We start from the raw sequence: 128,036 nt of genomic DNA on the forward strand, positions 1-128,036 counted from the left end.
AAGGATAGATAAGTAGTCAGAGAGATGGAAATTCTAAAAAATAATAAAAAAGAAATGCTGGCAATCAAGACCACTGTAACAGAAATGAAAAATAGCTTCAGTGAGCTTATTTGTAGAGCGGACATGGCTAAGGAAAGAATCTCTACGTTTGAGCGTATGTCAATGGGAACTTCAAAATCAAAAGAAAACAAAGATTGAAGAAAAAAAAGATTAAGGACTGTGGAACAATTACAACAGCGTAACATAAGCATAATGGGAATGTCAGAAGCAGAATGATGTATAATAATCAAGTCTGCATCCGTACAACTAATTAAATTGCAACTTCCAAGCAGTTCTCTTGAAGATAAGACAGGTACTCTCCCTGTAACTCTTTGTGAAATTTCTTCATAACTAGATCATAAGCCATACATGAAAAGCATCTTTGAGGGGCGCCTGGGTGACTCAGTCAGTTGAGCATCCGACTTCAGCTCAGGTCATGATCTCACCGCCTGTGAGTTCAAGCCTCAAATCAGGCTCTGTGCTGACAGCTCAGAACCTGGAGCCTACTTCAGATTCTGTGACTCCCTCTCTCTCTGCCCCTCCCTTCCTCCCTCTCTCTCTGTCTCTCTCTCAAAAATAAATAGACATTAAAAAAAATTAATGGGGCACCTGGGTGGTTCAGTCAGTTAAGCGTCCAACTCTTGGTTTCCACTTGGGTCATGATCTTACATTTCGTGAGTTCAAGCCCCACGTTGTGCTCCACTCTGTGCAGAGCCTGCTTGGGATTCTCTCTCTCTCTCTCTCTCTCTCTCTCTCTCTCTCTTTCTCTCTCTCTCTCTGCCCCTCCCCTGCTCACTCTGTCTCTCTCAAAATGAATAAACTTAAAAAAAATTTTTTTTATTAAAAAAAAAGAAATGCATCTTTGAGGTCACATGTCAGGTGCTACAGGGACAGACGCAGAAGCCATAAAGACCATCACTGTCACATAGTTTGAGTAAGGTCGAAACAAGTCCTGGAAAACACTGGCACACACACCATGGCCAAGGGAGGTAATTAGCTGCTGTATTCCTCCCACACCGCGTTGGCACTACATCACGACCATTCTCAAAGCACTGCACAGTCACTTCCAATTTACCGCAGTTAGCCTGCAAAATTAATTCTGTTCTCAGTATTTCCTAAGTTGTGTCTGGAGGAGCTTCCTTCTTTAAAACATTAAGTGGTAAAAATATTAATAATTATTATTAGCATGTCAAATAAATTTGAAAGCGCTGAATCAAAATTATACAGGTTTTTTAACTGTCAAACTTCATAATGTACATTATACGTTTCTATTTTCTGAACTTCCTAAACCAGAGGGAGCAGCTTATACAATGAGTGTTCCCTAGAGTAGACTTCAAGAAATACGGTTCTAGAAATATTCATGGATCCATCGTTTACGGGAAGGTAGAGAAGTCTGCAGGTAGAGCAGATGTTAGCAAATTTTCTCCATAAAAGGTCAGACAGTATTCGGGATTTTACAGGCCAGAAGGTCTCTGTCACAACTACTAATCTCTGCTGTGTTAGAAAAAAAGCAGTCGTAGTCAACACTGGATGTAGCTGTGTTCCAATAAAACTATTTAGGAAAAAAGGCCTGTGAGCTGTAGTCTGCCAGCTCCTGCTACAGAGAATAACAACGAGGCTTTGCCACAAAACATTTCTTTCAATCAACAAATACTACTTGAGTGCCTACTATGCGTCTTCTGGCTCCACACAGATGAATCTGTGGGGGGGGGAGGGGGGAGATCATAGTATTTGGGGCACAGAAACATGCAAAGTCGTGAGGCCTTCACAGTTTACATTTACATGCAGTTTTTCACTTGACTTGTTTTAAAGTTGGTATTATAAGTACCACCATTGCACAGAAAAGGACACCGAGACCGAAACTTTCTTCGGTGGCCGTGCTGGGGAAGGCAGCTAGAAATGGAAGGTGCGTGGACACACTTCTGGTACAGCATTTCTAGGTCACTTATTCTTTCTGTGCCAACCCAACATTGCCTCCAACCTCTACTCAGATATTCAACCACAATAAAAACATCACAAAAAATTAACTAATTACCTTTTGCCTTAGGCAATGGAAATGAATCCAAGCCCACAGTGTTTTATGTTCCAGGGTGGAATAGATGGATGCTCGGGTTGTTCAAAGAGACTGATTACATCTCTTCTAACTCACTAGTCCTCTCACTGAACTCAATACCTGGCGGGTAGGAAGGAAAGATAGAGATACCCTCTGTTGGTGGTGGTGGTGGTTTTTCTTCAATGTTTTGTTTAGAAATCCTGATGGAAAAGCTTTACTCAAGTCTGGCTAGCCTTTATCCTGCAAATCTTTCCAAAGTCTTCACAGCTTGGTTTTTGTCCAGGTTCTGCTGATTCTGGTAAATCAAGCTAACCCCAGGCACGTTTGGGCTTTGTTCAAATCACCACTAGCCTCCATTTACACGTCTGTTCCCCGTGCCAGTTGTTTCGACTACAGCATTCAGATATCTGCTGCCCCCTGTTACACCGTGTCCTTCCCTAGAAAAAGACAACCCCAGCATTCAAGCATTTAGCATCGGACAACTACAGAAGCAGGGAAGAGGAAGCGAATGATAATGAAAAGGGATGTTGGTGCCCATGATTACTTTCTCAAGCTCTGTTCCAGCATCCTTTCTGACTGTAAACTTTTGGAATAAGCACTAGGGGTTAGCCTGTTTCAGACAAAAGAAACCACTGAAGTCTCCATAACACTATATACCAAGCTGCTCTTGTGAAACAATTAGCACTGTGGCCAGACATAGGGCTCCAATTTTAAAAAGTGCTGCGTTCCTTGAAATTCCTTAGGCTTGGCTGCCCTGCTGGCCACTGACAGAGCCACTGGAATGTTTAATAGAGCAAATGTTGCTCTCTGCCGAAGCCATTTGTTCTCTTCCTACAATTCCTATGGAAAATTTCCTATGAAAGAGATTTGACAGACGAACAAAAAGCTTCCCTTTGAACAACTGTCTTCTACTCCCCCATCTCAGCCACATCAGATGAAAGCAAAAAAAAAAAAAAAGTTCTCAGACTGCACAAGAAAATTTGGGCCTCATAAGGACTTATAGAAGGTAGAGGAAGTGGGGGCCATTCTTTATGTGTTTAAATGAATGATCTACATGAAAGCAAATTCCTGCAATTCACCTTCGGCTGGCATTATTTAGTACAGCCCGTTCCCAAACAAAAGTATTGGTCTTACATCCGCGAATGGGATTGTCACCACTCATAAACATCTGTATATTTAACTCACCCCAGAGGTCTAACGAAGGGAAATCAGGCATTTGTTATTTCTGCAGAACAAACCAACATAGACCCAACAAGGGACAAAAAAATGCAAAGCGAAATGAAATGACAAGAGGTAGGTATGATTGTTGGGAGACAGAATACATAGACTGAGAACTGAGGAGAGGTTTGTTCTTGGGAATGTGTAACAGATAATGAAGAGCACCTTCCCAGCATTTAGAACCCTGGCTTCTGTTAAATTAATTAAATAAGGAGGCCATTAGATCAATGTGGCCCCAATGCTAGGGCAGCTGACATAAGCAATCCAAAATCTAAGCTTATATAGACTATCCTGGACTTCTCACGGCTTAAGACGATTCAAGTTTAGGATGATGCAAAAGCGATACATATTCAGTAGAAATTGTACTTCCCATTTTTAATTTGGATCTCTTCTCGGGCTAGCGATATGCAGGATGATACCCTGTCATGAGCTGAGCAGGGGCAGCGAGCGACCGCCCCCAGTCATTCCCACAACCATGAGGGTAAATTCCCAACAGGCTTACAGCTATTCTGTACCCTTTCAGCCATTCTGGTTTTCATATTCAGTGCCGTATTCAATAAGTTATATAAGATGTTCAGCACTTTGTTATAAAATCGGCTTTGTTACATGATTTTGCCCAGCTAAAAGCTAGTGTGTCCTGAGCACATTTAAGGCAGGTGAGCCTAAGCTATGGCGTTCGTTAGGTGTACCAAATGCATTCTTTTACAGCTTATTTATTTATCTCGGGGAGGGGGGAGGGGTAGAGAGGGAGGGAGAGAGAGAACCCCATGCATGCTCTGCACTGTCTGCGCGAGCCCCACGGGAGACTGGAACTCACAAACTGGGATCCCGACCTGAGCCACAATCAAGAGTCAGCCACTAAGTCACCCAGGTGCCCCATATTTTCAACTGAAGATATTTTCAACTTACAACGAGTTTACTGAGAGGTTACCCCAACCTAGGTGGAGGAAGATCTGTCTCTGCCTCGAGATGACAAAATCGCAACACCAATCACAGCCAACTAGCTTTTAACTTGCAGCCAATCAAGAACTTCCTTACTTTGCTTCCGCCTTTTCTCTGGAAGAATCTCTCCGCGGCCGCTGTGGGTAGAGCGTTCCTAGCCGCTTCTGGTTTGGTGCTGCTGGATCTGAATCACTTTTTGCTCAAGTAAACTCTGAAGATTTTAAATGTGCCTCAGTTTGTCTTTTACCAGCTCTGATGTCAGAAGAGGGTACTGAGGGAGACCCTTCCGACCCCTCCCTCGCCAAACCCCCACCGTCGCCACGTGTCCCAGCGTAGCTACCTGTTGAAGCGCGTCAGCCCGCGGCGTTCTGGCTGGCTCCGGCGGCCCCTCTCCCATACTAGCTTCGCAGATTGTTTATTAGTCTTTCAGACTACTTGAGGGGGGTTTTTGTTGGTTTTTTTGGGTGTTTTCCCCCAGGACTGAGTCTGCAAGCCGGCCGGAGTCAGCCTGGGTCCAACCTGGAAACCAGTCCGGGCCAGGGTTTGATTGGGAAACCGGTCGGGGTCTGGGTCTCCCCTGGAAACTGGTCCGGGTGTGGGTCCAACATGGAAACCGGTCCGGGTTTGGGTGCAATATGGAAACCGGTCTGGGTCTGGGTCCAAAACAGAAACCTATCCGCATCTGGGTCTCGCTTGGAAACCAGACGGGTCTGGGTCCAACACGGAAAAATGTCCGGGTCTGGGTCTCACTCGGAAACCGGTCCGGGTCTCAGTGAAACTGAATCTGACTTGGAAACCAAACGTGGTCTGGGTTGGTCTGGGGCTAACTGCTTGCAACTTGCAAAACGGACCAAGATTGGGGTCGGACTGGGTCAGACTTAGAACCGGGACTGAATCTCACTTAAGCTGGATTGGGTCCTTTGCGAGGCCACAGTGTGAATAAAATTTTGTCTTGAGGCTTGTTTAAGTGGGTTAACCTTACCAAAAAATCTTAAACTACAGTGGCTGCTGTAGAGAAGTCTTTATCTACGTAAGTGTATCCGTTTAGGAGGTGCCCTAAGGAAAAAAAAGGGGGGGGGGGTCTCAGCCAAGCACTCACCATAAAGGGTAGAAGGAAAAAATTTTTTTTCCTCCTCTCCAGTTTCTGGTGACGAGGATGGGAACTTCTGAGACACCCACTTGCCCCAGAGGCTGCAGACAGGATCATGGGAAAATTGCCAGAAGCAGACAAAGGGCAAAAATTCTTCCCAAAGTCACCTGTCCTAGATCTCTGTCTGTGGTGCATGGTTGAGAGAGAAATAGAAAATTTCCTGGTGTCCCTTCCTTTTCAAATTCAGATCAACAGGCAAAAAAACATTTGTAAAAATTAGATCTTTGAATTGTGATTCGTGAATTTGCTTTCGGGTACCCATTGTAGATTCCTTCGCTCCCAGGGACAGCTATTGCCTTCTTGTTCATCTTGGTTTGTGTCCAGGTTTCTTTTACTTTGGGGGCCCCCAAAATATGGCTGGACAGAAATGTGGGCTGCATTCCATTTGTGGCTAAGGTCCTAACAACTCTTGCCGGCTCTCAGGGTTATTATCTGTCTTTCTTTGGCTATCTAGGGAGTAGCTAGAGATCTTGGGAGGATGATATCTTTGGCACCTCCCTGGAGACGCCACTTGCACCCACTTGCACCCAGCACTTGTTCAGTACTGCCAAGAATATGTATTGATTGTCCCGGCTGAAAACTAACTAGATATTCAGAAGGATTTTTTTTTTTTTTTAAGTAGCTCCACTGGCAGAAATTGGCCAAATTGGAAGCTGATATTCAGAGCCTGGTGGGAAAGTTTTTTCAGACGTTCTCCCCTAAACTAAATGAGACTATGTACCCAGAGGGAAAGAAAAACGTTCCAAAGACAAACAGCTCTAAATCTAGAACACAGGAGTATTTTGATTTAGGTCTTAGTTGAAGATCTTCTCCCTGATGTAAAGAAGCAAATTAATGTGATTGGTGGGGCGCCTGGGTGGCGCAGTCGGTTAAGCGTCCGACTTCAGCCAGGTCACCATCTCGCGGTCCGTGAGTTCGAGCCCCGCGTCGGGCTCTGGGCTGATGGCTCAGAGCCTGGAGCCTGTTTCTGATTCTGTGTCTCCCTCTCTCTCTGCCCCTCCCCCGTTCATGCTCTGTGTCTCTCTGTCTCAAAAATAAATAAACGTTGAAAAGAAAATTAAAAAATAAAATAAAATAAAATAATGTGATTGGTGGGTGGGTGGACCTCACTATCATTCAAGTTGAAACATTGTGGTTCTTTAATGTTTCATTTTTGTAGATTTCAGGAAAGCCTTTTTTTCTTTCTCCTAAGCTATGGGCAATTTTGTAAAGTATACTTTGTAAACAGAATTGAAGCATTTGCTATTTCTCTGTACCTGAGCCCTCCAGTTCTAGAGGCCAGGAGTCCAAAATCAAGGTGTCATTTAGTGTTGGTACCTTCTTATGGCTCTGAGGGAGAACCCATTTCTTTCTTACCTCTTCCCTATTTTCTAGTGGCTGCTGGCAGTCCTTGGCTTCTGATCACATGACTCTAGCCCCTGTCCCCATCTTCACATGGCTTTTCCCCTGTATCTCTGTACCAAATCTTCCTGCCTTTCCCCTTGGAAGGACACTTGTCATGGGGCACCTAGGTGGCTCAGTCGCTTAAGTGTCCACCTCTTGGTTTCTGCTCAGGTCATGAACTGGTGGTTTGTGAGTTTGAGTCCCACGTCAGGCTTTATGCTTAGAGTGTAGAGCCTTCTTGGGATTCTCTCTATACCTCTCTTTCTGCCCTTCTGGTGCTCACTTGCACTCTCTCTTTCTCAAAATAAATAAACTTAAAATAAAAAGGACAAAGGACACCTGTCATTTTATTTAGAGCCCGTCCTAAATCTAGGATAATCTCATCCCAAGATCCTTAACTTTATTTACAACTGCAAAGACCCAATTTCCAAATAAGGTCACATTCACAGGTACCGAGGATTAAGACTTGGACAGATCTTTTGGGGGACACTTCATAGTCCTTATGGATGCATGAGAACAAAAATACCACCCTACCCCATTCATTCCGGGAACTGAGCCAGCCACCAGAAACCCATAAATGAGTAAAGTCAATGCAGTCCTTATCCTCAAGCTCACTGACTGCTCTTCAACATCCCTCTTGCCAATGCCCCACTAGAATGGTCTCCTAATGTTTTCTCCTGGCTTCAAGTCTAACAAGTGTTACATCTGAAACAAAACAAAGAACATATAAGAGCCCAAACAGGCAAGGCTATACTGCAGTAACCACCACTGTGTCTCCGTGTCTTAAGACAATGGTTTGTGTCTTATTCACATCCACGACAAAATAGCTGAGGATCTTCTCTATGGCATTCTTACCCGAGGACAAAGGCTCATGCTGCCATAAAAGCTAAGGCAGGAAAAGGCTCAGTGACAAACCAGACAGTGTCTCTTAGGGTTTCTGCCCAGATGTGGCACATATCACGTTCACTCATTGGTGTTGGTCAAAGTAAGTTACATGACCATGCCTACCTTTAAGGCAGGCAGAGAAGTACAATCAAAGCGGGAAAAATTGGAAATGTTCAGTGAATAGCTCTACTGCAATCATTGTACTGTTTGAATATCTTCTGTGGATACGTATCACCCGCAGGTGGCAGTGAAGACTCCTTAGCAGGGCAGTCCAGCCTCTGTACAGTGACCCCACTCTTGATTTTCACCCTCATTTCTCCCTCCTTCGCGACCACAGATGCTCTAGCAACACTAAATTTGATGACTCAAAATCCCCAACCAAGCCAGGCTCTCTCTAGCCTCAGGGCATTTGTTCAAGCTGGTCCCTTCACTGGAAACAACCTTTGCCCTTATTCATTCTCCAAAATTTTTCTTAAAGGGCACTTCCTCTTTGAAGTCATCTCCTTAGGTAAAATTAAGCCCTCCATCTGTGACCCCTTTACATTCCTACATATCTCATTTCTTCATTGATTTATGCACTCAAGAAGCAAATCATGTGCCGAGCACTATTTGCAAAAGAAAAAAGAGCTCAGCCCCAGTGCTTGAATGCTTGTGTCATGGGGGAGAAAGAAAAACCACAGGCAATTACAATACAAAATTATACACGCCACTGTGGAAGAAGTATGAGGTGCTATGGGAGCCCTTGGCACAGTGACAATTTCCCAGAGGATATGGCAGATCTAAGAGGGAAAAAAAAAAAAATCAAAGCAGGCATTAGCCAAAAACAGGAGTGGGGAGGAGAGAGATCTGGGTAGAGAACAAAGCGTGTATGAAGCCCAAAGATGAGAGAATGTGCGGCAGTTTGGAGAACTGAAAATATGTACTTAAGAAATATAGGGGAAATATGTGGCCTACGCTGTAAAGCAAACTGAACCGTGGATCCTGAATAGGAAGGAGAACAAGGGAGAACCCATTTCCCACTTTCATGATTCATCAGGGTGACTCCTTAATTTGGCCTCCTTGATCTATCTGTCTCGAAGAGAGATATTCTTTGTCTCTCTCTCTCTTTTAAATTTTATTTATTTATTTTGAGAAAGAGAGACAGAGAGACAGAGAGTGCAAGCAGGAGATGGACACAGAGAGAGAACCCCAAGCAGGCTCTGCACTCAGAGCGGAGCCTGACGGGGGGCGGGGGAGGGGGGGCTCTATGCCACAACTGTTGAGACCATGGCCTGAGCCTAAATCATGAGTTGGTCACTTAACTGACTGAGCCACCCAGGCACCCCTCTCAATTTTTTTTTAAGTAAACTGTACCCTCAATGTGGGGCTCGAACTCATGACACCCAAAAACAAGAGTCACATTCTCTTCCAACTGAGCCAGCCAGGCACCCCTCCTCTTTGTCTCTTAATATCATCTCCTATCATTATGTTAACCTTTTTCTTCTCTATGCATTTTCTTGCTAAATATCCTATTAGAATTCTGTTAATATTATTCAATATTAATATTGTTATATCAAATTTCTTGGCTAATGTATAATTTTCTCTCCTTTCATTTTGATCGCTCCATCTCATTTTGTTTGAGGTGTATTTATAAACAGCTCATAATTATTACATTCTTTAGTTATTTGAAGTATAATTGGCATATAACATTATATTAGTTTCAGGTGTACAACATAATGATTCGATATTTGTATATGCTGCAAATGAGGGCCACAAGCCTAGTTAATGTGTCACCATACATAATTACACCTTTTCTTTCTTATAATGAGAACTTTTAAGATCTACTCTCTGACAAATTTCACTTTTTGATCCAAACTGACAGATTTTTGTATCCAATGTGAGAAAAGTGAGTTTAATCTGCCTCTACCTCTTATAATTATTGATGTATTTGGATTGATTTCTACCACCTTTATATTTCATTTTTTGCTATTCATTCTTAATTGTTTTTCTTCTTTTTGCTTTCATTAAATAGATCAGTTTTTTAAACTTTCTTTTTACTTTCCAGCTTGGAAGTTATGCCTTTGGAAGAGTGTTTGTTTTTAGCATACGTTCTTACATTTATAATATGCTGACAAAGTCAATGTTAATCAGTATCTCTTTTCTCTACTGAAAAAGGCAAGGACCTTGGCACACAGTGACTTCCTCTGCCTCATGATGAGGCTGGACACTTGCTTCCCGGACCTGTTTTGAAAGCGTAAGCAGAACTATAGTTGTGTTATTGCATTATTAACTTAGCTCCACATTCTTAAGTATGTTTTATGCACCTCTTAACTTCACACACAGTCATTAGCTCTGCCTTTTCACCCCCATTCCCTGTTTACCCACTGCTTTTATAAACCTAATGGGGACTGGATGGTATCATTTGTCTTGAAATTATCTGATGTACCAGATAGAACCAGGTCCTGAATGGTGTCTCATTGTCCAGAAGAATGCATCCCTCTAGGTTATTTCAAGTTCCTCCCCACCTTAAAAGTTTCAAGAAATCCCTCACTCTCCACTCATGTGTCTACCTCCTTCCATGAGTGTATATAAGCTGCCCCTGGGCTCACCAGGGCAAGACAGCTTTGAGAACAATCCCTTGCCTTCTCTTTGGGCTGCCCTTCTGCTAATGAAGCTTTCTTTGCTTCAAAACTAGTGTCTTAAATATTGGCTTACTGCACATCAAGTGCACAGACAAGTTGAGTTCAGTAAAAATGACTTCCAAGTTATGAAGTATTTTGCTTCCAGATTGTTTCCAAACACAAACATAAATATTGTTATGTTTGTTATTTTATGGAAAGTACTTTTTAAAACCATGCTCTATTTTTCACTGCTTTCATTATTCATCATTGCTTCTTATAACCCATAGCTTCACTCATCATTTTTCTTCATCCTGAAGGATAGTCCCCATGGTTGTTTACAGCAACCCCACCCCCCCACAACTGGGTATCAGGGACCCTGACATGTGACCCAGAACTTCAGAGGGTTTCTCTTGCCCTCCAGCTATCTTCAAGAATCAAGGAATCCAGGAGCCCAAAAAGACACACCCCTCTGGGGGGCATCTGGTTGACTCAGCTGGAAGAGCATGCAACTCTTTACCCAACTCTTTACTCAAGACCCACTTTGGGTGTAGAGATTCCTTGAAGAAATAATAAAACTTAAAAAAAAAAAAAAGAGGAGTGCCTGGGAGGATCAGTCAGTTAAGGGTCCAACTCTTGGTTTTGGCTCAGCTCATGATCTTGTGGTTCATGAGTTCAAGCCCCACATCGGGCTCTGCGCTGACAGTGCAGAGCCAGCTTGGGATTCTCTCTCCCTCCCTCTCTCTCTCTCTGCCCCTCCCCCACCTGCATGCCCTCTCTCTCTCCCTCAAAATAAAATATAAATAAACTAAAAAAAAAAAGGGGGGGGGAGTCTGAGAAACTGCTACAATTAAGAGGAGCCTAAGGAGACATGACAAATACATTTACATAGTATCCTAGATGGGATTCTAGAACAGATAAAGGACATTAGTTAAAAACTACCATAGAATAAAACATAAACCTCACTTAACATATCAATATTAGTTCATTAATTGTAGCATATGCACCACCTAATGGAAGATATTAATGATACAGAAAACTAGGTGTGGGGATATATGAGAACCCTCTGTACTATACTATCTTCACAATTTTCCTATCTAAAACTATTCTAAAATTAAAAGTTCATTTAAAAAGATCTTCTCAAAAATTGGATGAGATGATTTTTCAGAGTTTTTAGCCTCAACATTCTGATATCTAAATATAAAATAATGAATCTCCAAGGTTAACAAGAGTAGAAGGAAATTGGATCATGCACCTTCAACAATATGTTTGCAACCACAAATGTTACATTACTTATGTATTTACTTGTACCTTGTCTATGTAGGGGCCAAGGGCAGGCCACCCCAAGACGAGCCACTTTGGCAAGGAACATTATTTTGAGTTAAAAGAAATCAAAACCCAGTAGAACCCAGAAAAGCTGTTTATCTCCCCATCAACTGCCTGCTCACACCAGGAAGAAAGCTATTAACAGAGATTCCTCTTTACCAAAGAAACATATCTACATAATAGAGAAACCTTTGTTTTCCAAATATGTCCTCTCACCTTCTTGTTAATAGTCTTTCTCCCTTTGTAACCTCAGACCCCTTCCTACCCCTCTCCTTAGCTGATGTAAGCATCATGTTCCCTCATTGTCTTTGGAATTTCCAGGTCTGTACGGATTCCCTGTATATACATGATTAAATTTGATTTTCTCCTATTAATCTGTCTCATGTCAATTTGATTCTTAGTCCAGCTTGAAGTGCTTTAAAAGGAAGAGAAAAATTCTCCCCCCCCCCAATTCTACCAGCATTACCTTTTCTAGATGTATTTATGTTGATACTTAAACATTATTCATTTTACCTGCAATATAGTGTCCAATCTATGACTATACTGTAATGTATTCATGTAATCCCTCAATAATGAATATCCATGCTCTTTCCAATTTTTTACTCATATAAACACAGCCATGAATATCTCCACGTTTTCTTGCACACACGAAAAAATTCATAGGAACATATATAATTAGGGTAGCTTAGATACAAAGCTATTAGATACTACCATTTTGACCTCCAAAGTGTTTGTACTCACTTTCCAGACAACAGTATATCCGTAGTTTCAATCCCTCTACATATCATGAACCCTTTGAATGGTATCTCACTTTTTTTTTAATTTTTTAACGTTTATTTCTGAGACAGAGAGAGAGAGACAGAGCATGAGCAGGGGAGGGGCAGAGAGAGAGGGAGACACAGAATCTGAAATAGGCTCCAGGCTCTGAGCTGTCTGCACAGAGCCCGACGTGGGGCTCGAACTCACAGACTGCAAGATCATGACCTGAGCTGAAGTCGGACTCTTAACCGACTGAGCCACCCAGGTGCCCCTGGTATCTCACTTTTTAATTGCACTCTCCCTAAATACAAATATAGTTATACGTTTTTTACATATATGTATATTTGCCTCTCAGGTTTCCTGTTCTGTGCTGGATGTGATTGACATTTGTTCATTTTTCCTTTGGTTGGCTTTTTTTTTTCATTAATGATTTAGAGAAGTTCTTTATATGTTTTTGATACTAATTCTTTTTTGGTTATGCTCATTACAAATATCTTATCCAAGTTGATGGTGTGTCTCTTGGCTTTGCTTATGGTACCTTTTGTCATCCAAAATGATTACATTGTAATCTAGTAAATCTTTTTCTTTTTCTTTTTTTTTACGATTTGGGTTGCTTGTGTGTTTAACATCTATATCTCTCTTCCAATGTCAACATTATATTCTCCTGTATTTTCTCGAAAAGCTTTATAGTTCTACTTTTCACACAAGTATTTAATTCATATGGAATGTGTTCTTCATGGCGTTTGGTAGGAATCCAGCCATATATTTTTCCATGGAAAACCATTTATTCTCACTTTATTTATTGACTAGTTTATCCCTTACCCACTGATTGTAATGCCATTTTTGTTACCAGTCTACTTCTGGGTGCTATGATTCATTCTACTGTTTAGGCTGCTTATTTAAATACAGATTTTTGGGTTTCAACAAAAGATTCCAACTCAATCCAACTCAATCCAACTCCATCTAGAACGGAGCTCATTAATCTGCAGTGTTAACAGTAAATCCCATGGTTCTGATGGAAATAGCCCATAAACGTCACTTTAAAAAGGATAATTCTGGGCTTTGGAAAACAATCAAGAATGCAGAACCCAGAAGATAATATCCCACAACATGGAATATGATGTCTCTCCTTCATAACCGTTGTTTTTCCATGTGGTACCTGAAACCCTAACATTCACCAGTACAGCCCATTTCAAGGCAATCTCATAGAAGTTTAATCAGAAAGGCTACACTGTTTTTCTCTCTAAACTTAGAAACTCATACGAAGCAGATGGGTACATCTAAATAGCTAACTTCCCCATGGTAATTAACAGACTTAACTTCAGCCACAAAGCAAGACTCTACCTACCACTGATAAAGACGCTCTCCTTGACCAAAATGAGTCAGGCTCCTCTGGGTCCTTCTTCTGACTAGGCCCCTGACCTTGCGTTTTGGGGACCTTCTGGCCTATTTAGTCCAGTTTCAGCAAGAATCCTGCTGTGTCAGTTTAGGGAAAATCCCCCACTCTTGATATCTGATCAAATTCCTCATTCCCACCCTTGGTATCTTATCACCCAGGCAAAAATCCCATAAAGCTAGAATCCCCCTACTAGTGATGTTTCCTCTCAGTAATAACCCATCCACCAATGCCTACCCTGCTCCTTGTCTATAAATGTCGCTTTGTCCTTGTATTCCAAGAACTGAGCTCCATCCTCTCCTAGTACAAAACTCCATTGTAATAACCCCTTGAGTAAAGTCTACTTTACCGTCTTTAACAAGAGTCCTCAGTATTTAACACTGTACACACCAGTAAAATATTCTTTGTAGTCCTCACCAAGATAAGCTTCTATAACAGGGGAGGAGCCAAATTTTGTTGTTAAAATGTGAGTTTTTGACATGTGGAGGATCTCTTTCCAAATCCTCAATTATATAATTACAAAAAAAAAAATCCATGTTTCAAAGAAACGTGCTTAATCCTAATATAAAATTCATGTCACTTACCACAAAGTTAGACAGTCAAGTGTATTAAGGATAAACAAAGCAGAAGCAGTATTTACAAATTTAGATTATATGAAACATTGTGAAGAATGTTTTGCTAGTAAACAACCTAATACATGCTTTTTTATACACCAAAGTGATGTATCTGTGAACAATATGATAAAGTTTATAATGTTAAAGACTAAATTAAATTCAAGGTTGTCATATTGAAGACTTTAAGTTTATTTATTTATTTTGAGAGAGACAGGGACAGCACAGGTGGGGGAGGGGCAGAGAGAGAGGGAGACAGAGAATCCCAAGCAGTCTCCACACTGTCAGTGCAGGGTCCAACGCAGGGCTTGAACCCACAAAGCCACAAAGCTATTTGATCACAACCTGAGAGGAAACCTTAACTGGACACTTAACTGACTGAGCCACCCAGATGCCCCATCATATTGAAGACTTTTAATTAAATGCAAGTAAAATAGCATTGAAAACTAAATTCAAGGTCAAGGTCAGAGTGATAAAGACTTTAAATTCACGATTTTAGTGATGATATCAGAATAACTTATAAATTCTCAGGCATATGAGATACACACACACACACACACACACACAGTAACAAAGAGGGCAGAATTTGTTTAAAATAGCAAAGTCAGGGGCGCCTGGGTGGCTCAGTCGGCTAAGCTACTGACTTCCGCTCAGGTCATGATCTTGTAGTTCAAACCCCACGTCAGGCTCTGTGCTGACAGCTCAGAACCTGGAGCCTGCTTAGGATTGTATCTCCCATTCTCTCTCTGCACCTCTCCCACTCACACTATCTCTCTCTCTCTCAAAAATAAATAAAACATTAAAAAAAATTTTTTTAACTTAAATAGCAAACTCAGAAATTCACTGGCTAGATTCCACTGGTTCTGACCTGCTAATTTAAGTATAGAAATAGTTAATGGAAAGTTTTTTTTAAAAAAAGAGGATAGTCATTCTTCTCTATCTCATTCTATATTTCTATTTGCTATTCTTTATGCCTTTCATTGGTTACCTTTATGCTTCATTTTAATCATTTGTCTTCTGTGAGCAAATAAAGAATGAAATACTATTAAAAGATCCTCTCGTTATTTCAAGTATGCAGCAACAATATAGGTATTAAGTTGACAGTTTCAAAGCCAACTATCCAAAATATCCAATAATTATACTTATCGGTAGCTTCTGAATCCAATTATTTTAGATAACATCACATTAAAAATTTATAGCTGAAATAAACAAATTATCCCATTTCAAGGAATTGGAAACAAGAGCCAGAAAATATAGATCACCAATATAATAAAATCACCCTGCCTTCACCCCCCAAAATAATAATTTTGCATTTGTAATTGACCTTCTTCCTCTGGATAAAAGTGTACAGGAAACCCTAATCCTTGTGATCTCTAATTTTTTTTATGCATCATCTATCCACTTGGATCCTCACTTAACCTTGCAGGCACATGTTTTCAATATAAGGCTGCAACAAAGGAAAGCTGTAATTACCCAATCTCTTCCTTACAGCTATTGAAATAATGCGATTTACAGAAATGCAAGACAGTATAAACAAAGGGGATTTTCCAGTGTTCACAGAGCACAGCTTCCAGGATCATGTCGTGATAAATATGCTTTCTTGTGGCCAAGCCCCCTGGGCCTGGAATCCAAATGGATTATGTTTCAGAGCCAGGTAGGGTTACTCATCTAGTCTCTGTGTTCTGAGAACATTGTTTAAGTAGAAGGAAAATCACAGTAGTATCCATAACCTTCTTAAAGACGATCAGAAGGGATTCTATTCAAATACAAATACTGGTATCCCACAGATGGTTTTGACCCCATTACCCAGTGACTGATTACCTGGTTTGTGGATTTTCCAGATTTGTAACTTTCTCTAGGCTTTGATGGCACCAGCCCCATTTATAGGTGAAGGATGCAGGAGGGCAAAATCGCTTTAAAAACCAACCAAATCAGATAAACAAAACTTCCAGCAACACATTACTTTTAACATTATAAGCAATTGCAGGCTGATTTTAAAATGGCATCATTGCCTAAGAAGGAATTAGTTTTAGACATGAGGACTAATCTGATTTTGAATTAGTTTAGCAAGGAGTAAGGATCCTGAGGGCTGGACACGGGATATGTGAGCAGGGATGGGTACAAAGAGGTCTGGGAATGTGGTCTTGCCCAGTCTCACGGTGCCGCAGCAGTGGGCCCAGGGCACTGAGAAGGAGGTGTAACAAGGAATGGGGTGCAGAGACATGGGAAGGTTTGGGGCCAAAGGCGTTCATTTTCCAAGCCCTTCGCTCAGCTTCAGCTTGTCATATAAACCTAAGCTCTGAACATTTCACTGTGTTAGCACTTTTCCTGCTTGCTAAGAAGCAAAAGTGAAAATGTGGGCGGTTGAAGCATGGAGCGAAAATTAGAAATGAGCTGTTTCTATTCCATGTGAGTTTATGGCAAAAGGGACTGGAAGAGACAAAGTATTAGCTGAGCTGCAGTTTTCCCTCACGCGGACGGAGAGCAGAAAGCCGCATACACAGCTGTGGGACAGGGTGCAGCCACATGTTCGCATCTCACGGTTGTCTTTCCACATTTTGTAGCTCTAGCCCGTACACAGCTGGTTTGCTGTCTTACCGAGCTGGCGCAACCAAGGGCAGAAATGCAGACTTCACAAGAACGCCCAAACCAAGTCGCTGAACTGCCTGGCCCGAGGTCCGGTTTTCTAGACACAAACAACTGAGTACAGGAAGTGGGTTAGAACTAGGCCAGGGGCTTTCATAGGGCCTCTCAGCGCTTCCCAAATCTGGCATTATCTCCAAAGGGTTTTTTTTTTAAAGTCTTTTTTTATTTATTTTGAGAGAAAGAGAGAGGGAGGGAGGGAGAGAGAATGCATGGGGGAGGGGCAGAGAGGGAGGGAGAGAGAATCCCAAGCAGGCTCTGCACGGTCAGTGTGGAGCGTGATATGGGGCTTAAACCCATGAAGCATGAAGCGTGAGATTGTTGACCTGAGCTGAAACTGAGTCAGAAGCTTAACTGACTGAGTCACTGAGGTTTAACGTATATGGATAAGTTTAATATATACAGATTCCTTAATCCTTAGCCTTGGAAAAACCACAAAATGAGAATTCACAGGTGTCTGGGGGGCACCTGGCTGGCCCAGTAGGTGGTGCAGTGGCTCTTGATCTCAGGATTGTGAGTTCAAGCGCCATATATGGTGTAGAGATTACTTAAAACAGAAAGAATGCACAGGTGTCTGGAAATCCAATTTTTTTTTTTGGTGAAGAATCCACCCAGGTGTTTATTGTTACTGTTGATGATTAACCATGTTTGGGAACCATGGCTACTTTCATTTAATCCCCTTTGTAATTTTACCCAAGTATTGGTAGTCCCATTTTATAGATGAGAAAGCTGAGAACCAGGACTAGGAACCCACTTGAAGTCACACTGCTAGTAAAGACCCCTAACTGGCATCAAACCTAGCATGGTCACCAGAACATCCACAGTATCTACAGCAGTGAAGTATATGAGGCACTTCACTGTCTCATATCCATTAACTATTCACAAAGGGCCGTTCTCCTTAGAAGAGTGTTCACATGCACATTTTTGAAGAAGGCAACAGGTTTTGGATGGTCTTTCTCTCCCCTGTCAGAACTCTCTTCTTCCCTCCCATATTGGGAACTAACGATGCTTCTTGCCCTGAGATATGTGTAGATCCTACCTTCTCCCACATCAGAGACCTATCTAATCTATGCCTCCCACTCTTAGGAACTGGGTGTTTAAGACCCATATGGGTTGGCGAGAGGAGGTGGAAGAAGGAAACCCTGCCACATTCTTCCACAGAGTGTCCCATCCAGTTTCTCAGCAAAGACCAATTTCATAATCCCCCAAGTCCATCCGACTGCCTCTCACCCCCTCCATAAAGTTCACGTATTAAAAGGCTTTCATTTACAAATTGCTTGTATGAAGTAATTCATTCTATCATTTATTTAAAGCTTATTTTCAGAGAGAGAGAGAGAGAGAGCACACAAGCACATGAAAGTGGGGGAGGGGCAGACAGAGAGGGAGAGAGAATCCCAAGCAGGCTCCGAGCTGCCAATGCAGAGTCCAACTCGGGGCTCTAACTCAAGAAACTGTGATCATGACCTGAACCAAAATCAAGAGTCAGACATTCAGACATTCAACCAACTGAGCCACCCAGGTGCCTCTTTTATTTATTTTTTTAAAGTTTATTTTGAGAGAAAAAGAGAGAGAGAGAGAGAGAGAGAGAGAGAGAGAGAGAGAATCTCAACCAGGCTCCACGTTCCACACATCACACTGAGTCTGATGGGAGGCTTGATCCCACAACCACCAGATCATGACCTGAGTCAAAACCAAGAGTTGGATACTTAACTGATTGAGCCACCCATTTGCCCCTATCTTAAAAAAAAAAAAAAAAATCTGCACTTGACAGTGCTTCTACAAATATGAAATAACTAGGGTGGATGCAGTTCCAATCTAAAAGTAAAGAAACACTGGGTGTTGTATGGAAACCAATTTGACAATAAATTTCATATATTGAAAAAATAAATAAATAAAAAAAAGCAAAGAAACTATGCTTTTGTTTGTGCAACCTGTACATTGTGGCTAAATGTACATTTTTCATTTAAACTCCTCAAATTAACAAAAAGAACTTGCAAAAAACCCCAAAAGATGGCTGGGATAACCATAGGAATAATTGTAGGAATGACTTTAGCCAAAGGAATAATTCTAACAGTGAGAATTTCAGACAATGGAGAGAGAGGATTTTATCGTGGGCTCCAAGCCTTTGCCCCAGCAACAGTTGTCTACTGTGCTGTGTGCGTCAGATCTGCCTTGCATTAGTCACAAAAAGTTCTGGGGAAGACAATGTAGATCAGGGTTAAAAAACACAACATTCAGATTTGTTCAGATGTGTTCTGTACTGAAGGAATGGAGGGAGAGAATTAACAGGAGTTCACTACATGTTATGAGGTTCTCAGAAAAGTTCTCAGACTTTTCTTTATAAGAAATACCTGGGGAGCTTGTTATAAAATATGTTCCCAACTCCAACCCCCAGAGATGCCAAATCTCCAGTCTGAGTTGGGGTTTGAGATTCTTCACTTTCATCAAGCACCTCGGGTGATTCTGATGCCAGTTTTTTCCTTAACGTTCTATTTAAAAAATTCTCAAGCCTTGTGAACGTTCCAAGAACAGGATAATGAACACCAGTATGCCCTTCGCCAAGATCAAGGGTCGGAAAACTTTTTCATTAAAGGAACACAGTAAATATTTTCAGCTTCTCAATCACAGTCTCCGTGACAGCTACTTAGATGTGCCACCGAATATGTAAACCAATCATCACATAAGCAAGTGAGTGTGGCTGTCTTCTAAGAAGACTATATTTATGAACACTGAAATTGAAATTTCACCTAATTTTCACATCACAAAATAATACTCTTCTTTCGACTTTGTCCAGTGGGTTAAAGAGGTAAAAGCCATGCTTAGCTCAGAATTGGTACAAAACCAGTCAGGGCAAATTTGGCCTACACGTCCTTTGCCAACCCCTGAGGAATCCACCTGTGATTGTAAAGTCTAAGCTTTTCTGAGGATGAACTTAATTTGTTTATTCCAAATGTTTACTTATTTTGAGAGAGAGAGCAGGCATGTGCATGAGCAGGGGAGGGGCAGGAAGAGAGGGAGAGAGAGAATCCCAAGCAGGCTCCATGCTTTCGACACAGAGTCCAACACAAGGCTCGAACTCACAAACCCGTGAGATCATGACCTGAGCCAAAATCAAGAGTTGGACACTTCACCAGCTGAGCCACCCAGGCGCCCCTTCTGAAGATGAACCTTAAACTGATCACTCTTCATGCAGACTCAACACACTGTCCATCTTAGGAAAATTGAAAAAGTTAATCGATGAGGTTGTTTTCTGACTCTCTGCTGTATTTTCAGATAGAACATTTCACAGCTTCCTATGGCTGATATTTTTGGATGCCCTGTGGGGTACAGTTCCTCCTTTAAAATCTTGATAGTTCAGTTAGTCATTGTCTAATTTTACCACATAAAAATAAAGTGTGTGTGCCCTTCCCCACGACACCAGGACCCGATTAGCATCTTTTTTAGCTTCTCTCTCATACTGAGGACAAATATGGGCAAAAAGACAAAAACAGATGGGGCGCCTGGGTGGCTCAGTCGGTTAAGCGTCTGACTTCAACTCAGGTCACGATCTCGCGGTCCGTGAGTTCGAGCCCCGCGTCGGGCTCTGGGCTGATGGCTCAGAGCCTAGAGCCTGCTTCAGATTCTGTGTCTCCCTCTCTCTCTGCCCCTCCTCCGTTCATGCTCTGTCTCTCTCTGTCTCGAAAATAAATAAACATTAAAAAAAAAAAAAAAAAAACCAGAAACAAAAACAAACCCTCTATGCTCCAAATGGCTCCAATTTGTTATTTGTGAGCAAGGGGCTGGGGATACCTTTCCTCGATTTTTCTCCTCCCTGACCTTTGGCTGAAAATTTGCCCCAACCCAGAATGTCTGCTCACATTTGTAGCAACACTGGGTTATTACCGAGTTAAGACAACAGTAATGATGCAAATCTGTTAACCAATTACTTCCATTCATAGTCTTCAAGAATTCTGGAGGGTAAGGTCCAACTCAGCATCACAAAATCAGCAAACATGGTCACAAAGGGATCTATGTATTTACCCATGAAGGCCAAGACAGTGGGGGGTTGGGGGGTGGGAACACTTGAGTTCACTAAGTGCATTCCTGCTTATTAAAATGCCTTTCAACTGGACTTATCCAAACATTACCTCATCTCCTAGGGAATGAACACCTAGTTATCTGAAGCATTCAAGCCTCTACCACCTCATTGCCCCGCCCTTCTCAAAGCAAAGTGATCTGTTTAATGGCAGGAGGATGTGTTCTCCTCTGATGAAGCTGGAGAACAGAGAAGTCATAACCGCCCCCCTCCCCATCCGGCATCTGAACATCAGCTTAGGCTGCTTTGGAGTCACATTGTAAAGACCTTGCATCTGCCTTTCATCTCCCAGCTAGCTCTCCTCCAGCTTGTGAGAATATGTGGCATGCTGGCTCAGGTGGAAAGGCAGGCACCTTAGAGTGAAGACTTAAAACCCAAGTCGGCCGACATATGAGAAGGCCCTGGGTTTCTCATCAGCTGGCTGATTTGTGGACGGTCGCATCGCTGGAGCTCAGCCAGCTGCCTCACCTGATGGAAAATGCTTATGAGCTTTGAAATCACCTTTAAATAGGATATATTTTCTCCAAAGAAATTAGAACCGAATGCTAGCTCCCCATTGCCGGAAATGTATTTGTCAGTTTAGATGACTGATTCAACAATTTGAGACGATTAAGGACTACAAACTGTATCTAAAATTCTATTCAAAGAAGACAATAGTGAAATGCTATTTAGGTCCGGGAGTTCTGTAATATAGGAATAGCAAATAAAAATAATAGACAAATGTAATTTCGTTTTAGTCAAAAATTACAGACCGAAGTTAAACAGTGGACCTATTATATTAGTGCGGTGGGTCCTAAACCTGGCTGCATGTTAGAATCACCCAGGGAGCTTTAAAAAAATTCCAATGCCCAGGCTGCATCCCACACCAATTAAACCTGAAAGTAGGGGTGGGGGGTGGGGCCCAGGCCTTTGTATTTTTTAAAGCTGCCAGGCAATTCCAATGTGCAGGCAAGGTTGAGAATGTGATCCCTGTCCCTCTGCGGCTTAGTCTTTCAAAATCTACTTGGCAGACGGCTTCCCTTCCTCATCTCTGCCGATAGCTTCTTTACAGCTGCAATCTGGAATAAAAAAATGATTGATTGATTGAGTCACACACAATATATAAAAAATACATGCACACACATTTTTATTTATTTAACTTAGGCCCTGATTATTAGCATATAAATCAGAAAAAAACGAGTGCCTTGGAACTTACATAGCCTCTCCAAATCTTTAAAGAACCAAACTCTAAAAAACACACACAAGAGATACTTAAGTCGTAAAAAACACACACACAAACAGACTTTAATCACCTTCAGGAACCATGATCCAATAATATATTTCATAGGTAAGATCTTGTTCATCAAGATACAAAAGAAAAAAAACAAAAACAGCCTTAAACTTTAAGACATGTGCCCTTAGCAAGAGCACTTAGAGTTAGAATGGTTTATCGGCAGCATTTTGAGGTAGCATATTTTGTAAAGTCAACAGAAGTCACAGAGCTGCTCTGCAGTTTCTCATGGACACAAAGGGACAGGCCCTCAGCCTTTGCTCTCGGTGGAGGAAAACGAGTGTGTCTGTATTCAGGACCAAGTGAGCCTGAACACACTTCCTACCATCTCGCCACGGCCGTGTCTTCATACACTTCATGTACTACAGGTTTCGGAAAAGGTAAAGGCATTTTGATCCTTCTCTCCTCTTGGTGTGGTCACCGGCCCGGCTGTGGGGCCAATCTTTCTACCACATGCAATTCTCGCTGACAGAACACGCGGGGGGGAAGGGAAATAGGGCATCGTGGCACTTTTTTAAAACATTGGCTCTAACAATTTAATTAATTAAGAGTGACTAACTCCTCTAAGGCTATACAGAGTACTGTTTCTGAAGATCTCCATGATTCTGACCCTTAAAAGGCTCTCCCTTTTTTCTCCCCCTGAGTGTAACATTTTGGGGTATCCTTAAGCTTTCTGCAATTTTCCTGGCAGGATGGGGAGCAGAAAAGCTTTAAAAAAATCCACACATAAAAACAACAAAAACCAGGTGCAGGAGCAACCCCAAGAACAGACTTCCTTTGTGCAAGTTGAAACAACCCAAGTTTACAGTTCAGGAAAACGGCCTTCTCAAAAAAAAAAAAAAAAAAAAAAAGTAAATATTCAGCTCAGCTCTGCGTTTTAAACACGAATATACAGTTGAAACAGGTTAAGAATTAAAGCTGCAAATACGGTCCCAACAACTTCAGACCTTGGTGCAGATCAAATTTTTGCCCATGGGCGCAGATTTATGAGGGACGTCAAATCCCTAAAGCCCTTTTGTCCCAGCATCCTTTCTGTTTGAAAGTTAAACCCTTGGAAGGAATCAATGTACAAACGAATAAAAATAGCACATGCCCAGGCAAAAAAGGGCATGAGCTGGGCCTGAGCTGCCATATGGAAAACTCTGCCATTGAGTATCCTATACAATCTGCAAAGGCTGCCAGCCCAGATCCAGAGCCCAAGGCATCAGTGAACTTGCCAGCCACCCAGGTCAACTGTGGACCCAAAGCCAATGACACAACTGGGCATCAGCCTTCAAGTATATGAGGTGCTACAAGAGCTGGTTTGCTCAAGTACTTGGGCTGACCCTCGGAGGCCCCCGCCTTGTCCCATTACATCCTGTGATGCAAAAAGGAAAGCACTGCTTACAGTCACTAAAACACACAGAGTGGAAGGTGGGGAATCGAACCGCTCTCTGAATATACCAGCCTAACAAATACAAATAAATTCTTCAACACTTTGTACAACTAGAAGGTGCGTGAGCTGGTATTTAAGCGATCACTTTAAGCTCTCTTTTCCCCTTTCTGGATCAAATAGGAAAATGGTTCCGTTGGGTTAACAGTGTCACTTTAAAAATGCCATAAATTAAATAAGTTAGTTCACATTTTTTTCCCCCAGCACTTAAGTTACAGAGAGTCTCTAATGTGCTTTTGAAGTCTGCATCAACAGTTCCAGGTCTCTTCTGCGGACAGCGCTGGTTCTGTGACAACCATATTCATCCAGCTGCAAAGGTATGAATTGTTCAAGCAGCCCAAGGCCCTGGCCAGCAGGACTGGTGAATAGCTTAGCCCATGATGGTTTAAAGTTTCCGCTGAATCCCAAAAATATGGTACTCCCTTTAAAAACAAACAATAACAAAAAAAAAGTGTAATTCGTACATCTACTAGTTTCAGGCAAGATAATGCGGGAGGTGAGTCGGAGGTGAGCAAAACAAAGACAGTTATAAACACAAAAAAACTATCCTTCCTTACGTCAGCCATTGAACTCTTACCACCCACCTCTTGCCCCAAATAACAAACCACATCCCCAAACGCTTCCTCTAATAATGTTTCCTTATTTAAAGATTATCTTAATGATGCCCGCTTCAGCAAAATAAGCTCATGAAAACAATCTGGGGGCCATAGTCCACCATAAAAATGCTCATGTGGCTGGACTCATAAGAACTCCATAGAATAATACAAATACAAACCTTTGTTATAAAGATGAGCTGGTTTGGCTAATCCCAGAGGTACTAACGATTCTGAAATATTCAAATGCTTTATTTCTCCTCTTGTGCTCAACAAAACAATTGACCTGTATGTAAAAGTTAGAAAGTTGGAGGGAATTTCAGTAAATCAGCATGTGTTAATTGAGTACCTTTCTGAACTGAGTACACCATAGATATGCTAGATAAAAGCAGAACTCAAAACAAACAGGAAAAAAAAAAAAACAGATGCTTTTCACCTTCCTGCTGTTCCAAGTTTGGCTCCCCTGACCCACCCAGAACTGTGTTGCTATTCCAAGGTGTCTCCAAGAGTAGGGAAGGCAAAGGTCATTTAGGTCAGTTGACCCAGTGAACAAATTGGGACTCTGCTCTTTTATGGAATAAACTAACAGAGGAGGTTAGTTTTGTTTGTTTCAGATACTCTACTTATCTATTTAAGTCCTATTATCTATTTATCAAATAAATTAATAAACATCAATTCTAAAAAGAAATAAAATCTGTGCCCCATGGTTTGGTTTAAATTGCCCTGTTTGCTATGTAGCATAGCAACATATATACTTAGATCTGTTTGTGGATTTTCTCTTCTCCTGACCTCTCCTCTCTCCTCTGCCAATGCTATGCTGGCTTAATTACTATGGCCTCATGATTTATTTTAATATCTTATAAAACAAGCCCCCCTGTATTATTTTAAGTTGTCTACAAATATTTTATTACTCTCCCACATTTATTCTTCCAGATGAATTTCAGTACCAACTGTCAAGGACAATAGAAAAGTAACCTATTAGGACACTGATGGAAATGTGTTAAATTTATATTTATGTAGGTAGAGTGACATCTTTACAATATTAACTTTCCCTCTAGAAACAGGGAAAATCTATCCTTTTCTTCAACTTGCTTATATCCATCAGTATTCATTTTCTTAATGAGGGTCCTGACATGTTTTATTAAGATCCGGAAGTTTTAGGTTGGTATGGATTCTCTGAAGTCATTCTAAAGCAGTGGTGACCATTCAGACTCAGAACAGAGGTCTGACCATAGCAACTCTACAGGTCTGATTCCCTTCAGGCTAGTCCCATGGAGATCACTTACAGGTCCCCACTGCCCCCCCCCCCCCCCCCGCCCAATACGTGCACAGTATTTCCAGAAGTCACTCCCAGTTGCGCCATAACCTCTTAACACTTTGTTAAGACACAACACACAGACAGTAAAGTATTTACACCGAAAAAAAGTATTTACACCGAATTTCTGCCCACTAAACATACTTATGTCACCAACCCGGATGAAGAAGCACAGCACTACCCAGATTTTAAAAGTCTTCCTTCGGTCTCCTTTCTAGAAACAACCTTGTGACTTTTTAATGACTTGGTTTTAACTCTTAAGTCTATAGGGTACCGTGCAGGACACCAAGTTACCCTAAATATTGGTGGTGAGAGGTACACTCTGGATTGTCTTAGGTGGACTGAGTACCTGTGTTTCCACCACTGGGAAAAGTTTTAAATCCTGAAAGAAAACTGAGGCCTTGGAATTCCCTACAAGTATCTTAAAGCAGAAGACAGGGCTACACATGCACATTGTATATTACACTCAAATACTCCGATGACTTTAGGGGACTTCCTGAGACCTGGTTCTGTAAAGTGTAATGAGTGTAAGTCATCAGATAACCGAAGATGTGTTCAAAAACTAGACAGGACTTTACTCCCCAGGAAGCTTATGTGCCTCCCTTAGTTACTTCACTAACTGAAGATCTGCATGTAAATCAATGTCTGTAGCACAACCAAGGAAGGCAGAAAGGAGCCTGAATTCATCGCCTTGCCTCTAGGCAGGGTCTAACCAATCCCCAAAAAGAAAGGTTTTGTTCATGTGCCTGCTTCTTCGGAGACCAACAAAACAAAACCAATCAGACCAGGGCTCTGAAAAGAGAGACCAGATACTCAACCGCTTAAAAATCAGTTGACTCCTTTCCAGTCACTTCCATGTGAGCCAGGGGATGAATTCACAGCACAATGCCATCTGGGGGCTTACCAGTGGGACAGATGGCCACAAAGGCAAAATTGTGTATAAAATTGCTTACATCAGTAATGAACCTTCTGAGTGAGTTAGGTGCAAAGCAGATCAACCAAATGCTAAAATGTGGGACAGTAAAGCTCCAAAATACAGAACAATTCCCCTTCAAAGAGCCTTTACACTATTTGCAAACTCTTCTAATAGCCCGGCTTTCACTTATCAATGATAGGTACTTTAGACCACAGGGGCGTCCATCTGAGAAGAGGAAGGAATGGATACCTTTCAACAGCCGTAAGTACCCACCGAGGAAAAGGGTGGAAAGACAAACCAAAGCTCAGAGTTAACCGGGTGTCACTTGCTCAAGGTGACTTGTCCCTCTTACAGAACAAGCTTCACCTACCTTGGAGGGATGCCTGTTCTCAAATACTCTTCCAAGCGACTGATATCAGCAAGAGAGAAAACCTTCTTTGCCGTTAAGCGGAAAGGAACGCTGCAGGCATCCACAACGAGGAGGAGAACACCCGGATTTTGGATGGTAAAGTCGGTGCCGTTGACCTGAGAAGAGAGAAACGTCTTCCGTCGTCACCACCATTTCATATCTCCAGGATGGCTCATTTTTCTAGCCCGTCCCTCTGTCTTCTAAACCCATGATTCAAATTATAGTTCCAGGATTCAAGCTGCATGATCCATTTATTCTTTCTCCACCAACATCTGAAACTAAGCCAGTGTTCTCTAGACCGCGCCTCGATTGATCTTTACTGTTGGGATAGATGCTCGAGAAAGGCATCTCAATGGAGGCACTCAGTTGAGCAGTGTGACTCTGCACGTGTACAGGATTAATTTTTGCACACACTCTCTCACTGGGGCCAATGCTTGCAAACTCAGTGAAAGATCAGTTGATAGCCTTGTACTGCAGCTCCGATAGCTCACTTAATGTCCCATTGGTTCAGCAAAAAAAAATACCACACCTCCCCCCACACGTAAGTCCCCCATTAGAGTTTAGGTTTGGAACAGGAGAGGAGCCAGATGGCCTCATCTCCTTTTTTCCATCCATAGCTCTCCTGTAAAATCAAAATGGAAAAGTGGTCATTTCACCAGGATTTAAGCCACAAGGTAGTAATAGATTTGGTTCACAATTATTGTGAGCTGAAGTTTCCAGTAGTCCTCTTTAAACTAAATTAGCAGTTTGAGACTTCTTGAAGAAAAAGGAACGCCAGACACATCCAAATATCATTAATTCATCAGCCAAAAAAGAAGGAAAAAAAAACCCTCACCAGACTAAAAAATGATTCAACACCAATTTAAGCCACAGGCACTGTTCCTACCTAAAATGTGTCAAATTGGGGCATTTGGCTGGCTCAGTCGGATGAGCGTGTGGCTCCTGATCTCAGGGTTGTGAGTTCAAGCCCCAAATCGAGTGCAGAGGTTACTTAAATAAATCAATAAAAACTTAAGAAAAAAGTTTTCCTTAAAAAAAAAAAGAAATAAATTGTGTAAAATTATAAACTATACTAAAGGCTAACCAAGGAGAAATGCTATCACCACCGCACCTGTACTTGTTTGGGGAAATTATATTGAAATTTTATTTCTAATCGCTACTGGTCTCACAGGAATCAAAATGACTTTTTCGCTATGTTTATATTGCTCTAATCTAGAGAATAATTCTGCAAATCCTTGAGGTAAAGTACCCTTTTATATTTGGAAAGACTGCAAGTGTTTTTAAGACACTTGTTTTTAAAACTCAGAATACATAAAATTAAGATACGTCTGAGAAAAAATATATGATACCCAACACGCTTAAACCGTCCTTTTGCAAAGAATCCCCTAAGACCTACTGCTTAAAGAAACACAGCAGTTTCCACACAGACTCAAGCAACGCCATGTCCTAGCAAAGACTCTTCAGGTACTGCAAGGGGAAAGCACTGGAGGCAAATGTGACAAAATACAATGTTCTGTGACTTTTTTGGGGTCCCGAGCACCCAGTATGCAGCAATGGAGTTTTAAAAAAAATGTCTTCACAGGGCACCTGGGTGGTTCAGTCGGTTAAGCGTCTGACTCTTGGTTTTGGCTCAGGTCATGATCTCACAGTTCATGAGTGCAAGCCCTGTGTCAGTCTCTGCACTGACAGTGTGGAGCCTGCTTGGGATTCTCTCTCTCTCTCCCTTTCTCCCTGCCCCTGCCATGCTCACATTCTCTCTTTCAAAATAAAAATAAAACTTACCAAAACAAAACAAAACAAAGTCTTCCGACCCTGGAGCAGAGCCTGCCTGAGATTTTTTTGAGCAAAGCAGTATCTTCTTAAATTATTTAGTGAAGTTAATAGAGCAGAAAGACTCAGCACCCACTTGCTTCCATTACACAACTGACTCCCACCCAGATACCATGCCAACCGGCTAGGATCAGGCTCTCCAGGTAGCCGACGGCATTGAGATACTGAGTTAACAAATTTCATGCCAAAAAAAATCACATCTCAAACATAGTACAAAACGAGCAGTTGCTAACACAGGATAGTAGGCATAAATATACAGTTGGGAAATCTTTGGGCTACCTTTAAATAGGAATCCTCTCTATTTATTTTTAATATTTGTGTGTGGTCATGAGATCCAACCGCTTAACAAATTTTAAGTGTGCAATACATAATTGTGGACTGCGGGGACAACGTTGTACAGCAGCTCTTGAGAGTTTATGTATCTTACTCAATTGAAACTACATGCCTGCTAATCAGGAATGCCTCATTTCACCCTCCCCCTTAAGTAGGGATATTCTTGTTTTAACTTGTTTTACCATTTATTTTTGAGACAGAGAGAGACAGAGAGAGAGAGAGAGAGAGAGAGAGAGAGAGAGAGAGAGGCAGAGAGAGAGAGAGAGGCAGAGAGAGAGAGAGAGGCAGAGAGAGAGAGAGGCAGCACCTGAGCTGGGGAGAGGCAGAGGGAGAGGGAGACACAAAATCTGAAGCAGGCTCCAGGCCCTGAGCTGTCAGCACAGAGCCCAATGCAGGGCTCGAGCTCACGAACCGCGAGATCATGACCTGAGCCGAAGTCGGACACTTTACCGACTAAGCCACCCAAGTGCCCCAGTAGGGATACACTTAATTCAGAGTTGCTACAAAGCTCTTAATTCAGAGTTCAGCCCTGGAAATGGATGGTGGGGATACCTGCACAACAATATCAATGGACTTCATGCCACTGAGCTGCACACTTAAAAACGATTAAGATGATTGGGGCGCCTGGGTAGCTCAGTAGGTTAAGTGTCTGACTCTTGATTTCAGCTCAAGTCATGATTTTACAGTTCGTATGATCGAGCCCCATGTTGGTCTCTGCACTGAGAGCTTGGGATTCTCTTTCTCAAAATAAATAAATAAACTTAAAAAAGAAAACCCTAAAAAATGGTTAAGATGATGAATGTTATGTTATAAATACTTTAACACAAGTAAAAAATAGGGAAGGAAAACAAGAGTAAGGTAGAATTTTGTCAACATACAACATGTGGATTTGTGATTGTGTTACCCACCACTTTAAAACACTGGGCTCGTATGGTTAGAGGATGGGTCAGGCAGGTGGAGGGGATTAAGAGGTACAGACCTCCAGTTATAAAATAAATAAATCACAGGGAAGAAAAGTACAGCATAGGGAATAGAGTCAATAATATTGCAATAACTTCATATGGTGTCAGGTGGTAACTACACTTACCATGGTGAGCATTTCATAATGTATACAGCTGTCAAACCTGCTGTGCCTGGAACTAATATAACATTGTATGTCAGCTATATTTCAATTATAAAAGTTAAAAAAGAGGGGCCTTTAAAGAGACCACGCGAGACTGGGACCAGGCCCAGGCTGGATGTAACTTAGATGGCTACATACCTGCCACCACAAGAGTTCCTAACACAGTGGCACTTAGGTCAATCTGGTTTTGGACAGATTTCATGCCAACAGCTGGTTACCACTGGCGAGCTTGGCTCTTAACCCCAATTCTAAGTGTTGGCGATGCGGTTTAGGCCTTTACTTCCATAAACTTGCCTAGAACAGACAACTAACACTTCGTGAACAAATTTTGACATTCACCTCAAAGTAATCAGTAAAGACAATCTACTGAGAAAAAAAAAAGATTTTTTAGTAAGTTTGAACTTATTTAAAACACCAAATGTTTAGGAGGTACTTATAACTTTATTACATCGCTTGCCACCAAGGGACTATTGCCAGAGATGATTCATGTCACCGGGATGAAATATCAAAGTGAGAAACTGAGGCGGGTACGTGTCAGATGGTACTTACGGAGATCACAGACAGGTCTCCACGCTGAGTCTCTGCTTTACTGGGTGACTGGAATTGCACGGGGAGGTAGCTTTTATGAGGATCACTAGTAAACACCACCTAAACGGGGAGGAAATTCCATGTTAACGTCAACTGCATCTTCCTTCAAAAGGGCTCAAATTAAACCCAATTGTATCAAACCCAATGGTGTTTTTTCCCCCTTTGTACATATTGCATGGCCTAGAATTCCATGTTTTGATACAGATGTAACACAAGAAGTGATTGTTCCTCACTTTCTGGAATAATCCCAGTGTCAAATAATTGTACTCTTATTAATAAAATCAATTCTGCAAAGGACTAAGTAAGTGTGCTTTACACTTATAAACACTTTATGCAAACAATAGTCACAAATGTTTTTAAAGGTCCTTTTCAGACCAGTTATCTTAAATAGGGACTGAGTCACTCCCGAACTAAGAAGTATAGATGACAAGGATTACCCTGTTCAAAACCTTTTAGTAGGCTGTGCATCACCAGGCTAAATTCTTCTACCAGACTTGCAATGTGTCCCATAAATCAAGCCACGCCTTATGTACGGGCCCCTAACCCACTGTTCTAGCACATTCCACACACAGTGCAGCAACTTTGCTTTCCCACAGTGCTTCATCTCCTTTCCTGCCAAAATTCTGCCTTTGCAGATGCTGTTCCCTCCCAAGAGTGTCCTTGTTTCCTTCTACTCCTCAAAATCACCCCCAGCCTCCAAATCCCACCTCCTCCCTCCTCCCTAAAGGCTTTCTTCTCATTCTAAAGCAAGCTTCTCACACAACTGAGCACCTAAAGTATATATCTTTCTGAATGGATGTCAACAACTTCCTCACAAGGGCAAATAGTCATGAGACATCATGATACTAAACATTCAGAAGCTCCATATTTCTTTGAGTCTCAGGTTTGGAGTCAAAAATTCATGTGAATTTTCCTATTTACTCCTAAGGTACATGTGCCTGTTTTTAATATTCAAAACAAACTCATTCCCTCAAATCTTCAAGTAAAAGTGATGTTTTCAAATACTTCAAGTACCATGCAATTGCACCAATATATATCATCGGTATTTTCAAAAAAATAAATTCTAACTAATGTTTAAAGCGCATGCGCGTGTATGCACCTGTGCGCATGCGAGCGCGCGCGCGCACACACACACACACACACACACACACACACACACAACAAAGAATGCTAAACATTAAGGTATGGAACCATTTAACAAGACAGGCTATTTCCAGTGATGATTATTTTTAAAAATTATAATGTTGGAGTCGTAACTATAAATTATATAATCTTGTCAGTAATGAAGAACTTTCTTAACAAATTCAACTTGAGAATTGGGCTGGAGAATTTACTTTTCCACAAAGATTATCTAAAAATGCCACTTTAGCAGTTAAGACATTACATGGGACAGGCAAGGATCTATATAAACTTCTTCAGGTACATGGCTGGTGGGTTGGTGGGTTGGTGGGTGGGTTGATTGGTTGGTTGGTTGGTTGGTCGGTGGGTTGGTGGTAGAGTTTTAGTTGAGTGGGAGAATAGAGGTGGCACAGGGACATGAAACACTGAAACTGTGATAGTGAACTGCCATTGAAAATATACTTACCATATAACATAATAGGAAGGAAAAAAAATCCCTACTCTTACTATCACCAATAGGCAAAAACAAACGAGAAACATTTCTGATTCAGTAGGATTGGCACAGGACCAAGAATTCTAATATTTCACAAGTTCCCAGGTGATGCTGATGCTGTCAGTCTGGAGACCCCACTTTGCGAACCGTTTCCCTTAACCCATATTTGTTTCTGTAAAGGTTAAATATTAATTCTACACTTCTTTTTCACTTAGAATTGGTCTGACTTCCTTTAGAAACCCCATGCCCAATTTGAGCTCATATTTTGGACTTTCAATGTCATGTTTTCTTAAGACCCAGAGAGAAACTTTATAATTAAGGATATGTCAGGTGAAGCATTTCACTTCTAGCCCAAGTTAGTTTGTACTTTTAACTACAGATAAATATAATAGCACATGCTTCAAAATTAATCACTTCCAACCTTGAAAAAAAAGAAAATAACTTTCATATCAAGTGCCATTTTTGGAAGAGAAATTTTGCAGTCATCAATAAAACAACATATTTTTCTACATCATTGAAATGTAAACCCAACAGCAATATTGTAACAGAATCACACCTGAGGGGGGAAAAAAGATGAGGACCAAAACGTCTATAGTCATCCAGGATAAACTGACATATCACAGGGGTAAGATATTTTTATTATGAATTTGGACTAGTTTGCTTCTAGTAAGCATCACATTCTACAATGGGCCACAATTCAGGAGAAACCATGCAATATTTCTAACTTGGCAATACAGATGTTTCAAAGAAAAATGTGCCTATTGGAAAAAAAAAACAAAAAAAACCCCCAAAAAACCCAAAAAAAACCTCCAAAAGCAAAAAAAAACTTTTCATTCTTTCTCTCAACCCACAGTCCACTTTTCTTCCTTGCTTACCTGGCGGGTCCCGCAGCCTTGACAAAGCCCGGTGAGCATGGATGGCATGCGCTTGAGTGCTGATGGCTTCCTGTAATACTGAGGATAAGCTTTGGCCATGCAGTTACTGATGTCTTTTGAGTCCGTTGCTGCCTGGATCTTGACTCTTTCGCATCCCTGAGATGAACAGTAACTGTGGCCATCCCTGTGGCTTTTGGCTTTGAGATACAAAAATAGTAACCTGTGTAGAACACAAACCAATCCATAGGGTGTTAGACTGACACTCACAAACTACAAAAATTCCTCAGATCAGCTCATGGCCTAAAGGGACATTCCTCTAATAAAGTAACTTTTCCTTAAAAGAAAATAAATTACAAAAGTAATAAAGTTGTTTCTCATTCCTTTCTATCCTCCTAGGGTCCTAAGTCAAATGTAAAGACTATGTTCAGAAAATATTTTGATAACCCAATTCAGGCATTCTGGAACATATCAAAGTTAATTTCTGGATTAAATTAGTTCAATGGGTAATTTGGGAGGATGGCCTTTGGTTTGGTTCAAAAATTCTTTGGAAAATTTTAGACTTGTATTGAGTTTTAGGATTTTGTAAATTAGTGTGGTTTATTCTTTTTTTTTTTTTTTTTTGGTTTATAAATCATTTTGGTTTAAGGCATAAAATTGAAATAATAAAAATAGCAACTGTGACTTGCTTGGCTAAGGCCAAGATATGGTCTCACATCAGTTCCTGTGATGTTTACTAAGAGCAGATGGGCCTGAGGTCCTTCTGTCTGTACTTTGGCCAAAATCAAGTGAAATGAATAGTCACGCCCACTCTGAATGATCCTCCAGCTGCCAAGATGAATGGAAAAGTCACTTCCAGGCAATAGTCCAATGTCTGTCAGCGGAACTAGTGTTTCTGAACCAAGGGGAGACTGTAAAGCATTTGATCAAATGTGATTGATTACTAGAGATTAAGAACTCATATTTTAATAGGAAGTCAGTGAACAATGAAAAGTTGTGATACTGAGGAAAAAATCAGCCATTGTCCTAACATCGATACTTTTAACATATATGCAGAAGGAATGAAAGGGACCTAATTAGGTCTGGGCTTTTTGAGATACAATTAAAAATTGTCAAAATGAATAGAATTAAAAAGAATGAGAACCTTGGAGACTGAGGGATTATACAAATACCTGGCTGAGCAATCCCTATCAAAATAACAGCAGCATACTTCACAGAGCTAGAACAAACAATCCTAAAATTTGTATAGAACCAGAGAAGAACCCAAATAGCCAAAGCAATCTTGAAAAAGAAAACCAAAGCTGGAGGCATCATAATCCTGGACTTCAAGCTGTATTACAAAGCTGTAATCATCAAGACAATCTGATACTGGCACAAAAACAGACACTCAGATCAATGGAACAGAATAGAGAACCCAGAAATGGACCCACAAACGCTTGGCCAACCAATCTTTGACAAAGCAGGAAAGAATATCCAATGGTATACAGATAGTCTCTTCAGCAAGTGGTGCTGGGAAAACTGGACAGCGACATGCAGAAAAATGAACCTGGACCACTTTCTTACACCATACGCAAAAATAAACTTAAAATGGATGAAAGACTTAAACATAAGATAGGAAGCCATCAAAATCCTAGAGGAGAAGGCAGGCAAAACCTCTTTGACCTTGGCTGCAGCAACTTCTTACTCAATACGTCTCCAGAGGCAAGGGAAACAAAAGCAAAAATGAACTATTGGGACCTCATCAAAATAAAAAACTTTTGCACAGCAAAGAAAACAATCAGCAAAACTAAAAAGCAACCAACGGAATGGGAGAAGATATTTGTAAATGACATATCAGATAGAGGGTTAGTATCCAAAATCTATAAAAAACTTATAAAACTCAACACCCAAAAAACAAACAATCCACTGAAGAAATGGGCAAAAGACATGAATAGACACTTCTCCAAAGAAGACATCCAGATAGCCAACCGACACATGAAAATATGCTCAACATCACTCATCATCAGGGAAATACAAATCAAAACCACAATGAGATACCACCTCACACTTGTCATAATGGCTAACATTAATAACTCAGGCAACAAAAGATGTCAGCGAGGATGCGTAGAAAGAGGATCTCTTTTCGCTGCTGGTGGGAATGCAAGCTGGTGCAGCCACTCTGGAAAACACTATGGAGGTTTCTCAAAAAATTAAAAACACAACTGCCCTACGACCCAGCAATTGCACTACTAGGTATTTATCCATGGGATACAGGTGTGCTGTTTCAAAGGGGCACACGCACCCCCATGTTTATAGCAGCACTATCAACAATAGCCAAAGTATGGAAAGAGCGCAAATGTCCATTGATGGATGAATGGATAAAGAAGATGTGGTACATATATACAACAGAGTATTACTCGGCAATCAAAAAGAATGAAATCTTGCCACTTGCAACTATGTGGATGGAGCTGGAGGGTATTATGCTAAGTGAAACTAGTCCATCAGAGAAAGACAAATATCTTATGACTTCACTCACACGAGGAATTTAAAGATACAAAACAGATGAATATAAGGGAAGGTAAGTAAAAATGATATCAAAATAGGGAGGGGGACAAAATATAGGAGACTCTCAAATATAGAAAACAAACGGAGGGTTGCTGGAGGCGTTGTGGGAGGGAGGAATGGGCTAAATGGGAAAGGGGCATTAAGGAATCTACTCCTGAAATCATGGTTGCATTACATGCTAACTAACTTGGATGTAAATTAAAAATAAACAAAATAGGGCGCCTGGGTGGCTGAGTCAGTTGAGCATCCGACTTTGGCTCAGGTCATGATTTCGCGGTTCATGGGTTCGACCCAAAGTCGGGCTCTGTGCTGACAGCTTGGGGCCTGAAGCCTGCTTCCGATTCTGTGTCTCCCTCTCTCTCTGCTCCTCCCCTGCTCACGCTCTGTCTTTCTCTCAAAAATAAATAAAGATTAAAAAAATTTAAATAAATAAATAAAATACCCGGCTGAACAAAATATTTCCCAGCTAATCATGAATTTGTGATCCCCAGACCATCCTCACAAATTTAGGTGTTGCATTTATTTTTGTGGAAAATCAATAGGGAATGTGGAATTTCTGTCATCTGTAGAAGAAAAGTCCAAGTAGGGTGTTTTAAGTCTAATTAGAAATTGAAAATCAGAGACAATTATGGTAAGAGAAGACTTAAGCTGGCCACACTGGCTGCTGGAGGGGTCCTGGAGGGCAAAGGAGCTGCATCTTATTCAAAAACTATTAAGGCACTCGACTAAAACCCGACCTCATTCCCCCATCAGACTCGCCACCCTTCTCCCCATTCTGAACTTGTCTTTCCCCAAACATGCCATGCCACGTTCTTCCATGCCTCCATGCATCTATCCACACTGCTCCTAGGGACACCTAACCCCTCTCTTTTTCCATCTCCTCCTACTGGTTCCTCAGGAGTTAGCCCCATGACTGGGCGTCCTAGACTGAGCTTCTGGGTTACCGCAAAAGGCCTACTGAACATCCTGCTACGGGATTTACAGCATATAATCCTCTAGCTCTCTAATTACTTGCTTGGCATGCCCACATCCTTCAATGGACTGTGAATTTGTGGAAGAAATGAGCCTTATTTACATCAGTATCTTTACAGCCCCTAGACGATGGCACGTGATAGGAATGTCAGCTCAAGGAATGGATACTAAAGGAGCATGCTACTTGTTGGAAGAGTACAGGAGATCGAGCCTACCATAACCCAAAGGCTGAGAGACTGTAACTGGATAAAAGCAGACAAAGCCAACAGGACCCCAGGTGAACAGGATTAGAATTAAAAAGTGGAAAGATGTAGCCTAGAGAGAGTTGAAAGCAAATATGCCATGGTTATACAGTGGTTTGTTTTTGTTTTTTGTAAACTCAAGGTCAACTTGAAAGATCACCTTAAAGGAAGAAAAAAAAAAGAGAGCTTTTGCTGAAATATGAACTATATCACATGTAAATAATCATCTTAAGGGTTGTGATAGAAAAAAATTATTTTGATTTTTCATTGGGCCTACTGGTTCTTTACTGACAAGGATAATTTCTCTCTCTAAATTGCCTTAATAGGTATATGGCAAACATCTTCATTTCATTCCTGCTGCCAACTATAATTACGAGGCATTCTGTCTCTAAACCTCTAATAGTGATGAGCAGAGAATTACCCACATCAGCTGCTTTTCTAAACAGCTGTCACATCACAACCTATTCTCAGTTAGGGTGAAGAACTAGTAATTTCACCATTAAAGAAAAATAGCAATAATTCTCATTCACTGGTTGTGCTTCATTACCCTGTGCCGGAGTCAAAATAGAATTTCCTCTCCGACTGCTTTCTCTGCAATTCCTCCAGTGAATGCACAGGCTCATACTCTTCCATTTTGGATAATGAGCCATTATGGCGCTGTAAAAAGCCAAAGGTGACCTGAAAACTTGTGTTTGATGGATAGCAGAGGCCAACTCGAATCCAGTCATTCCTGTAAAGGAGAGACAATAAAACAATGAATTCACACTTAGGCCTATATAATTTTGAGTATTATAGCATATGTAAATTTCAGCCATGATTTTTCTCCTCCTTAAATTTCTCCTGTGTACTGAGCCACTAACAGTGAAGTCCTGTACCCCAACATACCAGCAAATACCCTATCTTTGTATGTTCCCCACACTTCTCAATATATATATATATACAACAATTGTCTGGCTTATAAAAAATGTCTTAGTTTCAACAGGACCTCAGGGAATGTGAATAGAAGTTGGATAAAATGTACTTAGGCACTGCAAGAAGAGAATAAAGTTAAGTGACATGGCTGGGTATGGGGTATACGAAGATGGAGGAGACACTAAGAGCCTGATAGCGGGAGCATACACCGGTAAAATCTTTGAACAGAACTTTTTTAAATTTTTTAATGTCTACTTATTTAAAAAAAATTTTTTTTTCAACGTTTATTTATTTTTGGGACAGAGAGAAGACAGAGCATGAACAGGGGAGGGGCAGAGAGAGAGGGAGACACAGAATCGGAAACAGGCTCCAGGCTCTGAGCCGTCAGCCCAGAGCCCGACGCGGGGCTCGAACTCACGGACCGCGAGATCGTGACCTGGCTGAAGTCGGATGCTTAACTGACTGCACCACCCAGGCGCCCCAAAGTCTACTTATTTTTGAGGGAGAGAGAGAGAGAGAGACAGAGAGGCAGAACATGAGCAGGGAGAGGGGCAGAGAGAGAGACAGACACACACGGAATCCGAAGCAGGCTCCAGGCTGTCGGCACAGAGCCCGACGTGGCGTTCAAACTCACAAACTATGAGATCATGACCACAGCCGAAGTCTGACGCTAACCAACAGGGCCATCCAGGCATCCCTAAAGAGATCTTCTTCAAAGTAATCTCTGCGTCCAACGTGAGGCTCAAACTCACAACCCTGAGATCAAGAGTTGCATGCTCCACTGACTGAGCCAGCAGGTGCCCCTTCAAAGAATTATTTTGTTTATAAATGTGTTTTTGTCTTTTATTATTGCATTTAGGATAAATACCTAGTGGTAAAATTGCTGAATATAAAGGCATATGTATTTTTAAAGTTTTTGATGCATATTACCAAATTACCATGGTGTTTTTTCCTTATCTGATGTCCTATCTTTAGATATAAAATCAATACTTTCTGAAAACAATTAAAAATATTTCCCTTTTTTGGGGGAATTTTTTTTAAGTGATTTAATGTTTTGTGTGTGTGTGTTTTTTTTGAGAGAGAGAGAGAGGAGAGAGAGAGAGGAGAGAGAGAGAGAGAGAGAGAGCAAGAGGGGAGGGGCAGAGAGAGAGGGAGACACAGAATCTGAAGCAAGCTCCAGGCTCCGTGCTGTCAGCACAGAACCCAACGTGGGGCTCAAACTCAGGAATGGCGAGATCATGACCTGAGGCAAGGTCAGATGCCTAAATGACTGAGCCACCAGGAGCCCCTTCAGGCATTTTTTAAGTTGTGGTAAAATATATGTAACAAAAAGTATCATCTTTTTATCCATTTTAACTCCACAGTTCCATGGCATTAAGTACATTGGCAAGGTTATATAAATCACTACTATTCTAAAGAATTTTTTTTAAGTTTATTTATTTATTTGGAGAAAGAGAGACAACACGCAGGGGAGGGGCAGAGAGAGAAGGGGAGAGAGGATCTAAACCGCGTTCCCGCTAACAGCAGAGAGCCCAATGCTGGGCTTGAACCCACGAACTGTGAGATCATGACCTGAGCCAAAATTGCATGCTTAACCTTAGCCACCCGGATGCCCCCTCTTCTAAAGAATTTTTAGGGGCACCTGGTGGCTCAGTCAGTTAACGGTCCAACTAATGGTATCGGCTCTGGTCGTGAGCCGTTTGTGAATCTGAGCCCTGCGTCAGGCTCTGCGCTGAGCCCACTTGGGATTCTCTCTTTCCCTCTCTCTCTGCCCCACCCTGCTTGTTCTCTCTCTCTCTCTCTCTCAAAAACAAAACAAAACAAAAACAAAACAAAAAAAAAACACTTTAAGCATTGAAACAATATGTAACAAGGCCTTAACATTATTCATGCAGATTTTTACCAGTACTTTCACTAAAGTATAATTAGAAATGCAGACCAAAAATGTCTAAGAAAAGATGCTCTGTGTCATATCATTTATAATAGCAAAAGGGGGATATGGAGAGGCTGGCAGAAGAAACACTAAATGTTCATGGAGGAAGAGAGTAGTTAAATAAATCTTGGTTTATATGCTCAGAAAACACGTGAGGGCGGAGAGAGAGAACAATACGTTTATAATGTCTCACTTCGATTAGAAGAATTCTAGGGTTTTTTTTCCCATTTTCCTCATGTTTTTCTCTATTCTCTTTATTTTGTTTAAGGAATACGTACAGCTTTTGTCATGTTTAAAGTGTTATTTGCAGAAGAGGCACTGTGACAAAACCTATGACCGCTCCATGATCTTATTAAATTTGAGAAGAAAAAAATTATCTGTTTCCTCCTCTTGCCTCTGCCCATGATGTAGTTTTTACAAACTCTGAGCTACTTAAGCAAGGGAAGCTGACTGAACTTCAAAAGCCCCTGCAGATTTTTGAAACTTCTGGGCTCAGCCTTTTTTCACTTTAAAATACTTTTACTTGCTCAGTATTTGTTCAAAAGTTACATGTGATACTTATAGAACCCTGCATACCACGTGGTTGTAATACCTCACCTCAAGTTCGTAACCTGCCAGATATAATTCTTCAAACTACTGATCGCTGACATTTCTCCCTGAGCCTCTATAGCTATCATTTGTTTCTTTCATTGCCTTCTCCGCTGCTCACTCATGGGAGCGATAACATCATACTGGCTTTTAGGAAACTGCCCCCCAGACACACTGTGAACTAAGGATTAGAGATGAGGAGATAGAACAGGATCCAGGCAACAGATGATAATGGCCTGAACTCAGCCACAAGCATCAGAGGTGGAAAGAAGAGGAGAGAGGCAAACAACATTAAGGAGACAGAGCTAACAGGGTTTGGTCACTGATGGGAAGGGATGAAGAAAAAGAAGAGTCAGTGATGACTCCTGGGATTTTTGCCTTGGTTGACTCAGTAGGCAGGGCTGTGATTCTCCAGCAAAGGAACAGAGAAAGTGCAGCAAGTATTATAGGAAAGCAGCAATGGTCCAGTTTAGAGGATGTGCGAGATCTAACAGCTCAGAGCCCGCTGATATTCACCGATCCTTGGAAGTGACCTATTCAGAGCTGAATTCCTACATGTTCTATGCCTCCCTCTGTTCATTTCAAGTGAGCGTTTTAAGAGAGTTCTAACAAGTCAGAGCTTTAAGACCAGCCAGGTGAACAAGCCATTTTGATTTTTCCAGTACATATCTGAGCAGTTTCATGGAGTCTCATAGGTTAACCATCACATATAAATAGATTGGTTACCTCTACCTTTCAAAATAATCCCATCCCTCCCTTCCAGCATCCTCTGTCACCTCCCCTGAGGCCCCCCTATGCTCTTAACACGCTGAATCCATCAGTCCCTGAGCAGAACCAGCTTTTTCTCAAAGGTATTGTTTTTATAACAAGACAGAACACTTAGTATCCCTTCCTCAGGGGTACCTGGGTGGCTCAGACAGTTAAACGTCTGTCTCTTGATTTTGGCTCAGATTGTGATCTAACGGTTCATGGGCTCCAGCCCCACATTGGGCTCTGTGCTGATAGCATGGAGCCTGCCTAGGATTCTCTCTCTCGCCCTCTCTCTCTCTCTCTGCCCCTACCCTATTTGCTCATGCTTTCTCTCTCTCTCTCTTTTGAAGCAAATAAATAATCCTTAAAAAAAAATAAACACTTAAAAACAAAATCACACGACTCTCTTGTGCCAAGTCTGAACTTGGCCTCAAAAATCTTTTCATGTTCTTGATTACCAAGTGCTCAGTTGGAATACCAGATAAAACTTCTTTCCATCTCAGCTATGGGGCATTAAAGTATTCAGCAGACTATATTATAACCTAATGGCTTTCTGCACACAATACCTTGACCATAGACAATAAGAAATGTTTTTAAAATGACAGGATTCAATTGCTTAATCTCATCAGCATAAAATACATACAGCCTCCACATGAGAAGAACAAAGTACATGAAAATTGGCATTCTTTACTCGCTACAGAAAAGTGATAATTCTTCTCCACTAAATTACAACTTGCTCAGCTACTTGAAGTAACCGTAAGAGAGACATACCTGTTGAAGTTTATGAGGTATAGAAAAGCAGTCCGTGGGGCAGGCCCATTCCAGTGGATGGTATAGCCCTTCTCCAGCATGATCACAGGCTGGTACTGAGGAAAGGTGGCCTTCTGGTTAATGCCTCGGAGCACCATCGGATAGGAGGGATACTCATCTCGTGCGATGGTCATCGTCAGATTCTGAGTGCTCCATGTCTGGACATAAACCTTCAAAAAACAATTAAGAATGAAAGGGAAGGCGGCGCCTGGGTGGCTCAGTCGGTTGAGCAGCCGACTTCGGCTCAGGTCATGATCTCGCGGTCCGTGAGTTCGAGCCCCGCCTCGGGCTCTGTGCTGATGGCTCCGAGCCTGGAGCCTGTTTCAGATTCTGTGTCTCCCTCTCTCTGACCCTCCCCCGTTCATGCTCTGTCTCTCTCTGTCTCAAAAATAAATAAAAGTTAAAAAAAAAAAAAAAAAGAATGAAAGGGAAGAAGACTCTTAACTACAGAGAACAAACTGGTGGTTCCCAGAGGGGGAGGTGGGTGAGGGGATGGGTGAAATAGGTGATGGGGATTAATACACTTATCAGGGCACCTGGGTGGCTCAGTCGGTTGAGTGTCCAACTTCAGTTCATGATCTCGAGGTTCGTGGGTTCAAGCCCTGCGTCAGGCTCCGTGCTGACAGCCCGGAGCCTACAGCCTGCTTCAGATTTTGTGTCTCCCTCTCTCTCCGCCCCTCCCTTCCCTCTCAAAAATAAACAAACACTTAAAAAAATTTTTTTAAAGCACACTTACCATGGTGAGCACTGAGTGATGTATAGAATTGCTGAATCACTATATTATACACCTGACACTAACACTATATGTTAAGTCTACTGGAATTAAAACTAAAAGCTTGATACAAACTTTTAAAAAGAATTAAGGAGGAGAGAGCACAAGCTTAAATAGCTAAACAAACATTTCCAGCACAAAGCCCAGTGTCTCTACTTTCAGAACAGAGGTTCTGTGATCTGAGCCAGACTAAACGAGTAGAAGCCAACTTCATCGTAAGTTATACTTAAAATGAAGCCCTACTTAAACTGAAATGGTAAAACCAGACCAGGCATTCTGCTAGCCAAGATCTTCATCATCTCCTCCGCCACAACGGGCCAGCTTATTCATCAGAATATAAAGCCTTTGCGGCTTACACAGCTTGTCAAAGAAATACCTCAGTCTGAAGAACACACATCCAAAAAAAACCCGTAAATTAACGTGAAACCTGATACCCTCCAGTCAAATCTGAAAGCCTTTTCTCTAAAACAAGAGATGGAAAACTGAAATATCTTAGAGCTTCGGCTTTTCATTTTCCATGACCTACATCAGCCCAAGAAGTCATTTTTCACCCATTCAAAAAAAAAAAAAAAAAAAAAAAAAAAAAGGCTTTATAAAGCACTTTACAAAACCTGGAAAAATATATTAAACAGAGACAACTTTGAGAATTCTGAATTTATTCCAGTGGTATTTGAGCCCTTGCTCTGCCAAAACAAAACCTTCCCCAAATGCATCCTCTAAAGAACAAACCTCAGAACAATTTCCTAAAGCAAATCAGTATCCTGTAACAGGATCCCCAGAAGTCTTAAAACATTTGCAGAATACTGTATTTAATCCACAATATTTCTCTATTTTTCTTCCTGGCATTTCTACAGTTTTGTACATATTGAGCCAGGAAAGCTTAAGTCTCATTTGTGTTTCAACACAATACTCTCCTTTCTGATACCACTTAAAGATTTAAAATAGATGGGAAATATATATTTTGAGATTACTGACTGTCTTCATTTAAATATGTATATTTAGTATGTACTATATATTATAGTTACTACAAATAACATACTTATTTTTTTAATTATTATTATTTTAATGTTTATTAATTCTTGAGACAGAGACAGAGTGTGAACAGGGGAGGGGCAGAGAGAGAAGGAGACACAGAATCTGAATCAGGCTCCAGGCTCTGAGCTGTCAGCACAGAGCCCGACGTGGGACTTGAAACCACGGAACTGTGAGATCATGACCTGAGCCGAAGTCGGACGCTTAACTGATTGAGCCACCCACGCACCCCATAACATACTTATTTTTAAACACAGGTTTATATTTAACCTGTAGGTTATATATAATACATATTGTTTTTAAAAATGTTTATATTTAACCTGTATTTATTTATAGGTTATATAAATGTCATATATATACATGTATATATTACAAAATATAAGTTAAAATAAAATATTAAAACTAGCTTACACCATAAAAAACAAGTTATATATAACAGGTTATATATAATATATAATGGGAGATAGATAGATAGATAGATAGATAGATCTCCTCCCTTCTTCCAAATCCGGGAAGATATGAGGTAGCACATATTACCTTAATTCTCCTATGTTACCACCTTTTTTCCTGAGCCCCTTTAACCCTTGGGTTAGCAAAAAACAAGCATCCCATTAAAATATATTTACAAACAGCTAAGTAATTGTTATTCTATCTTGAGATCCAGGTGTTCTACCCTTTGCTTAAAGACATAAAGTCTTCTACAAATGTCTGCAGATCTGGGCCCCCAGCCCAAATCCCAAATTCTCAGGAGAAAATTTCTGACCTGTGGTCCTACCATTCCCAGAGCCTCCTAGGAAGTATTAGATGACTTATTTCTTTCCTCATCCTTCAGTAAAAAGTGAATTACTACTCTGCTTTATAAAATGGAAGGATCAGGCTCACATTCTCAAATACACTTGAAATCCAAAGGGTTGACAGATGCATCTATAATAATTTTTTATTTCCTTGGTGAGTACACACCACTTTCAGACAGACACATACACACGAAACTTAACTAAAACTATAGTTACAAAAAGGAGCTAAAAGCTTTTTGTTTTAATTCTAAAATTTCTTCTTTTTTTTTTTTAAGTAGGATTCATGCTCAGTGTGGAGCCCAGTGTGAGACTTGAACTCACAACCTTGAGATCAAGACCTGAGCTGAGTTCAAGAGTTGGATGCTTAAACGACAGAGCCACCAAAGCACCTTGTAATTCTAGAATGTGTATAGCTTCCTAGGCATTGATAGGTTACTTAGTTTTAGCAGTCAATTCTGATTAGGAATAAAATGAAAGGGGGGCACCTGGGTGGCTCAGTTGATTGAGCTTCCGACTTCAGCTCAGGTCATGATCCCAGGGTTCGTGGGTTCGAGCTCCATGTTGGGCTCTGTGCTGACAGCCTGGAGCCTGCTTCAGATTCTGTGTCTCCCTCTCTCTGTCCCTTCCCCACTCAGGCTCTATTGCTCTCAAAAATAAACATTTAAAAAAAAATTTTTTTAAGAATAAAATGAAAGGAAAAAAGAAATTACATTTTAAACCATGTTTTCTTCTTTACTCGAGTTAATTCTCCATTTTTTCCTTGTCCTTCCCAGGACTTAGGCAAGAATAACATTTTTTTTTCCATATTGGAATGAGAAATCCCCCAACAAAGAAGCTAATACTCCTTTAAAGTAAGTCAGGAGACTCCTTCCCATCTTCATCCCTCTGCCAGATTCCCTAATTTAGTAGAGATAATGACCCTGAGAGCAAAGAATAAATCCCCCTCTCAGGGGGCACAGCTGTCGCATGACAAAGAAACCTGGCGTAAGACTGAGGAAATATGGGTTCTCACGCCAACCATATCCCAACTATATTTAACCAAGGGCGAGTCGTACTATTTCTGTTGGACCCACTTTTCCACCTGTTTAATTAATTTGGAGCAGTGGAACCTTAAATAAAACTGTACGAGTCCATGGGGCACCAAAGTGGCTCAGTCCATTAAGCGTCTGACTCTTGATCTCTGTTCAGGTCGTGACCTCACTGTTTATGAGTTCCAGCCCTATGTCGGGCTCCATGTTAACAGTGCAGAGCCTGCATGGGATTCTCTCTCCCTCTCTCTCTGCCCCTCTCCCGGGCTTGCTCACATACGCTCTTTTTCTCTCTCTCCAAATAAATAAACTTAAAAAAGTTTGTCTGAGTCCATGACTCCTAATGATTTTTTTTTTCTTTTTTCCTAAAGGAAGGTCATGCCTTGGAAAGTATCGACCATGCTGAGGAGCAGAGGAGTACTCCTCGTGGAAGTGGTGCTATTAGGAGCTGGTTAGGAATCAGGCACCAGAGAGCATTCTGGCCTACCTGGGCATAGTTCCCGCTGCAGACCACTGCATTCCACTTGGTAATATTCACGCAGCTTGGGTGGCGGATCAGGTAATTGTCGATTCTTCCCACATACGCATCCTTGTATCCTGTCACAGAGCCGTCGATGTCGTGGAATATGGAGTTCTTATCACCATCCAGCTCACAATCTTCAAACCAGGGGCCAGGCTTCCCAAAGAAGACATTCAGAGAGACCTGCCAGCAGTGAAAGACAAGGACATCACAAAATGAAGGCTTCTGCATTCCTGGCCAGCGTCCCCTGCAAGGATCCAACTGCATATCCCTTACAACTGCTTTGAGGTCAGAGCAGTTCTGAGTCACAGTTCATAGTTGTCAACCGTGGCACCCAAAGTTTTCACTTAATTATGACATGGTTCATTGGTGTGGGGGGGGGGGAGGGGGGAAATTACCAAGCCTTGTGGAGTTCAAGTGGTAAATGTTAAAAATATAGCTGGTGTTTCCCTTTATCTTCCATTTAAATTTTTTTTTTTCAACGTTTATTTATTTTTGGGACAGAGAGAGACAGAGCATGAACGGGGGAGGGGCAGAGAGAGAGAGAGACACAGAATCGGAAACAGGCTCCAGGCTCTGAGCCATCAGCCCAGAGCCTGACGCGGGGCTCGAACTCACGGACCGCAAGATCGTGACCTAGCCGAAGTCGGGCGCTTAACCGACTGTGCCACCCAGGCGCCCCATATCTTCCATTTAAAAACTATGACCTGCTCTCCAGACAAAACTAACCTATGGTAAGAGAATCAGAACAGTTGTGGGGAAGGGAAATATGGAGCCATGCATATTTGTTAAAAATTATACCTTGATTTTATAAATTCTATCTTCTGAGTTAGTCATTTTATTTCACTCCAAATGCTTTAGTTGCTTGTTCATTTGACTCCTTACCAACCCCCCCCCCACCAAAAAACATGTACAGTTCCAAATCAAAACAAAGGCCAAGTGTTGCCTTGGTATGCTGGGTGACCACTGAACTCACTCGAATCTGCTAGAAAGTGTATGTTACTTTCTCGTCAACATAGACCAAACCCAGCTCAGTAATTTTTATATCAGGTAGAGTTAATTTAAAGCTTTTATTAAACATGTAGTACACAACTGCGAAGCAGGCTGCAGATTACATGTTTTATAGTCTTTAGCTGCTTCTTATTAGTGGTAAATTATTCATACTATTCAAGGGGTGCAGACACACCTTTTTTTTTTTGAGAGAGAGAGAGAGAGAGAGCACAAGCAGGGTAGGAGTAGAGAGAGAGGATCCAAAGCAGGCTCTACACTGACAGCAGCAAGCCCGATATGGGGGCTCGAATTCACCAACCCTGAGATCATGACCTGAGCCAAAGTCAGACACTTAACTGACTGAGTCACCCAGGTGCCCCATCATGCTCAGATGATTTAAAGTCAAACTGAACGTCTAAATGATAAGCAATTCAATGAAAAATCACTGATGTCTGGGACACGTGGCTGGCTCTAGGTTCTTAGTCACAGGCTTTTTTTCTCATTTCCCTTGTACATCCTGTTGTTAAACCTAAGAGAAGTCTGGGCATGTTTCCCACTTTTCAGGGAGCACAAATGTGGCAAACCATTCCCTTTACAAGCTGTTCCCAGGGCGTGAGCACCATCGGACCTCCTGGATGATGACCACCGCGTTTGCACGGCAGGGATGTTAGAAGTCGGAACTCCACAACCAACACAACACCTGATGAACTGTTTCTCAGAACGACTGTGTCATCGTCACTGCAGCTCCATGTATGGAGGTCTGTGTGCACAGCAGGTGAACACCCGGCCTCCACACTGGAGAGCTGCTCCAAAGACCGTCCTATTTATTCACGTGGGAAGCTGCCTGCTAGGGTCGCCCTCCCTCTTCCCCTGCAGTCATGCGGCCGAAAAGAGAGCCAGCCAACCAAGCTGGCATCCCAATTTGCACCTGTGCCTCTGTTTCCTGCCTCAGCCATTCTGGAAAACCAGATACAGGCTTTGGTAAACTATCTCATGTTCTATTTTAAACTAGGCTACCACAGAGTCAGCCCATGGACGTGAATGAGAGAGGCATGAGCCACTTCCCAGTCGTGGCCGCCTGTGGAAGCGGCGAGCGAGATGGTCTGAGACTCAATCTCCACGTACCAAGGTCATTTTGGAACTGGCGAGATGGTGGAGGGAGAGGTACGTAACCTTACTGTCCTGTGTACTAACGGTACAGGGGTCACCGATGAAACTACTAAGAAAACAAACGATTCCTGTGGGCCACTGTACTGTAAACGATGATTTCTCGGTCTTCTTTGCAGTCTTCGTAAAAACCTTCTGACAGTTTTTATCCATATTTGCTTTATACCACCCCAGGACTCCTCTTCTTCCCCATCCTTTGTCCTGTTTCCCCAAAAGAATAAGCCCCAGACAAGTAGAATACCAGGCAGAACTCAAATCGCTTCACAGATTATCACAATGAACTTCCCCAAATCCTATGTCCTCTGGTTCCTATGAAACTCTTACCATCCTCAGTCCCGCGCTATCACTTTAAGACACTGTCCCTTTAGAGATATCACTTGAATGTCAAAAATACCCCTGGTCACATGGGATTTCTGTTCTCACCTTGAACTCAACGGGACAGCGTGCATGGAATGAGGAGTCTCTTGCACGTACTTCTCCTCCCAGCTGTAAAGACTCAGTACGAACACTTGGTTCGTGTGTTTGTCTCTGGGGATGTGCTACCCCTCTTGCTCCTGTCGTGGTCACCACATAGGTACCGTAAGAACATACTTACGTGTGGACCAAACTTCACGAGGGAGATGTTATTCCTGGGAGTTATCTGCCAGGGATTCTTCACAAGGAAGCCGATAGCACTGGTGTACCTATCTGGAGTTGGCACATATTTTTTGAAAGTGCACCTGGTTAGATGAATGGGCCCATCATAAATCTGAAAGCCTCTAATTGGGAACGTCCTGTTGAAATACAAGATTGTGTTTAGTGTGCACGGGCCCATCCCTGCACCGGCACGTCACTTACAAGTTTGTTTTATAAACACTGTTGAATATCTCATACACGCTAAGCACAATTCTAGGATACAGCGGTACCATGACAAAATCCCCGAGCAGGACAGTGGAAAAGGCAAACAGAAAAACAAGGATAATTTCAGGCAGTGAGTGTTGTGCAGGCAGAGACACGGTAATACAATAGGTTGGGTAGAAGAGAGACGCTGTTTTGGACAGAACGGAGGCCTCTCTGAAGAGGTGATTTTTGCTTCCTTGAATCAACTCAGTCAAGACCTTTTATTTGGGAACTCCTATACTTTGGTTTTGGTTCCAAAATCTCTGGCAGGAGAATAAAAGACCAATCTGTGCTTTCACAGAGAGAACCTCCTTTCAAGCCACTAAATGATAGTAATAAGATGAAATGATACACTTAAAAGCATAAAAGTGTAAATCCTCAAGGCTTACTATGTCAAAGGGGTTGGCTGGATTGAGAAATTTGGTTTATTCATTTTCCTCCTTTCTGTTCAAACACTAACTCCTTAACCTACTAATCATATATCATTAATCATAATTAAGGTACAAAACCCATAATATTCTGGATCCCTTAGGTTTCTCCCCCTGTTAAATTCTTTAACGGCACTGCAGAGGATTCCTACAGCAACATCAGTTTACAACTTGGCAGTGTTTTACAGTGAAAACATACATGCCAGCAAGAAAATGAAGTAGCCTGCTTAAAAATCTATGCACCTTGATGAACGTCTAAGGATATACCCAAAATGGCTCTCTCTCATAGAAAAAGTTGTAAAGATACAGTAAAATAAACACTGGATCCACTGACCAAGGAGGACTCTTTGTTTTCGAAAATCTTCCTTCATGAAGAAGCGATAAGAATTTTGAAACAGATCTGAAGGCCACCTCGAATCAAAATTTTGCACACCTGAAACTAACATAATATTGTATGTCAACTATACTTCGATTAAAAAAGAAAAATGGAGGGGGTGGCGCCTGGGTGGCTCAGTCGATTGAGCGTCCAACTCTCGATTTTGGCTTCGTTCATGATCTCCCAGTTGTGAGATCGAGTTCCATGGCGGGCTCCACGCTGGTGGTGGGGCCTGCTTAAGATTCTCTCTGCCCCTCTCCTTCCTTTGCCCCCTCCCCCACTCAGGAGTGGGCGCTCTCTCTCAAAAAAGAAAAAGAAAAAAGAAAAAGAGAGAGAGAGAAAAAAGAAAAAGAAAAACACGAGAGGCCAATGTCAAGTGAAAAGAATGGAACTGGGCACCATCATACTGTAGCCAAACGCTAGCCAATATACAGCTATTTTTCGTTACACGTTAGAAGAGACAGCTACAGCCCAATCTTGACAGGCACATCACAGCGATGAAGGCGGACTAACAGGGTTTGAATCCCACCTCAGCTACTTTTAGTGAGCTCCTCATTTATAAAGCAGGATAATGACAGTACCTACCTCACTGGGCTTTGCGAGGATTGAGTGAAGAATAAAGTATTTAGAACGGGGCCTGACACATGGCAAGCACTTAAGAAACGTCAGCTATTAAAAATCCACGAAGTTTCTTCCCTCACGGCTTCCACAGTCTGACTAACAGGAGGGCTACACAGAGCGTAGCTTATAAGGGCATTCAGGATTTCCCAACAACAAGCAAAGGGGGAGTGGAACCAAGCTCACTCTTTGCCAGAGGCTAGTAAAAGCCCTTTTGCCAACACTCACCGCGCTGCCCCTCAAAGTGAGCAGTCTGTGTGGCCCATCCCCCCGACCCGTCCTAGCCCAGTGCCCACCTACAGTGTATAACTTTAAGGGAACTGATGCTTGATGAATTCTGGCAGCGGGTCCAACGTGAGACCTTCGGAACATGAGTTGTTCTCTGTTTTTCTCACAAGTAAAATGAGGACAATTCCAAACTGGGTCTCAGAACCGAGGTATGGGTTAATTACTTGCTAGTTCCCTAAAAGCTCTAAAGAATCTTTCTGGTGCTAAGTACTATTTTAATGACTCTGTGATTATTTTGACAGAAAACATGCCAAAAGTCTACTCTGTACAGCTGAAACACTGGTAATTACACAGCCGTGGTTCGGTTTTGAGTCAGCTTTGGCATCTATCAACTCTTATTTTCTAGGACTTTTTTCAATAAGTTATTTCCTTTTTCCAGTGGCTATTTCTGCAAACCCACCTCACAAATTGAGGCAAGAGTGACCTAACGTCATAGTTTACAGTTTGGCCACTTTCTGTGGCTCAAGAAAGAAGAAAACAAAAAAGTCAGCAGCTTATATAAGGCCTTAAGCAAGGAATGAAAAACAAGATAGTTTCCTTCGTTATATAATTAATAATGAAATCTATAAAGTGCTTGATAGTTAATGCTCCAAAATTCCAGAGTCTACCCAGTTGTAATAGTAATGATATAATAATAATGATAATAATAATAATAATAATAGTAATAATAATAAGATAAGGTGGGGAAAACCATCACAGAGGGAACGAATGCACCCAGGATTACTGCAGAAACTTCCGATAAGGGTGAGGTTTTCACTTATTGTTCAAATTTAACAGTCTACTGCTAAAGCAATGCTTACCTGTTCCTAGGTAGGGTCCGAGGCTTCTGGTCTATTCCTCCAGTGCCTACATATTTGTTCTGGCCACCCTGAAAGCCATAATTCCTGCTCTCCCCAACAAAGAGAGATTCGGATACCTCCTGGCTGGAACCTTCATCACTGGGGAAGCTTCCATCACTGTTAAAATGAGAAGAACCGTTACCTCCCACCTCCAGGAAATTTAAATTGGCCCTCAAATCCAGACACGCCATAACTTAAAAGCTAAAAATTTGCAAAACAGATAGGAGCTTTTTCTAATGCATATTATCAAGTCATCAAAAAGTCCTTCTAAACTGTGAACATACCTCGTATAAATTAATACATGGTTTGCACATGAAACAGGTGACATTTCATTTAAAAGCAACAATTGATTATTTTAGTCTCCAACAACAGTATTGTACATGGGGGATGAACTTGCCCTGAGTTTAACAGTTAGATGACAGTCATATTTAAGACAGTACCCAAATAACTCTTGTCTGGAGAAAAATATGTAACATTAAAAGTTCGGTTCTTAAAGATCACTGCAAAATTAGACCAGGTTCTAAGAAAGAAAATATTTAAATATTTTTTTAATGTTTATTTATGCTTGAGAGGAGGTGGGGTGGGGAGATAGAGAATCTCAAGCAGGCTCCAGGCTCTGAGCTGTCAGTGCAGAGCCCGATGCGGGGCTCAAACTCACCAGCTGTGAGATCATGACCTGAGCTGAAGTCGGACACTTAACCGACTGAGCCACCCAGGCGCCCCTAAGAAAGAAAATATTTAATATGCTCCCAACTTTTCTTCCCTTCCTCTCAAGTGTTTTCTCCTAAGCAAAAAAATATGACAGGCCAATCCTTCTACAGAATTCCAGCTATATTAACCTATGACTTTGGAGCGAATTCAATTAATTAAGAAAAATGTATTTTGGCCCTCTAGTGGTATCAGGAAGTGGGTGCTGTTTTGTTTGTTTTTTCAACTGCCAACATAATGGTAGAACAATCCATGTGTGATCAAACCCACCCCTCCCCGCCAAACACACACACACACACACACACACACACACACACACACACACACACAAAACCAGGGCTGTTTTACCTTACAGCTTTGAAATAATCAGATAAGTGTTTTAAAAACAATTACAAACCTGGCAAAGGTCAGTCCTATTCCATTATCTGCAAATCTATGAGAAAAGAGAATAAAAGAACATTTAATTTATCACCTCATGTAAGAGATAATTTGTCTCAATATTTAATTTTTGGGAAAATCCAGGAGGTTCCAATAATGTTTACTCCCCAAGACCACAAGAAAATGTTTCACTTCCCAATAACTTAAAGCACATACTCCACAGTGCAAGTAGCGTTGCTGATTACCGGCCACATGACCTTGGGTAAGGCATTCACCTTGACTCTCCCTCAGTTTTCTCACCTAGAAGTTGAACCGAGAACATAACCTTCCTCAATGGATACTTGAGGGCATTGAACATACTAATTAATGCCAACCCTTTAGGACAGTGCCTGTACACAGTAACCAGCACACAAGTGTGAGCTATATTATTTATGACTATTTTTGAAAACAATTAGGTCATGGGATTCTCTTCCAATTTTTCAACATTAATACCCAAGCTATTTCTACAGATTTAATACAAAACTAATTTTTTGCATGATGAAAGTCAGAGGTGACAGTAAAATGCCAAGAAGCTAATGTCAGTGCCAGTCGGAAAAAAAACATGTTTTTCTAGACTCTTGAACACCAAATCTTAGCTCAACATACATCAGACTTCTAAAATTATGCAAACGGGGAAAAAATTAAGATGCTTACTGCCTCAAGTCATATTAAGCCATAAGTCAACAGACTTAGTAAGGTGGAATTCACGACTTGTATTTGTAATGGCAGTGGGAGAGCAACAGAAAAACTTCTGAGTTTCCAAAAGGAAGGGAAAAAAATCCAGGTAGTTTCAAAATCTTTATTTAGCTCTCTGACATAGACGATACTTGTTATATAAAGTTAAATCCGCAACTCCTGTTCAATCTCATCAAAAAACTCTCGTGTCACCAGATGAGTTCAATTCCAATAAAAGCAACAGAAAGAACGATTCCAAACATTTGCTGCCTATGAGCACAAGCAAACACTTCCTCAGAGCTCACCCCGTCTGTTAGTAATAATAGTAATATGATTCCAGGGGTGCCCGCTGGCTCAGGTAGGAGAGCGGGTGACTCTTGATCTCGGGGTGTGAGGTCCAGCCCCACATTGAGTGTAGAGATTACTAAACATAAATAAATTTAAAAAAATAATAATAATATAATTCCAGAAACTATCACTGTATTTTCAGCACACTGAGTTGTTTTAAATTGCCTTAAAAAAATAAACACATAGGTGCCATCAGATGATGACTTTGTAGAGAATACCTACGCTGAATTCTGAACGACAATGTCTCCCCCTCTGACCCAAGCTCCATTGTCATTATTTTTAAAAGAAATGAGCCTGTCAATTAAAGCAGCAACACGTGGCTTTTCAGGGTCCGCATCCTGATGAGGCCTAAATCTTGGAGTTTAAAAAAAAAGAAGAAGAAGAAGAAAAAGGACTTTTTAAACAAGCATTGGAAATCATTTATTTTACAATTGTAAACTTAAGTGTCAGAAGGCAGGATTTACATATGACCAAGACAAACAAAATCTTAATGCACAATTTACAACTTAATTATTTGTATTTCAGATACTGAAAAAAAATTACATTTATTTATAGAAGTTTCCCAAGAACTGCTTTCATATTTTCTTATTGTTTTAAAGCAACTTACATTATAGAAGAGGACACTACAGAACATTCTAAGCACTAAAACCATTTCAAAACAAATAAACAAAAACCTCAGACCAAAAAAATCTGGTATGTTTTCACAAATTCTCAACTACATGACACTAATATAAACACACTGAATAAATTCATCAGGTATTTTAACATACATATATGCAAACTAGAGTATTATTCGAGTTGTGTGCTAGTGAGATGTTTTAGATACAGAGATAAAACTAGTTCAATATTTAAAATGCCTAAATTTAAAACAGAGTGTATTTAATTAACTTGGCAATTACAAAGACTGAATTTTACTTCTTCTTTCTCTTCCTTCTACAACACTTACAAGGACCTTAAAGAAAAGGTCAAAAAAATTGGTGTCAACCACTATATAAATCAAATAAATAATTCTATAAAGCCACCTGGTTTTTAAATGTTTGTTTATTGAAAGAGAGAGAGAGAGAGAGAGAGAGAGAGAGAGAGAGAGAGAGAGAGAATCCTAAGCAGACTCCATGCTGTCAGCACAGAGGCCAACAAGGGGCTCGAACTCATGAACCATGAGATCATGACCTAAGCCGAAATCAAGAGTAGGACACTCAACTGACGAAGCCACCCAGGCGTCCCAAGGCCACCTATTTTTTAAAAAAGATCATTTCTATCTTAATTTTTACAAAGCTGGGGGGTGAGGATGGGGGAGAAACAACTAGATAATTTTCCAAAAACCAATTCAGCAGGCTGAGATTTTCAAACCATGCAGTCAGGAAATACCATTTGCACAAATGTCATTACCATAGTTGCTGGCACAGTAGATGCTATCATGGGAGAAGACGACATGCACAGAAAACAGCAAGTGAGAAGGTCCTTAGGCATGAGTGAGCTTGGCCAAGGAACAAATAAATTGGCTGGAGAGTAAGAAGCATGGGGCAGAGGACAGAGAGGTGAGCATATGCCAGGCAATGTAAGGGCCTAGGGAGAGCAGGACACAAGGCAGGTGATGGTCAAAGAGTACAAAGTTTTAGTTATACAATATAAATAAATTCTAGAGGTCTATCATACAGCACAGTGCCTTAGCTAATAATACTCTATTGTGCACTTAAAATTTGCTAAGCCAATAGATCTTAGGGTAAATGTTCTTACCACAAAAACATAAAAAATATTCTTAAATTTTTTTAATGATAACAATAAAGGAAGGTGAGAAAACTTTGGGAGATGATGGCTATGTATATGACCTTGATGGTGGTGATGGTTTCGTGGGTGTATACCTATCCCCAAACTCCCTGAGATGTATACATTAAATACACACAGCTTTTTAGATGGTAGTCATACCTCAATAAAGCAGGTGGATAGAGAGGGGGCGGGGGGGAGGGAGACGGACAGTCTTCAGAAACAAGGAATCAAGGAAGTGATACAACTGATTTCACTTTTTTCTTATAAACTGGTCACTCACTGCTACTTGGTGAAAGGACTGTAGAGAATGGACCATAGGAGACCAGTCTGGAAGCTTTATACCCATCCTTAGATTGTGTACATGGCCCCTTACACTAAAGAGCTCTGACCTAATAGGTGAAATGTCTGACTCTGGGCCATCACCCACTCTCTGGTAATTGCAGTTGCTGCCAAACAGCTTTGCAGTCATTACGCAGTATCAAGCAGATGGAAGAGTTCTGGAAAGAAGACTACACAATGTTCTACAAGAAAGTTAAAAAAAAGAAAAAAAAGGATCCTAAAGCAACACTGATTCTCTGCTGTAGCCATCTCACCTTTTCTGAAATTCCAATCCATATACATCAATTGTTGACTGCTTGCTTGGATACCCTTTACTTCTAACCTCTTTCCCACTTGATCTGTAGGCGATAGCTAACTTTCCCAATTTTTCACCATCCTCATTCACGAGCTTTCAGCACACTTTCCAACCTCCCTTAACTGGCCTTGGCCTTAAATACTACCTGGTTTCTGTGCTCTTTCATTCCCTTAGACGAAACGTCCCAATCTGACACCAAGAGCTTTCTTGGGTTACAATTTCCCATCTTTGGATGCCAATAATTTCACATCTTGAAGACACACGGAAAGGCTCATCTGATTAATTGTTGAGTCAACTTTCCCTTTGTTGTACAGACTAAATATCTTCTGGATCCCATGAGCCTTATGTTTAATTCATGGGCTGGTTTATTACTCATTGTGTTAGTGTTTTATCATTCTTACTCATGTCTGGACTGTATGAATGTACGTGGGCATATTCTATACATGAGTTTATACAAAATTAAATATATACACCAACTGCCAAATGTCTTATTCATCTTCCATAATCAGTTCTTTCCAGTAACAACTTCTAAATGGAGTCTAATTCCCACTATGTATGCATTTATAAACTGGTAAGAGAAATAATGAAGAGCAGAGAAAAAATTACCATTATCATAATATATACACATACCCAGTAAAGAACTTCTCAGGCCATTATGGATAAATTGTTTTACTGTCAAGCCTGATTAAAGCACCAATGAATTTCTGAAATATATTTTCTCATTCATCCATTCATACACACACACACAACTTTTTAAGGCAGGGAAGAGAAAATCAATTGTGTTGTGTTTAAGCATTTTTCTGTTAATACTAAGCAAAGTACACATTACTAGTTCTACCAGTTAAAATAAACTCTTAAAAAGCAGCCGTGTCCTGTCAGCAAAGATTTCTTTGTTTTGCGAGTTAATATCCTCTTCTTGGTTCATAGTCCACTGTCATCTCTATGCTCCTTTTTCTTTTAAAATTTATCTCCTATCTTCCCATTTCATATCTTGCTTAGCTATTAGGTGTCCAGTAACTTGTGTTTTATTTAAATAACGTCAAGAGTTTCCTGGTTTCTCAAATGTCATCTGATCATTGCTTTAAAATATTTCAGGCTCAACTTGACCTTTAAGTAGTCCTGATGAGTAATTTTACTAACTGTACTTTCTCCAGTTTTCTCCTGGCCTCGTGCCTTATTACTGTGTCGCAAAGATCTTGCCTCACACTTAAGTGGACGTACCAACCTACAGTGAGGATCCTATCTTATTCCCTTGTGAACAGTAGGGCCTGGTGTCTTTTTCTTAAATGTCTATCAAAAGAGCCTATTAAACCTAGCACCCTTTAGAAACTGTAAGTTGGTGGGGCGCCTGGGTGGATCAGTCTGCTAAGTGTCCAACTTTAGCTCAGGTCATGATCTTGCAGTCTGTGAGTTTGAGCCCTATGTCATTCTCTGTGCTGACAGCTCAGAGCCTGGAGCCTGCTTCAGATTCCGTCTGTCTGTCTGTCTGCCTGTCTCTCTCTCTGCCCCTTCCCCGCTTGCACTCTGTCTCTCTTTCTCAAAAATAAACATTAAATTAAAATAATAATAGTAATAATAATAATAAAGAAACTAAGTTGGTCAATCAACTTGAAGTATAGGAAAAAAACACGTACGCAGTTTCTGCTGAATAGGACTTTAAGTTGCCATCTTTTCCAGAAACTTTTATTTCCGTTGGAGACATGTTATTTATTTTGGCTCTTATAGAGCACATAGAAGAACTCTGTTGAAATGTTCTCCCTATCCCAACCACATTTTGCGGTTACAAAGGGGGGCAACATAGAGCCCAGAGACGATGGGACTCTGAGACTACAAACAACTGAACCAAACTAGCTTGCTCATCAAGTTCAAGACCTTTCTCTGTGAAATACATTTCAATGCAATGTCCCATTTTGACCACTAACAATAAATTCGATAGGCCTTGGTTTTCAGGAATTACACCAAAATGTCTTAGCTTGTTTTTCAATGAATCGTGTTCTATGTTAGGCCAAATGGAGACCCTGTTTTCAACACCTCTCTCTCCTTTTTCTTTCTCTTTCTGAATATCTCTCTAACATCAATTTACAATGGTGAAGAAAGGGGAAAGTATCAACTTCTCTGGCATCTCAATAATATTTTAAAACAAACAAACCAGCCACAGGACCTAGAACAGCAGGGGGAGAAGAAAAAAAACAGTTTCCCCAAAGCCTTCCCACAAGCTTTGAAAACTTGAGTTTAAATGTGTTACTGGAGGACAGAGCACAATGACTTACAACTCAGGAAGTTTTGTTTTGGCAAGATAGGGCCAGAACGTGATGTAAGAGGACGGACTCTACCTTGCGCTGTTATCCAAACAGAGGTATTCTCTTGGGTCTGCCGCACTAGCATTGGTTGTTTTGACACCTTTGTCAATAAATAAGCCAGCCTGGAAAATATAATAAGGGACTGAAGTGAACATGAGTCCTAAGTTATATCGATATACTTCTCATGACTCATGAAAATGACTTGTAGCTTATCACATCCACCAAAGAGAAGGGAGAGGAGCGAAGAGCAAGGCAAAGGTTTTATGAAAACAACTACCTTTCTGGATATTTTTATAATTTTATGTATTCAGTCATTCAACAAATATTTACTTGGTGCCTACCTTGTGGGAGGCACCAAGCGTGATGCATTAACAAGGAAACCATGGTCTTTGGTGTTGTTGGCATATCCAGTAGCAGGAAGACACGCAATTAAAGAAACAATTACCATCCTGTATGATAAGCAGTGATGAAGTGAGTAGATGATGCTTTAGCAGCATGTAAGAAGAGGCACCAAATGAGACCATCCTCAATGATGGGAGACAGAGGATTCAGGGAAGGTCTCCTCAAAGCAGTGACCTCCTAAAGCTGAACGATGAGGGATGGGGAGGACCGAACCACACAAAAGAATGGGTTGGGATGAAGGGTGGCGGGGCATGGGTGGGAAGCAGCTGAAAGACCCAGAGCAAAGTACTCAAGGAAATCGTTGGTACAAAAAGTCTGGAAATGAGGGAGAGCAGGGCACATCTGAGAAAAGACTTAGATGGATGAACAGGAAATGTATGGAGGAGGGGAAAGCAAGGAAGAAGGCTGAAGAGAAACAAATGGCGGACAACATAGAGTCAATGTGCTGGAGTCCATTTAACGAGACTTTTAATAAAGGCAATGTAATTAACCGCACGTTAAGAATGAATGCTCTACCCACAGGATGGATAATGGATCAGAAAGGGAAAGGGGCAAAAAGAGAGATAAGAGATAAGGTAGGACACGACCCTGGTAATCCAGAAGAAAAACAAAGATGACAGAGTCTTGGGCAGTAGTAATGGAGGCAAATGGATACGGCGAGAATTCTTTATGAGGTAGACACTGCTTAGCAATGAACAAAACGTCTAAGGGTGAGGGAGAGGGAGCGATAAAGGTTCCTATCTTTCTGTTTGGGCAATCAGGTGGCCGGTGGTTTCATTCAGTGAGACAGAGATATGGGGATGGGTCTAGGGATACACAAAAGGATTTGAGTTTTGAACACATTTTAGTGATGTGTCCCTGAGACAGCCAAATGTCAGTTGGAAATCAGACATGACTGACCTGTGCCAGATGCAGATTCGGGTGTCATGAGCAACCAAAGCAAAAAGGTCAGTGTTGGTATATTTACAGCTTATCCAAAGATGACAGGTTACTGTCTGAGGACCCCAAGGGTTCTGTTTCCCTTGGCTGTAAAGTATCATTCTGGACAGTCAGTCCCAAATTAAACAATTTAAAACCTAATCATCCGCTCATTATTTAGATATGATATTCTTCTAATCAATAGAATAGATTACTACATGTACTTCTGGTATATGACATTAAAAGTTAATTAGAATAGGATGTTTTTTTATATCACTACCATTAGAAAATTTTGAGGATTTCCACTTTGAAATGGTACTCTCAATAATTACTGGCCTTAATCAACTACTCAGCTTCTGACCAAGGTTTTTTGCTCTCTCAAGTGTTTAAGTGATGCTAAGCTCTTTAAATTATAGCACACTTAGGTCTTTACAGGATCCTCTCAGCATCGTAAATGGGAAGTATTTGTTGAACTTTGACGTGGATCACATCAGGGTAAAGAATCTGGGCACTATATTACATAGTGAAAATACCCAAGTGCCTTGTAAGCACAACATGAGGCAAATACATTTATCACTTGAGGGTGGGAATAAATACTAAATATCATGAAAACCGGTGTTCCTAAATGGCTTTTGCTTTAGTTGATCTGTATCATTTTAAATTGGGCCAAATATCATAAACAGTATTTTACCACATAATTCGTACGAAATGCCCAATAGGACACTCTACCAGCACTGTGAACTGAGAGAAGAAAGGAAGTATGCTTCTTACCCACAGAAGCATATCATCTAATGTGTACATCCCTAATAGGTACTAACGATTGGAAAAAAGGTGAGAGGGAAGGAGGGAGGGAAGGAGTGAAGAGGGGAAGGTAGGAGTGAGGGAAGGGACAAGGACACAGGGATCAAGTCCATCATTGTAATTACTCAGATTGTATGCATATGCATGTGTTGGTATATATGCCTGGGTGTGTATAAATGGGATCCAGTATGTAATCCTGAATGTGTCTGCTTTCCTTTTTAAGAATTTTTCTTTAATGTTTATTTTTGAGTCAGCGAGGGTGAAAGGGGGAGGAACAGAGAGGGAGACAGAGAATCTGAAGCAGGCTCTGCACTGCCAGTGCAAAGCCAGACGTGGGGCTTGAACCCAGCAACCACGAGATCATGACCTGAGCTAAAGTCAGACACTCAACTGACTGAGCCACCCAGGCGCCCCTGTGTCTGCTTTTTTAATCACAAATTACTTTTTGTGATGACAGGTTTTACCTAAAACTGACATTTCTCACTTGTATTTCTCAGCATTCCATCCTTCACCCTGTAAGTCACATGAACTGATTTTGTTAAGGCCTAGGAACCTACCTTGAAACTTGAATGGACCCTGTTGTTATAAAATATACCCAACGGAGTGAGTTCTGGTTTTGCTAAGAGCTGCAATCCACTGGATTCTCCAGTAGGTTCCTTGTGGAATAAATACCATATTCCAGCATCCTGTAATTAAAAGGGTGAGATCATTAAAAGCCTTATTTTATGAAGCCACCCTATGAAATGGCTTCAATAGACTAAGTGCTTCAGAAACAAAAATGGATCTTTTTTAAAAAATTTTCTTAAGTTTATTTATTTATTTTGAGAGTGAGAGAGAAAGAGGCAGCATGAGCAGGGGAAGGCAGAGAGAGAAAGAGAAAGAGAGAGAGAGAGAGAGAGAGAGAGAGAGAGAGAGAGAATCCCAAGTAGGCTCCACACACTGTCAGTGCAGAGCCTGACATGGGGCTCGAACCCACAAAACCATGAGATCATGACCTGAGCCAAAACCAAAAGTTAGACACTTAACTGACTGAGCCACCCAGGCGCCCCAAAAATGAGTCTTTTTAACACTAATTTTTCATTGTCTCAGGCTCAGAATGGACTATAAAAACTTGTGCACTCACCTAGCACTTTCAGAGCCATTATAATCATGTTTTTAAAAAACAAATTTACTTCTGCTTGCAGTGTTCGATAGAAATAACTGGCTGAGGCCAAAACTCATTTTCAAAACATAACTCTCCCATCGTTATCTACTTTAATAAGTTATGCAGAGTTAGAACCAAACAAGGCTGCCTGCCTTCCATGTGACCAGGACAGCACGGCCTTTTAGCAATATGAGGGTTTTTCTGTTTACCTCCAAACCTGATCAATAGATGAGTCATATTCATTAAACAACTATCCGCCAACACGCAGAGCTCACTGACTTCTTTCAAACAACTCCAATGCCCTTCCTGTCCCGAGGCAAATTTTTGCCAAAGAAAAAAAAAACCACCACATGCATGAATCAGGATGCTGTCTCAGTCTGGATCCTCTCTGTTCAATTTCAGTATTCCTGACCTCAACAGGAGCAGCAGAACAGTTTAAACATCTTTGATACTCAAAATGAGCTATAAAAGTCAAAATGAAATGATCTTAATCTCCATGACCATTTTTTTATTTTACATTAAAAAAATTTTTTTAAGATTTATTTTTGAGAGACAGAGAATATGAGCAGGGGAGGGGCAGAGAGAGAGAGGGAGGGAGACACAGAATCTGAAGCCGGCTCCAGGCTCTGAGCTGTCAGCACAGAGCCCAACACGGGGCTCAAACCCCCGAACTGTGAGATCATGACCTGAGCCTAAGTCGGAAGCTTAACTGACTGAGCCACCCAGGTGCTTTTATTTTACATTTTAATTAAAAACCAGCCCAATGCTGAAAACAGCTTCACATAGAAGAACGTGGATTGAATGGGATGTTCCAACGTAAACATACAGTCCCAAAGTATGCTACAGATTCAAATTCGGCAAATATTTGTTGAGAGCCCACTGTGTGCCAGGTGTACAGTAAGACTATTCTCAAAAAATTCAGAGTGTAAGGAGAAAGAGAGAACAAAAATATACATACTAGGTACTACATTACAATTAATTACAAAGCTCTGCAGGAGCACAGAGAGATGCAGTGTGGAAAGCATATACACCTACACACAAAAATGAAGGTAACATTTAACATTTTTCCACCATAGAGGAACTACCCTGAAAAAATGTGTTTGCCACCTCTACTTTTGGGGGCACAGAACAGACCACAGAAGAAGATCTGGAGGCTCTATACCATGGCCTTAAAAGCGGAGGGTAGAAGCGAACCCTCCCAGGATGCAACGGGAGTCTGGGGAAGGGGCAACATGGGGGGTAGCTGCTGTTTCCTGTTAAACACTGTGGTGTCAAAACAGGTAAAGGGAGTTCTGTAAAAAGGCAGTGGAAACATACAAGAAGGAAGAGTTTGATTTACTTTGGGAGGAAAACCCTTGCCAAAACATGAGCTTCGCCGGGACAGTTTTTCTAGAAAGAAAAGAAAGAACTCACAGAACGAAAAGGAAGAAGAACGAACACGGGGTGGAAAACAAGAGACCCGCTTCTTCGTTTCTCACATGAGCCCCAGGAAGGGCTTCTGGCAGCCTCACCCTACGTTTTTTCATCAACTATTTGCAACTTGTTTTCATCTTCACTGTTCACTTGAAACGCACCACAGGTCAGAAGATGATCCCGGGTTGAGGCTGCATATCAAACTCGCATCTTTACCCCTAGAACTCCCCCTTCTAATTAGGAACTCTCAACACAAACCCTGATAGATTGCTCAACAAACACCGGATGAAAAATGAATGAATGAATGAAACCTGAAACGATTAAATGCCCAGGTCTCTACCCTGTCAAGTAAGAATTTTACATTTTATGTTTTTAAGGAAAATCGCAGAGGTCAATTCCACCATCACCCAGAGACGCCCGTGTTTTAGTTATCGGGAAGAAATACTTCCTTCAGCTTATCTTTCACTTGGTCCTGGGAAACAATGCTAGGTACGTCTTTACATTTAATTATTTAATTTTAATAGTCACGATATATAAATATGAATATTTAGGTGTTGGTGTAAAGCTCCTATTTCTCTACTGTGGTTTTCAGCACAGCTATAATCATGATAGTATAATGTCTTCAGGATTCACTTTTATATTATAAGCTAACAGTTTTAAATCACACTCAATTATGAATGTAAATTTCTCTAGCTTTCTTCAGGAATTATTTCTGCCATCCAAAAATAGTTCACTTATTGTCTTGAGTTATACTCGTGTGTGTGCGTGTCTCTGAAATAATTCAAGGCACATAGTAATATAAAGTACAGGGTTGGGTTGACCTGCTTTGCCAGGGGGATAAAACCCCTAAGTGTGGATGATCCCTGCATTTAACAAAAAGACGTAACCTTTGACCAGAATGACCGCTGTCATAATGTTCTACAGAATAATCCATTCCTATAAAGAAAACCTAAGGCTTTCTTTGTTCATCAGAATTAAAAACTGAAATGATCAGGGGCGCCTGGGTGGCGCAGTCAGTTGAGCTTCTCACTTCATCTGATCTCACCATTCGTGAGTTTGAGCCTCACATCGGGCTCTGTGCTGACAGCTCAGAGCCTGGATCCTGCTTTCGGATTCTGGGTCACCCTCTCTCTCTGCCCCCCCCCACTGGTACTCTGTGTGACTCTCTCTCAATAATAAATAAACATTAAAAAAAAAACTGAAACGATCAGTTTCGGACACACATGACTTAAATAGAAGTCAGAAAGATTGCAAATTATACACTAAAAATACACTCTGAAGGTACAATAAACCCACATATCAGCCCACCTTTTTCTTCCATTTGGCATCTGTCTTACCACACTCATAAATACTAACTGGCATGAATGATTTGGAAGAAACAGAAGAACCATCAACTGTATCCTCCTTTCTTTTTTTTTTTTAATTTTTTTTTTCAACGTTTATTTATTTTTTGGGACAGAGAGAGACAGAGCATGAACGGGGGAGGGGCAGAGAGAGAGGGAGACACAGAATCGGAAACAGGCTCCAGGCTCTGAGCCATCAGCCCAGAGCCTGACGCGGGGCTCGAACTCCCGGACCGCGAGATCGTGACCTGGCTCAAGTCGGACGCTTAACCGACTGCGCCACCCAGGCGCCCCTGTATCCTCCTTTCAACAAAACAGGCAGTAGCCGAAAACAAAGCCATGCTTGAGTTAGACAGTCACACGTTACATTACATCCATATAATATCCAAAATACTTATAAACATGAATACAAAACAGCTGAAAGCATCTAATATTACTTACCTGTGAGCCTGCAGCCGCATTACTAATCAGGTTATTGTTGGGATGAGCAATCCAGAAAGTCGAAACAGCCCTGCAAGGCATTTTTTAAAGTGATTTAAACATCAGTCAATGAAAAAATCCTGCCCGCTAAAAATGTCCTCCAAAACATCTTCTCCCCGGAGTCAAAGGCCTTGAGCACCACACATGAGGTTTTCTCTCTGCCAGATACTCACATGCAGTCCGTGGCGGGCACAGGGACATAATTTCCAAACACTTTTTCTCGCATGGCAGTGCACATGGAATTATTCCTATCAGTGGGGAGGAGGGTGCCGGGTTTGGTGAGGAGTCCCAGATTGTGGAACAAAGTATTTCTCTGTTCAATACCATCTTCCAAAAAGAAACAATGACCCAGTGTGTCAAATCCAATTGTGTCTTTTATCTGCAGAAACACAAGCGTATCATGTCACTGGTAACACGAACGACTGTGGTGTTAGTGACGAGGCTATCTATGTAGCATGCTCAGTACAAACGCAGAGACGTTTTAATCTTCATCGGGGGGGCAAAGTCAAGTGTCAGGTTTTATTGATCTCTTAAGAGAATAGAGGAAAACACCAGAATTCTCAGTACAAGCAGGAGAGAGTAAGGGATGTGGGACTAGAGCCGACTTCTCTCAAATTGAGAAGTTGGGACAATGAAAGACAGTTGACGCTTCCGACAACATGCATCGACGTGACGAGAGGCTACGTACCAGCAGGCCATTTGTTCCGTGCACAGTGATGCACCTTGAGAAGCTGTGATGAATAGACAAGCCATCCACAAATGTCGCGTGTCTGTACCCTCCCTTATGATCCACGTCCCCACACAGGTGAAAATGAACAGGATACCGCCCCAGATGCTGCTGACCCATGTGTCTCAGCTCCACATAGGACAGATGCACTGAAGTAAAATTTTTCCTTATCTATAAGACAAGATAACTGGAATCACACTGATAGGCTTTGGAATATTTTTTTAAAAAATTGTTTTTTACATTTATTTATCTTTGAGAAACAGACTGAGACAAAGCATGAGCGGGGGAGGGGCAGAGAGAGAAGGAGACACAGAATCCGAAGCAGGCTCCAGGCTCTGAGCAAGCGGTCAGCACAGAGCCTGATGTGGGGCTTGGACCCACAAACTGTGAGATCATGACCTGAGCCAAAGTCGGACACTCAACCGACTGAGCCACCCAGGCGCCCCTAGGCTTTGTAATATTAAGGTAGCAAAAAAAAAAAAAAAAAAAAAAAAATATATATATATATATATATATATATATAGTTCTAATAGAAAATGTCTGAAGGAGAACACATATTAAAACTTTTCTTTGGCAACTTGCTTTCTAGGATCTCCAGTTACTAATTTAGCAAGTGCTGCTGCTTCTTTTTTTGGTTTTGTTTTTTGTTTGTTTGTTTGTTTGTTTTAAGTAATCTCTATACCCAAAGTGGAACTCAAACTCTTGACCCTAAGGATCTAGAGTCACATGCTCTACTGACTAAGCCAGACACAAGTGCCAGCAAATGCTTCTTAACTAAGTGAATACTTTCAAGAGCCATAAAAATGGCCTCTCATAAGAATACAAAGACATGTAACCAGGAAAGCCACAGGAATGATTTGTCTGTATAATATGTATTGATTTCTTCAAATATTTTGGTCATTTCCAGTCTTATCTTGGTCTTTGATTTCTATAAGCTCCACCATAGTTTGATAGTTATTTGTAAATCCTTCTCAAATGTTTTAGTTAGCACATAATATTATTTACTTCAATTCTTTTTAAAACTTTCTCTGGGACCCACAATTTGAGCATAAATTAAAAAAAAAATTTTTAATGTATGTTTATTTTTGAGAGAGAGAGAGAGAGAGAGAGAGAGAGAGAGAGAGCGCGAGCGAGCACAAGCCAGGGAGGGGCAGAGAGGAAGACACAGAATCTGAAGCAGGCTCCAGGTTCCAAGCTGTCAGCACAGAGCCCTACTCGGACTTCGAACTCAGGTCAGATCATGACCTGAGCTCATCCAACTGAGCCACCCAGGCACCCCAGAGCATAAATTTTTAAACACCAGATTTTTAATCATACTGTTAAAAAAAAAGAATAACACTGACCAACATTTCCTAAAACAGTGTGACAGAAATGCTGCTAACAACCATAACCTACTGAGTGTACAAAAGACAGATTTTAAAACACATGTAGCCAAAATGCAGCCCAGAAGGCCTATCAGCTAGTACACAGTGCAATGCTTATCATATAGTGAGTGCTCAATACTTCTATATAAATAAAAATCTACATATAAAAGTATGTGTAGATTACTATTGCTTACCTTTTCATAATATCAAGGTATTTTTTTTAAGTTTATTTATTTAGAGGGAGAGAGAGCATGAGTGGGGGAGGGGGGGAGAGAGAAAGAGAGAGAGAGAGAGAGAGAGAGAGAGAGAGAGAGAGAGAGAGAGAGAATCCCAAGCAGGCTCCATGCTATCATCGTAGACCCAATGTGTGGCTTAAACCCACAAACTGTGGGATTGTGACAAGCTGAAATCAAGAGTTGGATGCTTAACCAACTGAGCCACCCAGACGCCCTCATACATGGAGATTGCATGCATGGATACCAAGACTCTTTGTTTTTTTATCTCTATGTGGTTCTTCTCAGTGTAAACTGATTTAATGCTTCATGGGACAAATTGGTTTACGGCTCCAGGTTCAACTAAATGAAGATATAACTTTCTCTTTCAATTCTGAAAAATCTCCTCACTGTCACTAAATAAAGAAAACACAATTTCTTTTTAATACCCATATAGATCTCATCCCCAAACTTGAAACTTTCGGGGTGCTTGGGTGGGTCAGTTGGTGAAGTGTCTGACTTGGGCTCAGGTCATGATCTCGCGGTTCGTGAATTTAAGCCCCACGTCGGACTCTGCTAACAGCTCGGAGCCTGGAGCTGGCTTCGGATTCTATGTCTCCCCCTCTCTCTGCCCCTCCCCAACTCATGCTCTGTCTCTGTCTTTCTCTCTCTAAAAAAAAAAAAAAAAATTCAAAACTTGGAAGTTTTTTCAAACATGTATTTAGCAACCAAAGAGCTCCTTAAATCTTTTTGCCTACCATGACATGTCCCCCAAAGGTGTCATAATCAAAGAACTGGCACTGGTTTCCAGCGTAGCATGAGTCTTCCATTTCTCCTCGGATCACAACATTCCGGGTGAGAATTCCGACCTCTGCTCTCATGTCTACACCATCAGTGATCTCACCCATGTGCAGGAACTGAGGGGCTTCTGATTGATGTGGACAAGAGACAAAAAATATTAAAAAAAAAAAAAAGAAAACAGGAAACATATCAAAAAGACAGTCCTCTAACCACAGAATATAAGGAAGCAAGGCTTTTAAAGATCCTCAGTGTCAAAACCACACACAGACAAGGAGCTTAATCCTCTCCTGGATGGCACCAATATTCTGGAATCTACCTAAGGATCCACTCCCTCTCTCTTTCTTTCATTCTCTCTGGTTCCTGCCCATATGCTCTAGTTCTAATCCCTTGAGGACACATGAAGAATGAAATGCATGGTGAATCCAGATTAAAAGGAATGGTTTTGTAGATGTTGATAATGGGGTATCAAGTTGTTTTTGCTTTTACTTCAAAGCTAAAGTAACATCCATTTAACCATTAGCAGTGCAAACATTACCAAGATTTTATAACATTTCATAAAATAAAATATCTTATTTTAATATTGATAAGCATTCTTTTTAAATGTCCACCTTTATTGGAAGTCTAGAAACCCTTTAATAATGAGCTTTTCTCTGATGTTTTTATTACGTAAACTCAGGAAGGAAAAATACAAATAAATCAAGCAGTTAAGATCGTGGGAGATTCATTATCATGTAGACTTGTTAACAAGAGTGGGAATTTCCAAACAAAATTAATGCCAGATGGTATCATAGTTTTTTGGGTTTTGTTTTCCGCTTATGCTCTATAGTGTCAAGAAGGAAAAGTACAACACTGAGTGAAGCAGAGACCAAGTCCCAAGTGAGCCAATCATCCTATTTTTTTTTTAAAGCAAACCACAAAGCTCTAAATTACCCATGAGTGTGTGCCTATTAAATAGGTACTGTAAGCTCTCTTGTTTTATATCATAATTGTATATAATCTTGAGTACAGAAGGAAAATGATGTAAATAAGTGAAATGAATAATAAATTCCATAATTAAGGAAACACACGAACAAGCTTTGCCTATTACCTGCCTCAGGATAAGTGGCTGGTAAATGTCAGCCCTTCTTCCTAAATATGGCTTACAATACGGATCTCACTGCATATTCCTTTCATTCAAAAAACATTAGTCAAGACTGTGATTTAAAAAATGTATTGTACGAAAATACTTTTTTGGTTCTATTTTAAGTATTAGTGAAATGTTTTTGTTTTTGTTTTGCCAAGAAAGTAGGCACTCAAAAATCATGAGATTTTTTAAAAATTTTCTTTTAATGTTTATTTTAGAGAGAGACAGAACACAAGCAGGGGAGGGGCAAAGAGAGAGGGAGATAACAGAATGTGAAGCAGGCTCCAGGCTCTGAGCTGTCAGCACAGAGCCCGAAGTGGGGCTCCAACCCACAAACTGTGAGATCATGACCTGAGCCGAAGTCCGAAGTTCAACCAACTGAGCCACTCAGGTGCCCCATGAGATTAGTTTTTTTAATTAAGAAGAGAAAGACTTCTATTTAAATATGAATCGGTTGATAATTGGCATTATTATTATTTGATAGCAGAAAATTAACAAGAAGTTGGATATGATCTTGGAGATAAAAAAAGCAATCCATGTAGTTGCTATATATATATACATATACATATAAATATGTCTATAATTTTTTTTTAACAAAGAAATAGCACAGAACACTAATTTGCCTGCAACACTACTGTTCAATGAGTACTATGCTTTTTATCTAACATCCTCTGGGATCTAGTGTTCAAAGCACCCAGCTGCTAAGATCTTCGATATCAAGATGATGATGGTGATGGTGATAATGCCTTGGGATGGGAGTGGTGGAAGGGGATCCAGGAATGCAAAGCCAAGAGAAGAGCGTTTGCCAAGAAGCATTCTAAGCAGTCGGATACCTTTGACTTTGACCTGGAAACGGCTGCACTCTGGACAGGGGAGAAGAGTGAACTCCTCTGCTTGGTACATAGAATAGTCTGTGCTTGCAACCACAATCTGGTCTCCAGGTTTCCAGCTACTAACATCATCCAGCAGATGAAGCTTCACTCCATCCACAACCTCCACCCGGAAACCTGAAAGAGAAACACCTAAAGGAAAAAGCAAGGAAGAAAATGATACATCATAGGCATTTTTTTCCCCTAAAATCAATTTTCTCGCTGATTCACATCAAAAGTTAAGACAGACACAAGTCAGTATGATTTCACCAGTGCTAACCATGTGCCAGTCATTCCGCAGATACTACTAATAAAAAGATGAACATGTACATCCCTGACTCCCAGGGTAGAGAGCCCCAGCACCCCGAACCATGATGAGACAGAAAATGTCACGCTTCGGTACCATTTCTTTTATAATTTTGAAGAAGCCTCTCGATCCCCAGATCTTTTGCTATACTTCAACTCAGTGCTAAAACTGGGGTGCTTGGGTGGCTCAGTTGCTTAAGCGCCCAACTCTTGGTTTCAGCTCAGATCATGATCTCGCAGTTCACGAGTTCAAGCCCAGCGTCAGGCTTTGTGCTGACAGCTCAGAGCCTGGAGCCTGCTTCGGATTCAGTGTCTCCCTCTCTCTCTGCTCCTCTCCTGCTCACACACTCTCTCTCTCTCTCTCTCTCTCTCTCCCAAAAAATAAACATTAAAAAAAAAGAGTAAAAGCTTGCCTCTGGCAATCTCTCTTTTCTGTGCCTTTGCTCAAGCTTCATTCTTCAGTTACAGCATCCTTCCACTCTTAATTCACCAACCAAGATACTATCCATCTTACAAAAGTCATGCAAATCTTTTTCTTTTTTTTTTCTTTAAGTTTATTTAAGTAACCTCCACCCAACGTGGGGCTCGAACTCACAACCCCAAGATCAAGAGCCACAAGCTCAACCGACTGAGCCAGTCAGGTGCCCCGAGATCAGACTAATCTTTATAGACTTCCCAAACATCCTTGCTGGAAGCAACCTCTTTCTCCAGTATCCTTATTCTAGTGTTCCCTCTGGTGTTATCCATACCTTTCCAATGGAAGAATAGCTCCCTTCTTTGGAAGGTACATCTGTGAAGGCAGCAGAGTCCGTCCACCTGTGTATTCACTCCTCTTGCAAACTCAAAGATTTTTGCTGAAGGGATGAACATTCCCACTATGACCTGCAATGTCCCCCAGAGGTCACATGATAGATCCCCTGTCCAACTTGGCTCCTTCCCTGTGACTATATCAACTATGCAGTCTACACAACCCAGGGACTATAATCACTGATCTCTCCTCATACCTCCTTTTAAAACTCAAAGTTGATTCCCAATTAGGCAGACAAAACCTGAAAAGTTGATCCAACATCTTAACTTGTTCTTTTACAGGCAACCAAGTGTAGAAGCATTTCCTGGCTCTAAAGCATCTGTGATAAAATCTGCCATAAACCAAAGGTCGATTTAATGCAAATGTATACACACTAGATGCAAGCCACTTCATGGGACTGGTGGAGAAGGAAAAACAGCGCATCACAAAGGTATCTGTGCACTCGTATCTGTACTCCACAACCATCCTTCCAGTTAACCACAACACTATTCGGGGGCTACTTTAAGATACTGACACCATGGGTCAATGACAGGAGTGAAGAAACACATTTATTTACTCAAGTTAGAGGAATCAAAAAGAGGGACATTCGGGCAGGGCACAAGGAATACTACAGACATCCTTACAATCTGGAGCCAGCTCTCCTGATACAACCTGGCCGTAACAAGTCTTAGATTCTGTTCCTTGAGATGCCAACATACCATGCATTTGTTTTTGCAAAGTACCAAAAGAAAAGTACCTTAAAAAATGTAAAGTAGCTTTCTTTTTTATATGTTTTTTGCATCCAGATACTAAAACCTACAAAGTAATTTGGTCTAAATAAAAATAGTAATAATGATAATAATAATAATAGTAATAACAACAGCCGATAGTCGCTGGGACTTCACTCGCATAATAAATAACCTTTTATTGGGGCGCCTGGGTGGCTCAGTTGGTTAAGCATCTGACTTTAGCTTGGGTCAAGATCTCGTGGTCTGTGAGTTCGAGCCCTGGATCATGCTCTGTGCTGACAGCTCAGAGCCTGGAGCCTGCTTAGGATTCTGTGTCTCCTTCTCTCTGTCCCTCCCCCATCACACTGTTTCTCTCTCTCAAAAATAAATAAACATTTAAAAAATTATTAAAAAAAAAACCTTTCATCAAAACAACTTTGAGAGGGGTAGCTGGCTGGCTCAGTCAATACAGCATGCAACTCCTGATCAGAGTCATGAGTTCAAGCCCCACATTGGGCATAGAGCCTACTTGAAAAAAATCAAAAATAAAAATAAACAACTTTGAGAGGCAGAAACCATTTTGTGTACTAAAGATGAAGAAATCTGAAAGAAGTCAGGGAGTCTGGAGAATAGCTAAAAAAATGGCACAGCCCACAAATGAATGCTCATTTAACTCCAGAGCCCAGTTTCCTAACTTCTTGATTATTCTGCCTTTCCAAGAATCCCAACAGGCAGGGTAAACACAAAGACAATCAAGAAGCTCAACAACAATGATTATCACTGACCAAATTTTCAGATTTTACCCCCAAAAATTTATCTAAAAAACAACTAAGAAACATTAATTTTTTTCACACAAAATTTTAAAAAATGCTTTCTAAAAAAGAGGACTGTTAGACAAATCCGTTTCAACTTAGAAGATCATTAGAATTTGTTTTTAGGGGTGGCCTGGGTGGCTCAGTCGGTTAGGCGGCCGACTTCGGCTCAGGTCATGATCTCGCGGTCCGTGGGTTCGAGCCCCACGTCAGGCTCTGTGCTGACAGCTCGGAGCCTGGAGCCTGTTTCAGATTCTGTGTCTCCCTCTCTCTGACCCTCCCCCGTTCATGCTCTGTCTCTCTCTGTCTCAAAAATAAATAAACGTTAAAAAAAATAATAATAAAGAAGAGTTAAGACCTATTCTTAAAAAAAAAAAAAAAAAGAATTTGTTTTTAAAGAAAAAAGTCAGAAAGTTAGATGGGAAAGATCTGCATTATTCAATAATTTCTCACTTTTTCCTAGCTTTAGATGAAAATCCTGCCTAAGATTTCCTCCCATTAACACGAGTGAATTGGAAATAAGGGAGGAAATATGCTCATCCTTCTTGCTTCCTGGAGAGAATTTCCACCTCTTCCAGAAAGTAAGAGTCATTGCAAACACGGGCCTCAATATCCTACGATAGCTAGAATGTACCCTCTTCCAGAAATGAGTAGTCACTGAGAATGTGGAAACGAAAACAAAATTTTCCACAGAGGAAATGTTGACTCGAGGTTTGTCAGTAATTATCCTCTGCATGAACTCTCACTGGAAGCGTTTCCACTAAACCCTTCATGCAGGTTCAAATTCTTGCTAAGAAATGTTTCTCATCCACCTATGCTTTTTGCCGGAGGCAACCATGATGGGGTAGAAAGCAGTAGTCTTGGGCACCTGGGTGGCTCAGTCGGTTAAGCGTCTGACTCTTGGTTTGAGCTCAGGTCATGATCTCATGGTTTGTGGAATCAAGCCCCACATCAGGCTCCATGCTGACAGTGGGGAGCCTGCTTGGGACCCCTCTCTCCCTCTCTCTGCCCCTCCCCGCTCTCTCTCTCTCTGTCTTGAAATAAATAAATAAGCTTAAAAAAGAAAAAGAAAAAAGGAAAAGAAAAAAGAAAAAGAAAAAGAAAAAAAAAAAGCAAGCAAGCAAGCAGTAGTCTTGGAGGCAGAAAGCGGAGGCTCGATTCTTGCATCATCATCCATAACAGCTACCATTTCCTCACCCCAGGCCCGGAAGGCCGCTTAGAAGCAACATGTCAAAGTCTCTGTTACATACCAGGAACTCTATTTACCTGTTTATTTTAGAGCAAAAGCTTTCTCCCTTTAATTACAAAGATACAAGACACATGGTTATAACCCAAGTCATGTATGGATCACTGTTAAAAGAGCTAACACCGTATGCTAACTATGCACGCTGTGTGAAGAACTTCACATCTTTCACATCTGATATTCACAGCGGCCCTATGTGGTCGTTTTTCTTATTATCCCCACTTTTGAGATGAGGAAACCGAAGATTAGGAAGTTAAAGTCACACAGTAAGGAAAAGAGCTGGATGATGAACCCAGGCATTCTGTCTGCAGAAATCCATCTAAGTAAACATTTTGCTACATTGCTGCTCGAAACAGAGGTGTGAGCACTAAAATAAACCTTTATGGGTAATAATGCACTTCTGAATTACTCATGTCATGTTAATTTCGGCATACTATTTGGTTGGAAAAGAAAGGCGGAGGGCAAGTACAAGAGGCTGCCAATCCATACTGGGCACCAAAAAATCTGGCAGCAACATAGGTAAGTAAACACCCTTTTTTTTTTAATGTTTACTTTTGAGGGACAGATGGGGCGGGGGAGGGGGGGAGACCCTGAATCTGAAGCAGGCTCCAGGCTCTGAGCTGTCAGCACAGAGTCGGACACAGGGCTCGAACTCGCAAACCAGGAGATCATGACCTGAGCCAAAGTCAAACACTCAACTGACTGAGCCACCCAAGAGCCCCAGTAAACAAACACCCTTAAAGAAACAAGTCAGGAGTACACAAAACACCCAGTGCTAGGCATTATTTAACAAATTATACTTCTTCTAAGGTGGATTCAAATAGAAATCACGTTAAAGAAAATGTAAAGACTTAAGATAATTGAATAAAATGTTATTTAAAGAGAGGGAAACAGGTTGAAACAAAATGAACACTAGAGAAGAAAATATATACAAGATAAAAATTACTAGATTATGTGCACAAAAATAATCATCTCTGAATGACAGGATTAAAGCTTAATTTTTACTTTGTACTTTTCTGATCTGTTTGTAAGACATACGTATTAGTTGGATCATCAAGGAATAACTGCTCAGAAAACGGGAGGTTTGTTTGTATAGCCTGTGTCTAAAAGTAATATTTGCTGACATGTCTACATGAAGAGAAGATCCAAAGTACAAAATCATGTTCACTGTCACAGAGCACAACCAAAGGCAGCTCACCCTGTCACATTTAGATTGGTCCAACTGGTACCAAATCCAGGAGACAAATCCATTTCTTTTTGTTTGTTTGTTTTTAATGTTTACTTATTTATTTATTTTGAAAGAGAGAGAGAGAGAGAGAGAGAGGTAGGGAGAGGCAGAGAGCGATGAAGAGAGAGAATCCCAAGCAGGCTCTGCACTGTCAGTGCAGAGCCCAATATGGGGCTCGATCTCATAAACCATGGGATCATGACTTGAGCTGAAATCAAGACTTTGGACGCTAACTGACTGAGTCACCCAGGCACCCCAACAAATCCACTTCCAATGGTTAACCACACCTTATGACTCAAGAATCAAGAACAAAGTCCAGGTGGGAGTGGAGCACTAGAACAGGGCGTTCTCCCATCCAGTGAGAACTCTTGAGTTCTTGATCAAACACAGTAGGGAAACCATAGGTTTCATCTTCAGTCAGTTGAGAAACCTAATCAGACTGTCCTTCGAATACAATACCATCTAAAAACCAAAAACCAAACTCAAACAGTCTTTCACAATACTTACCAATGTCTTAGTCTAAACTGTACTTGCTTACCTTCAATCCATTCACTGTAAGCGGTCACAGTGAACTTCTGACCATCCACAGTATAAAATTCTCTTTGGGCAAGAGCCTTCCCTCCACTGCTGTGATTTTCATAGTTCCTCACAGATTCATTGCAAGAAGCACTTCCACCATCAATGACACCAACCAAAGCCCATGCTTGCCTAGAAGGAAAAACACCATGAGCCTTATTTGTCATGGTACCAGTCCAGATCCCTGACACACGTGTTATGTCAGGTGCTGCTAAATGCTTGTATTTCATTTGTACCAATCCTTCTACTTCTTTTACCATGAGGTTGTAAGTCTAAACCTTGACTGAAGTAACCGACCTCAAAGAAGGAAATGCACCTGGACTTTAAATCCTTGTTTGTCTAGCTCTGTAACAGGTGAAATACCAACGACTGGCACGAAGATTAATCACTGTCTTACCTCCTCAATACACACCCATTTGACACATCATTCTGGGCACAAACCCATGTATTTCTCTTCTTTTAAAATGTGTATTGCAGGCACCCTGATATTTATCGCAGCATTATCTACAACAGCCAAATTACGGAAACAGCCCAGCTGTCTAATGACTGATGAATGGATAAAGATTTGGTATATATGTATATGTACACACACACACACACACACACACACACACACACACACTGGAATATTACTCAGTCATTAAAAAGAATGAAATTTTGGCATTTGCAATGACATGGATGGAGCCAGAGAGTATTTTTTAAAGAGTTTTGTTTGCTTATTTATTTATTTATTTTTATTTTTTAGAGAGAGAGTGTGCACACACGTGAGCAGGGGAGAGGGGCAGAAGGAGAGAGAGAATCTTCAGTAGGCTCCACACTCAGTGCAGAGCCCAACACTGGGCTCAATTGGACAACCTTGGGACCATGATCTGGCCCAAAATCAAAAGTGGGACACTCAACCAATTGAACTCTAGGTGCCCCTAGAGAGTATTATGCTAAGTGAAATAAGTCAGTTAAAGAAAGACAAATATCATATGATTTCACTCATATGTGGAATTTGAAAAACAAAACAAACATAGGGGAAAAAGTAGAGAGAGGCACACCAAGAAACAGACTCTTAACTACCGAGAATGAACTGATGATTACCAGAGGGAGGTGGGTGGGGGGATGAGTGAAATCAATGATTGAGGTTAAACAGCACACTTATGGTGATGAGCGCTGCTGGGTAATGTATGGAAGTGTAGAATCACTATATTGTGCACCTGAAGCTAATATTACACTGAATGTTAACTAACTGGAATTTAAATGAAAACTTCAAAAAGACAGAAAAGAAAAATGAACAATAAAATGAGTATCGCCTGCTATCTTTTGAACTCTCGGCAATGTTCTCAAATCTGGCTGCATAATAGAGGCACATGGGAGATTTAGGAGTCCATCCATGCTCAGACCCAGCCCAGACTGATGACATCATCATCTCTCCAGGTGGGGCGTGGCCTTATTAGGTTTGTTAAAGTTTCCCAGGCGATTGGGATGTGCAACCAGACTTGAGAAACACTAAGTTGGAGAGTGGTTCTCACACTTTGATGTGCATCAGAACACCCGGAGGGTGTCAAACCAGATTACCAGGCCCCACTCTCAGATTGCTTGGGGTTGGGCCAGAGCATTTGCATTTCTTTTTTTTTTAATGTTTGTTTATTTTTGAGAGAGGGGGAGAGTGCAAGCTGTGGAAGGACAGAGAGAGAGGAAGATAAGAGGATTGGAAGCAGGCTCTGAGCTGACAGCAGGGAGCCTGATGGAGGGCTCAAATTCATGAACCATGAGATCATGACCTAAGCCAAAGCCAGAAGCTCTACTGACTGAGCCACCCAGGCGTCCCTCAAGAATTTGCATTTCTATCAAGTGCCAAGGTGATGTTAAAGCTGCTGGTCTGGGGACCACATTGGGAACCCCTGAGTTAGGCACCAACCCTGACTGCACATCAAATGCCTGGCAGGGAGTAGAGGGTGGGGGGGCCCATCCTTCAGAGATTCTGATGTAAAAATTTCTAGGTGGGCCCTGGGCATGGGATTTTTAAAAATTTCAGGAGTGCAGGAGCCCCTGGGTGGCTCAGTGAGCTGGGCGTCCGACTTTGGCTCAGGTCATGATCTCACAGCTTGTGGGTTCAAGCCCCGCGTTGGGCTCTGTGCTCACAGCTCAGAGCCTGGAGCCTGCTCCGGATTCTGTCTCCCAATCTCTCTGCCCCTCCCCTACTCACACTTGTCTCTCTCTGCTTTAAAAATGAATAAACATTTAAAATTTTTTTTAATGTTTATTTATTATTTTTGAGAGACAAAGACACAGAGCATGAGCAGGAGAGAAGCAGAGAGAGAGGGAGACACAGAATCCGAAGCAGGCTCCAGGCCCTTGAGCTGTCAGCACAGAGCCTGATGCAGGGCTCAAAGTCACAAACCTTGAGATCATGACCTGAGCTGAAGTCGGATGCTTAACTGATGAGCCACCCAGGTGCCCCATAAACATTTAAAAAATAAAAATAAAAATCTCAGGAGTGCAAAACTGAGAACCAATAGGTTACTGGTGTCTTAATAGGCTTAAATCCAAGTTGTATCATTACTCTCCAACAGATTTACATTTTTACATCTCTTTGTTGAAAGCAACTGTGTTTGAAAATTCCATTTAATTTCATTTTGTTTCTGTAATAAACATTCCAGGGACTTGCTCAGACTTGTGGCCAAAATAAAAAAAGAACAAAGCCAAAAAGCCAAAAAATGTGCCTTAAGACTCCAGGTTTAAAACACAGAAAGAAAAATGTCAATTTCCTACTCTGGGGGCCAGGGGGTGAAAATGTGTGTGTGTGTGTGTGTGTGTGTGTGTGTGCGCGCGCGCGTGTGTGTGTGCATGTGTGTGTGTGTATGGAATGTAATCTATGTCAGACAGATGGCTGGATACTCACAGATAAAAGTCAACCAAAGCATGCCTACATCCTTATAAATTCCACACCTGCCCCGGCATGGATTAGCTACTTTTCAGCTGACTATGCTTTATAGCTCTATTTATATTCCTTGACACTGCACAAGGAATCAAATGCAGAATGTTTCAATTTATTATCTCCTATGTGAGAAGAAAGGAGAAGAAATATCAGAGGCTCCCTTTATTCACCAGAACTGCCTCAGCAACTATAAAACAATGCTCTATTCTACTGACATTATCTCCAAAACACTCCTACTTCCCTCCTCCACTTGAGGAAAATTTCAGCGCACCAGAACATTATCTTCAAAGGCGTATGTTTATGTGCATTGGAGATAATGTCAAAGCAATGGAACACTGGCAAAGGATCACAACCCAAATCCCTCTGTCAAATCAGCAGCACTATTTTAAGGGGGATTTAGAAACCAGGAGGGAAAGGAAACAAAAAAAGGTCACACGCAATATTCATAGCTAATGACCACACAAATCCAGAGAAACAATGGAGTAAAGAAACAGAAGTTGTCATCCTGGCATTAATGGGTAATGAAGCAAGCAGGTATCTAACTTTGAAAAAGATCATGTTTCCACTGCAAGGTCTAGAAGTTACAGAAATATATACACATGGGTTTCAGGAGATGAATAAAAGAACATTTGGAGAAGCACTTTTTATCGCAGAGGTTCAAACTGGAAAACCTCCCAGATGTCCAGCAGTGAATACACTGTAGTACAGGCATACATAACACTCAGGAACATAGAGTTGAGCAAAGAAGCCAGATGCAGAAGATGATACATTGTCTGCTTGCATTTGTATGAAGTCCAGGGGCACCTAGGTGGCTCAGTCCGTTGAGTGTCTGACCCTTGACTTTGGCTCAGGTCACGATCTCACGGTTCGTCGGATTGAGCCCAACATCGGGCTCTGCACTGACATCTCGGAACCTGCTTGGGATTCTCTGTCTCTTCTCTCTGCCCTCCCCTGCTCTCTGTCTTTCTGTCCATCTCTCAAAATAAATAAACAAATTTTAAAATATATATATTGGGGCATTTGGGTGGCTCAGTCAATTGGACATACGACTTCGGCTTGGGTCATGATCTCATGGTTTGTGGGTCCGAGGCCCGGGCTGGGCTCTGTGCTGACAGCTCAGAGCCTGGAGCCTGCTTCTGATTCTGTGTCTCCTCTCTCTGCCCCTCCCCTGCTCATGCTCTGTGTGTCTCTCTCTCTCAAAAATAAATAAACATTAAAAAAAAATTTTTTAGTATATATTGTATGAAGCCCAGAAACAGGCAAACCTAAACTTTCATATTCTCCACAAATTCAGATGCATGGTGACCGTTGGTGAGCAGAGAGAGTGATTGGTGAAAAGGAGGAAACCGCAAGGGCACTGCCAGGCCACTGGCAGTTGTTCTATTTCTGACCTGGTGGGTGGCTATCCAGGTATCACATTGTGATAAGTCATTAAACTCTGCATTCCTGTTTTTTGGCACTTTTCTGCATGTGTATTATATTTAAAATCATAATTTTTTTAAAAAACCCATCTCCTGCTCTTCTCCACCTCCCACTGCCTACACAGCATCCTCCTACACTCCCCTCAGGTGTCTCACCTTTGGGAAGCCTCCCCAGATTCCCCAGGCCGATCTGGGGGCTCCCTCTATTTTATGCTCCCAGTACAGCCTGTCAGCAAGGGTCTCACTGTCTAGTTTGGTGTGTTTCTCCACTGGATTGAACGAGGGCTCTGAGGCTGTGTTCTTTCATCTAAGCACCTGTGGGTACCCAGTACTCAGCATCTCCTCAATATTCCCTGGGTAAATAAAAGGGATTTAAAAAGCATTACAGGGGCACCAGGGATGCTGGGGTTGAGCATTCGACTCTTCATATCGGCTCAGGTCATGATCCCAGGGTCACAGGATCAAGCCCCACACCAGGCACTGCTCTGGGCACGGAGTCTGCTTGGGATTCTCTCTGCCCCTATCCCGCTCACGCACGCTCACTTTCTCTCTCTCAAAAATAAATAAACTGATGGTTGATGGGGGGTGGAAGGGAGGGGAAAGTGGGTGATGGGTATTGAGGAGGGCACCTGTGGGGATGAGCACTGGGTGTTGTATGGAAACCAATTTGACAATAAATTTCATATTTAAATAAATAAATAAATAAATAAGCATTAAATTGTTTTTAAAAAGCATTACACACACTTTTCTTCTTTAATTTCGTCTTCTTTAACTTTCTCTAGAAATTCTACAGGTAATATCCCATTCCAACACCCAATCAAAGGAAAATAATAACTACATCACTCAACCATCCAAGGAAAAAATAACCAGATCATGTCAACCTGTGAGTTTTAAAGTCCTCTTAACTTTTCACAGCAGATACTCTCCAACTCCACTAAGAACAGTAAGCAGGATTAAAACTTCCGTTTTTTGAATTGAAAGCGGAGCCAGCTACTTCCCCCAGACTCAGGGCTGCGTTAAGAAGTCACGGTAACCAGAGCACGGCACGAGAGCCATCGGCAGGAGAAATGAATCCCGCTCGCGGATGGGCTTCCAGGCCCCTCCAGCTTGTCGCTCCCTCACACGTGCCAGGGCTCCACAGGCCTGCGCCAATCAAGCCGAAGGACTCAAACCAGCGTGCAGAGGAGTCCAGAAAAAGAAACAGAAAACCGTGCGTGTTCCACAGGCTTTTCAGATAACTTTCACACCTCAGCGTGGGATCGGGGCCCCAGCGAGCCTGAGTTTCATGTGGTTTTCAAAAGGTAACGAAAGAGGGAAGTAAACTGGCCTTGAACTGCCTGCCGATTTCTCAGTACCACATTTCCGTTCCTAACTTTCCACAAGCCTGGTGCTACGGCTCACAAAGTGCTTCGTAAACCAAAGCCAAGAAGAGAGCTTTGCTAACCGGCGTCCCGTCCTCCATCCCGTCGTCTCACAGCACGAGGTAACCAGACCTGCAAGCGGTAGCTGCCATTCTGAAGACTGAAGACAGTCTATGGAGTGATGTGTCCCTTTCTCCACCCCCCTCTCCTGTCACACAGATAACAGACTCGAACACAGAGCTGGGAAGGAAAGTAAAAGGTATGCCCACCTGTAGCCCAGTCCCTGGATGAGCTTACTTCCCAGCCGGTCCTGGATCATTTGTATGGTTCCTTGTAGGAGGCTCTTGGCTGCCGAATCTCCAACGGCGATAGCAACAATCCGGCCTGGATCCTGGATTCTCAGAAGTTCCTGAAGCCGTCTACTCTCATTGTGGTATTCGTGGGTATCAAACTTCTCACTTTCCAAAATTTTGGCCGTGTCTTGGTCGATGATCCTCACATTGAGGCCTCTAGAGAAGTCCTTTTCAAAGGCATACGACCCAAAGGTCAAGCCTGAGGAATGCAGAGTTCTCGCCAACAACGTCCATGATACTGTCTGCGCCCCGTGGATCTCCAGTGTCCCGCCAGCTTCCACACCAATAAATTTTTTGCCAAATGTTGGCATACTTTCACCTTCATCTGACTTGCCATACAAGGCAATTGTCGCTTTGGATTTATAGCGGCATTTTTCTGCTCCAATATGAAGCGCCCCACCATCCTTGATCAGGATGTAACGAGTCCTCAAAGTAATATTTCTGGATCCATCTTTATCATCCCCAAATACAAGCAATCCTGCAAGGAACAACACTAGTGTAAGCCAACCTCTGAAACATCTCTCTGGGATACAGAGAAATAGAGTTTACTTTAAGGCAGTTACTGCAGGATAGGAGAACTCTTCTGCAATTGAGTTGGGAAAAAAAATTCATTACGAGTCTGTTTAGAAAATTAAGCCTGTTTTGGGGCACCTGGGTGGCTCAGGTCATGATCTCGCAGTCTGTGAGTTTGAGCCCCGCATGGGGCTCTCTGCTGACAGCTCAGAGCCTGGAGCCTGCTCCCGATTCTGTGTCTCCCTCTCTCTCTGTCGTCCCTCTGCCTCCCCCACTCCCCGCCCGCCTCCCCTCCCCCCCCGGCTCATGCTCTCTCTCTGTGTCAAAAATAAACATTAAAAAAAAAATTTAAAAACATCAAAGGAAGGGGTAACCTCACGGCTACCATAGGCAGGGACCTTTCTTTACCTCCATCCTGAATGACTACAGAATTCACCGTGGCATCTGACGTCAGACGGAACATATCTCCCTCCTTGATAACAACTTGCTTGGCAGAATCTTGTCCTGGATCCCAGTTCCTGAGACGTGGGTTTTGATCTGGGCAATTCTCTACAAGCAATGCAACATCAGTAGCCATCAATGCAACAAAATTCACGAATGCTTTTAGCCAGATCCAAGTTCTATCATTCACGGCAATTAGCAAGGGATGGGCGGACCTGTTTTAACTTCCTGCCGTAAGGATGGAAATCCCATCCCGTTTCACCCAGCAGATGTCAAAGCCTCTACTTCAACACATTCAAAAAGTTTCACCATGAAACTAAGTCGCTATCATCTGGTTTGGGTCAAACGCTACAAGGTAAACAAGGAGTTCCTCTGAATCATCGACTCTGGAAATAAATGAACAATACAAAACAAAACTGTGAAGTGCTCTCAGACCTACACTAGGAAGGTGTTTTAGAAAACCAGTATTCACAACATACTGGTAAGTAAAACTTGGAAACTGCTAATAGGTATATCAGGTCTTCCCAAGTTCCCTGTGCACAGTGAAGCATAGCGTAGGCGATAAAAGCACCTCTATCACCCCACAGGCAGCAGCTAATACCAGCTATCTTCAGACATGTGCGCTTTCCCAATGAAACTGCCAGAGGCAGACGGCCAAAGACATGACTTCTCATTTTCAGAGATGAGGAAACTACCGATCAGAGAAGTCAAATCCAAGATGACTCAGCAAGTTGAGTGATATTCAAGTTCCCCCTTAAGAAAGAAATGAGGTTTACTGGACACGCTGTGTTTCTTTACTAAATTAGAATGTGCCTCTCAAATGGGCGACGAGGAAAACATGAAAGCATTGCAACAGCTATTTAATGCAAGAGAACTTCAGCTGCTGCTATAATTTGGAAGAAGGGGGAGGGAGGGGCACGAATCACACTGGTTTTGATCAACTAATGACCACATATTTACTGAGGATCAACGTGTTCACTTTGTACTAGCTATTGTAAAATTTATAAAGCAAAGAATGAACTCTATTAAGCATAGAATGAACTGCAAAGGTTATACTCTACTAGAAGAAAAGTCACCAGGTAGGAAATAACTCCATATTGAACAATGTGGTACTCATTTGATGTGCCAATGAGCTCAGAGGGGTTGGATGGAATAACTGAGGCAGTTTCAATGGAACACAGGGACACTAGACCTGGACCCCCAAAGGGCAGACAGTACTTAAGTAAGAGGAGCACGCAGGTGGGAGAAGCAAGCGCCCCTTGCTGTCCAAGTCCATTGGCTGCTCAGTTAAAAGAACCCACGTTTAAACTCAAAGTAAAGGGGCGCCTGGGTGGCTCAGTCGGTTAAGCATCCGACTTCAGCTCAGGTCACGATCTCGCGGTCTGTGAGTTCGAGCCCCACGTCGGGCTCTGGGCTGATGGCTCAGAGCCTGGAGCCTGCTACCAATTCTGTGTCTCCCTCTCTCTCTGCCCCTCCCCCATTCATGCTCTGTCTCTCTCTGTCTCAAAAATAAATAAACGTTAAAAAAAAATTAAAAAAAAAACAACTCAAAGTAGAGACAGGCAAGAAGGTGTACTTGGGAATCGTATGAAAGTGGAAGGTGCACATTGGGAAATAACATGAGAAAAGCATGAGGAAAAGTAGACAGGCTGAGTGCAGCATGAAGACATTATTTTTTATAAAAAGAAAATTCTGATTCCTCATTTTTGAATTACACAATACTCAAGGCAAACATCTTATTTCTAAGCACTGGTGCTGACCTAGGCTTACGCTTTCTCTTTGACAGTAACTCCTGCAGTTACAATTAGCTTCGCTGGTTAAGACCTTGGCAATTAACCATTAAGTCCTTGGCAATTTCTCATGGAATTTTTCTCAGAGAAGTTTCATAATCACCAATATTTAATTCAGATAAATCAGTCATCATCACTATTATACTAGAAATAATCCTTAAATGTCTCTTTCCATTAAGAAAACAAGAACTCTCTTGGGAATGCAAACTGGTGCAGCCACTCTGGAAAACAGTATGGAGGTTCCTCAAAAAACTAAAAATAGAACTACCCTAAGACCTAGCAACTGCACTACTAGGCATTTATCCATGGAATACAGGTGTGCTATTTCAAAGGGACACATGCACCCCGATGTTGATAGCAGCACTATCGACAATAGCCAAAGTATGGAAAGAGCCCAAATGTCCATCGATGGATGAATGGATAAAGAAAATGTGGTATATATATACAATGGAGTATTACTCGGCAATCAAAAAGAATGAAATTTTGCCATTTGCAACTATGTGGATGGAACTGGAAGGTATTATGCTAAGTGAAATTAGTCAGTCAGAGAAAGACAAAAATCATATGACTTCACTCATATGAGGACTTTAAGAGACAAAACAGATGAACATAAGGGAAGGGAAACAAAAATAATATAAAAACAGGGAGGGGGACAAAACAGAAGAGACTCATAAATATGGAGAACAAACTGAGGGTTACAGGAGGGGCTGTGGGAGGGGGGGATGCGCTAAATGGGTAAGGGGCGCTAAGGAATCCACTCCTGAAATCATTGTTGCACTATATACTAACTAATTTAGATGTAAATTTTAAAAAATAAAAAATAAAATTAAAAAAATCAAGATTCAAGGAAAAAAAGAAAACAAGAACTCTCTTGAATGTGTTCTGACTTTAAGGGTTTCTTAAACTTCTGTCTTTCCATAAAACATCTAGCTGGAACTCCCCATGATGTTATATCACAAGCAAATGTATGTCCCAGACAACAGGCCTGTACCCAGCCACTGAGAAGGAAATCTGGTCCGTTGACATGTAGGGCCCACTAAACGGTTATATAATTTCTCCTCATCTTTTAAAATTATTCCCCAGGAAGCACGCTTCCTCAGGAACCATCACCAGAAATCCTAGTCTATTTCCCTCTAGTAAAGTACACTTAATGAGAAAATACGTGGTCTGCAGAAAGGACTGACAAATAGCTCAGCGGCCCTGCCTTTCTGGCTGCCCACTGTTGAGCTGTGGGTGCATTATCAAGGTTCTGGAACAGCAATAACCACAGCGAGGCGGACCCTGGAAGATGTCAGCATACCACATATTTCCACTGAAGTTCTGCACTTTTACTGCCAAAATGTGAAGCTGAGGAATGTTGATTCAAAGGAACCACATCAGTAATTCAATGTCTTAGATGGAATATTAAAAGGCCATTTAAAGCCAGAGGTTTCACCTCTGATTTTCCCTGAATCTAGCATCTCTTTACTGCAGATTACTTGGGAAGAATGAATCAATGGCAGTGAACTTGGTTATTCTGCTGGAGAAAAGGGGAGAGAAAGTCAATGCTAAGAGCCAATCAATAGAGAGCAGTGTCACAAATTCATTATGTGATCTACTGGTCTGGTTAGCAAAGACATTGCTATGAACACCCCTCTCTCTCTCTCTCTCTCTCTCTCTCTCTTTAAACGCTTATTTATTTTTGAGAAAGAGAGAGACAGAACATGAGCGGGAGAGGGGCAGAGAGCGAGGGAGACACAGAATCCAAAGCAGGCTCCTGGCTCTGAGCTGTCGGCACAGAGCCCAATGCGGGGCTCAAACCCACGAACCATAAGATCATGATGTGAGCCAAAGTCAGATACTTAATCGACCGAGACACCAAGGCGCCCCTGAACATCTCCCTTACTTCAGGTCTATTTTCTTAGAAGCATTGACACAATCTCTCCCAGGACTTTCAAGCCTATAAAACCCCTAAAGCACCCAGGGAAACTAAATAAAATAGTATTTGTAAGTTTTATAAGTGATGAAGTGTTTCTCAAATGTTACATTCATTTAAGGAGGCACCTAATTTGACAAAAATCTGTTGTAGATAGTAAAAAAAAATTTTAAAGCAGGCAAAAATGTGCCAATCCATTGTTATGGTCTGCTTCTCTTGAGACAGTCCTGAGCCCTCTGATTTTTGGACTGATGGATGAGATTCTATCATGAGGTTCTATCATGAGATTCTTGGTACTATATTGAGGCTGACTGGGCAATGAATTTCTTCAAAACCATTCAAAGTATTGATATATTACCAACTTGAAAAGCAAAGACCATATAAAAAACTAAAACCTCCCACATGATATTTAACTATGAAGTAATGAGTGATTTATAGATAAATGTACTGGAACTTAAAACTCCTAATGGATGTTTTCCTTTGGGGATAAACATTGTTCCTCAAAAATATTTGAAGCTTCTTTTTGTCTCTCTGTCTCCCAGCTGGTTTCAAACCACAGAACACAAATCTTAGTATTTTCACTCATTTTTTTTTTTTTTTTTTTTTTTTTTTTTTTTTTTTTTTTTTTTTTTTTAGTAAAATGTAGGGGCTCCTGGCTGGCTCAGTTAGAAGAGAGTGTTACTCGATCCCAGGGTTGTGAGTTTAAGCCCCACACTAGGTATAGAGATTACTTAAAAATGAAATCTTAGGGGCGCCTGGGTGACTCAGTAGGCTAAGTGTCTGACTCTTAATTTTGGCTCAGGTCATGATCTCATAGCTCGTGGGTTTAAGCCCCGCTTTGGGCTCTGTGCTGACAGCTTGGAGCCTGGAACCTGCTTCTGCTTCTGTGTCTCCCTCTCTCTCTGCCCCTAACCCACTCGCATTCTGTCTCTGTCTCTCTCAAAAATAAATAAACATTAAAAAAAATTTTTTTTTTAAATAAAAAAAAAGAAATCCTAGGGGCGCTGGGTGACTCAGTCGGCTAAGTGTCTGACTCTTAATTTTGGCTCAGGTCATGGTCTCACAGTCAATGGGATCAAGCCCTGTGTCAGGCTTGGCACTCACAGCACGGAGCCTGCTTGGGATTCTCTCTCTCTCTCTCTTTCTGCCCCTCCCCCACTCACACGTGCGAGCTCTCTCTCTCAACATAAATAAACATTTTAAAAAAATGAAATCTTAAAAGAAAAAAGAACAAATGTAGTTTTATCATTACACTTAGTCATTTTTATCACTAAAAACCTCTGGCAGTCAGACAATCATACCCACCACAGAGGATGGAGTCGCAGTAACACAAGAATTAATTCTGCCAAAGTGGGAGAATGGGCAGGAAGGGCAATCCTTTAACCGTGTCGTGTCCACGGATTCCCTTAACAATTGCTTCCATAAGCAGCTACAACTCCTGTTCTCTAATTATACTTTAATTCGCTAGAGCCAAGTGAAGATATCACAAGGCTTTCTTTTTAATTTCATTCTGCTATTTCCTTCCCTCTTCCTTCTCCTGCACTGGGTCGTCTGTACACGTGCGTGTCCACACGTGCGCACTTACCATCTGGGGCGTATTTTGAGGATATGCCTAAAATGACCGCGAGTGCAACGAAAAATGAGAAACTAGTGATGGCGAAGCAAATGAAAGTATTTTTGTGCCTCTTCTGCTTTCGGCTCTCTCTCTGGGCCTGCTGCTCTTCAGGTGAGAAAGCGAAGGTGGCCCGGGCTTCCTGTCTGACGGAGGTCAATTTGGCTGAAGCTTGGCTCTTTGGAGGAGGAGGGGGACGCAGCGGCACAACCTTCCCGGGAACATAGCCAGACGAGCGATGGCCGTTTCCGTTCTGAGGTTGCAGGAAAGCAGGGGGCTGTCCCCTGGAATCAGTGGCATGCATGATACACTGTCACTGCGAAAAGAAGAAAATTACGGTTCAGAAATGTGAGAATTGTGATGGTTTTATTAAGCGTCTTTGGTGGTGGCCAAATCGCGTAACATAAAACGTGCCATCTTAACCACGTTTCAGTGCACAGTTCAGGGGCATTAAGTGCCTTCAGCGGTTGTACAACTGTTATCACCATCCATCTCCAGGACTTTTTCATCATCCCACACAGAAACTCTGCAGCCATTAAGCAAGAATTGCCCATTCCTCCCTGGTAACCACTGTAATGACTTTGAAAATATCAAGTCAGCCTACATCCCTGATATAACCACCAATTGTTTTCTAATGCTCCTGCTTTTTTAAAAAAATGTGTAATGTTTTATTTATTTTTGAGAGAGAGGGCACGAGTGGGGGAGAGGCAGAGAGAGGGAGAACAGAATCCGAAGCAGGTTCCAAGCTCTGAGCTGTCAGCACAGAGCCCGACGTGGGGCTGGCACTCGTGAACCCTGAGATCATGACCTGAGCCAGAGTCAGACACTCAACCAACTGAGCCACCCAGGCGCCCCGTAATGCTCCTGCTTCTTGACCCTGGTGGCACCTTATAATCACCCTCTAACATTAATGCCCAGTGCCACATCCCAAACAATCAAGTCAGGATCCAAGCATCTCTATCTTTTAAATGTCACCTGAGTAATTCTATCAAGAACTTGGTTGAGAGCCGCTCTTCAGAGGCAACTGTTCTCAGTTTTCATTGTACAAACAAGAATCACCAGGGATGATTGTTAACAATGTAGATTCCTCGGTTCTCCACTCCAGTGATTCCAGCTCAACTGGTGCAAAGAGGGCCGTGGATTTTACATTTTTAAAACACACCCTGGTGACACTAAAGCAAATGGTCACACTTTTTGAGGAGCATTACCGTAAGCCCTTCAAACTGAACTTAAAGTCCATGCATCGTATGAAGACCGTAAGTTGGCCCTAACAAGTTCCAATAGACAAGCTTTCATGTTTAGGTGTTCGATTTCCCCACCAGATTTTTCTTTCAGCGAAGCAACTTAAGTATTTCTACCTGTTATCACTTAACTATAGGCTATGAGTTCATTTAGTGAGAAAACCTAAAGTCTACATTAGCTGGTTTAAAAAGAGACAACGGGCTCTTTGGGGCACCTGGGTGGCTCAGTCAGTTAAGTGTCCGACTTCAGCTAAGGTCATGATCTCATGGTTCAAGAGTTCGAGTCCCATATCAGGCTCTCCACTGTCAACTTGGAGCCTGCTTCAGATCCTCTGTCCTCCCCTGTCTCTGCACCTCCCCTGCTCTCTCTCTTTCTCTATCAACATTAAAATAAATAAACATTAAACATTTTTAAAAAGAGAGAGAGAGAGACAACAGGCCCAAAATGGAGTCACTTATGCTAAGGCCACGTCACCAAACCGAGACTTAACAATGAACCCAATTGCAGTTCAGCTTCTCTCAGGAATATAACCTTTAACCAACCTTTAACCAACCTGGTCAGCACTGGCAAGGTAATCTGCCTGACAAACCACTGCCTTCCCTCAAAGGAAGATGCCTTGCCTGAAACAATACTCTCTTTGCTAAAAACTTTTTCTGCCCCCTCTGCCTGGAAAAGCCTTCCATTTGGTACAGCTCCTCGAAGCCCCTCTCTACCTGCTAACATGAGATGCTGCCTGATTCATCAATCATTAAGCAAAGCCAATTAGATCTTCAAACTCACTCAACTGAATGTCATTTTTAAACAAACTCTTTAAATCCTCAAAATTTGTTTAAAAAATAGGCACTCAAATATTATGGTTAGGATAACTAAAAAAAAAAAAAAAATCTGGCTCAGAGTACTTATGCCAGGCACTATTCTAAACATCTTACATGTACTACTCATCTAATACATTTGTTTTAAATGTCTATTTATTTATTTTGAGAGAGAAAGCGCACCACCGAGGAGCGGAGAAAGGGAGAAAGACAATCCCAAGCAAGCTCCACACCATCAATGTGGAAGCTGACACAGGGCTCGATCTCATGACCCATGAGATCATGACCTGAGCCACAATCAAGAGTTGGATGCTTGGGCGCCTGGGTGGCTCAGTTGGTGAAGCGTCTGACTTCGGCTCAGGTCATGATCTCATGGCTCGTGAGTCCAAGCCCCGTGTCAGGCTCTGCACTAACAGCTCAGAGCCTGGAGCCTGCTTCGGATTCTGTGTCTCCCTTTGTCTCTGCCCCTCCCTCACTCATGCTCTGTGTGTGTGTGTCTCTCTCTCAAAACTAAATAAACATTAAAAAAAAAAAGTTGGATGCTCAACCAACTGAGCACTCAGGCACCACACTCATCTAATGCATTTAATACAACAAATCTGTGTATCTCCCATTATCCTTATTTTGCACCTGAGAAAGGTTAATTAGCTATTATATGGAAAAAACAGGACACTAGAGTTCTGGTTCTTAACCGTTACACTAATGTGTCTTTCAAGACAATTGAGAAGCAAGAATTCCAAAGAAATCAATTTTCTGATTTGCAAGGGTGTAACGCGAACTGAGCTGAGTCTGAAAGAATAGAGCACATTAATATTTTCAGGAATTCTTCATGCAGAAGTTCACTACAAATGATTCTTATCTAAGAGAAGCTCTCTCTCTGTCTCTCTCTCTCTCTCTCTCTCTCACACACACACACACACACACACACACACACACACACACACGTCAGTCCTTTTTATTTTTTATAGTAAGCACTTGTAAGTTTTTGAAAGAGTAAGTTTTAAATGCAACCCTATTCTGTTAGTTTGCGAAGGGAAGGGGAGGGGAGGGGAGGGGAGGGGAGGGGAGGGGAGGGGAAGGGGAAGGGAGGGGAAGGGGAGGGGAAGGGGAGGGGAAAGGGAAGGGGAGGGGAGGGGAGGGGAGAAGAGAAAAGAAGAAAAGAAAAGAAAAGAAAAGAAAAGAAAAGAGAAAAGAAAAGAAAAGAAAAGAAAAGAAAAGAAAAGAAAAGAAAAGAAAAAAGAAAAGAAGAAAGGAAGGAAGGAAGAAAGAAAAGAAATCCTATGCTACTATATAATGTTCTTATTGCAATGACTGTGGATAAATAAGATGTGCTGAATGGTTTCAGAAACATGGTGTTCAACCTCTCCCATTCTGTAATAACTAGAGCATCTCAGAGTCACCTGATTTCACTCAATAGCCTTGTAATTAATTCCCCTCATGTTTTGCCAAAACAATGAATGAGATCCCAGTCATAAGGGTACCCCCAAATTGCTCTAAACTACACCAAACCCATTAAACATAAAATACCGTCATTAGAGAAGCCATCAATAAGCATTCCCAGGACCCAAACGACCTGCAAATTCATGGGGACAGAAAGGGAATCTAATCAGGAATTGATGCTGATTTTACATGGGGCAAAGAACATTCTGAGTCAGTGTGTCTGTCAAAAACACTTGGTTAGCGGGGGTTTGATTTCTGAACAAAAGTAATTATTTAGATGAAGCTTAAGCTCCATGACAAAGGAAAAAGAACATGATTCAAGGTGCTATTGAAGACATTACTGCATGTGCCAAACAGCAGAACGAGATAATAGAGACATCCTGCTGGAACAAATGAGAGAGTATAACAAAGAGCCCTTTCTGATCCTCTATTAACAAAGAAAAGGCTAAACTAGATATTCTTGAGTGCCAGGCTCACCAGGGCGGGAGGGGAGTCATGAGTATAATCTGCTCTGAAAGGGAGTGGGGATCTTTTGTTTGAGGCTGCAATCAACTGATACTTCATTGTTTCAGGGTGAGAAAGGTTGTTATTACTTAACAGGCTGGAGGGCCCTTTTGTGGGAGATGATGTGTCTCCAGATGTACCCACAGTATAATAACAGGCAGTAAGAGGCTAAATGAAGCCACCAAGCCACTGGGAATAATTTGTCTTCAGTCATAAAATGATAGACTCACATGGAAAATTCAGATGGTGTCTGCCATAAACTAAAATGGTCAAGAAATGAAAGTAACTGTGGTTGTGTTTGTCCCATAACTCTTTTGTAAAACTATATACAAAATATTAATTTTTATTATTTTCTTAAGTAAACTCGATGCCCAACATGGGCTTGAACTCATGACTCCGGAGACCAAGGGTTCCATGCTCTGCCAAATTAAGTCAGCCAGGCACCCCAAAACTAAATATATTTCTATTCATAGATTCTGAGCCCATTAGCTCCACTCTATTGAAAGACATGTAAATGCATAAGCAGCAAATACAATCATTTTCTTCCTAAGAAGTAACATACTGTTGAAACCATCTTAAAATTACAATCAGGGGCACCTGCCTAGCTCAGTCAGAAGAGCATGCAACTCTTAACCTCGAGGTCGTGAGTTCAAGCCCATGTTGGGTGTAGACATTACCTAAATAAATAAACTTTTAAAAAATTACAATAAAAAAAAATCACTTTACGCAGATTTCCCTTTCAATTTATTATAATTTGTAAAGATACAAGATAAATTTTAGGATATCACTTTACATTTATGAGTTTATTTTAGAAGTAGTATTATGAATCAGTTACTTAAAAATATAATTATTGCTAGTTATAGATTTAAACTATTTGTGGGAAAAATTGACATTTCACTCATTCAATAAGCAATAGTGAGATCCTAAGGTCATTAGAGGATTGTGGTAAGAACTACCGAGGATAGAGAAAAGATTTACGGCATCCCCAAAAAACACAATTCCTAAATTCAACTTGAATCACTCACTTGAAGGCAGAGTTAAATTGACCAGGGAAATACAGCTGACCCTTGAAGTGGGGACACTTATCCCCCGCCACGCAGTCAAAAATCCATGTATAACTTTTGACTCCCCCAAAACGTAACGACTAATAACAGCCTACTGTTGACTAGAAGCCTTATGGATAACCAAATAGTTGATTAACACACATTTTGTATGTAATATATATTATATACTGTATTCTTACAACAAAGTAAACCAGAGAAAAGAAAATGCCATTACGAAAATCCTAAGGAAGACAAAATTTGTTGACAGCACTGGACTGTGTTTATGGGGGAAGATCCACATATTAGTGGACCTGAGCAGCACCGTGAGAACAGTGGTCAAGTTCCCAAGCTCTCTGACCAATGGCCGTTTCATCCACGAGATTGTTAGTACAGCCCCTGCAGCATTAGTGAATCCGGCATTCTGAGAACAAAGAGGCCCCTAACAGAAGAAAGAAGATGAAGAGGTCCCTCTGGGCTTTCAAGACTTCAAGGTGAGTATTAGCTGTCATTGTGAAGTTTTGACGACAGACCAATGTTTTTGCTTCAAACGCTACTAATCTGTTCCCGTTACATGTCGTTTTTAAGACGGCGGTCTTTCTAGTGGAAAGCACATAGTACTATACAGAAGGAACATGTTAGCATTTTATGATGTATTTGAAGAGCTAAATCCCTAAACACAGATAGATAATCCAAAGTGGAGGGAAAAAAGTCATTCGTATTGAGTTGGGAAATGCACTCCATGCAAGTTTTGAAGCATAACTTCTGGTATTTGAATTATCTCGTATTTATTTACTGGATGACAGCCCGAAAGGCTTAGTAATAATTAATTAATTAAAATGTTAGTATAGGTGCTGCCGAAGCCAGCACTAATTAATTAAAAAGTTAAATCACTAAATATAAATAAATAAATAAATAAATAAATAAATAAATAAATAAATAAATAAAATCATGCCATTAAAGATATTCACAGGGAATTTGGGCAAATGTTTAAAATAGAACAGTTCATGGTGTCAGACTAGAAGTCTGGTGGGTATCGGGGTTTATATATCATAGCAGTAGCTCAGCTTTGGGAGTATTATTCACCATATTTGTCTACATTGACCAACTGGGAAAAGAAGGTAGAGGAATAAAAATTAAGATTTCTTGGCCTCTTATCCCTTCACTGCTTAGGGAAAAGTTTATAACGAAGGGCTGATTCTTCCCCCTCTTACCTCTAAAATAAGTAATACAAGAAATTACTAAGACTATGAAACTATCAACTTAAAAGATAAAAATGCAAATGCTGAAAAAGGGGGAAGCATTCAAAGCCTACCATTTTGGGGGCGCATGGGTGGCTCAGAGCCTGGAGTCTGCTTCAGATTCTGTGTCTCCCTCTCTCTCTCTCTCTCTCTCTGCCCCTCCCCTGCTCACACTCTCTCTCTCTCAAAAATAAATAAACATTAAAAAATTTCTTAAAATAGAACTACTAATTTTGTCAAGAAGTAATCACAGAAAATAATTTGTTTTGAAATTTCAATAACATTAAAGGAGATCAGGTTGGTAAGGGTTTCTTGGGCCTATAAAAATAAAAGAGCATGGGGCACCTGGGTGGCTTAGTCAGATGACTGTCAGACTCTTGACTTCGGCTCAGGTCCTGGTCTCATGGTTGGTAAGTTCAAGCCCTGCATCAGTGCTGCTAGCACAGAGTCTGCTTGGGATTCTCTGTCTCCTTCTCTCTCTGCCCCTCCCCACTCGTGCACTCTCTCTCTCAAAAATAAATATTAAGAAAAAGAGAGAGAGCATGATTTTAAGAAAACTGAGATATTCTCATTTAAAGTCAGCAAACACTGTGCTATCCCATCCAAGAAACCCTTCCATCTCAGGATTCTGCAAGAAGTTCTGTCTGTTCTGCCCCGTACTCTGTGTAAAACTCTTGTTAGGGTGCTCCTGGCTGGCTGAGTCGGTAGAATGTAAGACTCTTGATCTCAGGGTCATGAGTTCGAGCCCCACATTGGGTGTGGAGATTACTAAAAAATAAATAAATAGATGGACAAATCTCTTGTTGGATCATCTTGCTATCTGCCTTATGTTCCAGTTAACGTGCAGACTTGTCCGTCCTTCAGTCAACTATAATAAGCCTCTTGAGAACAGGGACTATGTCTTACTCATCTTCGTATTCTCACAGGATCTTACACATAGTAGGTACTCACTAGGGGCTTGTGGAACTTTGATCAATATCCCTCTATAGATCACACATACACATATACACAGACTGGAATTTCCCACTTAATCTTTCTTTAACATCCTTGAGGCTCTGGGAAATTTGTCTAATCTATCTGTATCTATTGCCCCGATTTAGGAAAAACTGAGAATGTTTACAACTTCAAGCAAAAAGGTCAAAGCATTAATTTTTACAAAATGCAGTCCTAGTGTGCAATCTAGCAGGTGACTAAAGGTATAATTCCCAGCTGCAAACAGGAATTCTAAAGATAAAGAGCAGCACCCTAGACAAGCCCAACCTTTCACAATATTTTGTAATAGTTTTAGCAATACAGTATGAAATGCAGTAGGCACACAGGAAAAAAGAAAGTGCTCCATTCCGTTTTATGTTGTTATGCTGACAGCCAATAAATGCTGTGATCTGGGTCACTTGGCTGGCTCAGGCAGTAGAGCATGTGACTTTTGATCTCTGGGTTATGAGTTTGTGCCCCAAGGTGGTGAGTTCAAGCCCTACGTTGGACACAGAGCTTGATTTGGAAGAAAAAAAAAAAAAAAAGGCGGGGGGGGAATATCGAAAAATTTTTGGAAAAAAAATGTATTGAAGGAGTCTTCTCAATACAGACATAGCAGCAGTAATTCAAAATTAATAAGAGCTCTTTAAAAGGACAGAGTTTTGAGGCGCCTGGGTGGCTCAGTCAGTTGAGGTCTGACGTCGGCTCAGGTCATGATCTCACAGCTCGTGAGTTCGAGCCCCACGTCGGGGTCTGTGGCTGACAGCTCGCATCCTGGAGCCCGCTTCTGCTTCTGTGTCTCTCTCTCTCTCTGTCCCTAACCCACTCTCATTCTGTCTCTGTTTCTCTCAAAAGTAAATAAACATTAAAAAAAAAAAAAATTGGGGGCGCCTGGGTGGCGCAGTCGGTTAAGCTTCCGACTTCAGCCAGGTCACGATCTCGCGGTCCGTGAGTTCGAGCCCCGCGTCAGGCTCTGGGCTGATGGCTCAGAGCCTGGAGCCTGTTTCTGATTCTGTGTCTCCCTCTCTCTCTGCCCCTCCCCCATTCATGCTCTGTCTCTCTCTGTCCCAAAAATAAATAAAAACGTTGAAAAAAAAAATTTTTAAAGGACCGAGTTTTCACGTGCTTTCTGCTGCGGAGACATTAATATAGAAGACAAAAACTGCTTCCTACACACGCTTATCACTTACATGGTGCTTGAGGGCACTCGGTGCCAGAAGCGGTATATTCGGTCCCCCCAGTCGCCCAGCCCCTCCAACCCCGTGGGGAGGGGCTCTCATAGCCCATGCTATGCCCTGCATACTGACCCCATCATAGTGAACACCTAATGAAAACTCACTGCTTTTGATTCATTTAACCCTTTTTAAATCCCGCCTGCACTTGTTTCGAGAACTTATTTTTGAATGGAAAATTTAGGCTTATAGGAATAGTCAAGAAACTGGCATGATCTCAAGCTTATTCTTCTTTGATCAAGGACATAATTTTGGAAACAGTGTCCAATCTATTTTTTTTTTAATTTTTTTTTCAACGTTTATTTATTTTTGGGACAGAGAGAGACAGAGCATGAACAGGGGAGGGGCAGAGAGAGAGGGAGACACAGAATCGGAAGCAGGCTCCAGGCTCTGAGCCATCAGCCCAGAGCCCGACGCGGGGCTCGAACTCATGGACCGCGAGATCGTGACCTGGCTGAAGTCGGACGCTTAACCGACTGCGCCACCCAGGCGCCCCTCCAACCTAAAGATCACTTCTGCAAGTTACAGTCTTCGTTTTCTAAAAGTTTCGGTACAACCGGCCAAACTCTGGCCGAGGAAACTTCCTTTTATTAAGATCTTGGTAGCTCTTCATAACACACTCACTGGTATGCTTAAGTCACAATAAAAAGTAAACCATGCCAGGAACGAGGGGCCATTTGTGAATTACCTTGAAAATAAATGATAGATGTTTATAATTATTAGTAATTATGACCTAGTTAAAATTTTTTTTTAATTTTTTTTTCAACGTTTATTTATTTTTGGGACAGAGAGAGACAGAGCATGAATGGGGGAGGGGCAGAGAGAGAGGGAGACACAGAATCGGAAGCAGGCTCCAGGCTCTGAGCCGTCAGCCCAGAACCTGACGCAGGGCTCGAACTCACGGACCGCGAGATCGTGACCTGGCTGAAGTCGGACGCTTAACTGACTGCGCCACCCAGGCGCCCCCGACCTAGTTAAAATTTTAACCAGCTCCTAACGGCTTTGAACTTCCAATTAATGGTTTCAACTTCCAATCTCTCATGTTTAGGAAAAAGATAACACAGAATAACATCAAGGAACCAGGTTTAGGGTTTGGGAGGGCGGTCGGGGGTTTCTTTAGTTTTGTGGTAGATTCGGACTACGTCTACAGTTGCTAAACAATGAGCTCAATACTTCAATCATATAAAACTGTTCAGTAAGAAATAAACTTAGCACAACTGGCTTGTAGCTCCTTTAGTTTCTCAAGCTGTCAAATAAATACTTAAGTCTGATCCATATGTTTGTGAAGATTGTGTATTTAAACAGATATTATAAAGATTTTCAAAAAACGATGGTTGAAAAAGTTTCTGGGGGGAAAAAATCCTTCTACAGACAGTTACCAGGAATATTTGTTAGTGCATATCGTATTCCCAGAGCACACAGAATAAAGTACATTTTTAAACAATGCTCCCCGCAAAAGAATTCAATATAAATGCTAGGTCTATACATAGAGCTGTTTGGGAGAAAACAGACAGATGGTGGGGAAAGATTAAGTTCACTTTCCCTCAGAGATCTGCTTCATTTGTGTAAGCATACTCCCAGAGAATCCAATACCCAGAGACCTCCAAACGGGACAGTGCCTTCACACAAGACACATTCACACAAAAGGGTAGCCTTTTTGGCTTTTCTTTCAACTCTCCAAACCAAGACGAGTCACTATCACCTGCAAATGTCTGGTATGTTCCCAAGGAACAAGACACTTTGCACAGTTAGTTTCTTTACATTAACTCTGGTTCACTTTTACTAAGCTGATCATACCCAGGCCAATGTTTCCGGGAAGAGGGGAAGAATTGGCCCTTCGTTATAAACCTTTCCCTAAGCAGTGAAGGGATAAGAGGCTAAGAAATCTTAATTTTTATTCCTCTACCTTCTTTTTCCAGTTGGTCAATTTAGACAAATATGATGAATGATACTCCCAAAGCTGAGCTACTACGATTACATATAGACCCCAATTTTTCTAGTCTGGCATCAGGAAGTGTTCACATTATCTCCTCCCTCACAAGGAAATCACTCTCCCAGTACAGACTAACTCTATTAAAATATAATACTTGGGGGGTCACCTGGGTGGCTCAATCGGTTGAGCGTCCAACTTCAGCTCAGGTCATGATCTCGCGGTCTGTGGGTTCGAGCCCCGCGTCGGGCTCTGTGCTGACAGCTCAGAGCCTGGAGCCTGCTTCAGATTCTGTCTCCCTCTCTCTCTGCCCCTCCCCCACTCATGCTCTGTCTCTCTCTCTCTGTCAAAAATAAATAAACATTAAAAAAATATATAATACAGGGGAGCCTGGGTAGCTCAGTAGGTTAAGCATCTGACTTCAGCTTAGGTCATGATCTCCGGTTCATGAGTTCCAGCCCTGAGTCAGGCTCTGTGCTGACAGGTCAGAGCCCGGAGCCTGCTTCAGATTCTATATCACCCTCTCTCTCTGTCCCTCCCCTGTCCTCTCTCTCTCTGTCTCTCTCTCTCTCAAAAATAAGTAAAAATAAAAATTTTTTAAATATAATACAGAGAAATTATAAAGAATCTTTTAGGGGCTCCTGGGTGGCTCAGTTGGTTAGGTGTCCAACTTCAGCTCAGGTCATGATCTCATGGTCCATGAGTTTGAGCCCCGCATCAGGCTCTGTGCTGACAGCTCAGAGCCTGGAGCCTGCTTTGGATTCTGTGTCCTCCCCCCCACCTCTCTGACCCTCCCCCACTCATGGCTCTGTCTCTCTCTCAGAAATAAACATTAAAAAAAAAATTAAAAAAAAATGAATATCTTAAAACTATAAATCTCCTCAAAAGACTACGTTGACTAAAAATTATTTTTGGTCACTAAATATTGAGTCAGAATAAGCATTCTTTAAAGCAAAAAGAGGAGATACCAAGTAAAATGCGTGCATTTTTAATAACTGTGTACTTCTGGTGACTGTATAGTTTGAAATCCTATTTTTTCATCAAGTTTTATAAAAACGCAAAAAAATAAAAGCTAGGAGACATTTGTATCTGCTTAGAAATTCACTTTTCAGTTAAGCTCTGCTCTCTTTGCTGGAATACTACAGTCAGGGAATAGTAGACCCCTAGAAAACAAAAATTAACCAAAATACAAAGAGGTGGCTTATGTTAAAAGCAACAAAACAATAAATACTGAGTTTATGGGCCTGCCTGGAGGAAATTCATATTAGCAAGCCAGCTACAATTTCACTAAAGTGGAGATATCCTTGGCAAATTACACTGGACCCTCCTGTTAAATATAGATCCCTCAAAACAAAGAGTCTTATTTACGATATCTAACGCCCAAAAGCGAACCAAGTGAACACTTTCGCGTCTTAAAGTTATAGAGGTGACCTTTAAGACATATCTTTAATTATATTCTTAGAGTCCTCCCATTTACGCAAGATACAGGAGGCAGATGTCTGATTTTCCTGACACCACACACGCTCATTAATCCCGTCTTTTCCAAATCTGTTAAGCATCTCCATGAAAAGCAAGGCTTGACCCCAAAGCCAAGATGGCTGACAGAGTGAAAAGGCTAAAGAACATTACCGTGGGCAACAAAAGGGAAGCAAAAGAGAAAAGACAGACCTTCAGACCAACAGGGGAGAAAGGCTGATAGTGAAGAATATCTCACACTCCTTACCCCGTCGAAAATAAATCTTAAAAGAGCAAAGTATGTAGGCCCTGGGTGGAAGGAAAGAACTAAGGGTAAACACAACAGGAGAAAGAACAAGGCTTCCACTTGGGAAGCTGGAGAAAGGAGAGGGTCAGTTTACCTCCCAGTCCTCTGCTCTTCACGTCTGTTTCTTTTTCCTGATGATTATTCCTCAGATTCCTTTTTCTCCTTAATCCTTTCTGTTGAAAAGCTGCCCCCTTTCTCCCCTCCTTCCCAATGCTCCTTGGACCACCCCCCTTCGCCCTTGTTCCCCACAGGCTGGGAGGACACAGCAGAGGCTCCCACCCTGCTGACAGTGAAGGATGGCTGCCAGAGGCACACAATGGCAGATGAAGGCGTGTCATCAGCCTTGCAGCTGGCCTTCGAAAGAAAGAACCGAAGCCAACGTCTGACCTGAGGGAGGCTGATTTAATTAAGGTTACGGCAAAGGGCACAACTGTCTGCAGGCTGCATTCTCCGCGAGCGCTGGGGACAAAGCTTGAAAATACTTCTCAGGAAGAAAGAGCCAAGAAAGTTATGTTGGCTAAAATGTTGAAAGGGAGGAAAAAAGTAAAGGCAACAGAGATAGGTTTGATAAACAAGCACAGATACACCAAAAGTCCATGATCCCCTGATACACAGACATCAAGATACAGGGACCATAGGAAACATATAATGGGTATGTTTGGACATGCCTTTCAAACTATGAAATATCCCAGATGAATAATGAGATGCCCAGAGTGAAGTGATCTGGGGCCCCTCAATCCAGCATCAAAGCAAAGTTCCTACCAATGGCAGGACCAGAATCCAAATGTCCTGTTTCTTTCACCGACAACCTCGAGCCTATTTTTAATACAATTTTCCCCACTGAGAGTAAAGGCCTGCCCAAGAGGAAAAACATTCAGGCTTGAGCATCTCTTATGAGACAAGGACTCTGCTAGATGACAGGGACCCAGTGGAGCACAAACAAACAAATTCTCTACCTTCAACGAGCTCAGAGCTCAGTGTTGGGGTGGAGGGTGTCAGGAGATGAGCCAAGTAAAGAAGTCATTACAATGCACGTGAAGCAGACACTGGGCTGGGGGGTTCTAAAGAGGTGATCACCTGAGTTTATTAGATCTCAATGAATGGAATAGAGGTATATTTTTAAAAGCCCTGGCGAACTGACTTACCCACATACGTATCACCAGACTACTACTAATAGCTTCTTTTTGGATGTGCAAAGTGAAACCTACCACTGAACTCTGCCACTGAAATGACAACACACTGTCCAACAATGACCACTATGTGGGGGAACCAACAGAAGTCTTTCATAGTGTCTGGAAGGCTTGCAGGCAGAGTGTTACCTGCAGATGAGTGCCCGGCCGAAATAAAAACAGTCGCAGTGCCCGGTCTCCCAGGGCATGTGAAATCTAGGCCTGCCAAAGGGACCATATCACACCTCCTCCGGTCTCGATGTTCGTCAAACCAGAGCATCAGCAAGGAGGACCAGTGAATGAGCAATTACTCAGCACTAGAGCAGTGTTTAGACTTTGCACAGCAGAGCAGGGACAGAATACAGCCAGCAGCAGTGGGACAGGCAAACAGAGGCTACGTGATCAACTCAATGGCTGCAAACACAAGCAGGGAGCAAGAAGAAACACTTTAAGGTTAAAGCCAAGCTCAGACCACATGGTAAGTAGGCAGCGGGGGAAAGTTATCCGTGAGCTGACTGTACAATGTGAAGCACGACCACGTGGAGAGGACAGGCAGTAACTAAATCAGTCCAAGCACTTGGGAAAGCAGCTATTTTTTTTTTAATTTTTTTTTCAACGTTTTTATTTATTTTTGAGACAGAGAGAGACAGAGCTTGAACGGGGGAGGGGCAGAGAGAGAGGGAGACACAGAATTGGAAACAGGCTCCAGGCTCTGAGCCATCAGCCCAGAGCCTGACGCGGGGCTCGAACTCCCGGACCGCGAGATCGTGACCTGGCTGAAGTCGGACGCTTAACCGACTGTGCCACCCAGGCGCCCCTGGGAAAGCAGCTATTAACATTAATCAAAAGACATTATTAACATGCGGAAAAGACAATTCATCTTCCGTTTGGCCTTTCCAGCTATACCTTCACGTACACCCTACTTGCTCCCAACTGCTGGCTTCTCAACATCACTAGCCCTTCGTTTCTATCTCAGCACGTCCTCGGGGGGCTGGCGAATGACTGTCAGCAAGTGCCCACTGAACAATTAAAGGTGTCTTTTGCACTAATGAAATATATTTTTTTAAATCCTCATATGAAGTTGATTTTATAGAGGTGGCGCTGGTGATATGAATAAACAATAAGAAGCGTGTTTTTTTACCACAATAAAAAAAAAAAGACTCATTTTCCTCATTCCTTCTGAAACAGGAATCAGGCATTTGTCCTTGTTCTAAACTTAATCTTTCCACTCCCTAAAATGTTAATAATTAATTTTCCAACCCCAACCCCACTGTATGTGAAAAACGACTCATTCTGGAGGGAAGTGAGTCACCGTTAGTGAGGGCCACTGTAACAACAGAAGGTTGACCGTCTCCAAGTACAAGCCAATAATTAGGCAAGAGCCCTCAAATCAATAACAATTTCTTACTCTCTGGACAGACTTCATAACTAGACGTGACCAAGACATCTGGCTTGTGGTGGATGTTCATGTGTTTTAAGATACTTACATCAAATTCAGAGTCAATGGGGACAATTCTTTTTTCTCGGTGGCTCAGTATGGATCGTCTTAAATTGCAATCCTTTCGGGCAGAAACTTTCCAATCACACTTCTATGCAGTGTTAACACCATTTTAAAAACTTTATTAAAGCTAAGATTGCTACAAGATCCCTGAGGCAAACTTTTCATAATATAAAATCCCCAAATGTTGCCAAATTTTTACTTATTGTCCAAACTGAGATGGAGCCCTGATAAAATAAATATAAAAGGTTTATCACTTGTTACAACGTAATGAAAATAAGTGTCATGTTACAAGTCTGGCTACAAGGTTAGACTAATAACAATTTCAATGCAGATTTGCCTAACAGATCAAAGGACGGATTTTGGTGGGAGACAACAATTCCGTGTTTTTTAAGTCATACACAACGTCCCAGTCTGGGCCATTTTTTTTTTTTAAAGAGACATTTTAGTAAAGACCCTACGCTTCATTCGTCATTGCACTGCTCACAGCAACCAGCACAGAGCCTTGCACATCTTAGGAATGCAATAAAATATTTGCTGAACATAGTTCCTGACAACCAACATTAATGGCTTCCCAAAGCAAACACAGGGAAAACAAAAGAACATGCCAACATATTTCTAATATACTTTTAACCTATGATTCACAACACAAATCTGAATAATGTTTCCAGGAACTTACTTCTTTTCAAAAATGTGCACTTCTACAATATTTTAAATTTGTGTACTATTAATGGAAAATGCAAGTAAAGCTAACATTATGGTTACATTTAGTTCCCTATTTGCCAGAAATGTATTACAAGTAACATCACCCCCACTGTGTGCATCATGTCATGTGTAGGTCCTCCCGAACAAAAAAGGTAGAGTATCTGCTTTAAAGCTGGGTGCAATGGGTTTCTCAGCCCAAATGCAAATCATTTCACCATTAAAACATTAAAATAACCAAATTGCTAACAAAACCAAACAGGAACTAATTAGAGTACATTAGAGGGGGGAAAAAAATGCTGACCGGAAACAGGGACAAAGGGGTTCTTGTCCCTTGCTCAGCCATTAATTTACTATATGACCTTACCTAATTAGTTAGCCTCTCTGAGTCTCAATTTCCTCATTTTAATATTATTTTTAAGGCCCTTTCAAACTACAGGCTAAGATTCAATATGTCCTGAAAATTGATTTACATTTGTACTGCTTCCCGCCCCAAGAAAATCACACTGAACTGATAGTTTGAAAAATGTGAGTATGGATTTCTATCAAAGGCAATTTATTACACTGTCAGATGAGCTTAAGTTCATTTCAAGTGGGGAGTAAGGCAAGTACATTAAAGCAAGACGTGCTTACAGATTCAAGTTTCACCTAGACAGCGACTGTTTTGACTGTGAGAACAGCCTTTTCTTTAACAGCATCGTTGAAAATTACACCTCTTTATACATGGAGAAAACTAGTAAGGGTCATTTTCAGGATCTCAAAGATGCACATGCATGGCTTTTCCTTCCTTTTCCATATTCATCTTGTTAGGATAGAGGAAAGCAGAGGGGTTAGCTTGCCTTGGGAGACGGGGGAGGAACACGGCAGTTACAGAACAGCCCCAGACAAGCCCCTCTCAATGGAGGTGCTGTATGCACCAGCCCATCCTTCTAATTAGTGCTCACCACCTGAATGCAATGAGATTTCCTGTGGCTGGCATGGGAAGCTGCCTGGACAAGTTGAGGAATGCCATATGACAATAACCAGCATAAAGTCTGAAGAACTGCACTCAAGATGGGATTCGGAACACTCTGGAAAGGGTCAACAAAATAGAAATCTGTCACTGGAGCCAGCTGGGCTGAGTTATGATTTGGATCTCTTTATTGCTCTAAAAAGAAAATATTTTTGTTTGTTTGTTTTAAAGCTTTCTGTCTTTTGTTTTTTGGTTGTTTTGCTTTGGGGGTGTTTGTTTGTTTGTTTGTTTTTGAGAAAGACAGAGAGAGAGAGGGAGGGGCAGAGAGAGAAGAGAGAATCCCAAGTAGGCTCTGTGCTGTCACAGTAGAGCCCGATGAGGAGCTCAATCCCACGAACGTGGTATCATGACCTGAGCCGAAATCAAGAGCTGAATGCTCAACCAACTTTTGGCTTTTCAAGCCACCCAGGCTAAAAGAATGTACCCTAAAAAGAACGTACTTTGAAAGTACCTTGCGAGAGCAAACAGCACTAACTTGTATGGAACTTTAGTATATGCACAGCAAATTAAAGTTAAACCTGAAAGAATTCAATAAAATATGATTAAACTCATTCTACAGATGAACAAAGTGTGAAGAACTGGGGGATTTGGGCAGCACCAAAGGGTTAGCAAATGTCAGAGCTTCGCTTCAGACTGAACTCTGACTTCAAGTACTCCCATCTTTACATTTCAAAATGGTACCACTGACGCCAGTGGTCTGTCCCTACTATTTCTGTCTGAATTTTGAAAATTTTAGTTTTCACCAAATTGCTTCCTTCCACCCACTGCTCCCAATCTGGTCCTCCTCTGGATTCTTAAAGGATCCTATGCATAATGCTCCCCACACTTACACACTTCCTGCACCTGTTTCCTTTCTTCTCAGCCTAGGCTCTTTCCTTTCAACACAGAGACTGGCTCATCTTTCTTTACAGATGGAAGCCACACACAGGTGATCTTGGCTCCCTTGGACTTCCCAAGGTTTAACCACTCCATCCACCTCCCTCTGCCTGACAAGGTGGGCACTGGGACAGTTTCCAGAGGGCCTGACACGCAATGGGTGAACAAGAATTGTTAGTTGAACGCATGGTGGGTGGGTGATGCAATACTCCTCTTTTACAGCACTTTACAAGGTACACGTTTAAAACTTTACAAGGCACACGTTTACATACGGTATCCCATGTGAGTCTAAGACTGTGTATTTGATAATAATCCTCTAAATGCTCTCTTTCTGCACTGTGGTTCATCGTATCATCATTTGCAATTTCAGAACCCTGCCCAGAGGGACAGAGCTGGTAAACAGTAGCCTTTCAACTTCAGAAATGGCCCACAACTACTTTACTTTCTAGTTGGTCTTCTCACCATTCCCAAGGGAGCTTGGAAACAAGCTAGATGAGGTCTGTTGGAACAGGAATGAGGGGCCGTCCCCTGGTTTCCTGCCATGAAATCTGAGAGTCCTGAAAATCTGCAGGTTACAGGTTACATCAACAAAGGAGACTTTACTCAAACAATTCCGCCATGACAAAAGAAATCTAAACAAGCAAAGGGTAAGGATTTACTGATTCCACCTCCCTGTCCACACAGCCCGTGGCTTCTGTCACTGGCTGTTGAAGCAGAACAGGTAGGTGATGATTCAAAATTCACTTCTTTTTTTTTTTTTAATTTTTTTTTTTCAACGTTGATTCATTTTGGGGACAGAGAGAGACAGAGCATGAACGGGGGAGGGGCAGAGAGAGAGGGAGACACAGAATCGGAAACAGGCTCCAGGCTCCGAGCCATCAGCCCAGAGCCCGACGCGGGGCTCGAACTCACGGACCGCGAGATCGTGACCTGGTTGAAGTCGGACGCTTAACCGACTGCACCACCCAGGCGCCTCTCAAAATTCACTTCTAACCTTAATTTTCTGAGTCTGTAAACACACATTCGTCAGATAAACCAGCTTCACGAAGATTGAATTGAAAGCCAAAAGCAGACTTCCACCCACACAGACTCTGACCCTGCAGTGCAGGTTCACAGAAAGCTGACGGGAGGAACTTTAGTGTCGAGAATGCAACACCACAAGGTACTACCCAGTGTTGACTAAGCAGAAGGGCTAGTCCACTGTCTTCTCCTTTGCCCAGAAAGGCAAACCCCAAAGAGCCCTTTGAGTAGCTAATCAAAGGCACACAACCAGAGCATGATGCCCAGACCAATTTTGAAAATAGCAAGCTTCCTTCGAGGGTCAAAGATTAATAGCTCCATTTGTGCCAAACCAAAGAACCATAAGGCTAACTACGTGCGTTTCCAACACACCCGTGTCCAACAGGTATGTCTGGCTGCCCTGAGGCTTAAGGCCTCCCTCAGCTCAGGTGAAACTTCCTTCCATCCCATTTCCTCTAAATTCTTATTTTGCTCCTGAAAACATCTGCACACCCTGCAATTACGCAACAGGGCATCGCATGGTTGAAATGAAACCAGGAGAGTGGACACAAGCCGGTGAGGGGCTCCTGTGTGGAATGAAAGTTCTTAAAATTATTAAGCACTCCATCCTTAACCCCAACTCCTGATGAAAGGAGACATATATCAAAGTCTGTTTTCCTAACCTTACGCAGAGAATTTAAGTGAGTGGTTTCCGCTCAACAGCGAGGTCTGGAGACAACCCTCAGCAGAGAGCATCCAGGGACATCAGGACCTCGGTTTTATTGCAAAGGATGTAGTAGCTGGCACTAACTACTGATCTGGGATCCTCACAGAGCGGGACGCCCCTCCTTTGCCAAGACCTCGCAACTCTGCAGAGGAAAGCTGGGCGTGGGGTCCAGGGCTTAGGCTATATTCCCCAGCTGTAAAGAAAGCTGCAAGCGATTTTTAAAGCCTCCCCTGACTTGAACTAACACAAAGCGGGGTAAGGGGTGTGGGGTGCACCAACCCAGGGGAACAGTAAAGAGACAAAGGTCACCCCAAACGCGTCCGCGCGCACGCTGAAGCCCAGACTCTGCAATGCACATTCTATCAACCTTTCATCGTGGTCAGCTTCCTGTGGGGTTTATCCCCCACCCCCACCCCCACTCCCACCCTCTCCGGAAAGTTTGCGGCTGTTCACACCGACTTTCAAAGGTCCATTGTTTGCTCCCCCGTAAACGTAATGAAAAGAGAGACGGAAAGAAAGAAAATCTAGACGTGGTTCCCAGACCCTTTCTTACGGAGAGGATTTACTCCGGGGGAGTCCGGTTACTCCCGAACCCGAGAGGAGGGAGCCCGGGAGAGGCGGTGCGAGGGGGGAGGGCGGGAGGGTGCTTCGGGGGGCGGGAGGATGTTTTCCATTTCGGCAGCAGCAGATGCCTAAATGCCAGGCCGCCGGGAGCCGCGGTGGTGCGCGGGGCCGCCGTCGGCGACCTCGCGGTGGCCCCAGCAGGCAGCTGGGGAGGCGGGGCGGGGGGCGGGGGACCCTTTGCTTCTTACCTTCCCCTCCCCCGCTTAGCGTCGGCTACTTCAGGTGCCTACACCGCGGTCCAAAGAGACGGAGCCGAGCTCCTAGCGTCCCCGGGTCCGGATCTTCTCTCCATGGCCAGAGAGCCCGGGGAGCCCCGCGCCCGCGCCCGCCGCCACCGCTGCTTTTATGCAACTGGCAGCCGCAGCCTCAGCCTGGAGGTGAAACACTCTCCTCCCGGGAATGACGCGCACTTCCCTCCGCCTCCGCCTCCTCCTCCTCCAGCCCCGACACTCGGGGGCAGGGGCCTCGGCTCGCTCGCTCGCTCCCGGAGCAGCCGCTCGGCTTCCTCCGCTCCTTCTCCGCGGGGAGGAAGAGAAGCTCGGCCCTGGCGGCGCGGGCCGGCGGGTCCCCGCGACGACGGGAGGAGGCGGCAGCGCGGGGCAGAGCGGGGTCCCGGGAGTCGCGCTTGTCCCTGGTCGGCGGGCGCCGCGGCTCGCGAGGGTCGCGCTCAGCCTCCGCCGGCCAGACAAGCCGCCCGGCTCTGCTGGGCCGAGGGCTGCGGATTGGGCGGGCGGGCGGGCGGACGGGACGCAGGAGGCGGGGGCAGAGGAGGGGCCTGCGGCCGGAGGAGGCGGTGGCCGCGCTGGGCTCCTCCCGCCGCCCGGCTCCGCGGGAGCTCGGGACCCGGCGCTGAGCGCGTCCGGCCGCGGCTGCAAGCTCCTGCTGGGCTCGGCGGACACTGAGCCGGCGCCCCCGCCACCTCGCGGCTGAGCCCGACCGCGAGCCCCTCTCACCCGCGGCTGGACCTGACAATGGGCTCCCATCACCCCCCCCCCCCCACCGCCCCCGGCGGAACCTGCTCGCGCATCTGGTCCTGGCCGAGCCTGACACTGCGCCCCCATCACTCCGCGGCTAAGCTGGACACTGCACCCCCATCGCCTCCCGGCTGAGCCCTGGCTGCGCCCCAACACCCCTCGGCTGAGCTGGACTCCGAGCGCCCTCATCGCTCCCGGCTGAGCCACACTCGGAACCTCATCATCCCCAAAGGGACTTCCAGAACTCCCGAAAAATTTCTGCGCGTTCCGCCGGCGCAGCGCGGCCGCCCCCACCTGGCCAGCCACGCGCGCCGGGTTCTCAGCCCTTTCCGAAGACACCGCCCGCTCTCTGCCTCAAGACAGCTCCTCGGGCAGCTCGGAGCGGCCGGGGCAACCGGCTCTCCAGCCAGAATAAATAGAACGACGTTTCCCCACGCCCCCTGCCCGCGCCACTCTGGAGTGGCTGCGGCTTGCGGGAGTGGCGCTCTGCAAGCCACTCCCCGGCCCACCCCAACGCCCCTGGACCTCTCTATGTATGGACTCCTGCTCCGGAGCTGGAGGAGCTCCAGCTGCCACCTCCCCGCCCCTCGCTGGAGCTGCTCCCACCGAGCACAAGTCTGGTCTCCGGCGGAGGGCGCCGCCGGGGCTTGGTCAGTCAGACCCACGAGGTCCCCGGCTGGTGACAGCAGCGGCCCTGCCCAATCCAGGCAGTCGTCATCCTCTGTTTAGTTCGGAACTGGAGGTTGTCCCGACGGGGAACTCTTTCAGCGAGTCCTGGACAGATAGGAGTGTTCGGATTTCAGGGTTGCCCTTCCCCGCCGCCCCCCACCCCCCTGCCCCGCCGTTTTAATGACACCTCAGTCATGTAACCATGATACACCCAGCGGGCGGGAAAGGGAATTTCCCCATTTCCATGAGTTAGGTTCAGGAATTTGTAGAAATCAAAGTTTCCAAATTTCGGCTGATAACATTCTCCTGCGGCACTTTGAAAAATTAGGATTGCCAAACTTGCCGCCACCTACTGAATCAGAGGTGCCTGGAAGACTCGAGTTTGAGAAACAGCGCCACAGAGCATCCGCGAATGACTTAAGACTTTGGGGGGCGCGGGGGCGCCTGGATGGCTCAGTCGGTTAAGTGTCCGACTTCAGCTCAGGTCACGATCTCACGGTTCGTGAGTTCGCCCGCCCCCCCTCCCCCCTCGTCCCCCGCGTCAGGCTCTGTGCTGACAGTGTAGACCCTAGAGCCTGCTTCGGATTCTGTCTCCGGCTCTCTCTGCCCCTCCCCCGCTTGTGCTTTGTCTCTCTGTCTCTAAAATAAACATTAATTAAAACTTTGGAAGGATGCCTCCAAAACAGCACCACGGTCCAATCCAACACGGTCCAGTGCTAAGATCTTAATGCAACTACCCAACTTTGGATGCCACTGTTCCTTCTGGGAGAGGGAGGAAGGTTCTTGAAATAAGGCAGATGATTTTGAGTGACAAACTGGAAGGGAGGAAAGGCTGTTTTCGTGATCAAAGGTGAAATGTTTGGGACTATGCCTCATGAAGACAGGATAGGAAATGTGTCACCCTGTGTCCTAAGCTGAAAAATACCCCCCTCCCCCCACCCAGAGATTTCAGACCCTAATCACCAGAACCCGGAAGTGTTCCTTTATATGGAAACAGGGTCTCTGCAGTGGGATTAAATTAAAGATCTTGAGTGGGGGGGAGGAGGGGGGGTTGTCCTGGGTTCTCAGGGTGAGCCCTCAGTGCAATCACATGTATCCATATGAAAGGAAGGCAGACAGGAGATGATGTGAGCACGTAAGCAGATGCAGCCACAGTCAAGGAGCACCAGCAGCCACCAGAAGCAGAAAGAGGCAAGGAAGGATTCTCCCCTGGAGCCTCCTCAGGGAAGGGAGTCTTGCCCACTCCTTGAAGTCAGACTTCCAGCCTCCAGGAGCATGAGAGAATAAATTTCTGTTGTTTTAAGCCACCGAGTGTGTGGTAATGTGTTATAGGAGCCACAGGAAACATATGTATCCTACGACCTGCACAAGGCCAACTTTATATTATAATGCCCATTTTCTGGGGCGCCTGGATGGCTCAGTCGGTTAAGCGTCTGACTCTGCTCAGGTCATGATCTCACAGTTTCTGAGTTCGAGCCCCACACTGGGCTCTGTGCTGACAGCTCAGAGCCTGGAGCCTGCTTCCGATTCTGTGTCTCCCTCTCTCCCTGCCCCTGCCCCGCTCTCACTCTGTCTCCGTCTCAGAAATAAACATTAAAAAAACATTTTTTTTTAATGCCCATTCTCTGAATGTTTATTAAGTGCCAGGCGCTTTACTTGGAGTCTGAATGTGTTACTCAATTTAATCCTCTCCCAAATTGTTATTCCAGTTTTAGACACGAGGATACTAGGACTCAAAGTTAAGGGAACCTGCCACACAGCAAGAGCCCATTGGAATCAGGTCTGCCAAGCACTCAAGCATTAAAAATAGCAATTAAAAAATCACATAAACTGTTTTCATGGAAGGTTTGGTTTTAAAGAGGTTTTACTTCCATAACCTATACCTGTTGTCAAAACCAAAGGAAATGGACGTCAATATCCAGGAAAGCTGTGCGGGAAAGAGGCGGGCTGGTGGCGGGGATCGTAGGGGATTCTGTATCTTCTGCTCAATATTGTTGAGAACCTAAAAATGCCCTACGGGAGCCTGGATGGCTCAATCTGTTGAATGGTTGAGCACCACACTTCAGCTCAGGTCATGATCTCATGGTCATGGCAGCCCAGAACCTGCTTTGGATCCTCTGTCCACCTTTCTCTCTGCTCTTTCCTTTGCCCCTCCCCTGCTCACACACCCTCTCTCAAAAACTGAATAAGCATTTAAAAATTTTACAAATTAAAAATAAATAAAACTGCTCTAAATAAAGCCTATTGGGGGGCACCTGGCTGGTTCAGTCAGTAGAGCACATGACTCTTGACCTCAAGGTTCTAAGTTCGAGCCCCATGTTGGGTGTAGAGATTACTTAAAAATAATTTTTTTTCATAATAAAAATTAAAAAATAAAGTCTACTGACCAAAAAAAAAAAAAAAAAAAAAAAAGAGGGCACTGAATCTCTGTGTAGCTGACCATTGAGAATTTTACAAACTTTTGTTCTTGGATATTTATCAGGAACATGAAAAAATCAAAGGTTCTTGAAATAAAGCAGATGGTTTTGAAACTACAGATAGTCCCCAGCTTACAGTGGTTGGACTTAATTGTTCAACTTGACGATGATGTGAATGTGAAATGCACTCAGAAAATATACTTCAGATTTCCAGTTTGGGTCTGTTCCTGGTCCAGCCATAAGCGGTATGAGACTCTTGCAAGATGCCAGGCAGTGACAGGGAGCCGTAGCTCTGTGTCAGCCCGGTCATCATGAGGGTGAACAACTGATACACTCAAACCATCCTGTACCCAGACAGCCTTTCTGTTTTTCACTTTCAGTACACTATTCACGTTACATGAGATATTCAACAGTTTAGTATAAAGTAGGCTTTGTGTGAGATGATTTTGCCCAACTATAGACTAATGTGGGTGTTCTGAGCCCGTTTAAGGTGGGCTAGGCTAAGCCGTGCTCTTGGGTAGTTGAGGTGTACTAAATGCACTTTTGACTGCAGGAGGTATGTCCAGATGTAACCCCATCGTGAGTTGAGGGAGATCTGTAATGTGAAAGGAAGTCACACCGGAGACCAAACAAAGTGAGAGGCCACAGACTTCTCTGGTCAATGGAATTGATGTTGTCCTGGATCGGGTTCCCAAGGAAGCAGGCTCTGAGACAGAGGAGCAAGATGTTCGTTTAAAAACGTCCATGAGGTCAACACCTTTGGAGGGAGGGACAGGAAGCAGGATGGGACAGAGGGACAAGTTGAGCTGCAATGTGAACCCAGCAACAGGCTCAGCCAACCTCCCCTGGGGGCTCTGGAGCCCGCATGGCCCTTCTTAATTATTACGCCCAGATGGCCGGACCTTTATATAGCCTCCTGAATTAGTCATTGGATGTGGTGCATTCTGGGAAGTTGCAAGATCTTGGGCAAGGCAGCTCAGCAGCTGAGGCAGTCCTGGAGAAGGATCACTGCCAATAACCCTCATTACGGGGCAGCACATCCTCCCTTGAAGGCAGATCGGGTGGTCATATCTCTATGTCACGTACTCCCTCAGGAGGTGACACCCTCACTGTTGTTCTGTCCTTTCCATATGAGGGGGGAAAGTCCCAGGATGAGTGAGATGTTCCTTTGATGCCTTTTCATTTGTGCTCTTCATGATGGTGGTGCTCACTGTGTTGAGGCAGGATAGCACATTGGCCAAGAGTGAGGGCCCTTCAGTCAGGCGGCCTGGGTTAGAACCATGGTCCATGGCTCAGTGGCAGTATAACTTCGGACAAGTAGCCAAGCCTCTCTGTGCCTGTGTCTTCATTTAAAAATGGGAATAGGGGCACCTGGCTGGCTCAGTTAATAGAGCATGTGACTCTTGATCTTGGGGTTGTTAAGTTTGAGACCCATATTGGGTGCAGAACTTACTTTGAATGAATGAATGAATGAATGAATGAATGAATGGATGAACGAATACTACTAAGCCCATGCAGGTGTTATGAGAATTTACTATGATAATGTTATAGGGGGTTTAGCTGCACACCCCATAAGTCCTCAGTGCACTGTGCCATCGGTGCCTCTGGCCATCTCTTCTTTAGCCTTCCACGACTGGCTAAATTAGAATCTTCTATCATTACACTCACTACGACTTCCTCCGTGGGGATTGGAAAGTGAGTGCTCTAAGATCCAGGCCAGAGGTGAAGAGCATGAGAAACATACGTGGATCATTACCTAAAGGAAGCTGGAGCTTTCGTTTTAATGGCGAGAAATAACGACCACACTTCAAACATGCCTCATTCTTTCAACCTCTCCGGCCCCATATGCACTTTCCTTTCCCCATCTCTCTGAAATGCCAGTTCTCCCACTCTGTACCCTGGCTGGCCCATCCCTTGTCACATGCACCACTGTCCTTTCCATTTTGCGAACTAGATCAAATGTGACCCTCTTCCTGAACTACTCTAGGATCAGTCGGGACCTCCACTCAGCTCCGAGGGCTCTAGCCACATCTGCTACAACTCTAGCAGCCCTGCGTCCTGATTATTAAGTACATCCTACCCCCAGCCATCCCCATCCTGCCCCCTTCCCTGCAGCTGGTAAACTGGGCACCTGAAGATTCAGCACGCACCGCCTCTCCGCCCTTCCTACCCTCTTCCGTGGGCCTCTTGTCTACGCTTGGCTCCGAACATTCCCTTCTGCTCTGAAGGCTCAGAAATTCAAGATGGAGCCTCACCTTTATTTATCTATCTATCTATCTATCTATCTATCTACCTATCTATCTTTTTTAGTAATCTCTACACCCAACGTGGGGCTCTAACTCACTGTCCCCGAGATCAAGAGCCACACGTTATTCTGACTGAGACAGCCAGGCACCCCAAACCTCATTTGTTTTTCAGTCCCAAGAGTCTAGCGGTGTTTGCAGAGTGATGCTGCCTGCTGTATGGATGACAAAGGAGTCCACAGAGCCCTTCAGGAGAGGGGAGAGGATCAAACACCACGATCTGGAAATAACCTGTACACCTCTGCGTTCAGCATTTTAGTGCCTCTGCATGGTTTGTATTTTTCAGCTCCAAACCCTTTTAAGGCAGACTCTCGCTTAACTACCAGCCACTCTTCCCCTTTCTGTTTCCCCCCAGGCTGTTAGAAATTAATTCCCACAAACAGCGTTTCATTCTGTGAGGGTCTGAACAGATCGTCTTTAAATCTCACTTTTCTGTTCATACTTGTTCCCTGCTATATTTAGTGTACAGGCTTGGAAATTATTCTCCAGGTGACTAACGCTTCTCCAGAAAGGTGTTGATATGCTGTTTGCCATCCTCACCTTAATTAAAAGTCTTAGAAGAATTTTCCTCCGCTGACCGAGTGCAATAACATTACGGAATGTTAGTGTGACCTTTCTCCGCTGGGCTACAGCTGAGTGTCTACAAAACCATCTTTTCTTTCTTTATGTCCTTGCATCCAACTAAGCTCATTCTCACATTTCATCAGCTTGTCATGAAGACAGTATGCTTCCAGTTAAACTCTCTGGATACTTGCTTTAAAGTATGATGTAAGCAATTCTGATATAGCTAAAACTCTGGCACGGTTTTTTCAGAGAGAGGAGAAACACTTATTTACTTAATTTTCAGCCTCTGCAATCTATCAGGTAAGTAGGAATGAAACCTCTTTTCTTTTTTTTAATTTAAAAAAAAAATTTTTTAATGTTTATTTATTTTTGAGACAGAAACAGAGCATGAGCAGGGAAGGGGCAGAGAGAGAGGGAGACACAGAATGTGAAGCAGGCTCCAGGCTCTGAGCTGTCAGCACAGAGCCCGACGCGGGGCTCGAATCACGGACTGTGAGATCACGAACTCACAGACTGTGAGATCATGACCGGAGCCGAAGTCGGACGCTCAACCGACTGAGCCACCCAGGCGCCCCGCCTCTTTTCTTTTTCTTATTTGAAAACACAATCTTCCCCTCTGAAAAAAGTGATGTTCCATCCTGATTCCCATGCCATATGTTCAAAATGTGCACAAAATCCTTTTAAGTTATATACCATCTCTCTATAGGTGGTTTTGCTTTGCTGTGAGACATCTCACTTCACAGGTGAAGACCCCATCCTTGAAAAGAGAAATGAGTTACCTGATATCAGTCAGCTAGAATAAAGTTGCTACTGTAACGTATTTGGTGTCAAGATTTTCTTCTACCAGGTCTAAGATATATGAAGTATTGCCATCACTGTCTTATAAATTTGCTGTATGAAGATTACATGATAAATGTAAATGGAAGAAATACACATGAGAAATGTACCACCTTTTTGTCATATACACAAATGGATGTGTACTGAAAGGATTTAAATAGCCAATTAGTATAAGAACTGAGAAAGCTGATTATGTATACAGTAAGCTATTTAAAATAATACCAACATCCTGGGGCACCTGACTGGCTCAGTCAGTAGAACATCTGACTCTTGATCTGGGAATTGTGAATTGAAGCCCCATGTTGGGCATAGAGCCTACTAAAAACTAAAAGTAAAAAATCAAAATTGTCTTTAAAAAACAAAATAAATAATACCAGCATCCCGAAATCATGCATTATCTCCTGGGTTTTATCCCTTCCTTCCTGTTCTTCACTTCCAGGCAGTCAGAAATATAAGCCCACTGCACCCTGAAAGATTAAGAATCCTGTGTATTCTTCAAAGAAGCATAATTAGAAAGGAGAAGCAAGATTAGGAACACTTTACCTGCAAAAATTCATAGCTGTCAAATTCCCCAAAATATGCTGTATAAAAGCTCCCCTGCATTTTCCATAGTTACAAATAAAAACTAACATACGAGAAAAAAAAATAATAGATCCCTGCAGTCTCGGGGGCCATTTGGGTGACAAAACAGCTCTTCAGGAATCTTGAAGTCACCAGTGATTTGAATATCAACAGTTAACAACTTGTCAGAAGTTACTATCAGCCTATCCCAATTCCACAAATCTCTTTTGTGACATTTCCACATTCCTTTCTAAAGAAATGAACATGAAACTATTTTGAAAGATAATCAAGATTACTTGAGGCAGGGGCACCTGGGTGGCTCATTCAGTTAAGCGTCTGACTCTTAGGCTCAGATCATGATCTCCCAGTGTGTGGGTTCAAGACCAACATCTGGCTCCATGCTGCTGACAGTGCGGGAGCCTGCTTGAGATTCTGTCTCACTCCCCCCACCTCTCTTAAAATAAATGAAGTTAAGAAAAAAAAATCTCTAGATGCACATTGCTAAACTCCAGGCATTTCAAAAGCGCTTAAAAAAAAAAAAAAAAAGAAAAGAAAAGAAAAAGGTTCTTGAGACAAAGGACAAATACTGTATGATTCCACTTATATGAAGTGCCCAGAATAATCAAATATCAAATCCACAGAGACAGAAAGTAGAATGGTGGTTGCCAGGGGCGGGAGGAGAGGGACCATGTTGCTGTTTAAGAGATGCAGAGTTTCAGTTTGGGAAGATGAAAAAGTTGTAAAGACGGACAGTGGTGGTGGTTGTACAACAATGCAAATGTACTTAAAGCCACTGAACCACACACTTTAAAACGACTAAAAGGGTAAATTTTATGTTGCCACAGGAAAAAAAAATTACTTGAAATATTGTAGACTAACAAAATCATCAATATTTCCCAAGTTTGCAACAGTATAATGGAAAAATGACAAAAGTAGAAAAACCCGATTTTATGTTCCATTTGGATGTAAGAATTTATCGCACCTTTAAACTGAACATTGTTTTCAGAAAACTACTGTTAAAATGCACTATAAGGTGGGGCTGCCTGGCAGGCTGGACAGGTGGTGCCTGTGGCTCTTGATCTCGGGGTCATGAGTTTGAGCCCCACCCTGGGTGTAGAGATTATTTCAAACATGAATGAATGAATGAATGAATGAATAATGTACTACAAGGTGCTTAAAAATGGAGGGAGAAATTTCAACCCTTTCCATGATCACCTCAATGCAAGTTCTCTTTCTTTCTTTCTTTTGTATTTTCTTCAACATGCATTTTATTTATTTTTTTAATTATATTTTCTATTTTTTAAAATTTACATCCAAATTAGTTAGCATATAGTGCAACAATGATTTCAGGAGTAGATTCCTTAGTGCCCCTTACCCATTTAGCCCACCACCCCCCACACAACCCCTCCAGTAATCCTCAGTTTGTTCTCCATATTTATGAGTCTCTTGTGTTTTGTCCCCCTCCCTGTTTTTATATTATTTTTGTTTCCCTTCCCTTATGTTCATCTGTTTTTTCTCTTAAAGTCCTCATATGAGTGAAGTCATATGATTTTTGTCTTTCTCTGACTAATTTCACTTAACATAATACCCTCCAGTTCCATCCACGTAGTTGCAAATGGCAAGATTTCATTCTTTTTGATTGCCAAGTAATACTCCATTGTATATATATATGCCACATCTTCTTTATCCATTCATCCGTCGATGGACATTTGGGCTCTTTCGGTACTTTGGCTATTGTCGATAGTGCTGCTATACATGTCAGGGTGCATGTGTCCCTTCGAAACAGCACACCTGTATCCCGTGGATCAATTGCTGGGTCATAGGGTGGTTCTATTTTTAGTTTTTTGAGGAACCTGCATACTGTTTTCCAGAGTGGCTGCACCAGCTTGCATTCCCATCAACGCAAATTTTCTTTTGTAAATGAGCTGAACACAGCTAAGGAAACTCAAAGCTCAGTTGTTTATTTAACAAATATTAATTGTTGGCCAGCGTGCCAAACACTGACAGATATTGGAGGTGAGACAGCACAGCCAATGTACTTGGTAGGAGTTCCTCTCTCTCACAGAAGGAAATTGACAAGTTAACCAGTATGCAAATGATAATACAGATTGTGGGGGCACCTGGGTGGCTCAGTTGGTTAAGCATCTGACTTCGTCTCATGTCATAGGTCACGATCTCACAGTCTGTGAGTTTGAGTCCCCTGTCGGGCTCTGTACTGACAGCTTGGAGCCTGGAGCCTGCTTCAGATTCTGTCTCCCTTGCTCTCTGCCCCTCCCCCACTCACACTTTGTCTCTCTCTCTCTCTCTCAAAAATAAAATAAAAACAGATTGTGATAAACTCTTTAAAGGACATAAAATTATGAATAATGAGTAGGGCAGAAGGCATTGATGGCCCTCAATGAACCACATTCCCAGCATTCATGCTCCTGTGAGGTCCCCTCCCACACTGACTCTGGACATGGCCATGTGACGTGCTTTGCCCAATGCGACAATGGCGGGGTGTTGTAAGCAGAGGCTTCAAAAGTGCTTGCACAAGTTGTTGGGTTGAGGTGGAAGATAGGGAATTTAAGATAATATGGTCAGGGAATATAAAGACAGTGGTAGTTAAGATCTAAAGGATGCTAAGAACAAACGTTTGAAAAGGAAAATAAATTATGATGGTAAAAAAGGAAGGACCAAGGTAGGTGAAGCCCTGAGGACTGGGAATCCAGGCTGGGAATATTGTGGACCCAGGAGAGACCGATGGTGAACTTTGTGCATAATTTTGGCTTGGACTGGTCTTATCCAGATACTAAATCGAAAGAAGAAGTCATTAAGGTTCAAGAACTTTCTGGATAGATTCCTTGCTTTACATAGAAATATTAAAAAGGTGCATAGCTGAAAATAAGCAACAGTTTTTTTTAAAAATTTTTTTTTCAACGTTTATTTATTTTTGGGACAGAGAGAGACAGAGCATGAACGGGGGAGGGGCAGAGAGAGAGGGAGACACAGAATCGGAAACAGGCTCCAGGCTCTGAGCCATCAGCCCAGAGCCCGACGCGGGGCTCGAACTCACGGACCGCGAGATCGTGACCTGGCTGAAGTCGGACGCTTAACCGACCGCGCCACCCAGGCGCCCCATAATAAGCAACAGTTTTAAGAAGGCCAGGCAGCTTTCACTTTTATGTCCTTGGAAGCCTTGAGTTACCATGTTAAAATCTGACTACCTGCTGGAGAAGCCACATGTAGAGAGAGTTCTGCCTTCACTCTCTCTAAACTGAGAGACTGTGTGTGGGGAGAGAGGACCCAAGATGCAGTGAGAAAGAAGACACAGCCATCTCGGTATCCCAGCTGAGTTCAGCCCCACCTGCCCCAGCCAATAAATGCAGGCATATGAGGGACCCCTGACAAGAACAGCAGAGCAACTGCCCAGCTGAGCCCAAACCAGGTTTCAAAATTATGAGCCAATGAAATAGTTTTTATTTTAAGCCACTAAGTTTGGGGTGGATACTATGCAGCAAGAAAACACCTCAACCAGTGGTTCTAGACGGGGGCAGTGAGAAACTCTGATCTGCACAGAGGGTGTAAGTTTTTACGATTTTTTAAAAATTTTATTTTAATGTTTACTTATTGTTGAGAGAGAGACAGAGTGTGAGTAGGGGAGGGGCAGAGAGAGAGGGAGACACAGAATCCAAAGCAGGCTCCAGGCTGTGAGCTGTCAGCACAGAGCCCGACGCAGGGCTTGAACTCATGAACCGTGAGATCACAAACTGAGCTGAAGTCAGATGCTTAACCAACTGAGCCACCCAGGCGCCCTGTTTTTACGATTTTGATAAGTGATTGTCAAACAGTCTTTCATAGAGGCTATGCCCATGTATTTTCCCAAAAGCAACATATGAGAATATGTCTCACCAGCAGCATATATCACCATCTACATAGATTGGTAGATAAAAATATATACATAGATACAGGTATGCGCCTGTCTTTGCCATGGGAAAAAAAAAATACCATCACTTTAGCATGTATTTCTCTAATCATAATCGAGGGTGCGTGTCTTTTCACATACACAGGAGCTGTTTATGTAGTTCCTCTTCTGTGATTTGTCTATTTATATCCTTTACTCGTTTTTCTACCAGGCTCTTGTCCTTATTCCTTATTGATTTGTAACATCTCTGTATGCGTTAAGGAAATTACCCCCTTTGTTTTTGATTTGAGTTGAAAGTATGATTTCCCAGTTTAGCAGACTGACTTAGGGTGGTAAAAAAACAACATATTTGTATGCTACAACTTGAATCAGTGTAAGAAACTAACAAGTGATGTGCTGAGGAAAGAAAACTAGTATCTGTTGCCAAGAATCCCCCAGTGAAGGCTAGACAGAAGCAGCACGTGTGAGTTGGGGGCAGAATGGACTGGGAAGCCGCTGTCGGAGAAGACGAAGCCCCCTCTGAGGCCAGACTGTGAACCTGAGAGACTGAATTTCAAACTGTAGGAAATTATTTAAAGCAGTAGACACCACAGGTCAAGGATCAGGCTCCAAGTTCAGCATTTAAGCTCCGCTTTGCCTACTGAACCTTTCGAGTCTTGTCCCCTCTCTCAGTCTCTCTGATATAAAAATGGTGACCAGCCAGAGACCCATAAGCAAGGGTTCTGGAGCCACACTGTTTCAGATCACATCTCAGCAATACCACCTACTAGCTCTGTGACTTTGGGGGAGGTCCTTCAGTTCTCTGTGCCTCCATTTCCTTATCTTTAAAGTGGGACTAATCATAGTAGCCACCCCACAGAGTTGTTATGACAGTAAATGAGTTAATAAATGTGAAGCATTTGGAAGAGAACCTGGTACGTATCTGCATGCAGTTAATGTTCTTAATACACACGCATACTTCATCTATTTCAGACAAGTAATACAATATCTCAAATTTTTCAACCACTTGTTGTGTATAATTAGCCTCATTTCACAGCAAAGAAACTGAGGCTCAAAGAAACTAAATAAGATCCACGATTTTTTTATCCCCTTTACGTCATCTCCCAATATTAAAAAAAAAAAAAGTGAGATCTTTACAAGGAAAACTTAAAGAGAAAAAACATCTTAGTCATCCAGGCAACAGGAAACACCTTCAAATAATAAGAGGGGTTATTGTGAGGATCAGAAAGTAATGCTGTTCCGTTGCTGCAGGGGCAGAAGTGCTATCAATAGGTAGAAAATCAAGGGAGGTAGAATTTGATTCAGCTTATGAAGAAGTTGCTGTTTTTCCTTTCCAGTGAATCTCTCCTTTCTAGCTCAGTGCTTGGCAACAGCTCTCAATAAATACTTGTTGAATGAATGAATAATAAGAGCTTTCCAAAATGGCACAGGCTGCCTCAGGAGCACTCCATCTGGCATGTGTGAGAGGCTACAGCTAAGCCCCTGATGGAGGGTCAGAATAAATGCTATTGACATATAATTCTTCTATCTGAGTCTTTAGGAAGAAAAATGATCCTAGAGGATGTGCAGTAAGAGCAGTGCCTCCCAGAACCACTAAAGGACTGACCGATTTCTGGCTTTAAAAGCGTCTGTAGTAGGGGTGCCTGGGTGGCTCAGTCCATTAAGCATCTGACTTGGGCTCAGGTCATGGTCTCATGGTTTGTGAGTTCAAGCCCTGCGTCTGCTTCAGACTCTGTGTCTCCCTCCCTCTCTGCCTTGCTCACTCTCTGTCTCTCAAAAATTGAACAAACGTTAAAAAAAAAAGTTTCTGTATTATAGGTGAAAGTAACTTCAAAGGGAACACTTGTCAAATTCTTCTCATTCTTCTTGTGGGACACAGGTGTTCAGAGACAAGACCAATCTACTGGTATTTTATACAAGCAAAATCAAGTAAAGGAATAAGGTTGTAAGCAGCCTGCCTTGGCAAGAAAAAAACAAAAACAAAAACAAAAAAGGAGAAGGGATGGTTCAAAAGAGCACTGGCAACATATGAAGTATTAATAGAAATTAATAATGCCGGGGCACCTGGCTGGCTCAGGAAATGGAGCATGTGACTCTTGATCTCAGGATTGGGAGGTAGAACCCCATCTCGGATGTGGAGATGACTCAAACATAAAATCTTTAAAAGAAAAAAGAAATTAATAATAATTCCTACCATTTGAGGACTCACAGTTTGCCGACAACTATGAGAAACCAAAGTCTCAACAGAAAAATGAGTTCTCTTCCAATTTTTGAAGCTACTGAAGCCTGAGAGGACCAAGTTCAAATTCGGACTGGAATATTTAATCATTGTTGGACGCTGGGCAAGCTTCCCCAATCCTTTAGTCTTCAGTCTTGTCACAGGTAAATCAACAAAATTGGGGATAAATCAGTTCACAAGGTTACAACACACTGTATGCCAAAAAAAAAAAAAAATCTCACAGAGGACTCGATATATTTTGACACTGCCTTAACCCACCCCCCCCCCCAATCCGCACAATATAAGGAACGGCCTGCAACAGCTGAAACTGACCAGAGATTCCATGTCTTGCTTCATGAGCTAAATAAAGAGACCTCCATCTCTAGAGACGTTTATGCAGGGGCTACGCAGCTTCATGCAAATAGCAACACTTACATAATGCTTCCTATGTGACAGGAACTGCAGAGCGTGCTTCACAGGTATCTGCGAATCCCCTCAACCTTATGAGGAAGACACTACTGTTAGGCACATTTTACAGATGAGGGAGCTCAGTAGTGTGAGTGAGATTTACACCTCTAGCAGGTGCCAGAAATTTGAACCCCAAAGTCTTGCTCTTAACCACTTCCCTAACTGCATATAAGCAACAGTGTGAAGGACCTTTCGCTATTACTGGCTCAGTGCTGGATGGAGTCCCCAGGACCTTCCAGCGCAGAGATCCCATAAGTCCATAAGCTCTGTCTAGAGTGGACAGCTAAAGGGCTTGGACCACGACAGACAGAGGTCAGTTTAAAATGAGAAGCAAGGGGCACCTGGGTGGTTCAGTGCTTAAGCATCTGACTCTTGATTTCTGCTCAGGTCAGGCGGTTCATGGGTTCGAGCCCCGCATTGGGCTCCTTGCTGACAGCTCAGAGCCTGGACCCTGCTTCAGATTCTGTGTCTACCTCTCTCTCTCTGCCCCTCCCCCGTTCACTTTCTCTATCTCTTAAAATAAATAAACATGAAAAACATTTTTAAAGGAGGAGCAATAGATGTGCACACGCGGGGCGGCCAGAGGCGCAGCAACTCCCACGCTGGGGAGAGCCCCACGCCAAGATCACTGCTCAGAACCACGGGCAGGACCAGGCGGGCGAGAATGGAAGGCGTTTCCGCCAGGCAGACCCTAGGTGTCACCAGCGTGACGGCACAGCCAGCCTTCCGTCCGTCCGGCCGGCACTCGGTGGCACAGGAAATAACAGCGCAGGCAGCGCGGAGCCGGGGCGCTGACGCACGGAGGGCGGAAAGGGCGTGGGTGCGAGGGCCCGGCTGTTTGCGCCCGCGCCCCGCAGCCCCGCGCCACCCGCCACCCGTCGCCCCTCGCTTACTTGCCCGGCAGCTGCGCGGACAAGGCTCGCGCTGTTCCGGGAGGGGGGCGCGGTGCGCGGGAAACCCACAGCACGCAGTTCAAACTTTGCTTTGCAAAGTTAGTACCGTGGATTTAGGCTTGGGGTTTGGACTTTGAGGGGAAGAGGGGAACAGAGGATTAACCGGTCATAACAGAAATTTTCTTCCTTTGTTCCCCTCTGCCTTTAACTGCATTGCGATTTGATGTCTCCTGCTCGCTCAGTCTGCTGGAGAAAATCATAAAACAGAAGTGCATACTAGCGAACAGAATGCTTTCACACACTGTCTTGGTGGGTCCTCCTAACATGCCTATGGAATAGACCGGACAGGGATTATCATCCCCATTATATAGATGAGAACAGTGAGGTTTGAGAAGGCTGTAAACAGTACTCAGACGGTATTCGCTTTGCCTGGAAAAGTTAAAACATCCTTGTTTTTTAAATTAAATACTTTTGTATGATTAGCCTCCATTAGATATAAAGACTCATCTTTATTCAAACCGTTTGCTCATCGTCACACTCTCCCCTCTCCCATTGTACATGCCGGTCACAGGGGAAAATGTTATAGCCCAGAGCAAGGAAGAAGACGGTTCAAGGTGAAAAGAGACCTAAAATACACACTAAGTGCAATGTGTGGTCCCTGATCGGACCCTGATTTGAATGAGTGGGTGAAAGCCAAGTTTGGGATCAAATGGGAAATTTTGAATACAGACTGGGAATTAGGCAGCGTTAAGAATCATTTCCGATCTTGGCAGGTATGATGATGCTGTTGTCCTAACTTAAAAAAAAAATGTTCTTGTTTTAGAGCTTTCTGCTGAAGGGTTTTGTGACATCTTTAAAATATGTTAACAAAAAAATAATAATAATAAATAAAACATGTCAGCCAAACATAATAATGGAGCATATGTGACAATACCTTGACAATTGTTAACTCAAAGTTACGGATACACATACAGGTGTTTACTATCCTATTTTTCTTGAGGTTTAAATTTTTCATAAGTTGAAAAACACTGTTGAGAAAAAGTGACTCATTCTTCCTTTTACAGTTAAACGTCTTTGTCTTTTTAAAGTTTTTTTATATTTTGACATTTCCCTTGACTCCCTTTCAGCATATAGAAAATTTGGTGTGTGGGGCGCCTGGCTGGCTCAGTGGGAGGAGTGTGTGACCCTTGATCTCAGGGTTATGAGCCCCACTTTGGGGGTAGAGATTACTTAAATAAATAAACTTTTTTTTTTTTTTTTAGGAAAATTTGGTCTCAAACATAAATGGAGGAAAAGGCCTCATCTGACTGCAGTCTTACAGCTATAACTGTCTTCGATCACACCCTGCAGATTACAAATGGGACCCAACACATAGAGAGTGAAAAAATTCCCCAGAAAAGAAAATGGTGCTCTGAAGGACGCTTTTTTTTCTTCCTTTTTGTTTTCATTTGGAAATCATGTCAAACTTACAGGCGTTGCAAGAATAGTATGAGAATTCCTGTGTATCCTTCACCCAGATTCAACAATGGTTAACACTTTGCCATGTTTCCTTAACTCTCTATCTATACAGTTACATGTATTTTTTCTGGACTACTTGAAAATAAATGGCAGACGTCATTCCCTTTTACCCCTAAATATTTCAGGGTGAGTCTCATGGGAATGGGGATTTATATATATATATATATATATATATATATATATATATATATATAAAACAGCATAATTACTATCAGATTCAGAAATTTTAACATATATGGTCCCTATTCAAACTTTGCCAATTGGCCCAACAACGTCCTTTATGGTATTTGACCCCAACCCAGAATTCAGGACCAAACTACCATCATGCATTGCATTTGGTAGGTACCTCTCTTCAGCTCCTCTTAATCTGGAACAGGCTGTTAGCCTTTCTGTCTCTCAGTCCAGTTGTGTATAATTTCCCTTAATTTAAGCAGAAAAGCTAATAACACTCTTCAACTACAGTTCCAAGGATTTTACCAGTTCAATCTCTCTTGTCTTCAAGAACTAGAATTACATTGATAGGAGAAGAGAAAAATTGAACGGCTAAACCTTGAAAGTGTATATAAAGAACATTAATCTCTCAGAGAAGATTCAGAGAGGTCTCGCTGGTGAATGAAATTAAATGAATTCACATGACGGTATCAGGTTTAAGCTAGGCAAAAAGAGAACTCGTGACTGTATTAATTTGCCATCAAAACATAGTTCTAAGGGGATCTCTAGTGATTCTCTAAGTTTGGGTTTATTTTCTTTTAATTAATTTTTTTTTTCTACTTTAAAAAACAGCACCTAGCTGGCTCAGGCATGTGACTCTTGATCTCAGGGTCATGAGTTCAAGCCCCATGTTGGCATGGAGCTTACTTAAAAAATATTTTTAATTAATAAGTAAAAATAATTTTCATTATGAGAGGTTTTTAAAAATTGTCAATATATTAGATTCTCTGTACCCATTAAATAATAACACAAATGTATATCTAATGAAACATGCCCATCATATATGAAATGGCAAAGCAAACTCTAAAATATCTTGTATAGTATAATGCTCCCTTTTTTTTAATGTTTATTTATATTTGAGAAACAGAGTTAGAGATAGAGCAGGGAAGGGACAGAAAGAGAAAGGGACAGAGGATCCCAAGCCAGCTTTTGTGCTGACAGCAGAGAGCCTGATATGTGGCTTGAACTCACGAGCCATGAGATCATGACCTGAGTTGAAGTCAGATGCTTAACTGACTGAGCCACCAAGGCACCCCTATAATCCTTCCCTTTTTAAATAAATGCATATAGGTGTGTGTGGAAGTAGAAAAACTCTGAAAAATAAATATACTGAAATATCACTAGTGATGGATGGCCTCCAGGAAAGACTAAAATTGTGAATTTTTATGTCAATTATTACTTCATTAAACAGGAAAAATAGTTATTTTATTGCAAGAAGAAGCAAATATCTTCTTTTCATTCTCACTGCTACCAGTGAATATTAACCACTGCCAAAAGTGTGTGGAACAATGTTATGAAATTGTTATTGGAGACATTATCATAATATCCAAGATCAGAATTTCACTAAAGATACAGGGAAGAAAGCCATACCAACAGTGTGTTTGAAAGTGGAATTATGTCACTGGGGTTAGAATCCGAAAAGAGGGTGCCTAGGGGGCTCAGTCGGTTGGGTGTTTGACTCTTGATTTCGGCTCAAGTCATGATCTTGCGGTTAGTGAGACTGAGCCTGCATTGGGCCCTGTGCCGATGGCTCTGCACATCTCTCTCTCAAAATAAATAAATAAACATTAAAAAAAAAAGAATCTGAAAAAGAAAACAGGGTATAGCTCATTCATTTGAGAATAGCATGTTGTGGGAAATTTTTTGTATGGATAGGTGGAAGGATGGTTGAAAGGACAGATAGATGGACAGATGGGTAGGAGATGGATAGATGGATGCATGTATGCCTACATGAGTGGATGGATGGGTGGATGGATGGATGGTTGGGTGGGTGGATGGATGGATGGGTGGGTGGATGGATGGACAGATGGACTTAAGTATGTGTGAATATGTATGACCTACCATCCCATAAAGAATCTGAGGTGTCTGGAGAGATGGTCTGCTAGATTGATCCTAGGTTTTCCTCCTTTAGTATTTACACTCAACTTTCACAGTAACTGTACATATTTCAAGTTATTACACTCTCTTGAGAAAGAGAAAGGAGAAGTTCAGGCCTCTGCTACTCCTCCAATCTCTGCCCAATCAATAGCCCTATATTAGCAACAAAGAGTAGATGAAGGCCAATAATCACCACTATTTGAGGAATTCTTAACCTCTGGAGGAGAAGTTGGAGCCCCTGCAAAATCCAGAAAAATGTATACCCAATTCTGGCTCAATTCCAGGAGACTGTTGAGCCTCCAGAATCCTATCCATTAACTTCACTGAGGTTCATCAAGTCCATGTTAAGAACTCCCAAGCTAACCTGTAGCAAGAGATGACTGGACCTGGCAGTGACAGGCAGAACTGACCATAAAAGCTTTAGAGACCAAGCCCTTGTATTTCTATTTGACACAGGGGATCTTGCTGCCCTGAATGTAGCTGAAGCGAACAGGCACTTAGAATTAGGAAGGAAGGGCATGGAAGTTAGT

General features: G+C 42.3%; 1 protein-coding gene across 3 annotated transcripts; it reads right to left on the minus strand.

The window, feature by feature from the left end:
* Positions 1-22,179: 22,179 nt before the first annotated feature.
* Positions 22,180-109,593, minus strand: CEMIP2 (cell migration inducing hyaluronidase 2). Of its 3 annotated transcripts, none has more exons than XM_023243341.2 (24): positions 109,361-109,593; positions 88,284-88,626; positions 82,961-83,101; positions 81,956-82,517; positions 75,941-76,110; positions 70,263-70,451; positions 68,264-68,433; positions 65,891-66,100; positions 65,376-65,581; positions 65,164-65,233; positions 61,380-61,508; positions 58,735-58,823; positions 54,223-54,354; positions 52,958-52,993; positions 51,814-51,969; positions 49,020-49,197; positions 46,235-46,450; positions 42,083-42,291; positions 37,676-37,858; positions 33,374-33,593; positions 30,848-30,946; positions 26,974-27,128; positions 24,555-24,658; positions 22,180-24,201 (listed from the first exon to the last, which is right to left on the minus strand). In XM_023243341.2, the coding sequence occupies exons 2-24, from the start codon at positions 88,612-88,614 to the stop codon at positions 24,005-24,007; spliced, it is 4,152 nt and encodes a 1,383-aa protein (XP_023099109.2). In that variant the 5' UTR covers positions 88,615-88,626; positions 109,361-109,593; the 3' UTR covers positions 22,180-24,004. The 3 variants fall into 3 exon arrangements, with proteins under 3 accessions (XP_023099109.2, XP_003995450.1, XP_044898466.1); XM_003995401.6 differs by lacking the exon at positions 109,361-109,593 and adding an exon at positions 108,281-108,417; XM_045042531.1 differs by lacking the exon at positions 109,361-109,593 and adding an exon at positions 100,580-102,263.
* Between the last annotated feature and the right edge of the window lie 18,443 nt (positions 109,594-128,036).

This window comes from Felis catus, chromosome D4 (assembly GCF_018350175.1).
Source record: "Felis catus isolate Fca126 chromosome D4, F.catus_Fca126_mat1.0, whole genome shotgun sequence".
Taxonomy (NCBI): domain Eukaryota; kingdom Metazoa; phylum Chordata; class Mammalia; order Carnivora; family Felidae; genus Felis; species Felis catus.

Coding starts and splice junctions, on each gene's coding strand:
- CEMIP2 (XM_023243341.2), bottom strand. CDS start 88,614: ATGCATGCCACTGATTCCAGGGGACAGCCCCCTGCTTTCCTGCAACCT. Junction 61,509..65,163: donor ATGCGGCTGCAGGCTCACAG/GTAAGTAATATT, acceptor TTTTAATTACAG/GATGCTGGAATATGGTATTT. Junction 58,824..61,379: donor GGGTCCATTCAAGTTTCAAG/GTAGGTTCCTAG, acceptor TATATTTTCCAG/GCTGGCTTATTTATTGACAA.